Here is a 144179-nt window from a genome sequence, read left to right as displayed (position 1 = left end):
ACATAGCTTACACAACTGTGACATTTTCTTTTGTTTGATTCATGATTTACTTAATTGTCATGAATGAGTTTATATAAGAGGTCATAGTTAATCTAGGAGGCCAATTGCCTTCTGCCAATAGTTGAAGCTTTCCAATCACATCTCTTCAATTCAAAATACTTCAGCAAAGAAAGAGAACAAGGAGTGTCATAGTTCCATTATATCTTTCAGTTGTAGGTTTCGTATATCTTATGATTGCAGCATTTATTCGAGAACTTGAGATTGGTAGTTTTCTCATGAATGAATGGGAAACCCGAATAAACTATTACCACTGTCATTTGCTGACGTAGGACAATTAAATCTCCTTCTCTATTATAGACATTGTGAATTCTTAGTCTGTAAAAATGAGGAAGGAACGTAATCGTAATAACCCACCCTTGTACTTGTTATACACAATGTACAAAATAATGATGATAAAGACTTCAGTGGACATTTCTACTTACTTTCTTTTATAATAAACGCATACAAAGGGAAACTTACCAATTTTGTTTAAAGATCCTGTTTATCTTTGGGAGCAGTGATTAAAAAAATGTTCAAAATACTACTCTTGAAGCATATGTGTAGGTCAGTTGTATCACAAAACATGCTATAATACGTGTAACATTTGTGCAACAAAGCCTAAAATATAAGGAGATATCACTATTTTTCATTAAACCATAACTGTAGACGGTTTTGTCTGGAAAGATTTTTATCATAACTCTATATTGTTCACATTTTGTGTATTTAACAATACTTAACATTGATTATACTGGCTCAAATTTTTACGTTGGTTGTTTCTATCCCCAACTCACATTTTAGAACTGTTTTGAGCACTAATGCTGGGATTTTGTTTCATCTGCAAATGGTAAATTATGCCTTTAATAGGTGAAATATTGAGCAAAGAAAGCGATTCAAACCCAGTGGAATCCCATTGTCTTTGCTAAATAAGAGAATGTTCACCAATGCTTTGTTTCATGTTACAGTCATAATTTGGGGGTAAAACAATCTGCCAGTATTCTAATCTCCTACACACAAGCACACACACTTTTTTTCAGTAATCTTTTCTATTATTTCACATAGCAAAAAACATTCATCTCGAATGTATAAACACAATATATATATATATATATATATATATATATATATATATATATATATATATATATCTACACACACCACGAACACACACTCCCATTCTACTATGATACGAGAACAAAACCATCGCCAGATTACGACCAACTCTGCCTTAGCTCGTGCTCGTTCTCTTTCCCATTCCTCTCATCGTTTCGTTCTCTCCGCTATAAACCCGAATCACTGAATTATTTATTCAGACAAGAGAATTGGGAGCTTAATGTGTATCACGAGCGCACTCCCTACCTGGCATTCAGGACTGAAATTTCGGCACACACTCCATGACGTGCATTGTCGTCTGTTATATTCAGCCTCGTTTTCATCCACAATGAAGAAACACACACTTACACATAATCACATAAGCACACACAACATACACATGCTTATAGACGCACATGGAAAAACGTCGAAAACATTTGCTCATCACTAGCACCAAAAGCAAACAAGGTCTTATAATAATATAGTCGATATCTTACGAATGGTATCTATCGAAATCTTACAGGACTTCACGTCAAAGCAGCACCCGTTGCTGGCGCCATTATTTCCGGTCATTTCGACCTTGAAGGGTCGATTGTCATGTGTATGTGGGGGGGGGGGGTAGGGATTTCTCACTTTCATTGTCAGTATTTTTCCTCTGAATACACTGACAAAGCGCAGTGTTGTTTTGACTTCCTCTCCACTTTTTTAATAGCAGCTGATCAGCCTGAAATGACAGCTGACACACTGCTATTACTCTCCTTTGAGGGGCAACACCTGAAGCTTAGACTTGAGTGGTCCTACTCCATGAGGTATTGGGATAGACGAAAGTGCAATGGATAGCAAAAAAAGAAAGTCATACAAGAGAGACCTCAGAGTGATAGGCGACTGACAAACTATACAACAAGTACCCGCAGAGTGTAATCCTTTAAGCAAACTCCTAATTAATTGTAATTTCTTCGCAAAATTTAGAGACGTGGCCTGCAATCATTTTATTTTTCTTAAGTCCCCACCCCTCCACTCCACAATTGTCTGAGCGGAGTTTGTGCGTAATATTTCATTCATACGGCTCCCTATTCTGCTTACATTGTATTCATTCCCTGTTTGCTCAATGATAGATCTCGGTGGCATTTTTCATCTTGTCATCCTGTTTCATTTTCTTTCACTTTCTCCCGCAGCAAATTAGTCGCACGTCTTTTCATTCGAGGATATCCCAAGATTAGGGTATAAACAAATTTGATCATTGTAATGGAACATCAAATTACTTAGATCTAGTCATCAAGGTTCCTTTTAGCAGTCTATAAAAACATTTAGTAGGAGAAAACAAATGACACTTGATGGGAAAGTCGAAAATAATAAGTGAAAATTTGTTGACATCATCATACAGTTAAGAGCAAAGTTTGTGCAAAATTGACCGTAATATCAAAATGATATGTTATACCATGATGCAAGTAATTCTTAAACAGCCCTTCTTGCGAGCAAATCTGGAAAACAGTTTGCACAATATTAATGAATGAAACACATGAACGTGGATGATGAGAGAAGTTGAATCCAATATTCGTTCTCATATTTTTACGTCGTAATAGTGAGACATTCTCGTATGCTTTCTTGTAATGATGACTCCATGTCTCAGTCAGACTGCAGACCGAGATATCAATTCATGTTCATTTTTTTCTCTCTCTCTCGTTGTGCTTCCTGTGTAATAAAGATCAAATGCTTGACCCATTTTGATATCGCGAACGGGGACAAATTGATATCATCTCTTCTTGCAAACATGTTTTTTTTTTCTTTTTAGACAGAAAAACATTTTTAACGGCATTTACAAGTCATGCAATGATAAGAAAAATAGTCATGTGCTGATGTGTTTCGTTTGCCACAGTCAGTTTTCTTCACCTCAAAATTGAATTGAATGTTCTAATCTTTCATCTTCTGGAAGTGAAGAAAAAAAAACTTGTTTGAGAGCAGATTCGATGGGCCCCTTCTAGAATGAATTCTACAATTAGGTTGTTCAAATCATGCAAGCATCACAGTTTAATTACAGAAGGAAATACACTGCACATACTCTAGTAGTATACAAAAAAAAAAAAACTGTCGTAATGATTATGGTATACCCACACACTAAGCTCCTTCTACCTCCCCCCCCAAAAAAAAAACCCACACATACACAAACACACACACACACACACACACACACACACACACACACACACACACACACAAACACACACAAACACACAACCTAGAGTTTGTTAACAACATACTGCTTAAAAAGACATCATCACCATAGGCAATGGTTAATGATATCGTAATGTTGTTAATGGATGATATTTCTTATTATCTATCAATTAATGATATAAGCGTATTGGGTCACCCAGGACGATTTATTATTTACCCTCTCTGTGACGACCGGGAGGGTTTTTGGCTATCTACCGAAATCTACTGATGTATTATGTAGGCACTTGTTTACAGTTAGAGCTACAGCTGTGATAAATGAAATAAGTAATTGCTTTTTCATTACTCTAATCTAGAAGCACTGGAGTTTCTGCATGTACCTTTCATTATATTTGAAAGAAATAACTGAGATATGAACTCCGCCTGTTTTACCATTCTCAGCTGAGCTTATGGAATTAATTGACACAAACACGGCATGCTATACAAATAACACCGGAACTACTCGCTGTAATTGTATAATATGCACTGGAGTTGGCCCCCATGCTTAGTACATGTAGTGCAAAATGGCCTAGGGGAGTTCACTGGCGATGTTACACCTGTTAAGGCAGTTATCAAAAGCAATTAATTCATAGTTAATGAAGCATGATATCTTATACAATACTATCTAGGCCTATAAGTCAGTTATTATATTACTTGTATTGTGTCCATATTTTATGCAACCTTATAATAGTGAGTAACAATGTAGATTAAATATTCCTCAAACTGTTATTGTGTATGCATAATCAGGTATGTAAATGCAATACATTTGTCTTAAGGATGCTTTACATTGAAAGGATATTTTGTTACAGACATTTGTTATAACTTTGGCCATGTTAATATTCATATCACAAATGAAACTAAAAGCAAGTCGATGTAATATTGATACTGAAATCGTTATCTTATTATTTGCTATTTCTATCATAAGCCACATCCCGTTGCAGTCACACTCATCCTTCTGTTCTTTCAATAAAAGGAATCAAAAGGACATAGCTAACGCATTTGTATCTTTATTTTCCCCTTTATCTCATAAACAGTTCGCATTCTCTTTTTTCGAGCCTGATCATTTTTTTTTCAGCCCCCCACTCCCCCACAAAAAAAGTTAATAGATTAGTGAATGAAAATTCTCAGTTTTTTTTTCATTAGAAAACAGCAAGGGAGAGAGCGAGATCAAAAATCATAATTCATACCAAAGCAAAACAACATGCATAAAAATATTCAACCGTGAATAACGCTCCTTTAACCAACAATAACAGCAAACAACTGGGGTCACAGTGTTTACAAACGGCAAACATAAAAATGCATTTATATCGTAGATGGCGCCATAATAGGAAAATGTTCGTCAACATGGCGCCAGCGTTCGACAAAAACACTGTCCAAAGTCTTGTAATTTTAGTACCGTTTGCCTCTGGTAATCCGTACAGTTGCATCATGGTTGAGTATACGTGTACAAACTCAGAGGAAAACACCTCGTGAATATCCCCCTCCCTCTCTCTGCAAACATTTCAATATTGAATTGAATTGAATTGAATTGAATTGAATTGAATTGAATTGAATTGAATTGAATTGAATTGAATTGAATTGAATTGAATTGAATTGAATTGAATTGAATTGAATTGAAATTGAATTGAATTGAATCGAAAATACAAACATCAAATATTCAGTGTTCTCTAAATCAACACAGCTGATTTTAGTTTTTCGAAATAGCAAAACTTTTTGAAAGACAGCCCATTGTTGAGAATACTTCATTCCATGGGGATCCAGTTTGATTGATTTTAAAAAGTCTTGTAAGAAAATGAATAAAAAGATGACCCTTGGCTGTACATCATGACACATGTTTTCTCTTTTGAGATCCAGTTTGTTTAGGATATTCTCATCAGGTTCCTTATATTTTTTGTTTTTTGTTTGTTTTTCATTTTCAATCTCAAATGATGGTTGGGATAGCCCATATTCAGCAGCAATAGCTGGTCTTCCATGGGGTCCCAGTTGGATGTAAGGGCGGGGACCACTTCACCGGGTTAAACACCCCTACTCTTTTGCGATTAATAAATGAAGCGGGATCTGTTTACGTGCATGAGTTGTGACTCTCTCTCACACACACGGGTCCTCCATTTTAAATCCTATCCTAGGGGACAGAGTGATTTTGCCCTCTTACTAGAGGGGACGGTGTGATTACACACAGTGGGAATCGAAGCGGGGTCCTTAGGATCGTGAGGCAGACTCGCTACCGACTGAGCTAACTCATCGCCTTAATGTACACAAGGCAGGTAAGCAGTTAATGAAACACAGTCAGTGACGCGAGATCAGCCTCCGAGAGATGGTTAAAGCTTAATCAACAATACCTAGTTATGCAATAATTCTACGCACAATCAAAAATCACTTTTTATAGCATTATCTTTTGCCAAGTTATCCACATTTGCTGCGTTACAATGGCTATTGTCAGATCACGGTAGTTCGATAAAAGTAGGGTGAGGTTGTTTCAAGCCCCCACATAATGCCACCATTTGCCAAAATACTTTGCACTCATACAAGCATGGTACGCATTGTGTGAATGCAAGAAACAAGCGAGGAGGTTCATATTACAGTCACGAATTGCTTTACGGTGTTACGATGTAACGTAAAAAGTGTGTTCATTCATGATATGTTTTTGCAAATTATCGTTGTCCTAATCTCATATATTAGGCAAGTATTAGAGCAATGAATCCCTCGAAACGAAATCAATATACATCCATCACTGTGGGGCTAAGTGGCTGTGACGTAATTGCACAAGGGAGAAGGACCGTTACAAGTACTGAAGAAATAGAGTTGGATGGTAATTTGTTAAGGCTCGTAATTGATGCGTCCTGATCTGCTAGTCAGATTACAAGCAACACTAATGACAATATTGTGTTCACACTTCCATATTCATACTTCTTACTTCTCATCTACAAACTGCTCACATGCTTTTATAATGTCTTTTGATACAGTAAGATAAATATTATCATCACCTCAGAGTTGTCCCGTTATGCCCAACCATCTTCATTATTTAGATGAGCATAAAGGAATTTGTTATTGTAGAAAACTAAACCAATATTGAAGAGCGATTGCTTTCCTGTTTTTATTGTCGAACTTACTATTGTTGTGGATTAACAATAGAAAAAGCCACTAGTCTATCATCAGAGTCTAACAAAAATGGAAGATAAAACAGAGAAATTAGATAAAAGGTACATTGATATGGGTATTTGAAACTGATATAGATATCATTGACGTGAATGATTATTATGCAAAAGGAATCAACTACTGCTGATGATGATATGGCAATTACAACAATGATAAGGATAATATCTACAAGTACTGTCTTTGCCGTAATTATAAAAAAAAAATACTGTTCCACAAAAAGTATAGGCAAACATGAATTGCTATCATCTTCACCGTAATTATTCCCTGCTGGAGTAAAGTTTTACACTGAAGACATCACCAGCAGATATTTCTTTGGTAATGGAGTGTGGCTGTCCGTATGTGTGTGTGTGTGTGTGTGTGTGTGTGTGTGTGTGTGTGTGTGTGTGTGTGTGTGTGCGTGTGTGCGTGTGTGTATGTCTGACCGTATATGTCAGACATACGGTCAGTTTCGGCTTGTGCTGTAAGTTTAGGAATCGGGTAATGAAGATTATCATGGTTGTCACTCACAATCTTTCTCTTTTTTTTTTCCCATGTCGGACGTTCGGTCACCTTTGGGTTTCTGGTATAGATCTAGGAAAAAGGTAACCATGATACGTTGTATATGCAGTGTGATTTGGTGTGAGTGTTTGTATATGTGTATGTGTTTTGAGTTTGTGTGTATGTGTGTTGCGGTTCTTTTTTTTTTTTAGGGGGGGGGGGCAATTGGTTTGGTGAGTAGTTGTAGGTAAACAGGGGTAGGTTTGATGTGTGTAGAGAAATGTGTGATTGGGTGGGGTTGGGTAGTTGTAGTCAGGTAGTATTAGTATTGTACTCCTAATGGTTTGTTAGTTAAGATGATTAAGTTCGAATACGGTTTATTTTTAGAATATGAACAAGTGATTATTCTGTTTGTATAGCAAAATCATATATGGGGGTAAGGGTGATAGGTTAAAAAATATGATGAATTTTGTTCAAGTAATCTAATTATGAGATTTTAGTTTATGGTAAGTTTCATGGAAATGCTGTATTCTCAAGTGAGCGGCGTGTGTAATGAATCAGATATTGATTAATTTGATCGGGTTGATCAATGTAGCTTTTTGTGAGATTTATGCAGAACTTTATATCACTTTTGTATACATGGTATGTTTTGCAGAAATAAAAACAAGTTGTACTTTATTTCTGGGATTTATGCAGAGTTTTATATCACTTTTGTATACATGGTTTGATTTGCCAAAAAAACGCCAACAAATATTGTATTACTTGTTTAAAAAAATGTGATTCAGCAGCACAAAGGAGAAGAACAGCTGCTTATTCTTGTTCAAACTAATTTCATTGTGAAATAGAGCCTAATATTGAATGACATTCAAATAAAGGATGTCATAAAAAGTGTGCATGTGTGGGTGTGTATGAGTGGGTGTGTATGTGTGCGTGTGTGTGCGTGTGTGTGTGTGTGTGTGTGGGTGTGTGTGTGTGTGTGCTTGTGTAGGGATCTACGCCAATGAAATAAAAATTGTTATAATCTAATGGCAGTTGAAATTGTAATGTCTGCACTAAGTTCATGAAAGCCATATTGTCGTACAGGGTGATTTGTGTGTGTGTGTGTGTGTGTGTGTGTGTGTGTGTGTGTGTGTGTGTGTGTGTGTGTGCAGTGGGAGATATATAAGTTTCATTAATCCACTGCATCGTGTGTTATTGCCTCGGCCACAATCAGCTACAGTCGGTGCATCTATCTACGAATATAATGCGAAAGAATAGGCCCGATTAAACTTGCTTGTGCCGCGCTCATATCGCCTCGAAGCAGACACCGTGACGCGGGTAACTAAGCAACTCCTCCTCGTTTGAAACACGCTTTTTCGCTGCCATTATTTTTCGCGAGAGCCCTATATGCAAAGCGCGATTCAATATTACCTGGACTTACCAAACGGTGTGCGTTGAAAGGAAAAAAAGGGAGAGAGAGTGAGATAGGAAGAGAAATGAGGGGAGATGAAGAGAGAGATAGAAAAAAAGAGAGGGAGATAGGATAGGGAAAGACGGAGGGGGACATGCCGTCCATCGTTACCGCTCAACAAGCCTCACAAAGACTGCGTTCGATCTCTAGGCGAGCTCGGGCAGAATGTGAAATGAAATAATGATATAGAAATTTGGGCGACACTAATAGAATTGAAATTAGATGCTTTCATATAGGTCATTTTGTGCAATGAATAAACCGAGTGTCGGCCGCCAAACCCTGGTTCAACACTACGCGAGTTGAGTGAATCATTCGGCACCGTATGCGTTTGTCCAATTAAATTTTTATTACTGTCAGAAGGCTATCATTCCATCAGACTAATTTGGAGGAAAATAACACAATTTCAACGTCCTTTCTCTATCTTACAATAAAGGCAAACGTTTCTCTCCCATTGTCTCACTGTTGCTGGCTCTCTCTATGCATGCACTCGAGGTGACTTGCAGGAAATTAGCTCGGAATAAGAGCGCCGAGCATTGGCGTGTTAAACAGAACTGTGTCCATGGGCGTTTTGCGATACCATGCCAGTTCAGGATCATTGCGTTCCGCTTTATTCAAATGAAATGACACAAATGACACATCCACTCAGTTTCACGGTCAGCTTAAAATATTCTATATTCTGCATTTGATTTTGCGTTAATTTGTGCGCAGACAATTCCAGCTAATGCACTCAATGACCTTAGAAACGCAAAACGATACATATCATGATATTGGGGTGAGGGGAAAAAGGATAGAATAGCGATTTATATCACACGCGCATAATGACCTCTCAAATGAGATGACACTATGATGCAACAAAATCTTACATGAGTAAACATAAGTGGCTTTATCGCAAATATTGTAGGGAGTAAACAGTAATTTCATCCCAACTCTAACTGCACAGGAAGGTTTGATCGATTTCTCTAACTAGTTTAAAATAATCATCATAAAAGTGTTTTTCCTTTCTTTTTTTTTTCCTGCCATATTCCGGAAGCTAGATATTGGTTTCTACGTGAGTGAACAAAAAAGATGAAAATAATAAACAAAAGCTTGCCTGAAAAATCCTTGACTTGCCTGATTCAGTCCCACTTTCCCCGTTGCATCAAATATTTTACTACAATCTTCTTAAATTCAAACGTTTAGAGGTAATTCTATAGAACATGCACTGGAAACGTTACCGCCTCCCATGCTGAGAAGTACATTCATGGTAGATGGCGCTATTCAACTAGTCAAGTACAGGGTCAAACTTGTTTGTGTACAGTGTGTTGCTGACAAGACCCTTGTAAGCGTCGCTTCCCCATTAATGTAAGCATGGAATGATATTTGCATGCGCAGTGTTGATAAATGATAAAGTCCATGCGGATGTGCCATGATATGATACTAATAATGACGAAAACTTCACAAGGTGGAAGTCTCTCCCACACCTGTCTTCTCTCTTTCATCGAGGATTTTTGACGCAAAGCTCGTCCATGAAAACAAAACGACACCCACACCTCTGGTTTCCAAGCAGGAATGAAATCAAATGAATCCATCAGGTCCACAGACGTGTAATTTTTTTTCTTCTAGAAGCAATGTGGGGTGTTTAACGTCAAGAACATTTTAAACAATCACAAAAGAATGAAGTCAAATGATTCTACGACATTCAAAACTTCGAAGTATTCATGAAAGAATTCTTAATGTTTCCGAGTTCCGGTCTTGTAGTGGGTACAATCGTTGATGATAGACTAGGTCTGTTCAAGTTGAATGTCCTCCTTCTTATCAAATACGGACTGGGTTTATGATATTATTTTGTCCACTATGCAGTGTTCTTTTTAATTTGAGAAAGACGGGAGAGCTAATAAGAAAGGTCAGAAATCGAGGCAATATAAATAAAGGTGATTGCCTGAAATCTTTCACTGACTTTAAATGTATAGCTCATTTACGTGTGTGTTCTTCACCTTCATACAAAAATATTGAGGAGATATGTGAGATCTCATTGCAAAATGCATGCATTCGATTCATGAGCTTGATTCATGTGTTATGTGAAACTAAAACAGCAGTGTAACAAACAGACATTTCTATGGAAATTAAGATGGGATAATTATGTAAGTTCAGGAATCATTTTTTCAAACGCAAATATTTGCAAACTGATGTATTTTAATTAATATGAGTTCGAGTTGAATTGATCCATCAGTCAAGTTATTCAGTCACTGGCAGATGTTTTATAATAGTGTAAAAGCCGCTAGATTTGATGTTAGATTACATTATTATTTTGCGATCTCAGCTCTGATCTCAGTGCTGCAGAAAAAAAAAATGAGAAGGTGAACAAGAAATGAAATGAATTTTATTTACCAAACAATAACATTAATAACAAACATGAAGTAGTCAAAATTTAAAGAAATCACAGTTTAATGGTAAAAGCACTCATGTCACACAAAACGCCTGTTTCAAGAGACAGAATACTTTAAAGGCATATTGCGGGATGAAACAAAAACCCAGCATTAGTGCTTTAAAATAGTTCTAAGATGTGAGTTAGGGATACAAACAACCACTGTAAAAATTTGAATCCGTATAATTGATGTTAAGTATTGTTGAATACACAAAATGTGAACAATAGTTATGATAAAAATGTTTCAAGACTAAACCGTCTTGAGTTATGGTTTATTGAGAAAAATACTGATATCTCCTTATATTTTAGGCTTTATTGCGAAAATTTTATATGGTAGGATGTTTTGTGATACAACAGACCTACACATATACATCAAATGTAATATTTTGGAAAAAAAAATATATCACTGCTCCCAAAGGTAACCAAGACCTTTGATATACCTGAGCATGGTGGTAAACCAACACACGTAAAAAATTTGAATCCGTATAATTGATGTTAAGTATTGTTAAATACACAAAATGTGAACAATAGTTATGATAAAAATGTTTCAAGACTAAACCGTCTAGAGTTATGGTTTATTGAGAAAAATACTGATATCTCCTTATATTTTAGGCTTTATTGCGAAGATTTTATATGGTAGGATGTTTTGTGATACAAAAGACCTACACATATACATCAAATGTAATATTTTGAAAAAAAAAATATATCACTGCTCCCAAAGGTAACCAAGACCTTTGATATGCCTGAGCATGGTGGTAAACCAACACAAGTAAATAATTCTACGTGTACTTCTATAGTCGATTGTACATTTTTATGCGGGTAATATTCGATATTCTGAAGGTTCGTTAATCCGAAATTGAAATAGGGTTCGTTATTCCGAAACACGCAAATTCCATATAGACGTTGGATAATGCAAGCAATGTTCAGTGAAGAGTAACATGCATCCCAGTATATTTTGATAATCATATGAAGTGTATTCAGACTGTCAGACACACACACACACACACACACACACACACACACACACACTCACACACACACACACACACACACACATACACACACACACACACACACACACACACACACACACACAAATATACCAAAACGGTGTAGGTATATAGGTATAGTATATGGAAACATGCAAGTTATGCTCAGTCTGTAGGGACAGGTGCATTCCAACGTCTTTTGTTTCTGTCGTATATGAATTGTTCTTTATAGTAGAGCAGATAAGCCCTCAAAATCACGTGAATTGTGCAAAATTTGACTAAAGCATGAAACTTTCACCAGTGTTAGTACATTCCATAAGATTTATTTTAAGATCGGGAGGTAAGTCTGATTTGACCTCTGATGACCTCCAGAGGTCAATGTACTTTAGATATCAGAAAATCGATGTTTTTAGACATTTGCGAATGATATATGTGGTTATGTTGCACTAAACATGCATTTATACCACAGAGAAATCATTTCCAGATTCAACAGAGCACTGACAGGCTTTTACCTTTGACCTCTGATGACCTCCAGAGGTCAATGAACTTTAAATATAAAAATATCGATGTTTTTAGACATTTGTGAATGATATATGTGGTTATGATTCACTAAACATGTATCTATACTTCAGGGAAACCATTTTCTGATTTCACAGAGCATTGACAGATTTTAACCTTTGACCTCTGATGACCTTTGGAGGTCAATGACCTCAAAATATATTGATCTGTGATGTCATTGGTTAATGGTAACCATTGTTAAGATGTACAAAACAAGCATATCTGTCTTACAATGGAATTGTCTTCATATTCTAAAGAGCAGACAGGTTTCTACCTTTGACCTCTGATGACCTTGAGAGGTCAACGACCTCAGAATATCAGAATATTGAAGTATGACATCATTGATGAAAGGTCAAACATGGTAAAGATGTACAAAACAAGCATATCTGTGTACAATGACATCGTCTTCATATTCCAAGGCACACAGACGAGTTTCTGCCTTTGACCTCTGATGATCTCGAGAGGTCAATGACCTCAAAGTATCAGAATAGTTTGGCATCACCAATGGTAAACATGATGATGTTCTAGAGAGCACTCGTAGGCCCTGCTTATTAACGAGCCATTACCGTTCACCTATGAAAATCACACAAGGTCAAATACCTCGAATGAAATGTGAGGATGTTAATATTGATATTGCGATAGTTAATAGTTAATAATTGTTTATAATGTAGGGCTTACAAACCATGCATTTCTGTTACCAAAAAAGTGGCTACTCATTCCGCAGAACTTTTCAGGTAATTATCTAAGTCGGGTATGTGCACAGAGCAAGGGGTGTCGATCTGTTTTCACGTGGGGGGGGGGACTTGGAAAATATGTAAAAGCATAAGTTCATGGTGCAAAGGAATGAAGCGGAGGGGGAGGGGGAGGATGTGGGTGGGGGAATGGATTTTTGCAGGTTTAGACCTGAAATCAGTGATTCAGTGTAGCTCTTGTTTAATGTGTGCGTCATCACTTATACGAAAGTTGATGGGGTGTGGGCGCATCTCACCTACCCTCCTCCCAAAGACGAAGTTTTTTTTTTTTTTTTTTAAGAATCTGATGCATACGTTTTGGGGAATATTTGGAAAATTATGGATCACCAAGGTGTACCAAGTCTATATGGATGGGAACCCAGCAAGCGCAGCGTTGGCAAGGGTAGGGTATTCCACTCCCATTCGAGAGAGCTCTTGTATTTTGAGAAATGAGATTCAACGACCTGGCACACAGGCACTTTTGAAGGAATACCTCGAAATTTGTATCAAAAAGGTGTAGTAAGTCAGCCATCTATGGAGGGAGACCAATCGACAGAAGGATGTGGGTGGAGGTATCCCCCTCCCACATTATGGAGCTTTTGCATTCTTTTGTTTGCAATTCAATGATCTCGTGCCACTCTTGGTTGAACTACCATTTTGAAAAAAAAGTCCATACCCAAATGTGTAGCCATAATCAATGCATGAAGGAGAGGTTGATACAGCGAGAGGAGGGTATTAAAAAGGGGCTGTCCCCCAATCCTTCCCATGCGAGGGAGCCTTTGCAGTAAGAATAAAAATGTAAAAAAAAAGTCTAGTATACACATTTATGACATTTATGAATATTTGGGAAATTATCAGTAAAAGGAGTGTTCCAAATCTAAGGGTAGAAACCGAGGAGGGATTGCTAATTGAAAGATACACTACCCCCTCCAACAAGAGGGATTTTCTTTAATATGTCGGAACTGAAATTAAAGATCTAGTACATACTTTGTGATGATATATAGAACAAAAATGGGACAAAAGCACTGAGCGTATATGGAAGGGGACATAACGAAAGATAGTGTGGGGGAGGGGGTATGCAAAGGAGATTCTGCCTTTTAATCTGGTGCATACTATAGCTGAAATGTTCAGTGACAATTCATTTTCTGTCAAAAAAGTGAAGAAAAAGAAATCTCCATCTCAGGAAATACTTGGAGGCAAAGTTCTATGTCCCCACCATTCCCCCTCCCATATTTTCTCGGTAGGCGGGGCAAATGCCTCTTGCCCTCCAAAATGAACAATCGTGCATATATAGGAAAGCCTTTTCATCTTTGGAATTCAAATAAAAATATCTCTTAAAAACATTTTTCATAGAATAAGGGAAATTATCATTCCCCAAAGTATGTTATATCTGTGGAAGGAACCAAGCAGGGGGAGGTAGTCTATTGAAAGGAGATATCCCCTCTCACAGAAGGGAGATTTTGCATTTCAGAATTAAATTTTAACAATCCGATGCACACTTAAAGTGAAAAACTTGGGCAGTTTTCTGTCTAAAAAGCAAAAAGCAAAAAACAACAAAAACTAACAACAACAAAACATAGTCCACATCTCAGAATTTAATGGGGTGGGGGTCATCTATCCCTGCCACCACCCCACCCCTCCTCCAAACTGATGCCCCGGTATGTGCATGTGTTTTATTCCACTTGTTGAAAAGAAGAGAGAGTTTTAAGAAACAATATTGTTCAGTGGTCGCTATCCCAGTCACGTAAATTGTTTATCGATAAGGTGATTTCCTTCACCTGTATACCTTAAGATGATGTAGGCCTGGTATTTGCCTTGCACGTTATTACATCTATTTCTTTTTTAGTATTCTCGTTTATATTTTGATGTGGAAGTTGTTTACTTTGCCACGATTTTATTTGTACATAGAAAAAATAATCCAAGACTGAAAATGAAACTGATACAATATTTAATGATTGACATGATGCACATATTGTGCATTTCTATAGCAATAAAAGTGAGCAATTCAAAAGGCGTGTACTCATTTCACATGAACATTAGCGATGATCCTCTGACCTCTGGAGGATATTGAAAGATATGCATCAAAATGTAAGAATATTGATGTCTGGTCTCATTTGTTTGTAAGGCCAGCTGCTTATGAAATAATAATTATATAAAAAGTATACATTGTGTGTGTGTGTGTGTGTGTGTGTGTGTGTGTGTGTATGTGTGTGTGTGTCCAAAATTGTATGCAGAGTATTCCACACACAGTTCAATTTTGACTTCCATCTAGGACAATGAGCGGTTACTTTTTTCTCAACTACACTGTAACATCAAAATCTATTGAAAAAACACGGTGGCGGCTGGGTCTAACACATTATCATTTCATTTCGTTGGAGATCCATGCGGGATGGTCAAAACAAACATAAAAAACAGATATCTCAGACCTAATTGTTATAACAAAGCATCATATCCTCATATACCCAACCCAACCCTCTATGCCCAGACAATGTAAACCACCCCATGGACTTACTTGGAGCTTTATATTAGAATATCCTTTGTCAACAGAGAGAGACATCCAAACCTTTGCAGTGCCGACTAAGATCTGCCATGGAACTGATTGGTATTGGCTCTGCATCATTGACAGCAGATCTCGTTTCCTATTCTCCTTCTTCTTCTTCTTCTCCTTCTTCTTCTTCTTCTTCTTCTTCTTCTTCTTCATTATACTGTGTAATCTTGTAATCTGCCATGGAGCCTTTTCTTAATTGGTTAAAGAAGGTATCCAAAGAGCTATATGAAGCAAAAAACAACAAACAAATGCAAAAACAAAAAGAGAGACATATGTATCTTTAACTAGAGATTGTAATTTGTCATTACTGACAAATTAAGGTGATCCGATTTTTTTTTTTCATCAATGATTCGAGTCCTGATCGCAATAGGCATGACCATACAGGTTTCGTCTGTTGTTAAAAACGTTGGCCGTGTGATGTTTGAATTCTCGTTTAGAAAAGGGAGTCATATCTGCCATCTTTGGTACCAAATTCCGTATACACTAGATAACGAAGATACAACAACAAATACATATGACCTTTGACCCACCTTTACACTCCCAAGATGGCATCTGAGGAAAAAGTAGTTATTTTGTGAAATGATTCTTGCGACATCGTCTATACGTGTGCAAAATATGGAAAAGATAGGACAGGTATTCGCCAAGATACAAGATGAAACATTTATGACCTTTGACCCTAATTTACATACCCAAGATGTTGTCTGATCAAGTAGTTGTTATTTTATGAAATAATGTACGTGACATGAACTAAACATGTGCAGAATATGGGGGTGATAGGGCGTGTTTTTCTTGAGTTATTGCAAAGAAAGTTGCAGAAAGAAAGAAATATCTCAATACATAGAAGATAAGCTTTAATTTCAACCAAGATTTTTATCGTGATCCCGACATCGTATGAAAAAACGAAATCAAAGTTATCGATAGCGCAAAGTCTCAGCTACAACATATTAAAATCTAAGAGAAATTCACCGAAGGATAAGTGAGCTAGTGCTCGATAAAGACAATCATGTCAATTTTCACATTAAAAAAATTCCCTCCCATAGAGATAACACGTCATAACGAAGATACAAAAAGAAGTACATATGACCTTTGACCTCAATTTGCACAGACAAGATGGCATCTGAGTAAAAAGTGGTTATTTTGTGAAATGATCCTTGTAACATGGTCTTTGCGTGTGCAAAATATGGGAAAGAAAGGACATGTATTCACTAAGATACAGGATGAAACACTTATGACCTTTGACCCTAATTTACATACCCAAGACGGTGTCCGATCAAGTAGTTGTTATTTTATGAAATAATGTACGTGACATGAACTAAACATGTGCAAAATATAGAAGTGATAGGGCGTGTTTTTCTTGAGTTATTGCAAAGAAAGTTGCAGAAAGAAAGAAATATCTCAATACATCGAAGATGAGCCTGAATTTCAACCAAAATTTTTGACGTGATCCCGACATCGTATGAAAAAACGAAGGGCACACTTACGGTAGCGTAAAGTCTCAGCTACAACATATCAAAATCTGGGAGAAATTTACCGAAGCTTAAGTGAGCTAGTGCTCGATAAAGATAGTCATGTCAATTTTCATTTCCAGAAAAACTGCACTCCCATAGAGATAACACGTAAACTGGTCAAATTTGACAAGGTTACTTTCAATCCATTTTTACGAGGTGATACCGTTATCCAATCAAAATTTTGTAATTTTATGTTTGAAAGAACATTAAATAAGCTACAACATACTGAAATCTGGGTGAAAATTGACAAAGGACTAGTGAGATACGCTCGAATGAACTTGATATTTGATGACGTCATTTTGAAAATTAACTTTTTTTACTTTATTAAGAAATTTGCTATCTTTTAATCATTTTGTCAGCATTGCCACCCCATGAAATGACATGTACAACTCATCAGCTTTCAAAATATGTAAAGAAAATGGGGGGTCACCGTCCATCCTGACGAGTAAAATCGAATTTAAAATTAGCAGTTTTTTGGCATAGTTGCACTGTATATCGCCATTGACGCGCGCGCAGAATTTCAACTTTGACGGGCCCGTATGACGTCATATTGAGTCGCATTGATTTGAAACTTGGTATAAATATTCCTTAACATTTTAGACATCCGATCAAAGTGAAAAAACTGGAAATTTCAATTGCATATGAGCTGTGCGTGCGTATATGCGCGCGCGCGTACGCGTCCGTCCGATTTTTTCAATTTTTCAAAAAATGCTCCAAATGGTCTGAAACGTGTGCAAAAAAAATTTGAGCTCGATTGGAGCATACAAATATTTTAACGCGCGCGTACGCGCACGTTTTAAGAGAAAATATGAATTTTGAGAACATGAGTAAAATGCGCATAACTTCAAATATATGTGACGTAAATTTCATTGAAAATTTTTATTCCATTAATGAGATATGATTGAGAATGTGTTTTCATATAATGACGTCATAGTGACGTCACGGTCAACTGATCACATTGATACATTAGATTTGTCGTCTTTGGGACATGATGCATACATGGTATGATTTTGAAATTGATAGGCAGCGGACTTTCTGAGCTAACCTCTGCACAACTTTTGCGGAGAAATAAAGAAAGAAAGAAGAAGAAAGAATCCGTACAGATACAGAAGGTGATCCGAAGGATACTCGGATCACCTAATAACAGAGCTGAATATTGAGTATCTCTCTCCTGAAGTGTTTCAAAGAGATACAAGAGACAGTGGCCTAGAGTAGCGGCCACCTTTTTGGGAGTAGGCCTACTTTGTGTTCTTGCAAGTGATGCCTGACATTTTTGGTCATTGGCCCTTTTTGAAGAATGCAGCAATAGAGCCACAACTTCCTGCGGAGTGGATATTGTGGGGTTCTTGATGCAGAACATCATCGCTGAATTTGCCTGTGCTGTACTTTCTTACAGGGATTGCCATTGTAGTTAGGTGATCCGAGAATCCTCTCGGATCACCTATTGTATCTGTACGGATTCTTTCTTTCTTTCTTTCTTTCTTTCTTTCTTTCTTTATTTCTGGACAAAAGTTGTGCAGAGGTTAGCTCAGAAAGTGCATTGCCTACCAATGTCAAACTTATACCATATATGTATCATGTCGCAAAGACGACAGCGCAAGTAAAATCATAGTGATCAGTCGACCGTGACGTCACTATGACGTCATTATATGAAAACACATTTTCATGCATATCTCATTAATGAAATGGAATATTTCAATGAAATTTACGTCACATATATTTCAAGTCAAGCGGATTTTACTCATATTTTCAAAATTCATTTTTATTTCAAAAAGCGCGCGTACGCGCGCGTTGAAATATTTGTATGCTCGAATCGAGCTCAAATTTTTTTTGCACACGTTTCAGACCATTTGAAGCATTTTTTGAAAAATTGAAAAAAATGGACGGACGCGTACGCGCGCGCACATATTTGCACGCACAGCTAATATGAAATAGAAATTTTCAATTTTTTCACAAGAATCGGATGTCGGAAATGTCAAGGAATATTTCTACCAAGTTTCAAGTCAATCCGACTCAATATGACGTCATACGGGCCCGTCAAAGTTGAAATTCCGCGCGCGCGTCAATGGCGATATACAGTGCAACGATGCCAAAAAAACGCCAATTTTAAATCCGATTTTACTCGTCAGGATGGACGGTAACCCCCCATTTTCTTTAAATATTCTGAAAGCTGATGAGTTGGACATGTTATTTCATGGGTTGGCAATGCTGGCAAAATGATTAAAAGATATCAAATTTCTTAATAAAGTAAAAAAAGTAAATTTTCAAAATAACATCATCAAATTTCAAGTTCACTCGAGCGTATCTCACTTATCCTTTGCCAATTTACACCCAGATTTCAGTATGTTGTAGCTTATTGAATGATCTTTCATTCATATCCTCACAACATTTTGATTGGATGACGGCATCACTTCGTAAAATTGGATTGAAAGTAATATTGTCAAATTTGACCAGTTTACGTGTTATCTCTATGGGAGAGCAGTTTTTCTGGCAGTGAAAATTGACATGACTCTCTTTTTCGAGCACTAGCTCACTTATGCTTCGGTGAATTTCTCCCAGATTTTAGTATGTTGTAGCTGAGACTTTGGGCTATCGTAAGTGTGCCCTTCATTTTTTCATACGACGTCGGCATCACGTCGAAAAACTTGGTTGAAAATGGCACGAGGCTTCGATGCAGCGTCATTTTGCTTAATACACAGGGCCTATGGAGAATGAAATAGGTCATTGCGTAGCGCATCCGACTCGTAATCCTAAGGTCCCTGGTTCGAGCCTCACCCCTGCCAATATTTTTTTTTTAAATTTTTTAAACACTTTTTTTCTTCTTTTTCTTTAGTTAATCTTAATCTCCCTTTCCTTACTTTATCTTTTTCTGATTTTTTTATGCTTCTCCTTCAAATTTCTATAAAATAACATAATTTTTTCTTTATTTTTCTGTCTTTCTACTACTTTCTGTGCAATAGATGAACAACAACAATGGCTATCAATCCCATATTTTGCACATGTTTAATACATGTCACGTACATTATTTCATAAAATAACAACTACTTGATCGGACACCATCTTGGGTATGTAAATTAGGGTCAAAGGTCATAAAAGTTTTATCCTCTATCTTGGTGAATACATGTCTTATCTTTCCCATATTTTGCTCACGTAAAGACCATGTTACCAGAATTGTTTCACAAAATAACTACTTTTTGCTCAGATGCCATCTTGTCGTTGCAAAGTGGGGTGAAAGGTCATATGCACTTTTTTCTCTATCTTCGTTATGACGTGTTATCTCAATGGGAGGAAATTTTTCCAGATGAAAATTGACATGATTGTCTTTATCGAGCACTACCTCACTTACTGTTCGGTGAATTTCTCTCAGATTTTAATATATTGTAGCTGAGACTTTGGTCTATCGTTATGCGTCCTTCGTTTTTTCATAAAACGTCGAATTCATGTCGAAAAACTTCACTAAGTGCAAAGCTGAGCTTCCATGTATTGTCATATTTCTTTCTTTTGGTAACTTTCTTTGCTTTAACTCAAAAGAGACGTTCCCTATCACCCCCATATCTTGCAAATGTTTAGTTGATGCCACGTACATTATTTCATAAAATAACAACTACTTTATCGGACACCATCTTGGTTATGTAAATTAGGGTCAAAGGCGAAAAATGTTTCATCCGGTATCTTGGTGAATACATGTCCTATCTTTTCCACATTTTGCACAAGCAAAGACCATGTTACAAGAATCATTTCACAAAATAACCACTTTTTGCTCAGATGTCATCTTGGGTGTGCAGAGTGGAGTCAAAGGTCATATTATATACTTCATTATGTATCTTCATTACTGTATACGAAATTCGGTACCACAGATGGCAGACCTGACTCCCTTTTCTAAATGAGAATCCAAACGTCACACGGCCAATGTCCCCTCAACACCGATGAAACCTGTATGGTCATGCCTATTTGGATCAGGACTCAGATCATTGATTTCCAAACAGATCGGATCACCTAATTTGTCAGTGTTGACAAATTCTAAGTCTAGTTTTGTTTTGTTTTGCTTTGTTTTGTTTTTCAAGTGTGGCTGTAACACTGCTTGTTTTGCATATGATGGTCATTGCAGCTAAAGAGTGCATATCTTCTCTGGATCATTCCAAACTTCATGTTGTTTCACCTGGGTGAATGGATCCCAGATGATGCATGCATATTCCAGAACAGTCCTGAGCGGCATGGAGTAGCAAAACACCTGAACTTTATGATACTCGTATCTTCGTCTGGAGAGAGTCTTTGGTTGAAGTATAACCTTTTTAAGCTGCTGTGGCGATTTGATTCCAGCTGAGCCTCCTATTGGAACTCCAAAATATTTTGCATAATCCGCTTTCTCCATGGTTTGCCATGAATGCTTATCTATTCCCTGGGTAGGTCTCGGATGGCAATAGCTAGTTGCAATGCACAGGATTGCTTCACGTGGAATGCATGTTGAGCCTCACAGTATGTCGAAGTTTTCAAGATGGTTCATGATGTCGCAGCTGTGGACTGTATACTCCAGGACCATGAGTCATTCATCGCAGTCATACTGTAACAACCCACCAGCTTTACACTGGCCAATACAAGCCCACCAGCTGGAAACTATGCAAATATTGCCCATGAGCTTGACACTTAGGCAAACCAGTCCCATAATGAGTCCGACAAATGGGGGAAAAGATCTATGAGACTTACACACTGAATAGATTAAACACTCTGTATATCAGTCTCGTGGGCCTTGTTTTCCTCGAGTGTCGAGATAATGGCCATATTTGCCTATATTTGCTAGTCTACATAACTAACCCAAACATAACAGTTATATTTGAGGTCACTGCCATCACTCAAGAAACTTAAGCTTTATTTCTGAAGTAATTGACCTCTCACATTTCAGAGAACTGTTACCATAAATACCAATGCTCTGTGGAATATGCATACATACTTTGATCAAAACGTCAATGCGTGATTTGTACATGATCAAGCATTTACGATTACACCAGTGAAGCCAAACATCAATACAGGTAAGCCTACACATGTGACCTCAGTGACCTCTCATTGTCCTGAGAGGTCAAAGTTGGATATAATGCACAGGCTAATGACCAATGTTCCATGGAATGTCAAGATTCTTCTATTATAGCATAAATGATTGTACATCGGGTATTACAAAGTTGACCATTGACTATACATAGAATATCAATATTCTGATATTTTGAGGTCATTGACCTGTCACCTTCCTCAGAGGTCAAAGGTAGAGACACGTGAGTAATTTCTCTTGCTCTGTGGAATAGGAAAACAATTCAATTGTAATACAAATGAATACAACATCTAAATCATGTTTGTCATCAACCAAATGCACCAAATATCAATGTTCTGACATTTTGAGGTCATTGGCCTCACCATAGGTCATCTGAAGTCATCAGAGGTCAAAGGTAGAAATCTGACTCGAAAGGCTCAGTGGAACATTGAGGCAATTCCTCTTACAAAAATTAGTTTTTAGTACATAATTATCGTGTTTCAGTTATGAGTGATGCATTAAAATATCAATTTTCTGACATTTTGAGGTCATTGACCTCTGGAGGTCATCAGAGGTCAAAGACAGAAACCTGTCAGGGCTCTGTGGAATATAAAGACAATTTCACTGTGACAAAAATTAAGTTTTAGTACATCATTACTGTGTTTTATCATTAACCAATGATGCAAAATATCAATTTTCTGACATTTTGAGGTCATTGACCTCTGGAGGTCATCAGAGGTCAAAGGTAGAAACCTGTCAGGGCTCTGTGGAACATAAAGACAATTTCACTGTGACAAAAATTAAGTTTTAGTACATCATTACTGTGTTTATCATTAACCAATGACGTAAAATATCAATTTTCTTAGATTTTGAGGTCATTGACCTCTAGAGGTCATCAGAGGTCAATTCAGACTTACCTCCCGATCTTAAAATTAATCTTATAGCATGTACTAACAATGGTGAAAGTTTCATGCTTTAGTCAAATTTTGCACAATTCTTCGGCTTATCTGCTCTACTATTACCACGGTACATGCTTGACGGCATGACACAGGAAAGGGGTGAGGAACTATTCGGGGTGTTGCTGAGATCTAGAAAATCATGGAGCAAAAAGTTAGCGCGATGTAAACAGGGGTCAATAGGGGCGTCCGGCTGGCTTTCTCCACAACCTAGTTAAATTGCCTGGCAGTGGTCACTAATGTGTAAAGGAAGAACCTGTATTTGGGATTACTAGATTATACAAAAGTTTTCGATTTTAATTGAAATCAAGTCTTCCATAGGAAATTCTTGAGAACGACGTTGTCTTTATGCAAAAGTATTCCAGATTGTGTGATTTACGGGGGACGGGAGTCGAATGCATGCTGTATTCACAATTGTTTGCTATTATTGTTATTTTTGTACCTCCTGTTTGTACTTTCACACTCCGAGAGGGGGACGAGAGAGTCAATACAAATTACAGTAATTACACTCATTAGAGCGAGAATAGGCTGTTTCCGAACTTGGCTCACTTGAAGAGTTCCGTTGGGTTGATTTCCTTGTCGAACATGTGTACTGTAGCGGCATTTTTCCAAATAAACAGGGGTATACGTTGTAGTATCTGAAAATACGACCCTGTTTAGACCTTTTGTGTGTGCGTGTGTATTGAAGTGTGTTTGTTTTTGTGTGCACATCTGGATTTTCTAAGGACCTTCCTGCGTGTGTGTGAATATAATATTCTTATCGCACAGTTTCCTGTACTCTATGAAAGTTATAAGGTTAAAATTCACGAGGTCTACCTAGCATGCGATGGGAAGAAGGACGCACCGCCTGACTGCCGTAGACACGCGCACCCGCTGGGTCTATGCTTACAAGGAAGTACTATAAGTAGTAACCTTATAAGCGTCATACTGAAAGGATTCGGGTCCGCTGTTACATGCTGAAATGACTTCTATCAGAAGAGTGATTTACACTCAGTACCACGGGTGGCTAAGGTGATCGAATCTTGTCCAGGGCTTGCGGCAGAAAACAGGTGGGCATTGAATAATGCTGCAAAGAATTAGGGCCTAAATCCTTGTAACTTCAGGTCATATATTGCACGTTGTTTGTTTCTCACGTTACAACGATTGGATAAGTTCAAGCTACCCGCTGATGGGCATTGACCGCGTTCTCTTTTCATACTTAGGCATATAGGCCTACCCATATAATCATACTCGTTCATACTTTAATATACCTATAATCATGCTCTATTCATACTAACATCTAATCAATCTATTCAATATCATACCTGTAATCACTTTACATGATATATTTGTCGTGTGAAGTGTGTGTGTGTGTTGTGTGCGTGATTTCTCTTTCACGGCCTCCCTTTAGTGTGGTGACGTAGCCCTTGAGTAATACACATTAAACTTGCGGTGTGAATAATACGAGGTTGCTTTATGCATGCACTGTATACCCGCATTTTGTGTATACTTAGCATCGAGGTATATTAGACAGGATATTGAATTGCTAACGCTGTATTCCCATGAGCCTTGTAAACCTTAAAGGCGGTCAATTTAGTTGAAGTATAATAGCTCTAATGTATGTAGGCCTATCCAATCAAGACTTGATATACTACTCAAACTCGATGTTAAATATTGTCAACATCACATTGGTGATAGCTATAGGCAATCTTTTATTGCATGAATATCTAAATCTTTCTTAGCTTTGAATGACGCTAAATTAATTGCCTAAAAAGTGTAAGGGGCACATTCAACCCACATATAGGCACCCCTCACTAGATTTGTATGTTTAAAGTTCCTAATTAAGTGAATTACATTCCTACAAATTTCTGATAATCCACCATTAGTATGAATACTTTAATATTATATATATATATATATATATATATATATATATATTATATCATATAAAGATTTAAGTAACATAACACAGTCTTCAAAGTGAATGTGTGAATGTGCGAATGTAAGAAAATCGAAAATTCTTCTATTGTATAAAAACAACCGGGACTTTCCAGGCAGTGACGAAAGAGTTTTTTTTTTTTTCACCAAGATGGCTTTGGCAAAATCCACTTTATAGGAAACAATGCTGAATGTCCTACAGACTGCCTTTCCCGACATAAAAATGAATGTCTAAATATTTGCTTTATTTCGCTCAAACCTATGCCCTGAACTCAAAGGAAACCCAAACTCAAAGAGCGATGTGGATTGAGTGAAAGCAGCAACATTAGTAGAACACATCAATGACAGTTTGAGGAAAATCGGATAATCGATGCAAAAGTTATGAATTATTAAAGTTTTTGGTGTTGGAACCACTGGATCAGGAGACTACTAGAGTTCATGACGTCATGTGTGGGCAACAATATAAAGAAAATAAAAATAAAATTCAACATGCTTTCACTTTATTATCGTAATGAAAGAGCACTTGACTAACCGCTTTCAGAAAGCAGGGGGAATTATTACTACCCTTATATAATAATGTCAGTATCAAGTTGGTGGAATGTGTAATTTTCATGAAAAATGATTTTTTTGTTGGTGGAATTCTCTTTATATTTTCTTTATATTGTTGTCCACAAATGACATCATACTCTCTAGTAGTCTCCTTATCCAGTCATTACAACACCAAAACTTTAAAAATTAATAACTTTTGCATCGATTGTACAATTTTCCCCAAACTTTCCTTGATGTGTTCTACTAATGTTGCTCCTTTCACTCAATCCACATTGCTCTTAGGGTTTTGGTTTCCTTTAATCTCAATGTCGATTTCAGTATGGGAATAGTGTTACATATGTAAATTTCACATGAATTTAAGGGCAGACAAGAAGAGTGGAATATTATGATAAAAATATATAGTATGTTTATATATTTCTTTTAGTAATATGAATATAAACACGAACATGTTTTACTTTGTATGCAATCAAGACATTTTATACTGCTTTTTTGTTGTTGCAAGTGTATAGGAAAAAAAGACATGTATTGAACAGTAACCTTTGAGTGAGTAACATAATTCCATGACAACGCTCTCTCTTCTTGTATAGGGCAGCGGGGATGCTAACATCCATTCAGCTCCAGCTGTTACACTGTGTCGGATCATGAAACACTCATTCTTCTGAGGAAGAGAAGTTTCCATGAGGTAAGACAAATCAGATGAATTTGCTGAGACACGTTTACCATAGTAACGGAAGACGGAAATATGGTACAGAATCAGTCTGTTTATGCAGGGGTATTGATAACTAAATGGAAAACAAACTCACTTCTCTGATCCTATAATTAGGAAAAGGTCCTATTTGTCGGTATTTCTGGTAACGAAGTGTCAATGTCGTTTAACGACTATTGTCCATCTTGTACATAGTATAGGCCTCTTTTAAGGAATTGGTAAGGCGTTACAGTCTCGTGCTCATTTTGACCATGCGTATTTTGACATTTGAAGGTAACCGAATTTATCAGACAGAGCTTTACAATGAAGTATCATACTTATTCGATGACTCAGCAAAATCTGCACGACATCTTACCACAAGTAATCAGTGTTAGATACTAGGGAGACCGAAAGAAGAGAGCGACATTCTAAAAAGTTACATACATTCTTGATGAGCCACGCACCAGCACCCAAAGCTATCTGCAGAGCGAGTCAAAGAATAATCAATTCATTTTTATGCGGTTACCCTCTCAGAAACGTTATTAGTTTAATGTCAAGAGGCGCGATCGAGTCGTGAGCTAATTTCTCTCTCCTCAAACAAGGCATAGGCACAGCGTGAGAGCATTGTTGCTCCTCAGCATGTATACAGCACTAGTTTGGTCTTGCGCATTTGCGCGTGAGTTGATTTTGCGTGCTCCGATTAATGCAATACATCTTACGCAGAGGCACGTCCCCAATTTGTACAATAAATACAGTAGCTTGATAAATATTGCCAGTGCAAGGTCATTATTGGAAACACTTGTTTGATGGGCCATTCTCTTTAAGTGTACCAAGGCTTATGCGTCACCTTAGAGTTGTATCAATCATGTCAGTGGTTGACATTTTTGAAAGAACCCTTGTACAATTCATATTGTAGTTTAAATGATTACAATGTTTACAATAATTTCTTATGATCTATTTTTGCGTTCTCTCGATCTCTCCTTCACTTTCACTCTCTTTCTCTCTCTCTCTTGTAAGAACTCATGGTGGCTGAAGACCGTTTGGAATCGGTGACGACTATTGTTTGGCTGCCATAAAATTTGACGACACGATTTGTCGTTGCCATGGCGACTAGCTGCTGCACCGGCAGCACGCACAAAGACAGGGGAGAGATTTATACAGTGGATAGCCAGCAAGGACAGTCTACGATCGTTGCGTGAGTAGCAGTGACTACGATTGTGATTATGATTTTCATAATGATTATATCAATGATGAGAATGCCAACTGAATCTAAAGTACAAGGATGATATTGGAATTAGAAACACAAGTTTAAAAAATAGTTTCATTCGGTCCACACAGATTACAGTAAATCAGATTAAATTCTCTGTAATAAACTTCAAGAGATGTTATACTGGTTGGAATTGAGAATGAAAGGAAATTCTAACGAAACTTAATATGAATGCATTAAATCAGTGAAATGGGGTCGTTAAATCAAGTTAAACTTTATTATTATTTATAGTTTTAAAGTCCTTATGAAATGTATACAAAATTCCACAATATGTTTAAATTAAAATTTATTTTCACATTGACTTGTTCACCTTATTCTCTGTTACAAAAGAAAGTGAAATGTGTGTTTTTGTCGAAAAAATAAAATAAGTTTAAAGTGAATTGAATATAAAATACTTGAGAGTTCAAATGCTCTTTCAATGTCACGCAGAAAAAGCTGAGTTTTTCACTCGTGATAAAACAACGAATTACGTGTTCTTTTCAGTCACAATATGCCAGTTCACAGTTAAAATCTGAGCATGCGCAGATAACGGTCATTGCAGACCTTCTCCTGCAATTGACTTGTTTATAAGCTGATAGGTATTTATGAAAATCATGTTATTAATGTTCTTGTATGAACATTCACAACATGAATGGATAATCACAATATGGATAGGTCTTTATGAAAACCATGTTATAATGTTCGCGCATGAACAACCATGCACTTATTAGAATACACAACTGAATGCTTTATTTTATACAGGTCAAAATGATTAACAGAAGACATCAAACAGCACTTACATCTAAATTACCATTTTCTGCTTGGTTCTTTTCAACTGCTCTTCTTACAGATTATAGTATTCCATGTTTGGTAAAGTCTGTGGTTCCAGAGGTCATTGCAGACTAGTGTTAAATGTGAAGTGGCGTATTGATGACATATAGTTTAATTTCACAAGAGTGGACTATATTACTATAAACGTGAAGTATATTTTCTCTGCATTTCTTCTTATAAATATATACAAATAAAAATTTCGAGAGCACTTACAAATAACATTTGAATATCATGCAGTATCCTTTTTCACTATAACCCCATCCACAACAGACTAACCTATAAGCAATAACAATTATGTTAAAAATACCATTCCATGTTTTGCCATGCAGGCCTCGCTCTGGGAGGGGTGGCAGGCGGGGGTGCTGTGTCATGTTGCCCAGACTTAATGACTGCGAGATTCAATGTTCTTCTATGAATGTCTGATTAAGCGATCTTCTATGGTTAAAATGACTTCACGAACAAAACTTCAAACGGAATTACTTCCCCTCAAACACTTCTTCCAAATCGAAGCCGTCTAAAGTATACAAATTGTTCTAATTGGAAAAAAAAATCTTGCATCACTCGATAACATTATGATTTGAATGTGACTAATAGTATTACTTCTATATCCTTGTTGTTGATGCTGTTTTTACTCTAGGAACAGTTTTTCTGCAAATTGCCTTGCGTTTCCAGTATGTGCTTATTCCATACTGGTTATCTGCCAAGTGCGCAGAGGTTGTGTGACACACTAATCCTGTGTCGTGTACTAGTATATCAAAAAGGGGGTTGGGTGAGTCACAATACCTATCTTATAGGTCACAACAAGTGAAGCTCATTGAATGCTGAACCCATTTAAGATTCCAACTTGCCAATCATCATTCTGTCTGAATCTGCTAGACTACCGCTTTAGGAACAAACTCTTCACTTCCGTGTCACGTGCGCTTCGACGCTGTGAGTAGTCACAGTTTTCGCGCTCTTATACAACTTAACGTCTGATTAGTGTGCTTCCACACGTTCGCTAGTGTGGTTACCATAGCTGGCATATGTACAGTGGTTGCTATCTCGAGATTCAGGCTCGCCACCATTCCTTTACCCTGTATGATGAAATGGATCCCGATGGCGAGCTACATTGTTATGTTTTACAGTACTTGAACACTTTGGGAAGAGTGTACAAAGAGTGAATATCCATGATGAACCACCACTTGCAACTCCACACGTTTTAACCCGTTGAGGACGAGTCCCGAGTATACTCGGGCAGGGGTCCATGGGAAATGCGTGTTGTAGCAAAATCAGCCCATCCTCAAAGGGGCAGCTATGAACTGAGCTAATTGGATGTAAGATGATTAGCCTATGTATTATGTCGAGCACTTTTTAAAACTCTGCCTCGTCGAGAGTTCTTCGTAGTTACAACTTTGATGTATAATTGGTGTTATTTCTCTCTTCACTCTCATCTCTCCCTCTCTGTGTGTCTATTACTTCATACATGTTTTTTTTTTCCAATGATTTCTTTCTTTTCTTTCATCGCAAGTGCTTTGCTAAAAAGTTGAGATTTCGTGTACGCACCTGATATTCTTATCGTATTTACCATGTGTTTCATTAGGGCAATTTAAGAAATTGAATGTATAAAGGATCATTTGTATTTTCATTATAATGTCCAGACTGGTTTTACTGTAAAGCATTCTTCACTGTATTATCAGCTTAGGGCAAGATGTAACTTCAGAACGTGGGACCATTCAATATCGTGGTGTCTGGCTTGTTTTTTGTGTTGGTCCGAGAACAAAATGATAGGGCCTATGACACAACTTGGCTATAAAAAATAATGATCACTATATTCCAGAGCTGCTAATCATTCACGCTCCAATATCATTTGTTAAAGGTTTTGAGTGGGCTTACCTCTGCCTTTTTTGATGTTTCATCCAAGCATGTTCCTCGAACAAACGCATTTCTCAATTACATAACCGCTCTTACAATTAATCTTTCTCTTGGTGAGAAGTGTTGCCCATTGCTGCTCAAAAGTGTGGGATAAACCAGATAGCACCCAAGAGAGGCCACCCTATAGCTGGTCAGAAGAGGCTCCCCTCAAAACATATGTCCATTCATAGTGTACACCTGCACTTACAAACATATGCTGGATAAAGGTATACTTTACAGTCTATATACTGTATAGTATGTCTACGGCACTTTACAGTCCAAAATAGCTGAACCAAATGTTCCAAATAATCGTGATTATCACTGAAACGCTAATTTATCTAATAATTATGACGATGATGATGATAATGATAATAATGATAATAATAATAATAATAATAGTAATAATGATAATAATAATATGATGATGATGATACAATACTTCAGCTGCTGATAATGTGTTGTGATTATCGTTATTTTCATTATTGATATCATTACAATTGTGATTATGATCATCATTATTATTATCATTACTATTACTATTGATATTATTATCATTATCGTCATTGTCATCATCATAAGTATTATTATTATTGTCATTTGCTTTACATTACTGTGTCCCTAGGGAGGGCTCGACTAGTGCACCAGTTGAGGATGTGGCGATGGAAACAGTGCTACAGAGCTACACTCCTACTCCCGAGCCTCCTGCTTCGTTTCTCACCAGTAAGATCCTCTACCGCAAGGAACTCGACTCCGGGCTACGCACGGGCAAGCGATGGTTGAAGACGAGGGTAGGCTACAGGTCGTTGGGTTCATTTCCGTAGGACATTGTTCACGGAAAGTAATCCCTAGTTCCGTAGTATGTAAAGTAGAGCTATCCTGGACGTAGGTGTGATCCTGATCCTACCAGTAGATCTTCCCCCTTCACTTAGATATAACACACACAGACTCAACTAAGCAATTCAACAAACACACATCGTCTCCAAAGAATGACAACATCATTATTATGTATGGAGATATCAAGATTATAGTCACTCTCGGAAAGCGTAGCCAGCACTCACACTCGGAAACCTCAATCATGAAGTGATTTTGCCACTCTATCAGAAGAAGAAAAGGAAGTTAGAAAAAAAGCTGAGCCTCGTTATTAAAGAAATATATCTTTGAGAGGTTCTGAATCAATTTTCTGAAGGTGATTTCCGTTAAGCTGGTACTCTCGTGCCAATTAACAAACAGCACTAAAAACCATATTGTCATGCAGCAGTGTTCGATATAACTAGTCAAAAGCCTAGTTGCAATTGAAGATATGTTTTGTGAAAAGTCCCTCTGAATTCATATGTTCACATTCGACACATCACTCTATGTACACCTGCAGACGTAGTCTGTTGTCGATCGTTAAAATAACCATCATCTTCACTCTTGCACATTTTATTTGAATATTTTACAGGTCGGATGTTTTGCACGACCGAATAAGTCATAAAGTCATGTAGTGTATATCACAATCATTTTTTTTTAAGTCGAATGAATCAAGTGACCGGTTCGATTGAATTACTGAATGATGACAAGTCAGTCTTAACAGAATTACAGTCTCCACATGCAACGGTGGTTATGCGTTTAAAATTGATTTAGTTCCACAGTTTTCATGTGTTTTTAACTTATTCTCTTTCTGTTTCAAAGGTGTTTTTTGCCTCAGCTGTCCTTTGACAAATATAATAATAGCTGTCTTCTTCACTTCAGGCTAATTCACAACACACACAGACACACACATAAACAAAAAAAAAAAAAAAAAAAAAAAAACACCAACCTTGGATGAATTGTCACATGCTTCCGTGATTAGCCTGAACTTTCAGTCTGTGCTTACATGGCCCTCGAGAATGACGTCATCCTCACAATCAATTACACGGGAGATTCATTGCGTTTGGCCACGCATTTGATTGCGCCAATTATTTGTTTACGAAATTTAGTCACTACCACGAACAATTCTAACAAAGCTGCTTACCATAGGACAGGGGAATTAATAGCAACGACCCTTCTTGGCTTCCTAACAGTAACGTTTGTATACCACGTTGTCCTCTCTGAACGAATATGTTTCAATCACTTATGTAACATCGATTAGGTTTGTAATGAAAGACACGTGTAATAAGCTGCATCCTTCTGCTCTGAATAATCCCAGACTCAGTCCTTCGCAACGAGGAGCGCCCTGTTTGTTTGAGAATAATCATAATCATTTTACACTGCTTTGTTTTGATATTAGACAAGTTTTGAACAGGATATATTCACATTAAAATATCTACAGGAATAGACTTTGCAGTAAGGACATACATCAGAGCATTGAAGAAGTGTGGAGTGAGTCGACATAAGGGCTAGGGGATGTCGGGGTAATGCGGTCACTCTAACGTTGGCTACAAGATTCTTTATAATTTCTATGGAGGTTAGCACCAATCATCAATACTAGTTATCCCTCTCATCCCCACTTTCCCCTCTACCTGCACATTATCACACACACACACACACACATACACACACACACACACACACACACACTCACTTATTTCTATTATGCCCCGCGGCATCATGCTCTGAACCAATCACTTGGCACTTACTATTCTTTCTTCAATTTGCCTGTACGTAAGTGCTGAGTACCTCCCTCTATGTAAATCCAATAATATTATTATGTTACGTAATACTCGTAGACACTTACAGTATTAATGGACATTAATTGAAACTCGACTTCAATATTTAAGCAAAGAATGATCCTGAAATGTGCACATTACCACGTGACAAATGAGTGTGACTAAATTGGATGAATATCACATCAGTGTTGACTGAAAGATTATCAGGCGACTTACATTAATTTTGCAAGGCCAGGTTGGAGTCTTCAACGATTGAACCATCGTCTTATTGCATCGATTCAAGACATGGTGCCCCTACCCATAATACGTATGTATATATATGATAGAGCCGGTTTCCGAATGCAAGGAGCCCAAGTTATGGCATGATAGATTCGACGAACCTTGTGCAACCAAGGAGGAAAGAAAGAAAAAATGCTCGCTGGCTTTACAAAAAGAAAGAAATATCTTGAAATATTTTGGAGTCAAACCCGGACCAAAATGTCAGGATTTTTTAAGGTGCTGCCCTAGATTTTCTCCACAGCCCCGGAATTTTTATCAGTACCCCGTCTCTATTGCTCGCTCGGTCGATAGCCAAAAATCTCATCTGCTGGTTTTAAAGCTAGAATGTTTCTTACCTCACTAGTTTAACCGTCTCCAGAGGTACATTTTTCACATCTTGTCATTTTGTTTTAGTTTGTATTTTTGTTTGATGTTACAGCTTTCCACCAAATACCAAATACACACACACACACACACACACGCACACACACATGCACACGGAATGAAACCAGGACAAATGTATGGGGAGTATTTTGATAGCTATGGTGTATTACTTGACGAGTTATCTACTTCTGATGCAAAGTTTACCTACCTCTCATTCTCTCCAAGTCCATTTTCGAATAAGGGATTTCGCCTTTCAAATTGCCGCTCTCCTTTTCGTCGCTGGACATTTGACGGAAAGAGTTCCTTATGCACCCCCCCCCCCCCGCTAGTTTGCACAAAATAGATAGGTTGCTGAGTTTTTTTTGTTTTTTTGTTTTTTGTTTTTTTTTTTTGCTGATGGTGGTCTAAATAAAGGTTACGGGAAGTCTTCCCATAAATGGCATAACCTTTATTTAGTTTATTATTGGTAAAAAGGAATAGTAGTTTGTTTCGTGCAAGTTGGTGGGGGGGGGGGGGGACACAAGGAACTATTTTGACACAAAGCGCTGTCATTAGAATGACGAACCTTTCCCTTTATCTCCATTCACTAGTTCGCCCTGGTGCCAACCAACGCGAACCCCAAGGACGTGGTGAACTTCTTGCTGGAGAAATGGCGACTCCCGAAGCCAAACCTGGTTATTTCTGTGGTCGGCGGCACCGCAAAATTCCACATGAACATCAAACGAAGGGAAGTGTTTCGTCTGGGCATAGCTAAAGCTGCTGCCACAACTGGTAAGTTAGTGACTATACCGATAAAGTGATCGGACGGGTTGGTGACTTATATAAATCACAGTATCTTTTTAGATGAGAATACATGATTAGAAACTCAATTTAACGTTTCGAGCAATCAATGTCGTCCGAATTTCTTCCGATTAAAAAGCGGAGTTTAAAATCGTCTTTGGGCGCTCAAAATCAGCAACTCGGCGATCGAACTGCAAATTGCGCCAATCAATTTGACACTATAAACAATATTACGGCATTCGTTAATCGTCATTCAAATTCGTCCATGCCTAACATCTGCGTCCCTTCGGTCATTCAAATTCGTTAATGAGAAAGCATATTTGAAATAACTGTGCACTCAACTTGAGAATGTAAGGTTCACACCAGGTGGAAAATCAAGATAGGGAGGGGATTCGGGAATTCTAGTTCAGATCAATACTTTGCTTTGGTGATGTTATGCTCATTTGACAAAATTAATGACATGAAATATTCTTTTGCTGTAAAATCTTTGAAAACGTCAGAATTCTGAGCTTTTTTATGCAAGTGGTGTTTTGATTTCCTAAGGAGCCCTATGCCCCTTTTCTCCCCTTATTAACCATAAACATACTTAAAATCTTATTCGCGTAATAGATCTGTATAATGCTGTTCGTCAGGAGCAGGTTGATGGAAAAGCTGTTTCTAGGTCCATTTGCGCATTCATGAATTAGACTAGATTAGTACAGTCTGTTAAATAAACGCTTACACCTTCATCCGTTCTGTGTTTTGAGTTCTGTATCATTCCATTTCATTGTACAAACTTGGCGCTGACAGGCAAGATAATGTACTGAACTGACAACTGAGACAGAAAACAAAATGACTGACCATCAGCCAGCTCGCTTCCAATTACGCACAATAGGTGTTTTCACATCAGAACGATGTTTCGAAATAGCGCGATATTTTCTGACTTGGGAAATTAAAAAATATCTCGAGCTTGGATTTTTATCGGGCTGATGTGAAAACGCCTAATGAGTACGGACGCAGTATAATTGCGGCTTTTGAATACAACAAAACGGACAAACTTGAAATGGCGGACAGACTTGGTGTCAAGAGCCAGACATCAAGATCTATTGTTGCAACATTCCTTCGAACAGGGCGAAGAGACAAACTCCCCAAGGTGGCAACATGAATGCCAAGATTGACGACGAGATGAAAGAGTGTCTTCGTTAAGCTTTGAATGCCAACCCCTTAGCGACCCTCGAACATCTGTAGACCGACTTGGATTCAAACAAGCCCCAAGTGCTGAGTACAAGTATCATCGCAAGTTCTTTAGGTAAAATGCTGCACATATCCAAGCTGGTGGAAGATGTCCCGCGACAATAAATGAACAGCGAGTGTTAGACAACAGGTCGGTTTATGAAAAAAAAAGGGGGGGGGGGTGTAAACCTTTCTTCATTGACGGGCATGGATACAATGCATATGGACTCGTTGAACATTCGGACGGCTCGCCGAGTCGTCAGTGGACAACAAGGGCAAAATCTAAACATAATCAACCCTGGCATTAGCCCACCGATGTCGGTCTGGTGCATCACGCCATGGCGCAAGAGACTGTCACCAGAGAAGGCTTCAAAGATTATATGGCTGATACATCCCGATGCTGACAGGAGATCTTTCAAGAGGACAATGATCGGGTGTTTCTCATTTTCGACAACGCCCAACCACACATCAACGCCAGACTACCTGACGGAATGGACAACATCACCCTCAAGCTGCTTCCGCCATATTCCCCTTTCCAATATCAGGTGCAGAACATTCACTCTACACATGAACTTTTAAAGCTCAGGTCAAGAAAAGGCATTCCTCGCTCGTCCAGAGCGGCAGAGAAGGATGGATGACAGAGAGGGGGCACAAGAGGAAGGCATCCATCGTCAGCACTTGAGACTGAACTTACTAGGCTCCTCCAGAGCCCTGTTTCATATAGCTGTTCGTAAAGTTGCGCACGACTTTACTTAACGACTGGAAGATGGCAAGCCGAGTGGGTTTCCTAATCATTGTTAATTTCAATAGCTAAAGTTGGGATTTGCAGGTGATAATGATTATTCTTACGTATTAAAACACGTTTTTAGTTGAAAGTGTACCACCTTTTGCCCCAATGTAGACGAAATATTGACATACAGTCGCACATTTTTAAAACGTAAGGAAAAGAAAAATGGGCACACATATTGGCACTTCATATTCCAGTTGTTCGTAAAGTCGTGCTTAACTTTACGAACAGCTTTATGAAACGGGGCCCAGGTCGGCCGACTCTCGACTCTCGCCGTCATCAACGCACAAAAATGCGGTCAGTGGTACCGACACAGCCAGACATTATTTCCACGATGTCTGGAACGACAAAACATCGACGGAATAGACCGGCAGATTTTACACACCGAAGACCACGTACTGATATTAGAACGGAGACAGCTATATAATGCACGTTTGTGGGAGAATCATAAACGTAATGATGAAAGATATGAAACTACGATGATAGAGATGCATAAATGAAAAATAAAATGCCACAAAACTATGCACGAGAAACATGTACAAATGACATGTATGAAAGAATAAAGTGAAAATAAAGAAAAGAAACATGGAAAACAAAAACAAAACAAAGAAAGCAACTCTTCATGAATAAAAGAAAAGAAAAGGAAAATGACAAAAAATGAAAAGAGAATGAAGAGTAAAAAGTGAAAAAGAAAATAGGAGATTAAAATTTAAATTATGTATGCACTTTTGTGTAATGCATGTAAAATCAAAATATATATTGTGTCCACGCGGATTCACCGTACACAATAACACTAATTTGAATGAATTAAGTAGAAAATCGACTTCCTATAAACGAATTTAACTGCTCGAACTATGTTCACCAGCCATGATTAATTTCTTAATTTGGGGGGTTGCAGAAAATTCAATTTCACCGCACATTCACGAAAATGAATTCATATCAATACTTTCGATCGCTCAAAAAATTGCGTGCTATAAAACGAAATTGATTTTCTATATAACACTTTTGATCGCGTAAAAACGAAATTTTGCGGTTTGTGTTAAATTGAATGACCGATAGACACGAACCGTAAGGGATCGTTGAATTTAAATGACCATTTTACGAATTTGATTGGCAAGAGTTTGAAATTAGCAGGAAAATCCTATATTATCCGTCTGGCAAAAATGATAGAATCTTTGTCCGTCTTTCGTATCGTTTGTATTTTTATGATTACTTGGGCGGGACTTGTAAGAAATTGTCCTATATCATTGATGCATGTTGCTTGTGAAGTGAAATGTCACCACCAAGGAGGTAGCTACACACATAGCAATACCTCGCTGGTTAACGTCTTTGGAAAATAATTTTGTCTTGAGTGAGGCTATTTTTGCAATTGTTCACCATGAATGCATTGTATACGAATATAACCATCTCCTGTCTGTCATAATGTCTGTCTCTTTGTTCCTATCTCTCTTTGTCTTTATGTCATATGTTGTATGCATGAACAGGTGCATGGGTTATCTCGAGCGGACTGAACCGAGGGATCGTGAAGACTCTAGGCGAGGCACTGAGGGACCACGCTGTGGCTGCAGGGGCTAGGAGAAGTAGAGCCAAAGTGGCCGCTATTGCTATGACGTCACTGCGAGACATTGAGGGTTTTCAGGCATTGATTGACGGTGCACAGGTTGGTTTGGTGTGGATTATACTCCTTAATTCTTTGGTTGGTTTTCGCAATGAAACTCTAGTGTTCTTTCATTTGCTGACCGTTTTAAGTGGAGGGTGCTATGACATGATATTAATCTCTTTGATAGGTGAAGTATAAAATGAGCATATCATAATCAGCCTATCTGTGATTTGTGACTACATCACAGTCGTTACAAGTCATTTGCGTTGATTATTGACGATTAACAGTTATCCAATTACGTCACAGAGTATATTGGTTGAAATGACCGCTCACAGAATCCAAGGGGTATGTCAGGAAATCTGTAGTTAAGTTGAAATGATTATATTTAAAATCTTCGTAACTACACGCAAGAGATCTATTCTTATCAAATATTCATCATTCAGGTTATCAATCTTTTAAGATTATCAGGAAGCTGAATAGTCTATGAAAAAAATTCCATTCACCTTTCCCTCTGTAGATTACGATTTATATCAAAGTTCGGATAACTTTCATACAATAATCTTCAGATTTATATACAATGATATGTGTATGTCTTAACACTTTCTAGGCAGGGAGGAAGCTTCTCGAGATGTGGACGGTTCCCGCTTTCAGCTTCAGTATTAAATCAACGTTTTTCATAATAAATTTACAATCACTATATTATGTTTTGTTCTATCCCAGTAAGTGAATTTGAATTCGGCCTCCATGGTGGGGTACATTTTCCTCTCCTACCCTTAGAACGACCGCCCGGTGGTGTACGGAATAGGCTCTGAGGCGATGGCCGAGCACCGAATGCTAGATCCAAACTACCCCTATGCTCTTCTCACTACGGACGGCAATCCAGGATCAACCCATCCCGACAGTGGCGATGGTCCAGGCCGCCTAGACCAGCCGGGTTCGGAGATTGAACTGAGAAGTCTCGTTGAGCAGGAGATAGCTATGCGCAACATCACTCATAGTAACAAGGGTGAGGGCACCAAACTTGCTAATAAAGCTGTCCTCCACCACGTTTTTAGTGCCTGTGACAGTGCTTTCGTATTCAGCAGAGATGAATACCCGGGATGAATGCCCCAAAATGACCGTCATGGGAGGACAGTGATAGAAAGCTAGAAGAAAATAAAGTTGATTAGCTGATTTTCCGCAGTACTAGTATTCTTCATATTTCTCTTCATCTTTACCGCAATACCGTGTCTTACTTTTCTTTTCATTATGTTTTTTTTTTTTATTCTTCTATCTCCTCATTCTCTCCTTATTTCATTCAATTCTTATACAGGTATATTGTCCCCTAGTCCATACTCTCGTACATATTCGTTCTCTTTTCCGATATCCTCATTTCCTCTTTCTTCCCTTTTCCTCTGAGTTATTTCACAACCTCATTCCAGTTTGTTCACTTTCTCTCCCTTCTGAGCACTGCTCATTAGCCTTTGTGTGCCCCGCTGACTTAGACTTGTCTTTAACCTGATCACTGCAGCGCGAGTACCCATTGTCTGTTTTCTGGTAAATGGCGGGCCGCATCACATCCGAGCTGTACACAGTGCCATCACGAATCGCATCCCCGTGCTCGTCCTGGCCGGCTCGTATGGCTGCGCAGACGTCGTGGCAAAGGCCTACAAGCTCGGGTGAGTCACGGGCTTACCTTTCTTAACATTCGAGAGAAAATTGAAAGTAACTTATTCTTCAAGCTGTGATAAAATCTGATGATCATAAGGACAATGACTTGGGAATACAACTATAATATTATTTGTATTCATGTTTATTATATTATTATTTTTATGTCAGTGTTCTCACGCTTTCTGTACTGCTCAATAAGAATAATAATTGTTGTACTGACTCCGTCTCACAGCATGAATGCCTTCTCATTGCCGAAAATGTTTGTAGCGTTTAGTTCTTCATATAAGTTACGTTCAGACGGTGATCCTTAACTTCGAGGATAAGTTCGTAGGTGAGTATGGGGCGCCAAGTGTTACGTAGTCTTTTTTTTTGTCAAAAAAAATATTTAATAACAATTTCGTTGACAAAATTGTCATTTCGTGACGAAATTGTCACTTCGTCGACGAAATGGACCATGAGACAGTTGGCGCCCCATACTTACCTTACCTTACTGCCGCCACAGACAGTATACAGATAGGTGTGTGTTCATTGATAGGTCGTCAACCCTAGCCAAGAAGCATTTAATGGTACAACATGACTGTGCGACTGCAATGTAATTTGATAGACATCCCATTTGCGTCAAATCACAGGGTTTCCACGAAATGCCGAGTGTTATAAAATGATTATGACAAAATAAGATGTTTAGCCTTTTGAAAGAAATTGACTTTTAATACATTGTAATGCGAAGAAAAACAAATCAATTTCTCACTGGTCTTACAAAACATACAACCGTTTTTTAAGATGCAAAATCATCTAATCAGTCCTTTCTCAATGTGTTTTGTTTTATATATTATATTTCTAAACATAACTCTCTGTGCACTTTTTACCTGTCATAACAGTATCGAGGACAAAGCAATGTTGCACGACATTATGACCAGTGAGTTCAAGACTGTCATCCCCGCTGACGAGTCAGCTGATCTCCTAGCACAGCTTAGCGATATCATCAGGCAGCGACATCTCCTCAACATCTACGAGCTCGATGGCGTGGATGGCTCGCCCAACATCGACATCGACGAGGCCTTCCTACGAGCGCTTCTGAAAGGTTGGTTTCATGTTGACGTGGAAGGTCTCGGGAATAACAATAGTTTCAAAGGGGACATGCATTCACTGCCGACGGGGGAAAAAAGAGAGAAAAAAAATATCCCTGGAACAACCTTATCGCATCATTAATTTGTTAATCAATGAAAAGCAAATTCCTATTCTTTCTTTCAGGACACTAATAGCCACCAACAATAATTATGATGACAAAATGCCAAAGAAGAAAACTGAAAAGCATTATCTTCACTTTGGCTGGCTAAACCAGGCAATTTCTGAATGCACAATAATTTTGTTTCACTGCTCTGTGCATACTGGACACTTTCGTCGCAGACTCCGCGGAGCGGTTTTTTAAAAGTGTGTGTGTGTGTGTGGGGGGGGGGTTAATGCTTGAACGATTTTTTTTTTATGCTTATTGGTTTATATACAGTCATGAAAGCCTACACACATTATATAATATGGATGATGACAATGATAATAAATATGTCTGTAGTTTTAAGATGGTGGAGTACGAGAAAGCGAATAAAGTATTTATGTACCTAAAATTTGACTACTCCATCATTTTCACAACGATAAGTTTATTCACCTTCCAGTTAAAAGTGTAGGCAAAACACCTACAAAGTCCATGCAAAAAAAAAAAATCCCCCCTGCTTGTAAGCATCGCTATATTCATTGTTACATTTATCTGATATAATTTCGAAAATTTCTGTTGGTTAAAAAACACATTCCAGGGTCACAAGGTTCTCGGCAGAAAAACCAACTACACATGGCCTATGCAGTGATCTGGAAACGAGTTGAATTGGCTCAAAAACAACTCCTGGCTCAATACAAGTGGAAGGTGTGATTTGGATACAGAACGGATTTTTGCATGATTGATGATAGCAATTGAAAATTCTCTCTCAGAAGATATTTCAAGAAGAATATGGATTTGTCCATTGCTTGTTTGTTTGATTTTATTTATGAACACCTTTAACATACACACATTAATGTAACGCAAAGTCCCTTGCTCAAAGTTTTTGAGTAATCATATGTAACAGCTTTTGGGAATACATGGAGCAAAATAAATAAATGACTCATTGTTTCCTGACAATGCAAAATAAAGACACTATTATTGGTATCCAGTTTAAAAAATGTACCTCTGTAATGAACTATTTTACGTAATTACTTCATTGAAATAAAAAAAAGTTTCTGTTTTCAGGAATCATATCAAATAACGTTTGCAGTTAATTTCTATCCTATCAAAACTATCGGGGAAGAATATGAACGGTAGATAGGGCACAATCATTATGAACAGCTTCCAAAGTATACCCATCTCATCTGTAGGGAAACGTCTAAATCGGTCCCAAATTTTGTTTGCTGCAGTCGTCGGACCTGTCGGAGGCGCTTCGAATGGCGCTGGTCAACGACCAGACAGACTTCATCCGACTCTTCTTGAACATCAACATCAAACTGGACAAGTACCTCCATGCCGGCGAGCTCCGGCGACTGTACAATGAGGTGAGACGACGAACGTGTGAGATTGGTCACAGTAAACACAGACACTAGTCCAACTTGCCATAGTGGCTCTGGTTTCTATATGCAGAAAGGATGATGTAATATACATACACTAAAATTGTAAGACAGGCATGAAACCATGTCTGATTGTGGAGTGATTTTTCTCCACCTTTGATATGTTTGCTTTATCCCCTTCGTCTGTCCACCCCCCCCCCCCCCCTCTTCGTCTAATGCTGCCTTTCTGTTTTTACTCTCGTAATTTGTTCTTGTTCTTCGGTTTGTTTTTATCATTTGTTTGTTGTTGTTTTTTTTTTGCTATTTGCCAGCATCTCACGATGTATATAAGATTTCTTTATAGGATACTATCAAATATGAATTCGTGAACTGAAGGAAGCTTACATTGATTTGACAACTATAACAACTGAAAAGAAATTTGTATGACATCAAAGATTGTATTGTTGTGATATATTACCCATTCAGTGCTTAAGATCACCTTCTGTTTCTCTATTATCTCCTCATTCATTGTTTTCCAAATCGTATTTAATGTCTATTTTCTTTTGATTTGTGTTATCATTGTTTCCCCTATCTACTAGGTGAACGAAAACTCATTGTTGTACCGACTGCTAAGAAAGAAAAGCGGAAGTGTGAGTACTTGATCAAAGCAGTTATGAATACCTTGACTTCCCTGGTGATATTACTCTCGAAATCGATTCTGCTTCTCAGGATTAATGTTGCTGTTGTCATTTATGATAATGTGGATAGCCACTGTTAAATACATTTTTGGATATATAACACAAAAGCATTATATCACGAATCATTTTCACGGCAAATTCCTTCGTCCTCCATCTTGTTGAAGATTTAGAAGTGGGATCTTTCATGATTATGTTATCCCCACTCTCTCTCACAGAATTACGGTCCGATCGAGCTCTCCGCAGTAGGGGCAGTCATCAAAGATCTAACCACACACGCTTATGAGCCGCACTATCTTCGTCCAGGTCAGGACTTCAATTTTTCCATTTATGCGTCTGTTGTACATGGATATTAAAGCATTATTAAGGAAGGTTATATTTTGGTTCAAATGTTGATTTAAGCGATTACAGGTCCGTCAACGTGCAACATTTCGTCAACTTCACTCGCTTACACGTATAGACATTATAATTATGAATAACTGCCCGTTCACACTCTGTAGAATGTATTGTGACACGGTCTCTGTTGGTACCTTCAACATCACATCTGTATTGTGACCATGATCTCCAATTCGTTTACCAATATTCGTCGAATTTCACCCAATATCTTACTTGGTCATAAAAGTTACAGTTTTTATGTCCGCTATCCAGGTTTGATGAAGCAGTGGAATTTATTCTCTTCCCATTACCACGTCCATCATAGCTGTACCCCATATTGACTAAGTTGTATTTATTGATTATGCGTGTTGATAGGCAGTACTGATGTCTATATCACTGCAAACATCATACAATAGTAGTTAATAAAAGAAAATTGTCGACAATATCTGATGACGACTAAGCATTCGAGGGATCTGATTTGAAACCAAAGGATCCCTGTTATTTTTATCTTTAATATATCCTTCAAAGTTGCGGTGATTTAAAGACAGAATCAATTTGCACACGGGGGCATATTCCAGGGTTTTAAAAGTCAATAACTGAACTTTGATAACAACGACTATGGGTGAATTAGGAAAGTTTCCTTTTTCCGTTTTTAACTCTTTCGTCAATAATGTCAGATTCACCACCGGTGCTGAGTCCCTGTCGCGAGCTGTTCCTCTGGGCAGTCCTGCAAGACCGCGTTGAGACCGCTCAGCTGTTCTGGGAAGAGGGTAAAGCGTGGATGGGTGGAGCACTCGTTGCTACTCGCATCATGCGATCCATGCACCATCTCGAGACGGAGCCGCAGAAGTTGGCTGATCTGCAGGACCATTTGAGGTGAGATCAAGAGTCAAGAGTGAGCAGGTGGCGTTGGCAGGCAGTTTGTTTCGTTGGTTATATTCTTTGCCAATTATAGCACATCACCATGGTTACACTCCATGTTATCTATTCGCGGAAGTATTTGTTTAGCGTGATTATGTTGTTTTTAGCGTCCCTACAAATTGTTGTGCGCCATATATACAACAAACCCCGGTACCTTTGGTGTTTATATATAAAGTTCTACTGATATCTCATAGTTTCATTCCATTCATGAGTCGGTGCATCAAGGGAAATAGTGCAATACTATATGTATAGCAATATCTTTGTCATTATTCTATGCAAATTAGATGAGTATGATCATGATAAAAAGATAAACTTTCCTTGTACATGTATAAACATTTTCAAAATCCTCAAGCTCACAAGGGAAATTGTAGAGGCTATATGCACCAATTTCAAATTGACCTGGGCCCCGTTGCAAGAAAGTTGCAATCAATTGCAAATAATTGCTAATTTTGAAACAACCATTCTGATTGGCTCAGGGTCTGCCCTATTAAGAAGACATACATGCAACAATGATTTTGATTGGCCAGTGACAATCAGTTGCAAGTTGCGTTTAAACGCAAAGTTTCTAGCAACGGGGCCCTGTTTTTATGTTCTCAATTAATTTCAGAATTGTATGCATACGTTACTATATACTAGAAGTTCAAGTGGTACTGAACGCAGAAACACACAAACTCACCGATCACAATTTTTGTTAGTAATAAGGAAATTATAATGATAATGATGATGATGATGATAATAATAATAATGATGATAATAATAATAATAATAATAATAATAATTATCATTATTATAATCATTATTATTATTATAAAATTAATGATTATGATGATAATAATAATACCGGTAATTACATTAATCCCCATTATGGTTATGATTGTGATTATGATTATGATTATGACGATGATGATTATTATCATTATATATATTACTATCATTATTATTATTATTATTATTATTATTGTTATTATTGTTATCATTGTTATTATCAATATCATCATCACCATCATTATCATTGTCACCATTACTTATCATCAGTATACTATTATTTTTATCACTCTACAATGGCTATACCAGAACCTACGAGAAACTGGCACTAGGCGTCCTCGACGACTGCTACCGAGAGGACCGTCGGAGGACTTCCCTTCTCCTCATCCGTGAGATGCCGGAGTGGGGCAACGTGTCCTGTCTGTGTCTGGCTGCTGCAGCCCACGACAAGTATTTCATCGCCCACCCAGCAGTGCAGAACGTGCTCAACGACCTGTGGATGGGAAGAATATCGCGACAAAACGGTCTCCTTAAGGTAGGCTATCATCCAGTACTACAATGTGATTGGCTCACTGCTTGCCCATTAAATTTTGAACGATGGATTTATTATGTTCGACTACGTCTTTTATTATGATCACAAACCATCATTGAGTACAACTGAGTACTGTTAGCTTTTCAACTGATATATTATAGGACGTCATCACCTCATGACCAAAATAAATGCGATGAAGCCAATTTCGTTCATCGCTGCTTGCAAACCGCAGTCTTCACCTGTTGTAAATCACCTATTTCGTGATGTAAAATAATTACCCAGATTTCTCGTGTCAAACTTTTGGAATGGGAAGTATTTAAATCACTATTATTCAAAAGAGACGTGTACATAACATGTTTCTAAATGTCATTGTTTATGTTGCCTTTGTTGACTTAATCTTGAACGGCAAGTCTGAGAAAAATGCCATTATGACTCTTTTATTTACCGACAGACGTGGCTGGCTACATTCTTTCCTCCATTCGCCCTCACTGGAATCAGGTTTGTTGACGAGGAAAAGGACAGGCAGTATAGCGTGACGCTACAGGTACATTTCCCCAGTACAGGCATGAATTCACAATGTACTGCTTTTTCCTGAAACAGAAAGTACTGCGAATACTGGATGTTTATCGCCTGCTGCAGGTTATTTCAATGCTTTGAAGCTTTTTTTTTTTCAAGTGACTCATTTAACTTTGTTGCACCGTGTCTTCAAGAATGAAACAAACGTAACCTATTCACAGTAAGTTACCACTCTGAATTCCTAGTATTACGCAGTTACATGTATGGACAATTCCGTATATCCATATTCCAGCATATCCAATTAATGGCTGTAAGATATCTACAAACCGTACCAATGTACCTTTCAAGTGCAATGCGCTTACGATAGCTTCTTTTTTTCTTTTTTTTTAGACGAAGGCATCGAAGTCGAGGGCCTGTGGTCGATTTAATTTCGATGAGGATGATGACGAGGAAGCCAGCCAGATGAACCGAGCGAGACGGGACTCGATAATCAGCGACTCGGGAAGCGTCGTCTTCAATTCGGTGCCATTCACGCCCAACAGCCCGGCGCCCAATTTTACGTGAGCTTTGAACTTAGTGTGTTCCCTATTTTCATTTTTCAACACCGACCTAATAACAAGTATCAATGTGGTGATGCCAGCAGATGTGGTTAAAGCACAAAACAGTAGTAATGATATTAGTGGTAGTAGTAGTAGTAGTAGTAGTGGTGGTGGTAGCTCGCGATCACGCAGCAGCAGCAGTAGTGTAGTCGTAACAGAGGTAATAGCAGTATAGCGATACTAGGTCGCCTAGTAGTAGTAGTAATATAGCATAGTAGTAGTAGTAGCAGCAGTAGTAGTAGTAGTAATAATATAGTACATGTTGTAGTATTATAGTAGTAGTGATATAGTACATGTTGTAGTATTATAGTAGTAGTGATAAGTACATGTAGTAGTAGTAGTAACAGTACATGTAGTACGTAGTAGCAGTAGTATATAGTTGTGATAGTAGTATTAGCAATGAGTGTAGAAGATATTAGTACACTTGTACTTTTGGAATTGTCGTTGCTCATTATTATCATCTTTATTATCATTGTAACTTTTGTCATGTTTATCATCACCATCATCAGTAGGCCTACGGGTAAGTATTAGTGTTTACTGTCATGAAATTGGGCTGCAAACGGAAAAAAAAAGAATTACACGTATCTTCTTGTTCTCCTTCTTCAGTTTTTGTTGTTGTAAGTAAATCATATAAACAATAGGATATTTTGTCCGTCTTTCATACTTGATCCTTTAATCTGTATACTAGTATGATATATCGTTTTAACAGTGTGAATGACTGTATTCTCAATTCATTTTGCGGATTAGTTGTATCGAGTTCATCCTTGCCATGAATATGTCACAAAGCGATGTTTAATAATTGTCCCGCGAATGTCATGCTATGGAAATATATGCAATTTAAGATATGGAATTTATTTCTATGTATTTGTATATCTTGATATCTACCCTTGCGAAGCCTGCTACCTCTAGATGACATCTTCAAACACAAGACGGTCAACATGGACGCCTTCGTCCGACAGGAGGAGAGTAACAGAGTTCCGCTCACCAAACGCATCCCGCTCTTCCTTAGCGCTCCCGCCATCAACTTCAGATACTACGTGGTATGTTATTTCTTTGATTTCTCTTTGCGGGGAAGTCTCATATCTAATTTGTGATGATAGCGATAGATCAAAAATAAGGATACGTGTATGTTTAAAAAAAACCCAAACTGTCATGATTTAATCAACTTGAAGTTGGACTACATTTCCAGCGCTGAAAAGTTTCCTTGAATAACAAACATGAAAACAAAAATGCCGTAACCGGTTTTGCCATGTTTCGAGCAAAGAGGCGCTTTTGATATGGAGTAACACTGATAATGAATCAAATCAGAATCTGAAATATATGTTCACGAGACTAATGCATAAAGTAGTCATCGTTGATTTACGACCAAAAGAAAATCATTTTCTTCCCTTTCTTTCAAAACAAGTTGCTACAACTAGAACAAACCGAAGATATGCTTATTAAAACCTCTCACGAACAGTGAAGGGTGTACGTTGTAAGATCACTGACACAACCAATTGAATACATGATGCCAATATTGCTAATCGAAGATGTCTTAATTGGGTATCTTTTTGTTTTCGTTTTGTTTTTCATGCACGTGTCCTAGATGTCCCATCTGGTGTTCCTGGTCTTGTTTAGCTACGTCATCCTGTGTGACTTCCACCCAGAGCCTTCACTGTCCGAGTACGTGCTCATAGGCTGGGTCTGTACGCTTATTATCGAGACCCTCAGACAGGTAAGAACACTGGTCAGACGAAAGGCACAAAACAGTGAAAACGGGTCATGGGTGTCTATTGCGTCTGCGCTCAGACACAAGACTTGAGATCTTATTGCTCTATCTTGAGTGTGACTTTTGCATGGGAAAGAATGTTGCTACAATTTCATTATGACCATTGTCTTTGTCTTCTTTCTTCTCCTACTCTCCTTTCTTTTGCTACAAGGCAAACAGATTCATTATGAAACTTAATGAACTCGCGCATTGTTTTACCCTTTTTTTTGCGTGCTTTGTGTACACGTGTACAGTCACCCATAGTATTATACTCCTCTATTAATGAGAGCGTATTCAGATTTAGGCCTCGTTGCCGTTTCATTGATTGTGAATTATCTATTGTACGTTTCATTTTTGTTGCCTCTTTGTTGTTTTTGTTTTGTTTATCCGGCGGAAAATAGATGATTTCGATCGGGGGATTCTTCAACTGCCGCAAGTTCTTTCACTCGTGGCTGCGCAATTACTACTACTTGGTGGACACGCTCACGATGGTCCTATTTTCAGCCGGCACCGTTCTCCGTCATTTTCCAGGATACCTGGAGGCGGCGCGCATCGTGCACTCGGTGACTCTCATTCTGTTCTACATCCGCCTCCTCCACATTTTCTCCGTCAACAAGCACCTCGGGCCAAAACTCATCATGATAATGAAAATGGTAATATAAGAGGCAGCCGTCACTAATTGTAATGTAGGTTGAGTCCGTCAACACGGATTTCCCAAAGTCCGATAGGAAAGTTCTTATAACGATAAGATATTTTGAAAGAAAAAACAGAACAAAACAAAGTAACACAAAACAAAAACGCCTGTCCGGTGATCAGGAGGTCGTTGGTTCGAATACAGCGTGAGTATGTATGCTCATGATTTTTATCATGGCTGCTACTAAAGCACCGATTAATTCAGTGCTTATTTACGTCGATGTAGGGCAGTTTGTCAGTCGCAATCAAACAGAAACAATATACCATCGGAAGGTTATTCCGAAGGACTCAATCTAATTTCATCATAACTGACGCCTCTGTGGTACAGGATTTTAAAGCCTGCATTCCACTCCCCCGTCCCCCGACAAAACAAAGAGAACAAGAAACATGGACATGATACTTCATTTCGGGTTCATTTCGGACATGGGATGCTGCTGTTCCCACCTCTTTTGATTCTTCTTCTTGTTGGAGGTGGTTGTGTACGTGGTAGTGGTGGTGATGGTGTTTAGCTTTGTTTCTACAAATGGCAACTTCTATTCCTGCGTCTTGAATATCATTTACAGATCAACGACCTGCTGGTGTTTATCTGCATTCTGATGGTATTCCTCCTGGCTTACGGCATCGCCGTCCAGGCCGTCCTCTTCCCCCACGTCACCGACCCGGCAGAGCTGCTTAAGGGCATCTTCTACTACTCCTACTTCCAGATCTACGGAGAGCTTTTCCTCGAGGAGATCGCAGGTGAGCAAGGACACGGGTAGACAGGTGAATTTAAGTACGTGAATAGATGAACGGAAAGATGGATATGCTAAGGCAGATAGACTTATCTATAGAGAAGTTTTATTGATACAAAATTTATTGATACAAGACGGACAGAAAAGTCATAAGCGGGACACTGAATGTGTCAAGTGCAAGGACTGGCAACTTTTGTAATGGGCACCACTCTACAGTCTCTTTTGTACAATTCTAGTACACTGTATGTTCATCCTAATCTAGATGATTATTGCAAGATACAAATGAATCAATTCAGAGCAAAAGAAAAATAAGACTACACTTACCTTTAAAATGAGATCTGTCACAATCATCACTCTGGTATTTGATGTTTGAGTGATATGCAGTCTCCGATTTCGACTGTGCCTAATGAATTGTCTATCAAAATGCAGCCACAAAAGGGGGATTTGCTGTTCTTATGTGCATGATAGGTGATAACTGCTCGAATGACGATCCCAAGATGCCGCCCTGCCCAGCCAACAGCACGTTTGGTGTCATCATCCTAGCGGTCTATCTGTTCATCAGCAACGTTATGCTGCTCAACCTTCTCATTGCCATGCTTAAGTAAGTATTTGAGGCGTTGCCGCTTCAATTACCATCGATTGGTCGTAAGGCTAGAAACACAGATATACACCTTTAGCTTATCTGCGTGTATTATCTTTTCGACAATAACTAATGACCTTTCCAACCGGGACAATATAGGACAGAGGGAGGAAAGCTATCTTGATTGTTTACAGATTCATTCGTTCCCAAAAGGTAACCACCATCACCGCTATCAACACCTGTTCCCGTTCCCCTGCAGCTACACATTTGCCCAGGTTCAGGAGAACACGGACGTGGTGTGGAAATACCAGCGGTACTCACTGATCAAGGACTACTACAACCGACCCGTCTTGGCCCCGCCTTTCATCATCATCAGTCACTTCCTCATCTTCTGCAGCTTCATCCTCCGATGCTGGTGTGGATGCTGCGACCGCTTCGCTGTCTCCAGGAGTCTCAGTGAGTCTCATGACAGTCACACCCAGGCACTGGGCCTTCAGAACATATACCCATTCATTAGAAGATGCTATAGATCGATGTCCCTATAATAGTCTATATTGATGAGATAATGATACAGGCAAGCCACTGTCTGCCTGTCTGTCTCCGCATGAAAGAAAGACTGTCACGGGGGAGGACTGTCCTTAAGGTCCAGGGTTAACTATATCATGTCTGCAGAGGTCAAGTTGCCTTCACCATTGAGTATAGACGCGACGGACACAGATTGCGATATGCTCCAGGGTTGTAACAATCTTCGTGGCAGCAAACATATACAAGCATAATGCATTCAGTTATTTTATGAAGAGATACAATTTATTTCTTTAGAAGACTTTTCTCATGAAACCAAAACAGTGTCGGGGAAACAGTGTTAAAATTTCTGGAATCGCTGTTAATGATAAAAGTTGATTGTCATCAGTCACTCTAGATCTCTAGGGATTCTGGTCCCAGATTCATCCTCCAAAGATGAGGGGAAAAGGGGCAACCCTCAGAGAGCACTAAAACAACCCCCCCCCCCTCCTCCCACACCCGCACGCACATATGAAAACATATTTTTCACCTCTGTAGTACATGTACCACTGGAGCAGTACAGACCGTTGTTTGTGTCCTCACAGGGAGAAAGCTGCCTGGTGATCTGATAGCCGAGATTACAACGTGGGAGAAGATACGAGGGGAGCACTATGTCACAAAGACCAGCAAAAAGAAGGACGTGGGCCTAGCTGACAGGATGTCATCCATTGAACAAAAGTAAGACGTACTAACACTCTTCATCTTGATCACATAATTTACCAAACAGTGAAATACGCCAGTTTACTGCATATGCTCGTCTAAAAATTGTGCAGTTTCTTGATATTACAGTGTACTTTGTTTTAAATCGTTCCACTTTAGAAAAGTTATTTTTAATCTAGGAAGGACGCGATATCGCAGAGATTATATTTCAAACAACCCAGTCATTTAACAATTAATGTGCAAAATCATTAAGGAATTTACATAAAATAATTTACATTCTATCCCATCATCCTCATAAACACACATCAAAAGATCAAAAGTCATTAAATGATATCCAACAGCATTGCATTCACATCACTTGTAAATAATGTGTTTATGGTATACAAATGTTCTTTCACATGGTCCATAAATGTTTTTGCTGGTGAAAATAAAAAATTTATGCCGTCTACGTATCACCTTTTTTTATCTTCTTGCAGGCTTTCAGAATTGACACAAAAATCAACATCAACCAGTAACCCAGATTTGACGTCAAAGTTAAAGGAGCGACTAGATAACATTGAAGGCCAGGTGAGGAACATTTTTTTTTTCCAACTAAGCACTGTAGTCATGATCACTCAAGATCAGTTTTCAGGACCATGTTGTAAAGTATTGGTCACTGATGATCATATTCAAAATCTAACTTCAATTTCCCTGTGTCTGTTATTCTTTAAGTGATGCTACCATATTTCGTGGTACATCTTCCAACTAATTTGGTCCCTTTTGTCCCCATACGATTACAGCAAGTTGAAATGTGATGACATTAATATCTATGATGTGCATTCAAGTTCGTTATCAATTAAAGTCTTAAATCCTCACTAAGTTCTGTTGCTTACTGCTACAAAATGTCTTGAAACATTGAAATTGCTTTGGTGATGATAAATTGAAAATTAATGATATTCCTATCATATCTTCAAACTATCAGATGCTAGAAATGAAAGACCTCCTACTCAAAGCTCTCTCGGCTGTGACCAAGGCAGATGTGACGACATTGGGTCACACTGCACCGAGTCCAAAGCCAGTGGAAACCGCAAACGCTGACGAATCTAAACGGGCTATGAGGGAGTCCTTGGATATTCCCAAAACCCATACAAGTACCTCATCATCACCCAGTAAAAGTAGCACCGACGAGCCGGGTACTGAACTGGATGAGGGAGAGTCTCTACTCGATGTGGATGCAGCTACTCTCAGTTAAAGCCAAAATAGATGACACAACTCCTTGATAGACATGGAGTCTTTTGTAGGGTCGGGTTGCCTTGTTTGTTTATTTGTTTGTTTGTTTTTTGATGTGTGGAAATGTGTCTGAAACCCTAAGTGCCATAAACTAAGTGGACTTTCCTTTCCACACACAGCAAAAATGAAGGCAGACATGCCATAATCAGATGCAGGAATTGCAGACCTGTAGTGGCTCAGTTGATTTGATCACTAACTAGCAATCAAAAGGTTTCTGATTCAAGTTCCCGACTGCAGTGGTCGTGCCCCTTGGAAAGGCACTTTAAATATCCTCATTGTCTAGTCGTTATGAAGGGAGCGGTTGCTTCATTCCTTGGACGCCATGTAAAACAACCTAGTAAATAACTCAATTATAAATGTGTGCACTGAAATAAAGGGACATTTAAACTATGTCAGTGCAAATAATCCACCGAATGAGTGGGTGAAATGTTGCATAATAATTTCACTGGAATCTGTTTCACTCTGCTTGCTATGCAGTTTGCAACAGGAAGCATACCGTGTATTTCTATGCTTCTAAATTGTGATAGTCTTCCCATCCTAATATACATAGGTCCTACTTATACATTAAAATTGATCATAGTACAGATCAGGTAACCTCTTCCTTTTCTTGTTGCAAATTTCATCTAATTTGATGTTGACTGTGGATATAGGCTACCCTTGCATGCAATTGAGTAGCACATACAATGTATATCAGACATTCTGAATACCGGTAAAAAGAATCGGACATGAAAGCTAATCTGTTGCTGCTGAGATACTGTGTTTACTTTCCTGTAGGAAATTCAGCTAGTGTGAGCAATGCCTAATAGCTTGATAAAACCAGTGGGAGGAAATAGAAGAAGAAAATAGTGAAAATTGATAGACCTATAGGAAAATTGTCTACCCATTTCCGATCGTATTGTACATGCTACTGTCATTACATATTAAGCAAATTAAGCACGAACACCCTGTTGTAATAGTCAGTGTACAAATTAGAATAGTTCTTCGTTGCTCTCTTATATATCATACATATGTATGTCCACTTTACATCAACATGACTTCATGTTTCTAAGCATAAAGCTTGCATATTGTCATATCAGAATTAGGTGTTTAATGTGTTTGCCATAACGGGTCTTAATCATAGGCTGGGAACTTGAGCAGGATAAGTATTCAATAGCGAATGCCATAGACGTGCGTTTAGAGTTGGAATGTATTCCTACAATAAACTTTAACTCACTTTAGATTTTAGAATAAGGTAGGGAACGATATAACATAATATGGATATTGGATTTGATTTATGCGTGATGTACTTCCAAGAAAAGTGTTGTTTGTTTTTGTTTATGCTCTTGCCCTCTAGGCCAAAGAAATAGAGCAGCTGCCCCGTCCTAAGGTAGAACACTTTATACACAAACAAAGTTTTTGCTCTCCTGGTTGAATAATACTACACCATATACATGCACTTGTAACAATACAGGGTCCTTCCAGGAACATCATGTATTCAAAAGGTGCTGCCTGATAAGAAATATGCCAAAGTTCAAGTGTACCGACAATAAAAGAATTAAAAACTTTACTTTCTTTGCAATCCAACACGTATCGCTATATAGATATGAAGTTTGTTCATTTTGTAGCACAAGTAATTAACTGCCTCGCTTACATTTAATGCTCTTGTACCTAGTAATATGGCAGAGTTGGTATGTGAAAGGTCAGGATGCCATTCATATTACATATCTGTACTTCTTTACTCTGGCACAGTTATTGTGTATAGATATTTTACAAAATATAGATACATGTATGTATAAATATACAATTTATTTAATGACTGCCTGTGTAGAGCCAGAGTAGGCATCTGTTTTATCTGTACTGTAAACCGTCATCATGACCAGTAGGGTTTCAATCTGGGAAACGTTTGTGAAAGCTTGAACAGTAATTCATGAAACTGAAAATGTATTACATGTAGAAATCCATTCACTGCCCTTCTTCCAGCCAGAGTTTATCAGTGTCTGTGTGGTAGAGTAGGACAGACCATGGCTTTGGTCATTTCTTATTTCACCTCATTTACAAGGTATTTACACATAAAAAAATGATAAATCATAACAGCTCATTGAACTGTAGCAGTGTCAAAAATATAGTAATATGATATCTCAAGATATCAGCCTGGCCATGACCTTTGTTAATCAATGAGTTAATTTTCCTAACATCTCAGACAATGAGGCATCAGGCTTCCAACCCAACTGACCTGCTGAGGACTAGTTGTTAAACATAAATTATATATAACAGAACTTTATTTCATCTATTTAGCATCCTATGAGAGAATTTAATAATGAATTTGAAATACATCTCTTCTTGAGAAAACATTGGTGTCATGTGATATTGATTTGAAAAGATATATATTTGTCTCCAATATGCAAGAGAATAAAATGAATGAATTACAGACATTTCCATAGTTTGGAAGGACTTGGTTTTCTTCAGTAGGAGTAAGCAACTGCTGGGTAGACTGACCTTAACAAGAGACTTTACGATGAAATGAAGAAACAAAGTGAACAATACAAAACAAGATTCTATTCATAATGATCATTTTAATGTGTTCATGAATCATTTCCCTTTCATGATTTGTTCTACAGGCAACAGCTACAGAAAACAAATACCAATACAAAACAGTGTGATTGTTCTTTTCTCTTATTGCCAGAGTGAATGAATTATGCCACACAAATAAATACTGTAACAGACTGGAAAAATGTGGAATGCATAAACAAAAATCCACTTATTGAAAACAGAGGGAAATCACAAATGTCTGTCCATCCAGGGTCCATCAGGGATGAAGACAACCCTGGGGCATTCCCCTGCCTACACTGTAACTTAGAGCACCTTGAATGAATAGTGGGCTGTTTGTGAAGTTGAGGAAAAAACATAAATTCAGGCACCCCTACAGTACCTTATTAATTTTTACAAGCGATAGGCTGGCGTTCATACTTGCACAGGCTAAATTTGCACATATCCAGACTGTTCCCACAGTCTTGAAAACACATTTTCCTTTGTTCATCTTCTTTCTGCCATTCACAATGGAGCGCCCCAGGGTTATGTCTTTGATGCTTGTGTACAGGCAATGATTGGTTAGTGCATGCACATAAACCAAATCGCTTATTTCTGCCAATCAAAGTGTAGAGATTTCATGACAGTGTACACTGTAATAGATCAATTTGGACTGTAGTCTGTAAAGGACTATTTGAGGAACCAGATTTTATCTGTCAGGTTATTAATATCTGACCTACATTTTATGTATTCAAATCAAAATAATTCAAGTCTTAAAACTCTATTTCATGTCAAAATACCACCACAAATGAGATTCTAAATGCAAACCTTCGCAGCCTGAGCGTTCTGGCTGGTCGCAGATAGTATTAGGGGTGCGCTGTGGAAATAAGCCAACATTTCCTGTATCATGAACGTAACAATTAGGCTGTCTGTGTATAGATCAGCACCAAGACTGCCATGGCAAATTTTTTTGATGGTTTAAAAATCTGACACAGCATCCATGGCAATCATGGCCTGTCATGTTTGCCTATCCTGTCTCCCCACGTTGTCTAAATCCATCCCATTCTGTCCATAGTGGTCTGAAATGCGACTGCCGTGGCTGCTGGGAAATGATGTACACGTAGCATTGCATGAAAAAGGTGACCACCAGAACATTTGACCCTCTTTCCTATTTCATCCTATGAGTGTTAGCTATCCTGACAATGAAAAAGTGCCTGGGATTACTTCCATAACTCTGATATGATACTGAAATGCTACAGAAAATAGAACAAAGAAAAAAAAAAACCATACAGCATCATCAGAATGTGACCTTACAGACCAGGTAAAAAGAACAATATGTCCCATCATGCTCCCCATTTCAGTAAAACAAGTAAGAAACAACAACTGGGATCACGAAGAAGAAAAAAAAAAATATTGCAAATGCAGAGAAAACATACAGGGTACTAGCAAACACAAGATGAAAGCTCTACTCTGTAGTCCCAGCTATTTCCCCAGAAACCGGCACATTCATAACCCCCAGGTCCTTTGGCTCTGAATTCTGGCCCAGTGATGACGTAGTCTGGAACCATATTAGAAAACTGAAATAGAACCATATAAGAATGAAATGTCTTAATTTCCCTACAGGATACCATAAATTATTGAATATGTCAAATGAACAATGAAGTAATTGGTAGAACAGAAAGGCTTTGATAATGTGTGTCTGGGAGCATGAGAACAAAATGTATACTGATCTTTCATAAATTCATTGTTCTTCTGAGAGACTAGGACTCCATATGACAGCTACGCGCCTACATAATTTATATTGAAATGTTTATTATAGCAAATTGTTCATTGACAGCGACAATGCAATTCAAGTTCCCCGGTCAATATACAACAACTAGCATACAACCTGATACAGTGGATGATTAGCGCCAAGTGAATGTTCAAGGGTTTTATACCAAATGCAGATTGTTCCTTTAGACTTTCCTCTTTTTTTTTCCCCCATCACACTTTTTGACCACACTCATTCCAGGGTATTAGAAAACGATTAGTAACTATCTCATGAAAGCATTGTCATTCCATGCTCACAAACTAACTCAACTACATGAAATAGCAAATATCAATTAATCATAATCATGCATGATTACTTGGTCTAGTGTTAAAATGCCTGCATAATAATGAGTACTGGATAAGCTGTTATTTTCGCACAGGTTTAATTTTTGTGAATTTCATGAATCACAGTTGGATGGCTAATTTAACAACACGCGAAAATATCACCATGTGCTAAGGTAATAGTGCGCTTATGAAGGCATCAGTGTAAATTCGTGAAGACATCTCGTGAAAATTTCTGTGACCTCCTCTTTCGTGAAAATATCTGTATGCGAAAGTAACAGCATATAGAGTATCAGAGAAGAAAAGGATTACTCACAGGGGATCTTGTCATTGGAGGTATAGTGGGGCTAGCTAGTCTCATGATGTCCACTAGCCCCTGAAGAGAGTTGCCCATGAGAGCAAGGACCAGTCTCCCACCTTCGTGAGGGGCAAGGAAGAGGGCTCCGGTCAGTGGATCTGAGAAACGACACCTTCCAAGCAGCAGGCCTGTGCATAAAACATCACAAGATTAGCCATTGTGCTACTATTTGTAGTCTATGTTCAGGTAAGGTAAAAACTTCCCATGTACAACTTGTCACTATTGAAAAAAAAAAATCTATCCATGGACCTTCCTAAAGTGAAATTAGAGGTCGAGTTGAAATTCATTACAACAAATATATGAACATTTGAACTAATGATTTATGAAACTTGTAACATATTTACATTCCCTAGGTCTGTTAGATAACAATCTAATAAAGGGATATGTTCACACTTTTGATCATTACATTCACAAAAACCATATAAAACTGCTGAGAACTCATTTCTCTTAACAATATATTCCACATTCTTCAAGAATCATTAACCTACATGTATAACTTTACAGAAAAAAAAGTTTTGTTTGTTAAAAATTCAAGAAAATAAAATCAGACAAAGAACAAAACCAGAAATTTCAGTTACACAAGTATGATTCTAAAATAAAGAATGCAAACCCAGTCTGAGAGCCACTGTTTTTGGAAGATTCAATTTGAGACTAAGAGATCAGCTGTTTGATTGATACAAAACTAAAGAATGAAGATATTTTTTTTTTCCTGGCATAGGAATTGCTACTGAAAGGACCCACCTTGTCATTTTAATTACTGTAAAACACGATATATTCATGGCATGAAATATTTTGCGAATTGGAGCTGACGGCCTTTCTCACAGCATGAAATTTTTGCAAATTGCCATTGGCATCCAATGCATGTTGTGTAGGCAAGAACTTTCATGTACATTTTAATTTTGCAAATGTTGGCGCTCACGAAATTCGCAAAATTAAAATGTAGGTCCATCCTTGGACCAACACCCCTTCAATAATGTATCAAAATATACTTAACTAATTCTAACTTACAAAGTCAGATAATTTCTTTTTTTATTATTTTCTAAGAGCTTAAAAAAATGAAATATTGAGAATTGAAAGAGTATTGAGTTTCACTTGGGTCCTTTTTAATGTACAGATATATAGAAATGCTTACTTGCAGCTATTATCATAACATCTTTTACAAAGTATTCAGTTATCTCAGTGTTAGCAGGTTACTGTCATTGTAACTGCTATTGTTAGTTTTAGTTGATGAAAAGTGTTTTGGGAAGGGCTTGAATCTTACCATCTTCATTAGTGCTAATGGGAACTTTGTCAAGGAACTGCTCTGCCCACAAGTTCTCTGCTGGCCCGCCTACTATAATGAGGTTATGCAATGCAGCAACATCATCTTGTAAGGCAGAATCTTCCATCACCATAGCAACAGCATCAGATGTTAGGAAGAAGAGGTTGGCTAGATATACAGCGAGGTGGAGAATGGTAGCTTTGGTCTCTTTGTTTTTGGTCCCTGGATTGGAAAGGAAGAGATCCAGCAAAGACATCCATGACAATCTTTTAAAAGGTATTGTCATGAAAGCACAAGCTAAAATTTTTGTGTACAGATATTTCTGCAAATTGCTACTCAACAGACATTATATGTGTTGTTGATTTTGCAGCAGTTGAAGGGTTTGTAATCATCACTTCACCTTTCACAAAATGAATAAGAACAAGGAAAAGTAGAAATTACGCAGTGCGTAATATATGTCCCCGCCGGAAGTAGCATTTTGTAGCAAAATGTACAATACAGGTCAAAAATCAAGGTCAAAGGTCAAAGAAGTCAACGGTCAAAATTCTGTGTACAAGTTTTGAAGCCCTCACCTAGTGCCATCACATAAAGCAAACAGAATCGAAATCAGGTTAGAAATGGCGAAGGAGTAGCATTTTGTAGCTAATGTACAATATAGGTCAAAAATCAAGGTCAAAGGTCAAAGAAGTCAACGGTCAAAATTCTGTGTAGAAGCTTTGAAGCCCTCACCTAGTGCCATCACATAAAGCAAACGGAATCGAAATCGGGTTAGAAATGGCGAAGGAGTAGCATTTTATAGCAAAATGTACAATATAGGTCAAAAAATCAAGGTCAAAGGTCAAAGAAGTCAAAGGTCAAAATTCTGTGTAGAAGTTTTGAAGCCCTCAACTAGTGCCATCACATAAAGCAAACGGAATCGAAATCGGGTTAGAAATGGCGAAGGAGTAGCATTTTGTAGCAAAATGTACAATATAGGTCAAAGGTCAAGGTCAAAGGTCACAACTGAAATTCTGTGTAGAAGTTTCAAAGCTCCCATGTAGTGCTCTCATATAAAGCAAACAGAATCAAAATCGGCTCATAAATGACAGAGAAGTAGCAAATTGAACATTTTGATCACACACGGACGCACACACGGACACATGGACACACGGACGGACACACGGACACACACACGTAAGGAGCCCGTTTCATAGTCCCCTGCTCGAACTCGTTCGGCGGGGACAATGAGTGACAAGCAACAATGCCAGGACTAAATACTTTTACTTGCTGATTCAGTGTACAAACAGGTACAGGTTGTTGTGTGTTCTGCATTTGAAGTACTAAAGCTGTACTAACATGCTGTTATGCCCCCAAGGAATCACTATATCATTGGCTCACACAACATGCTACACCCCACAGTAGTAACTTGTCTAGCGCGATCTAGCACCGGTATGGCCTGATTTTTTTCTTTTACAATATTTTTGCACATCGTTGTTTTGCTGGTTTTCATATTCTCTTGTTGTTATTTTTGCAGATCATAGGCAGTTCCCAAAATTCGTGAAAATTTCAGCTCGTAAAAATACTTACAACAAGGGGCTATATATAATTGGGCATAAAATCCAAAGAGGTGGAACAGATTTCCTAACTGCTGTTTGTTTAACATGTATTACACTCCTACTTATGTTGACAGAGAAACTCATAGAAAAAGACACACACACACACTAGATGTAGAGCTTCATAAATATCAGGAGATACCTTGTCCTGACTTTCATACAATCTATGCTCATCTGTAGTTTAAAATGTGTAAGAACATTACACTTAGTACAGTAAACTCTAATGGATCGTATCTTTAATTGTTGTTACAAACTATTGTAGAAAGGTACTGTACTATCACAGCACAGCAGTGGAACGTTACATAGCACAGTTGCTTGGTGTACCTGTGACAATGATGAATTTGCTTTCTGCAATCCTTCTTGCTGGCCCATAGTTCACTGGACTCCGCTGTCTGTCATCCATCATGATGTCATCATGGCAAACTTTCCAAACTCCTATGAGATACATGTAACAGTGACAGGAAAAGAAATTAAAAAAAAAGGAAGATAATTTAATCAGGAAGGAATACAGCAATTATTGCTCAAATAACTCACACATAACATGGAACTTGGGGTAAATTTGGTGGTCCCGATTTTCCACTACTGTAATTCGTCAGTTGAAAATGAGAAGGGCGTTAAGTTGCCACTAAAGCCATAGTGTTCAAGACCACTTAACGCCCTTCTCATTCTCAACAGACGGTATGTAGCTGGTCTCTTTTTAAGTATGTTAACGAGGTACCAGTTAATTCCAAGTAAATTCAGCTGTCTCGATGACCTCGTTATAACAGTGTCTTCTTGTAGTAATCACAAAGTGCAAAATATGCGATGATGACATCTTGACCTCACAAAGTTTCCATCAACCTACACACAAGTCTTTACTATTATAAAAATCTTTCATGACACAGAGTAAAAGGAAAAAAAGTACTCCTTTGTAATGTTACTTGCTTATTTATCAATCAAAAATATTTCTAATGATACTTATAAATGCAAACCAATGGGAGTGTTGTTATCAGCTAATATGCATTTGTGGATGCCATCAATATCACTTGGATGGAAACACGTAAAAATTCATGATTCAACAACTTTCTGATTGTAGATGAAATTTTAATGAAAACTGTATTATTCTGTTTGTGTGAATGTATTCAATTTGCTAAACTCATCTTGATTATGGTGTGGAATCGATTCACACTCCATACCTTGCTCTGTGAGACAGAACTGTACGGCATTATCCACTTCTGTGAAGGAGTTACTAATTTCATCTGCAGAAAATTCATTTCCATCTACCTGGAGAAAGATAGAAGAATGCAATATGGTTTGATTCTCTAAAGGCTTTCAAAAGACACAATTTCAGTATAAAGGAAGTCACAAAAGTTTGAATTTGGGTAAACCATAACCATGGCAACCAAAGGGTCCTCCAACGTAGCCATTTGTAATGGTCATATGACTTTGGCATATCATCAAATTTTGACATTTTAAATTCATATCATTTAGTCTTGAATGATCTATCTACAAAGTCCAATCTTTTTTTTATAAAGATTTGATGGACTTGCAGAAAGAAAATAATCTTTATATTTGTTGGTGCATAATCACAAAGCACATAAGGTGTGTCTTTCAAGGCTGTATGAAATCAACTACATTTCCCCGATCAACACATGAAGAGTTTCCGTGGTGCAAAGAATTTGACCATGCTGACTACTTAGCAGTGTCCATCAGTGAATATTCCACATTTGATGCTTATTGTGTCTTTACCCACAACCCTTGATGAATCGTAAGTTAACCACATCATTGAAATCATGATACAGTTGAACCTCTCCTATCCGGACAAGTCGGGACCGGGGCTCATCCGGATAAGGGATTTGGCCGGATACGGGAGACTCAATGCTTTATACATGTACATATACATACACATGTACTGATGTAGCCCATTGTGGTACCACATGTAGTAATGCGTATACTGCAACCTTTTCATTGTTACATTTGGGGATGTTTGGGGATGTTAAAATGTCTGAGGGCAAGCAATTTGGAAGGAAATTTGATGTAATGTATGTTAATCATGTTGGAAGTAATATGTAATTCATGTGTGTTTGTGTAGGAGTTCTCAAGGAGTTGGGAATCCCCCTTTCCTCCCGTAATCATTATTTAAATTAAAAAAAAATCACGGCGAGATTGCGTCCGTATAATAGAGAGATCCGGATAAAGGGAGGCCGGATAATAGAGGTTCACTGAACTGTATGTATTAAAGGTTATAAAAATGATGCCACAGTTCCCCAATATGAAAATCATAAGGTATTTTTAAATCAACAGAAGTACTTTCTTCTTCCCAAATCCTTTCACCATGATAAAACAAAAGCACAATAGTATAAAACATGACACTGAAGTAGCATTACAAGACAGGATCAGATCTGTCTGTCAAAGTATGGAAGACAATATGGAACCAGTGGGCAAAGGCTGTTGCTACAGTATTTGCAATTAGCTATGGAGTCTTGTGTATCTAAGCATGTTTCATCTCACAATGAATTCTTTGTAATACAGTCGTACCTGGCTTTCTGTCAAAAGGCCTGGACTCTAACAGACTTGAAAATGGAATCACATTGAAAGTGGTATAGGACCAAACCTACCAGAATTTTGTTGACTTGTTTCCATTGATAAGGCACATGTTGGAGATCTCTGAGAAGAAAGCGGGCAACATTTTTTGTTCTAAGCTCTGCACTCTCTTCAGTCAAGTTCATCTGCAATTCAGACAAAGCAAAAATATTGCATCATTTGTTTTAGCAATAACACATTCTACTTATAGATGCATTCAAAATCACAAGCTTTATGAAAAAAACTTTCACAAGCACTTCCACAGATTCCTATACAATGTTCATTATGCTATAAGATTCCGATGAATCCCATTCATTAACTTGTCTTGTTTCCCTGACATTCTATGATAAAGTAAGTATGAATAATCATCACACTCACCAAAATAATGGGCAAGCTTTATACAAAAAGAGCAAGAGAAATGTTCTTCTGATGCCTTTCAACACAAAATCTTCTTGCTTACAACTCAAAAAATTCACTGAGAGCAATTTTACTATGGAGCAGGCTGGCTATTAAACATGCCAACACACACACACCTGTATAGTGCTGGTCCTGAATGGTACAACCTGCTGGATAACAGACACTCCCCTTAGACCTTCCCCGAGGGCAGGGTTTACTACAGTGAGGGTGAAGCTTCCATACCCCCAGGGTCTGTTGCTGGGAGGTGCATATTTGCTTGGCGACGAGGTGGAGGTAGAGCACTCTCCGGTCTCTGCATGGCAAGACTGGGGGGCAAGGGATGCCAGCTGAATGTTGGCATGAGAGTTTGTAAAGTCTCTCAGCTGTGGATCATTGACAGCACCGCCATCATTCGTCTCCCTGCACAAACAATACAACAAGGAATCTAAGGAGATTCCTGTACCTCTTATTTCACCGTGTGAGTTTCAATGTTTTTCACTATCATATGAAGAAAATCTGCATCACACATTCAAAAGACAATTCAAATATGAATTTGCAGATTTGCAGTCTGAAATCAAAGTCTATTTCTCTTTCCTTAAGGCCCTGTCACACCTTTCTGGGCAAGCCTTGCGTGCGACTTGCGAAGAACAATTTTTACTACCCGGAGGTCCCCGCAGATGACCCTCACATGACAGTACCTAGCACATATCTCACCTGTAGTTACCCGGAGTTGGTCACGCAAGTCCTATTCACTCGCAGCCAAGTTTAGGCCATGTCACATCTTTCCGGGCAAGCTAGGTGGCCTTGTTGCGTGTGGGGATTTTCCAGCACGCAGGACAATTTTTGCAGGCGGACAAGGATTTGGGCAAGTTTCGCATGCGTCTTACCTGCTGGACCTGTGCTTCTTACATTCTACTTCGGTGTGACCTGTGTGTCAGGTGCATGGGTGGCGAGTGAGGGCTGACAACTCAGTGAAGGAATCCCTCTGAAGGAATGACAGAAGTCCAACAGAATGTCATTATCTTGGCCGCATATGTGGACTGTGAAGTACATGCGTTACAGCTGCGAAGTACCTGCTTGTGAGTTGCCTGCGGTGCTGCCACTAAAGGCCTCCTACTGACGTTCTGCGTGGACCTCTGCGGGCAATCCCCGCGACTCACTCGGAAAAAGTTTTGGTCATGATCAAAACTTGGCTGCGGGTAAATCGGACTTGCGTGCGCACCTCCGGGCAACTACAGGCGAGATAGACTCTAGGTACCATCAGGTGTGGACCAACTGTTGGGAGGTCCGGGTACAGTAGCAAAAATTTCCCCTCGCAAGTCAACCCGCAAAGGCTTCCCCAGACATGGTGTGACAAGGCCTTGAGCACTCAAAACTTATTCTGGGTGAGTCGCGAGGGTTTGCCTGCAGAGGTACACGCAGAACACCAGTAGGAGGCCTTTAGCGGCAGCATCTCGCAGGCAACTCCCACGCAGGTACTTCACAGTCCCTGTATGTCACTCATAGCTGAAAATGGATCGCTTTCAAAACTCTCACACAGGTCACACGGACTACACGCAAGTAGCAGGTAAATAGCATGCGTCTAGCAGTAAGACGCAACTCGCCAACATCCTTTCTGCCAGTAGAAAATTATCCTGCATGCTGGAAAATCCCTACTTGCAACAAGCCTGTGTAGCTTACCCAGAAAGGTATGACAGGGCCTTAATCTTAGTCTGCCATAGTAGGTATCCTTCTGCATTAAAGCTGAGTCAAAAGCTTTCTCTTGGAGGTGTAAATGTGACACATGAATGTGTACAATGAAAGCAATAACACCTAAAGCACAAATAAATCTTGTGAGTCACCTAAAGACATGGAGCAACACAAGTTTAACCTTGCACCTGTTCCTGATAGAACGAGACCATACACAGTCATCTTAATCTCAGCAATGGCCAACACTAGTAGATGTAAAGGATGTACATGTGTGCTGTTCTTTGTCCTAAGATTTTAAATCTGACAGCAAGATGGAATACACTTTTTCAATTTGTGGCTACATAAGTTAATTACCTTCCAAAATTTTTCTCGTAAAAACATATGAAATGAAATTTATCATGGCTGGATTTGTGTTATTACTAGAGCCATAGAGTATTTTGTGACTCATGGATGAGTTTACTAGGATATTAACCCTAACCAGGCCGGGCTTTTTTGGGTGTTCTGTGGCCGGGGAAGGGTTGATTCAACGCCCCCCTGAGATCTCGGCCGTCGATCGCGCAATCACCATGATATTTGGCATGTGCATTACCTGTGGCGTAATCTACCAAGCTATACAAAAAGAAATGGAAATTTTCGTCATAATAATTAATTATGCTAATATATGCATAAAATCATACATTTTGCTCTAAATCAGAAATTAAAGCTCCTAGAATGGATGAGTTTACTAGGATATTAAATGTGAATGAACTAATAGGCTTATCCTTGAGGACCTGGTTTCAGGCTTTTCCATTTTACTTTTGTCCACTGAATGAATTTCAATGCCTTTATCCACTTCACATGTATTAGTTGGGAATATGCTACGCAATCTTGAGGTATTGCATTCTGGTTTCAAGGAACAACCATCAAATTAGAATGCATTGGTAAAACTCTCTTTTGTTTGCTGGCTAGACTGGCAATGCAAACTGTATACACCATGTATATCTAGTGAGTCTTATTTTTCTTTTTCAAATTGGGACTTCCTGACAATTTCGACAGTGGCTGAATTCACAATTGGGAGTAGTGAAATGAATTGAGAAATGCATGCATACATGGCACATTTATGTTAGGATCAGAATTTATAATTTTGTGTGCTGTCAAATTTGTGAATAGTATGTAACTCGCAAAGGACCAGTTATAATACACCAGGAATGAGAAAGCATATTTTGCATTCTGATTCTCCGCATTGACGACAAAGTCCCTTCCCCATCAAGAACTGGACGCCAATCACTATTAAATGACTTACCATGTGTCCCACCACCAGTGCTCCTTTCCTGCCAGCTCTGAGTATGTCACATTGATGCCTCGCTCTTTCAACAAGCGATTCATTCGTCTGTTTTCAAGGAAAAAAAAAAATTATTAGGCAATTATATCCCACTGTTGGTAATGTGATAACACATGGGTATCCAAAATATGAACTTCAAAAGTGAATGTTATTATTAAAGAAAAACAATGTGACAAGCACAATCAACAAAGAGGGCAAACAACTTTTTGATTACAAAAGTAGACATATTCACATTATATCTCATACATCTTCCAATTTTACACACTTAGTTAAAATAACCCCACCTATGTCGGGTTATGGGCTTCTTAAAGGTTATTACAAACACTTGTTTAAGAAATGTCTGTACTTATTTAGTGCTTTCATCAATATTTTGCCTTTGTCTATATCTGATGCTTTGGATAAGTAGTGAAATATACGTTGTACTAATAAATGGGCTGAACATGTCAAAGTGACAAGAATGCATGCAGGATTATCTCACAGTCAACTTACCTCACAAAGAAGGGATGTACTGTTCTGTCATTAGCACCGATTCTTGTTAATACTGGTAAGCTCTGTGAGAGTGATGCAGAATGTATCTCTGATAAAGTAGGAATTTAGTAATCACAGTCTCTGGGTACAACAACTTATGTTAACAGGTTCAGTACCTCACCTATCTAAGATCTCTCACATTCACATTAACCCGTTGAGGACGGGCTGACTTTGCTATAACACACATTTCCTATAGACCACTGCCCGAGTATACTCGGGACTCGTCCTCAACGGGTCAGCAATCACATTTGTATCGGCTTACACCAATATCAGAACATTATAGGGACTAAGCAAAAAAGCAGTCAAACATGAACATAGTAATAAATACTTTGGAAACCGCAAGATGAATTTGCTGAGGGTAGACTCTGTTAAATCACTGTTCTGGAACAAATAGAGTCATTTACACTTCAGTACAAGCAAGACATTCTAACAGAACATTCTGTGTACACTTATTAAGCTATTCTGATGGAAGCATTGCTTGCATGATCAGTAAATATTTCATTACATTGAAGTCAACAATAACTGCAGCTATGAGTTGCAAAACTTTGTACTATGATCAAATTGTACAGGCAGACATGTCACAGATCTTTCATTTTTTTAACTACTAGTAAGCTGTTTGATAACAGTTCATTAAAGAAGGTCGTTTGTCTGCAGATGCTGTTGATAGACTTCAAAAATGCATCTCCCTCCTAAAGCTGAATTTCAAACAACTAGGCATGGACATTTTCTCCAAATCCGGACTATAATGTCAACATTCCTAAGGTAGAAAAAAAAAAATCATCTTGATTATCAAGCAGTTTTTCAGTGAAAGTATGAAAAGTTTTCATGATATATGCATAAGAAATGATAACAGAATATATATATATATATATATATATATATATATATATATATATATTATATTTGCAATCATTCTCTGTCAGTAAAAAGAAAACAAACAGAAAAAAAAAACCCACACACAAACACAAAAACTACCTGAAGGTTAGATGCATGCCGGTCAGCTTCATTCTCTGCTATACAAGCCTGCAACAGACAAATCAGATAATTTGAAGTGAAGCAATAATTACTGACTGACAACAATTTATTATTGCTCACTAAATTACAAACTTCAAGTGGAAAGCATAATTGGATGAATATTGAATGACAGTTGCGCACATCAAATACAGAAAGCGCCAAAAAAAAGAGAAAAAGTCCCAATTGGCAATCATCGCAAGCCTCTTCCATATGAATAGGCACTCAATGACTACTGGTACATTAAAATCAAGTTCATCATACTCCCTATGGGCCATTCTCAGATTAAGTGTTCAATTCCATGCGAGTAAAACCGAAAAATCAACCACAAAGTAATACATTCAAAGATTCACTTGGTATTTTTAACAAATTTCGCTTACAAATAAAGTTTCGAATCCCACAAATCATGCAAAGGGAACGATCCGATCTGGAATTTGCACAGGAAACAAATATGAATTGCTTTCCTGGGGAAATAACTATTGAAAAACATCGAATCGCCTTTGGTAACGTATCTGGTAAAATATAACTAATAATTTTAGTTGTGTATGAATTAATAAATATCACCTGTTTAATTATTTACCTTATGAATTGATGTAAAAATGAATGATGTAAGCCCAAATTAACCATTTTAAACATTGTACGTAATATTTAAACTATGAAATGCAGTGGAAAAGAGCCCTAAATGTGAAAGCTGAGTTCTTCATTCACAGAATATTCTAATCTTACGTCTGAATGTATTCATCCAGTTTTGATGGATAATGCAAATAAGGTTTAAAAATATATTTTTGGAGGCACTTAGAAGGAAGTAGGTATAGTCTTTATGAACTCGATATACTAAAAAGTTGTTTGACCTATGGTAACGTATTTGGCTCACCCCTTTTAATGGAAATGAATAAATAATTGTTCAACTTATCAATGAATCTTGAGTAGTTCTTCATATGTTGAAAAACACTAGAGCAAATATGAAACAGAACACTGAAACTTTTCTCGGAAGCTTTTCATAAACTACTTTTTACTCTTTCAAAGTTAGGTAACGTATATGGCGTACCATAAATGAGTCTGTAGGTGAAGTTACAGAGCAATTTCTACTGAATATTCTTCATTTGAACATAACTTTAATTTTCTATGGAAGCGTCATTCTATGCAGAATTGTTTTATGAACACTTTGTTTTACATGACATTATTTGTCACTGTGGGTAACCTGAATTATACGTAACGTATCTGGTAAATCTCAAAAGCAAACAACTGATATGCTGAATCATAGCTTCGTCTTGTAAAATAAACGTTAAAAGTTGTTGCATAGAATATGAAAGTGGCTGGGTTTTGTAGAATAGAACTTTGGAGTTTGGGAGCACACAACAATTTGTTTGTCAAAACATTTATAATTTTTTTTTCAGCATTTTGATTATGTGGTAACGTATCTGTCGGAAAACTTGGCATTAAGTTGTGAGACACTGACGCAGAAAGAAAAATCATGTGGAAGTGTTGCTCTTTTTCACCTCCCTGTCCTTTTGGTGAAAGAATATAATCCTGAGGTCCAACAAAACGAAGCATGTAATGTCTAGGGATGAATTTTGACCAGATTTGATCCCCTGAAAGCACAAGACCAATGAGCAAAATTCGGTCATGTATCTGTGGTAACGTATCTGTGGTAACGTATCTGTGGTAACGTACATGGTCGATCATGTTATTATGAGAGCGATATCTACCGAATATTTCTCACTTGTACTAAACTTTAATGTTGAATCGATGCGTCATTACGAGGAGTATTGTATAATATACAATTTGTCTGACATTGCAATATCTGTCGCAGTGGGTGGCGTGAAATCTATGTAACGTATCTGTCTAAATAACAAGGCAATCGCCAAATTGTGTCTTGCCCATTCGCGTACAAGGAATTAATATTTTTGATAACTCCCAGAAGTTAATTGACCTGCTTATGACCTTTGACCTTGTGGTGACCTTCAACACCCTAAGGGACATTTACCATCCAAGTTTGGTCACAAACGGACAAAGGGATCAAAAGTAATGAGCCATAATCGAAATGCGCCATAAAAACTTTACATTGGGCCCTAAAATTTTGTTGACCCCTTTCTGTGACCTTTGACCTTGTGATGACCTTTAACTCCCCAAGGGACATCTACTGTCCAAGTTTGGTCACAGACATAGGGATCAAAAGTTATGAGCCACAATCAAAACGCGCCCTAAAAACATAACATTGGGCCCAGAAAGTTTGTTGACCCCTGTCTGTGACCTTTGACCTTGTGACGACCTTCACCTCCCCAAGGGACATCTTCCATCTAAGTTTGGTCACAAACGGACAAAGGGATCAAAAATTATGAGTCATAAACGAAATGTGCCCTAAAAACTTAGCATTGGGCCCTAAAGTTTGTTGACCCCCGTCTGTAACCTTTGACCTTGTGGTTACCTTCAACTTCCCAAGAGACATCTACCATCACCAAAGTTTGATTGCCATTGTAGCAACATGTGCTGAGTTACGTGTGATAAGAGAGTCTTGCAAGTAAACTTTAACGTATGACCTCAAATGACCTTTGACCTTATCATGTGACCTCTTACGGCACCATAACATGAAGGTACCCCCAGTGCATCCATCATCCAAGTTTGATTGCCATTGTAGCAACATGTGTCGAGTTACGTGTGATAAGAGAGTCTTGCAAGTAAACTTCAACGTATGGCCTCAAATGACCTTTGACCTTATCCTGTGACCTCCAACGGCACCATAACATGAAGGTACCCCAAGTGCATCTATGACCCAAGTTAGGTTGTAATCCAAGCAACTTATGTGAAGTTATTTGTCAAAAGAGAGTCTTGCAGGTAAACTTTAACATAGAAAAGAGAGTCTTGCACATACTCTTTAATATATGACCTCAAATGACCTTTGACATCATCACATGACCTCCGACAACACCATAACATGAAGATACCCCTAGTGCTTCTATCACCCAAGTGTGGCTGCCATTGCTGTAACAGTTGCTAAGTTATGCATCATAAGAGAGTCTTGCAGGTAAACTTTAACATTTGTGACGGACGACGGACGACGGACGACGGACGGACGCCATTTGGATCCCTTAGTCTCGCCTTCACCTCCGGTGGGCGAGACAAAAATGTAGAAAACCGATATTTCAAACATTGTACCGTATTCTCAATAAAAAGCTTATGCACAAAAAATCTAAGTACTTGCAATGTATGAAGTATATCCTCAGGATTTCATATACACAGGGTCATTGCATAGTCTTGTTATTTTCGCAATGCTGTAACACTAAAGAAACTGGTAACGTATCTGGCGGTGAACTTGGCGACAGGTTTCAAAAGGCTATAAAAAAGAAGTCAATAAAAATTTTTGAACTTTTCGAGTATTGTGATTAGCACATATGATATGCTCATCGTCCATGCAAATGATATTTGGAAAGTGTGTTTGTGGACGGAGAGGAGCAATAAAACATAATTCTAAAATAGCCTGCGACACTGCGTTTTGGGGGTCTTAACGAAGTTTGACAGCAAAATTTTATACAAAAAGGCAGACAACCGCATTTGATCGTGTTTATTTTTAACAAATAAAGTCCTTGTGATATATCATAAACAATTAAATAGTATCTAATAGGTTTCAGGGAACCGCAAACTGTCATGGAATGTCGGCGACACAAAAATTCCGTATTTGAACACTTTTACTGAGAATGGGCCCTATATGTCATCAAATCAGGTCTACAATTTATATTTACATTTTACATTTTGCACAAAACTACATCACATCACCTGCAAGATATGTTAATACTCATAAAGAAATGACATACTACATACAATGTAATTACTCTAGCAATTTTCAAACATGGCATACCTTTAAACCCACATCATTCTTCCTATAGCAACAAGAAAAACACCTCTTTACACATTTAAAAGAGGAAAAAAAATCTTACATATGATGGTTGACAGCACGTAAATGATAAGTTGACAGAAATATGTTGATTTTAGTTGCTTTTCTGAAGAGTATTATCTGAGTGCTAATCATATCCATCTTGTTTGTATGGATATTTCTTTGAATAACATTGGTGAAAATCATTGGTATGACTTTATAAAAAAGAGTAGTTTTCCATAGTAGCCAGAGTTAAAAAAAAACCCACCAAAATTATCATTGATAGAAATCACATCTTAGAAATGATGGAATTTGAGTTCAACATCAAAGGAAGCAACATTAATCACATGTCAGCTTAGACTAGGATGACACAAATTCCATACAATGCTTTTTGTAATTCACAGTGACTTCTGCTCAAAATTCTGTCTGATCATCAAACTTTATCAAACATGTACACACATCTAAAGAAGAATAGAAATAAAATCATGATACAAAGACTGTATATCCACCTCTAAAATTTGTTTTAATGCTGGGTCTGTATGGCTTGTGCTGACATCATGTCTGTTGAAGAAAAATCACTGAAATAATTATGATGAAATGCTTGACAAACACTTTAATTTTGTGTACAATTGTACTATGCTCCAAATATGTGTTTATGGTAATAATGCCTGATTAACATCACTTATTACCTTTACGGTATGCATACACTGATCATGATTGAACTTTAAAATGAATTTCCTGATACTGAAACTCTTTACAACTGCTTTGAAGTATCATGTTTTTTGTTTTGTCAGTCTTCAGTAAACTATTATCGGAAATCCAGCTAGAAAAGCATTGACCCTTTATGTGCCAAGGCACCTAGCTTAAATCTCACCAAACGTTTTCATAAGCATCCCATAATAGATTCAACTTGACACAGCTGTAGATTAGTAATATTAGCAAAGCCCATTAGGGTGTAGCAATGTGCCTTAGTGCAACAGGAAGGCCATAATGACATGCAATCTACATTAATTGACAGAGAGTTTTCAGACATCTGTGCCGATCAGCAAAAAAAGCACTCCGGGATGCATGCCAGTTGGCAAACAGAGCACAGTATTATAAGGTTGAAGAGAATGAAAGAAACTTATGCCTTATTTCTCTTTTGGAGTGTGTATATAGAACATCATGTAGGCCCTATGGTATATTACAATGGTAACACGATGCATGGATGGAGACAATCAAACATAGCTCAAGATTTTAGGTACACGTATCTTCACATATCTTCACCTTATATGTACAATTAGAGCTTATATCACAAGCACAATGTTCACGTGTATTACCTGCACAATTTGCTGCCTCTTTTGAATAATATCAAACAGTAGCTGTACTGTCATTTCTGTATACTGTAAAGTAAGATACATTTGCAGCATGAAATTTTCACGATTTGGAGCTGACGACCTTTTATGCGGCATGAAAGTTTCACGACTGCCATTGGCATTCAATGCATATAGTGTATACATGACCTTTTGTGTGCATTATAGGTTTGACAATCTTGGCTCTAATGAAATTTCACGAAAGTAAAATGCACACAAACATTCCTCATTTAACAGTATAAAATGAGGTCACCATCCCACTGCCTAGAGAATGTGTAAGCATGCAATGTCATTCAGAAAACAGACACTAGACAACACTATGAGATTTGTGTCACAAAAAATGAGTGATGAGTGTACCTAAAGAAGACATTACTGTCACCATATTCTTCCTTCTTGATCCAGCCAGCAAGGGACACCACAGCCAGGGCACGGTCAGGGTAGTGAGTGGCCAGATGCCAGGCTCCATGGCCACCCATTGAATGTCCAGCAAAGATGACCTGGTTGGCCACTGGCTTGTTGACCATCCAGGGTACCTGTGCCATGAGCTGGTAGAATACAGATTGTAAAAAGCATTAACTCTTAATGGATGTTTGGAAAACATACTTGAGAAATACTACACACAACTTAGAATGCATTTTACACTGCTCCAAATGCGTCTTTAAAAATAACGATCAATTTACTTTTGTGAAGCAACATTGTTGCATTTATACACTGGCATACACAAAACTAGAATTCACATCAAGCTCAAGCAAGAATGAAGACACAAATCTACTCTAATCTGTTCAATGCTGACATGAATTTATATCACTAATTAAGGCCTATCAGAACTTTGGGGTAGAGTTGACAAGACATGGGTGCCTTAATACACTAGCAGATCTACTGACCTGTTCCCTACCAGAACCTGGTGGTCTATGTAATCAATCAATGGGGATTTCAGAATCCAAGATTGAATGGCATAAATACAACTCGCTACAACATTGATGCAACCGTAAAGTGACAAACCTGCTCTAATCTGTCCAGTGCTGTCATGGATGTCAATGTCCCAGGGCCCTCCCAGTTGTGTGCACCGTGTCTGCAGATTACGAGCGCAACATCATGGCAGCCATATTCTGACTCATACAGTTCAAGCAGAGTAAAGTGGTGTTCACAGCATTATGAGGTATGCATGGCTTAGAAACCACATAAATCTGTGATAGACTCTCTTGCTCATCATATACAATGCTATTATACAAATGATGCACAGGATAGAGTGCGTTAGTGTAGGCGTATAGTGCACTCGAGGGTATTTACAATTGTGAAACATGCACTCGGCTTCGCCTCGTGCATGTTTCACAATTGTAAATACCCTCGAGTGCACTATACGCCTCCACTAACGCCACGAAATAATCCTGTGCATCATTTGTTTTATAAAATGGGTCGAAAATTCGAAAACTAACAGCATTTTTCAGCGTTTTTCACGTACCTTTGTGGGTCAAGACGTCCGAAGATGTTTGTCCCAAACATTTACGCACGTCGCACTCAGAAATCCCGCACATATCATAAGTATAATGGGGGGTTGGGTTTCCGGACACTTAAGTTCCAGCATGAAAATTTACTTTATTTTACATAGAATATGCACCCTTTACCTTAAAGACTTGATATAGACTCCTCATATAGGCCTACTAGACAACATACTCTGAAAACGGCGTGAGAATTAACCTGCTAAATCGTTGGATTTGCCCTTCAAAATGACTCCATGTACGCGTCCAGTCCCACAACGCTTGGTCTACTGTACTGTACAAAGTGTACGTATAGTAGAGTATACGTACGTACGCCACACATGTTATGCACAAGGAAAGAAAGGCCGGCAGCCCGAACTAGAAATTGTTTACAGGATTGACAGCGCGTATGCATGCGATTCATCAAAGGAGCCGCTGCGCGCACAGACGATCGGCAATAGGATTTAACACGCAGTGCAATGGGACTAGAATAAAGGAAGCACATGTGACTCATTTCAGCGCTTCCTATTGGTTACATTCTTGAACCCATTTTATAACAGCAATTATCTTTACTACGGTGTCACGTTTTAGAGAATATAACCTGTCTGTGATGGATACACTTTTTTTAGTAACCCCCTCCATGTTTGTGTGCCTCCTGTTCCCATATAGATCAAGTGCAGCTGACATGCACTAACAATTACAAAGAATACAATAACAGAAAAATGCAGGGAACTGAGAGTTAAGTCCATTGTGCAGGGCCACTGCAGTCATACATAAACATGCAATGCAAGGTACTTGTTGAAGTCATGTACAACTTGTAAATTTCTATCTGCACACAGAGCAACCTCAGATTGGCATGGTAGGGGCAAGCATGGTATTACCGGACGCATGGTATTACCGGACACGCACATTTTTGCGTACTAATGACATTCTGTACGCGCGAGACTTCGTAGATTAGCCTCACCTGGAGTCACAGAACTTTGTGTGGAACGAAATCGCAAAAAACGCCACATAAAAATGTAAAAACACGAAAAAATTCACATTTTACCTCAAATTTATAGTTGAGTGACCCGCACCTCGTCATAGTTAATATTTATGCATGTTTGAATCACATTTCGCGACTGAAATTCTATGAAATCCCACTCACATACAGGAAAAATGCTGAAGATTCTATTAGAACCAAAAGTTCACCGATCAATATCGGAAATTTGTAGCTATCGTCCTCAAACGCGAACGATGCGGAATAGTTGTGCGCTAAGGGGCACGCAACTCATCGCCCGTGCGTGCAGCTCCCATAGACCATGGAGCTACTAAGTTAGCTCCATGCATAGACAAAGCACGTATACTCTAACCAGTTGTCGATTTCTCACAAGGTTTTATTGCGTGAATTGTTCGAAATGGTCAAGACAGACATTTTACTGTAAAATACGAAATTTGAGCCTCATTTGCCGATTTTATTTTTTGTCATCCGCTCGGTGAGAATGTGTACGGTGATTTGTGGGATGAATTGTGATTCTGGTGCAAGGATTAGGTGCGAAAGACCTCGATTATCCGATTACGAAAATCGCATCCGGTAATACAATGCGATTTTGCACCGCGCAAAAAACCACTATTTTTAGAGGGGTATGTTTGAAGCATATTTTCTAAAAACTGGAACGAACAATGGACATAAGTTGGCTGAATTCGTAATTTCCATGAGTCTGCGAATAAGTGGTGTTATTTTTAGCCGAAATTTCATTCTATGAGTACGGAATTCAAAGCCACAAAGAAAAGCGTCTGGTAATAGGATGTGCCACCCTACATGAGAATTCTTTCCAGGGTGCACAAATGGTCAAAGAATGGTCAACTGTCTTCCTACTTACCTTGTGGGAGCCAGGACCCATGCCTTCTCCAGGCCAAACTTCCATTGGCCATCCTTGTCCATTCTCTTGTAGCCATCAGCCTGATTCTGGGCAGGCACTCCAGTGCCATGAAGGGTCAGTACCACCTGTGGTGGGTCGTAGACAGGTAAACACATGTATGCATAGGCATGAATGGTTGACATTTGCACACTGAGAAGGCTCTACAAATTGAAGGGCTGACAGAAAGACCCTACAAACTGACAGCAAAAAAGGCTAGGGAGAATAAAAGACTCAACAGGCTCAACAGCAACAATAAGAATCCTTATAAGAATCGTATGGTAAAAAAAGAAAGCCATGAAAACAGAACAATGAGCAAAAAACATCACTCCATGAGAATTTAAAAAAATTGACAAAGAGAGGCTTCAAAGATGGAAGTGTTTAGCAGAAATGCTCCAAGAATAAGAGAGGTAGCAAGAAAAAAAAAATGGCCATGTGAATAAAGCTGTTTTCAAAATTGGCTTTTAGAATTAGAGGGTTTACTGAACAAGCTATGAGAATCTGAAAAGCAGCTAGGAGAAAAGGCATTTTGTAAATCTCACCAAGACACATAATGATGTGACATCATTTAAAAAAAGAAACTGGATGATACAGGATGAAACAGGAGAAAATCATTCTCCCTATTCTCCCTACCATACACCATCAAAGATGCTTTCAAACACTTAGAAATTGCTCATCTCACATGAATTAATGTTTGAACGTTTTAAATTCTTGTTTGAGGATCATCCCGGATTACATGTGCAATTATTGGCTAACAGCTCCCACTGCATGTATTATAGTTTTAAATAGTCAAAAATGAAAGTACACATACATGGTACATAATGTAAAGAATTCTTCTTTATTGTAGTGGTTCCCCCCCCCCCCAAAAAAAAAAAAAAAAAAAAGAGGAAGAAGAATACAACACAAAAATTATTCAAAGTGAGAATATGAGATTCAGTTACCACTCACAGGACATTGACTTGCACTGCAGTCCTCCAGTGGTTCTATGGCTGCAGCCTGCTGCACCTGTGTGCAAAGAAAAAAAAACAACAGTGAATTGATAAAAGCAATGGCATGGAAAAAACTGCAGAAATAAGCAATAAATGCAAAGGAAAGTGCACATAATAATTAATCAAAATGAGCAATATCACATCCACAGCACACTTGTTAAATAAAGATGTAGAAGGGACTAATTTACTAAAATGTGACAAATTCTTTACATTACAGTTTCATAAATTATGTGGTATTTCTTTCCTTGAGCTCAAAGGTACATGTATCTGGTGTAACACTATAAGAGAAATACTTTTCAAACTGAACTATGACTAATTTGTATATGATTGTTTCTCATTCAGCTTACCGAACCATCGTGGTCTAGGAAGGAAAACACGAAAGACTCGTGCCTGTTTCTACATCGCAGAGTGACTGGGACAGACCGACTTTTACTGACAGATGATGCTGATACTTCCAGCTGAAATCTGTTTCAAAAGTAATAATACTAACATCAAATACCTGGAGGGGTGCAGAATCAAACTATTGAACATCTGCTTAAATAGTTCCTCATCCAGCAAGTTCAAGCAAGGTCAAATGAACATCAGTTTAGGTACCATAGGTCACCTATTTTAAAGGCATATTGTGATAGTTGCCTGAAGACACTGAGTTGTATTACTCAGATTGTGAAGAAATGGAATTTGATTCTTTGTTAAATGATTTCCCCATAGTATGCAACAAAGTTTGGATTTGAATTGTTATGAAGTTGCAATGATTTAGAATATTTTACACTAAGCTTTAAAGCAAGTGGAGAACACTCGAGAAGTCTTTGTTTACAAAAGAGTCAAGAAATGTTCACAAAGTGGAATCCTCCCTTTATTGCTTGTGTTGCAAGGTGTACATTGTATGTGCACAAGCTAGCATTTTGCCAAAGTGGGTAAAGTCTTTTAGGTGACATGAAAAGTGACATGTAAATCTCCACTTGGGCAGCCACTCAAAGGAGAGATCCCATTTTACTTACTACCATAGAAGGTAAAATACATACAAAGAACATGAAAACATGTTTTGTAATGCTCAGGTTGTCTCACCACACACCTATTGCAGAGTTAGGGTACAATACAAGGTGGCTATGGTTCATAGGTCAGACCTCCACCCCCAGTTTTTCTTTTTTTTCTAAATATATGTATAAAGCATTCACAATTCTGTAGAAAAAAAAAAGGTCTAATGAGAACCTACAGAGCACTGTGAGTCAATTCCGTTTTCTAACAGCCCCTGAAATAAAGTCTGCATGCAAGATGTATTTATTTGAAGATTAGAAATACTCAGTTTTGTCCTCTGAAATCCTTTACAAGGTATAACATGACACACACCTCCATTATAAAAGTCATTGAACATGCATTCTGAATGTCATCTCTAACTTGCGCAAATACGACGAGAAAACGCATCAATACTAGGGTTTAGAATTTTTGAAAGATATCCTTCCATAGAAAGTATTTTACCTAATATCTTCACAACTCCCATCATTCACATGGTTGTCATCATCTTCACTATTGAGTTGGAGGTTGACAGCTAGGATTGCAGTCTGGCCTGGGGCAATGCTGGCTGGTGTAGAATCCTTAGATTGCCACACAGTGACAGCTGGGGCAGACTTATCCACCAGGTTTATTCTAACATGGCAAATAGAAAGTGAGAAGTGCCAAAGTGCCAAAGGAATAGTGTTGAATATACTTATATATATATAAGATTTGTTGATATTTGTATCACCTCTATGTCTGAATTAATTTTACTTCAATCTGTATCTTGCATTTGGTCTGTTTATGTCAACTGTTTTGTTTCACAGCCTCTCTGAAAAACAGCCTCTTGGCTGATTGAGGGCTTTCAACCCTGTGAGTAACAAACAAACAAACAAACAAACAAACAAACAAGACGACCATTACAGGAGAAGCAAGATATTGTGCAGTTACGTAACAAATTGCATGTGTGAGTACATTAGATGGCACCTTCCGATTAATGTATTGCTGGGAATGAAAAATGATGTGCACACCTCAACAGATTAGAACAGTAGGATATCACTTGCAAATAATTGTCTGTACCACATGTACAAATTCACTAGCACAATAAGAAACACATACTAAATATTCTAGATTCTCTCAGTCCACAAGCAGCACCCTGTAACATTAGACAGTGTATAAGATCCCCTTCTCACAATGTGGTCACACCAGCACTGTTCTGCAATAGTTCACCTGATATTTTTCAGCCATTTTCCACCCTGGAGGTTGGTGATGGGAAGAGCAAACAAACCACCCATGAGAGAACCCTGGACAATGTCAGGCACCATAGTGGGTGGATGCACTCTGAAAGATGTGGTCTCTGTGCCAACAATTGAAAAAGTGACAAATTATTCAGTACATAAACCTCTATTTTTGTTTAATTTTCACTATTTTCCAATTTTTTGTTTGTAATTTTTTGTTTTCACCACTATCATTATTTCAGAGTGTGTGGACAGAAAGTATGTTTGTTGAATAAATCCTTCTGAACAATAAAAAAAAAAAAATAAAAAAAAAATGCTAAACTAAAAAATGGTTAAACTGGCATCAGACAACTAAAAGAATAATTTTTTGGATGCTTCCCTACAATGGCTCTTTTTCTGGTTTACAGCTGTTGCTTTGGTCACCAACATAGAGCTGAGGCACAAGAAAATGATACAATCCACTGTTGGCATTTCATAGGATAATCATATCCTGGGAACCAAAACTACCTGGTACTCTAAATTTATGCCTGTATGACCACACAGAAATTAAAGGCTTTGATTAATTAAAATAATGGAGGAAAAACCTGGGGATTTTTCCCTGATGTGGGTATAGGTATGACATTGACTGATGAAGAAAGGTTATCTTTTTGATTCAAGAGTAACCACAAAGATAAGAGCAAAAAATCCTACAAACCAAATGACTTGATGTTGCACTGGAAGACCTGAAACAAACGTAAAAATAAACAATAACTTGTGATTGTAATTCTATCTTTAATTACATGAGTACAAGATTCCCTTCCACTCTAAGACAATGCTTTTAATATGAGCAGCGCAGGTGCAACAGTTGAGAACTGAATGTGTCATGAAATACAAGGTAACAACACAAATGTATTAATGAAAGTGCTCACACGTACAATATATTTGAACATTTTCAGAAAGGATGAAATTGTAGACTATAAAAGTGATGTGAATAAATGGTTCTGATCTGTTCTTGAATTAGCAACAACTTGCAACAAATAATTGATATTGTTCATGACAAAGTATTACTTGGTTTATGGGGAATGATCGCGATACTATTACATTAAATATCTCCTACCAATGGGTAAGTCTACAGTTATTAGTAGTCATTAGATATGTATTTAGCTTAAGCGATATGTAGTTATCAAGGTAATCCAAACAAAATGCTGCCGAATGTTCTAGATAACTTGAAATAATCAACGAAAGGAAAAGAACAACAAAATTTGACACAGGTAATTTATGAAATATTAAAGGTTGACAAGTTTCCAGGAAATAGTGACAAAAGTTATTATCACTTTTATACAGACTGCAGTTACTCACTTGCACACCTTTGGCTCTTAATCTGATGTACATTGTGTGAATTCCAACCCCCATTGACATTGTAAACCTGAATAAAACAAAAAGGCAAGTTAATGGCTTTTCATATTCCATTATTTTATGCAAATGAATGCAAATATCTCACACAAACTGAAGCCATGACAGAAGAGAGGAAACATCAGGGATGCTTCTGTACAAACTAGACATTTATTTAATAGCAAAATTAGAGTGAAATCATGCTAATCTCATAAGGCAGAGTTTTTGTGTACTATATTATGGATGACCGAAATTTGTGTGCTTTCAAGCATTAGCAAGCATGGAGTGAGCAAATTTCTATTCTTATTCTTGTCAATTCCTGAGAAGGAGAATCATTGTTTTGTGATGAACATGCAACATAATCTTTGAATACACCATGGTAAAATGAAAGAAAAAAAAATTGTGGCCAATTTCTGATTTTGTTTTGTTTGTTGTTTTTGTTTTTTGCTGCCTTGGTGAGACTGCTACCTTATCCAACTCTGTAATCTTCTTCAGATTTTTAAGGACATGCCCTATGTAGGGCAGTGTCAATCTTACAATCCACCAGGTTGCAACAGGCCACTGTATTATGGAAACGAGAGAAATTACCCGTGTACTAAAGAACTGATATAATTGCATTGGTCTCTGAATTAATGAAGTCATTGTATGACATTTCAGCATGCTTGTGGATAGATCATATTATTTTGTTGGCAGGAAATGCAAGGGCATTGTGGAAAACACAAACTAACAAACAAATAAAACACCCTAATATTACCAAAATTCATTTCTTCGATAAACATCTGCAGCTACCATGATCCCATCAACAAAGAGAGTGTGTACACCTGAAATGCAAACAAAAATGAATTTAATTGATACATTATGGTACAATGTAATCATGTTATGGTATAGAAAAAAAAAAAAACCACTATGAATACATTTCAGATTCCATACTGCAGTGACATACATTACACCTACATGTTTAACATGCACTTGCTTCTCAACAGTTAATGCATATGAGCTTGTGAAAGGCAAAGTTATGATTGTAATTTTGGATCAATAGGGCTTGATCATTCACAAGAATGTGTTGTCGGTCACATTCATGTCAATGCTTCAAAGCAACAAACATAGTCACGTGAGACAGTCGTAGGTTTTCACCATTACACTTTTATTTTGTTGTTTTTTTGCGCTTCACAAGCAAATTTATGTATTCAATAATATTTCCTACTCTTCTACTTCAAACTATACTACAGTGTTGCGTGATGACAAAAGACTACATCTGTGTAGGTACAATGTAGTTAAAATGAGCTATTTCAAGACATGTTATGATTGCCTTGTTTGCAAAACTCATATTAACCGGCACAGCTTGCAGATTTGGCAAAGTAAACAACATTGTGCCACCTTATGTTAATTTGGAGGAAAGCTCTTCTTCATTTTTCTCTTGAAAGAAAATATCAAACCTTTTCAAGCACAGTACATTGTCATACAGTTCAGAAATGTTTTGGCAGCATGTGACTCACCTAGACATTGAAATGACACATCTCCTTCTGAGTTGATTGCAAACTCACCCACCACCCATCCCTGCCGAGACAAGAGTGACGTTTTTACAGTTCCACCTCAAATGGTTTTATTTTAATATACAGTTTTTCTGATAATGGCAATACTCGCCAAAATATTAAAGTAAATATGTGTAGCTATAAAAATGTGAGTGAAGTTTATGTATTTTGGTCGATAAAATATGAAATTTCATAATCCCTTTAGACATTGCACAACACAATTCTGGTTGCCACAAGCGATAAATTATTCTGGCACTGCCTAACATGCGATGGAGAAAAGACAAACAAAAAAACCCCAACAACAACAATGGATTTTTATAAATTACTCCATATCATACACCCTGCATGAAGTTTACTGTGCACAGGGAATAGCCTTGCACATTTCAGCCCCCTAACACCATAATATCACTAATTCATTGTACATCATTGTGCTTTCCAATTACTCATTTCAAGATTGGATATTGTTGAACAAGTTTGGCACAAAATGAGCTTGTACTATGATGAACATGCTCCCAAATAGTAGTAAGATAGAGGCACACAACAATTCAAAACATTTCACATATCATTTCCTGCCTTACCAACAAATCTGCAAATGAAGACAAATGATCACTCTCAATTATTTAACCCAAGGTTGCATTCATACTTTTTCAGCAATCTTTTGCTATTTGTTTTACATCTGCTACTCCAGTAATCATTATGGGAAAATATTTAGTTTGAAACAATATCTTGCTATCTCTAAGTTTTTTTTCCTTTTTTTTTCTCTTATGAAAAGGCACCAAAATGTATTTCAGTACACTTTCACCATGTAATCACATAATTATGACCTTTTGCTTGGCACAGCCGACATGGTCACAACTCACCTGCCACTCAGAGATGGCCATAGACCCCAGTGAGGAGATCAGATCATTCCATGGCACATCAGGAGCAATCCTTAGATTCTCTCCTGCTTGCTGTCTCACACAAAACAAAAGTAATCCAACACATAGAAAATAGGTAAACACAGTCAAAAGAGAGATCACATGTGCATAATGGAATGCAGATGAGTACACACAAGAATAAGAGATGCGATACACAATGTTCATAGAACATTGTAGAAGACTGAATAGATAACATAACAACTCATTGCAATGAATGGGCAGTTGTTTCACCTTGACCAATTACAAACTAATTCACATGAAATAATGTTATGGAAGATCATTCTGAACAATGCAAAATGATTTACACATTGTGGTTGACAGTAATTTTTCTGTCACAAACTGAAATATGTGACCGGCGACAACGGTTTCAGGCAAAAGTCGGGAATTTTGAAAATTCATTTTTTCACGGAATCTCATTGCCCATTTCCTAAGCTTTGCATAGATATAAAACACTTGTATTCTTCGGCACCATAAGTGGGCATAGAAAGAGAAATAAAATGCACTTTTTAAGTTGTTAGCCTGACAAAATTGCGAGAAAACAGGCTTTGAAGATTCACCTCTTTCTCAAAGACAATATCCGAGCGGCGATGCGAGGGGAGAATTACCCATCCGTACGATGGTGCAAATCGATGTTAAGCTCCGCCTCTAGCAACCACATCGCCTTTTGATTGGCTCACTGAGAGAGTCAAATTTCCCGGGCACCTTCCTCGGAGCTCAGCGTATGGAGCCGAAAAACAATGCATTTCGCTCGGGTTTGTTTACCAGTACGTCTTTCAAGATGGCGAATACGATAATTGCACGTATGGTGTACATGTACAATGTTCATGTCTATGGTTTCATTGTGGTGCCTTTTGAAGGCAGAAAATTGCTAGTGCTGGCAAGGGTCACGCTTCCTGTTTGTTTTGCTTTTACAAGACATGCATATCTTGCTTTGCTCGGTGGTGCTATTTAAATTAAAACAAACAAACAAACAAACAAACAAACACGACTCGTTAGTTTGGTGCGATCTTGACGTGTAGTATTTGAATATAATTGGTTACATGTGACCGCTCCTTTCCTCTCATCTACCTTCCATTGAGTCAGTCTGCTGTCATATTTTTTACTACATGTACAAGACGCGTAGAGCACGCACTACAGAGCGAGCGTATATAAACCACTATAGCAAGAACAATGGAGCATGTAATCGTGCACGCGTGGACAAAGCATTCCCCAAACGCTGCAACTGGTGTCTCCGAAAGCCGAATTATGTAAATGTATGCGACGCACCAGCCAATCGCATGCGAGACCCTGCGCCGTAGCAACGCTGAGGATATTGGCGCAGCGTTCGAAAGAAGCTCGAAACTGACGAGTGCGATCCAACATAGGGTGCTTAAAATTCCATTTTCGATAGGAAAAACTTAGTCTCTATGCTATGAAATTTAGTGTAGATGTAGAAAACATATCAAAGATTTGATTTCTGCAAAAAACCTAAATCGACAAAAATAATGGTCAAAATCTTTGTACCCGCCTCGGAGGGAATTTGCTCTTGCGACTTTTGCCTGAAACCGTTGTCGCGGGTCACATATATCTCTGATATGACTCACCAATATTTTAACTCACACCCATGTTCGACCATACCAGTAATTATTGATATCAATGGGTCAAACAACAACTACACACATGCACTGATTACATTTAATTGCACACTGGAAACCTTGTTATTATTATTATTATTATTACATATTGCAATGAATCATCTGATGGTTTTTGACGAGATCCGATAAGTTATCATATGGTTGTATTATGTACTGTTCATGCTGGTTATGTAACAGTACCAAGAGCATCATTTTTGATGGACTTCAGTGCTTTATAAAGGCCATTATCATTATCATTATTATTATTATTATTATTATTATTATTATTATTATTATTATCATTATTATCATTATTATTTGTTATAACAAAAGGAAGAGATGTATACTTAACATACAGTCTGTGGGTAGGCTTTCCAATGCACCTTTCCCCCAGCAGTCAGCTCTGAGTGAAATGTGACCTTCTTGTCAAAGCGATCTCTGGAAATATTTGCAATCCCTCCCAAGAACTCCACTGGATCCCCGTCCACTTCAGACTTGCCAATCACAAATGGCCCTGTCAGCCAAGAAGATGAGTACACAAGTGTCTCAATGTGCAATGCCCTTCACAAAACAGGTAATAACATCTTGAATTTTCTCTATGATCATTTAATCCTTAATCATTACATACATGTACATGATGTTGGAGTTCTATGAAGTACAATTCCACATGTTCAACCTTGGTGCAATAAATAGTACACAATCAAATAAAAAGAATGGTACATGAGTTTTATGAAATCAAATACTCTTATAAATGACACAGTTTCATGTCAAAAATAAAAATGGCAAGTTCCGTTGAGAGCTCAATTACATGTATGTGCTTTCCTCTATTTTATCAACTTGCCGCATTTGTTTGTATTATTGCTTTTTCCCCATTTCCTTCACACATATATACAGGTACATTACAGAATATGCATGTAGTCCTACTAACCATAAAGTCTGTTGCTTGGAAACATCTCTTTGATTCATTAGCTCCTTGGCTCTTGCCATGTACCTACCAACAAAGTGCCACTGCCTGACATAGTCACTGACTCTGCCAGATATCTTGGCTGCCTGCTTGAAGCATGTCATGCCCTTTGACCTCTCACCCTTCTTCATGTAAAGGTCACCAAGATAAGACCTAGGGCAGAATGATATACAGTTGTAGCACTGAATCACATCGGGCAATGCAAGATATTGCATACATGTACATTTTCATAGAATTCAAGTAATAGTGTACAACAAAGTATCATACATTTATACAAATACTCAAATGAATAAACAAACAAACACTTGTACAATGCATGAGCAAAATGTAACCTTTAATAGGGATTTGTGATATCACACATCCCTTATCTGGAAAGATCAGTAAGTTACTTTTTGTATCATCACCAAGACTTATCATCCTGACAGCAGTTATTGAGAGTAATCAAACTGCACCTCGGCAAATCATTTGATATCCTGCCTTGCTTTACAGGCAAGACAGGCTACTATTAGCATAATTATGTATCTCCCTCTGCCATATGGAGGTTAATTTATGGACATGAATCTACAACCTCTTGAGTCAGTTACCAAAATTGATCACACATGAAGCAGAACAGACTGTTTTACAGAAAGCTATATAGCCACAGGCAATGCTTATTTTGGGTGCCTGCACGCTCCACTTACTCAAGCCTCTCCTGCCCCCCACCCCATTAATTTCTGAAATGAGTATACACGATCCATTCTATATTTTTTCCGGAATCAATTATTCAAATTATTCACAACCGAGTCAAATTAACAAAAAGCCATCTCTGGCTAATAACAAGGTGGGTTCACAGTGCAATTCCATGGTAAGTCCATTTAATGATCATTTCCATGCAATAAGAATGACTCATAAATGCTATTCTCCTTGGTATCCCAAAATGCTTACAAGTTACACTTACCCCATGACAACTCACCAAACTGCATGACAGGCTGATATACAGTTGTACAAATGTGTATAAAAGTCCTCCTTCCCAAATCATCTTTCTCTTGTCTTTACAGGAATCGGTGATTAGCAACTTAAATACACTGCTTGATAGTGAATCAATTAATTAATCACTTGTTTATTAATTTATTTATTCCTTCCACCTGCCTCACTGCCTTGCTTCTTATCAAAGTCTAGATCACATGAAGCAGTTCATTTGTTGAGTTCTAAATGATAGTAATTGTACTTTAAAGCCCAAACAAAGTTCTGGTACGCCTGCAAAAGTTGTCAAATTTCGCTCCCAAATATGAACGTATGCTTAGGAAATGTGCAGGATAACGATGTTATGACAAGATATTCGATGGGTAACGACGAAAATGCGAAATATTAACTAAAAAGGTTCAGTCTCAGCACTTACCCGAACGGGGTGGGGCTAAACTCGGACTCGGGGATAACTCAGCTTCGCTTTGACGGCGGGATGAGCTGTAATGGTTGTCCCTCTGATTGTACAGTGTTGTCTTATGGGAGCGGCCTGTATAAACTAGCGCTTCGTGTTCTGGCTACTCGCAGTAATGGTCCGAGTTGTTACAACGCGCGCATCAAAAACCTCTTTTGCGCGCATGCAAAATTAGTATGCGCCGATCAAGCTCCTCTAAAACAATCAAAGGCGCTTGATAAACAACAACAAAAACTCCAAAGACCGCGCGTCTCTTCAGCTCAGCAACTGAGGACCGCGCGCTGTCATTTTTGTTTTGTTTGTACAGGATTACGTTAGCACACACTTTCCTGTCCATTCAGTTAGGCCTCATTTGGTATTATGCAGTGGCCAGTAGAATGTGGCGATCACGAACTGCGTGTGAATTGTCTGAAGTAAGGTCGAATTTTTCCCGAGACCGAGTTAGTCTGGAGCCTTCTGGAATAAAAGTCGGTTTTCCTACTATAATTATTTTTCTCAAAATACTCCAAACCGACTCATCATTCCGGCAAACCGCGCCAGGCAGGTCAGTTTCTTAGTGGACTCTTTCGATTTATTGCAAGAAAAAATGAAATGGTGCTAGACGGGTTCTCAGGCACTCACCGAAACTTAGTTTTCACTTTAATACAATTAGTATCATCAGCAAACAAGGATGTTATGTCTACATGGCTACATGTCCTAAATACTGCGAAATACTGCACTGAAATTTGCAGTAGTCTTTGAAATCATATCCTTACACAAGAGCCCCTAGAGCGGCTTGACACTCACTGGAGCAGCAAGGCAAATTCAACCAAGAGGTTTACATGCATTGTAAAGGGAGAAGATTTTGTATTAAGCTAAAAGTTTAATCATTATGGTCCCACTCACTGTCACAGCAAATTCAACCAAGAGGCAACTTCCTAAGTTGATTAAATGTCATTTTAACTACTGGGACTGTTGGATTCCACCACGGGATTGACAAAATAAAGGAGGGGGGGGGGGGGAGAGCTCCTCATACAGTTGCAAAATGTGTCATATCCCTATAGAATGACTTTAAGTTGGTGAAAATCTGATCATGCCTTGTAAGGGAGAAGATTCATATAAGCTAAGTTTAATCATTAGGGGTCCCACCAACTGTCATGAACACCTTTTTTCCCTTCACCTTCAAAAGTACACATGTATGCAATGTGACTTGGTTGTACTACTTCCGGATCTTGCAGGTAAAAATCTCTGAAGTTTACTAAACTTTCGAACCTTTGGGCCTTGTTTCTGGGCCACACTGAGGGACACAAGCATCATTTGAATAACTGTGAACCTCCACCCACTAATAATGATTCCCAACAAATTCGGTAAGACTCAGCCATCAGTGTCAAAGAAGAAGAGAGAAAAGTAACAAGCCCTTACGGTCAACTGACTGGAGTCCTTGACTCAAAGGTATGCTAAAAATCATGTCATGTGTGAAACATTACAAGCTTTTTTTTTCCAAGTTCCTCTGCCATAGCTTTAACTATTATGTATCGCTTACCAGTTCACGCCATTTGAATGGACAGCAGTGAGTGACTTAAACAGGCAACCGATTGCTTCATCTATCTGCAAAAATGAAACGCATCCAGGGTAGAAACACAGAAAGGTATTTCACATTATCAATGACCACGCCAATATTTTCCTCTTCTGACATGTAGATGCATATAATATGATCCACACACAAACCTTTGATGAATGATACGTTCTTTTGATGTGATACAAAGTAAATCAAAGTCTTGGAAAGATATGCACACACAAATCACTATATTGACATCACAGGGTTTTGTATGACATCAATAGATTATTAAAACAGACAAATGTTTCAAATATCAAAAAAAAAAAATGATTTATCAACAAAAGGGATGAATATGCCCTTTGAAAGCTTGCATGGGTGAGAACAAGAAGGGGAGAGGTTTGCGACACATGAAGTGGAAAGTCCAGTATGAAAAGGACTGCAGAAAGAAGGGGGAAAAAGAAAGATGTAAAGGAGGGGGAGTAGAATCTTCTCATATTGTGAAACAGTCTGATGCATGGGTAGACTCTCCACATGGTGTACTGCAAACCTCTCCCCATGTTAAAAGTGATGAAGAAGCTACCTGAATGAGTATAAAAACATTCTCTGTTTAGAAATTGATGTTGATTTATGAATATTAGACCTATTTGCCTTTTTACTTCTGCACAAATACTCATCAGTGATGTCTATTTCAACCGCTAACCCTTCCATGTATGCATGCATACAGTGTACATGTATGATCTGAATTGAATGCTATGCAGGCCCAATTTGTAATCACTCTGATTTTGTCAAAACTGTATGGGAATATTTAAAAAAGTATAATTATCCAAGTCATAGATCAAGGCCCAGTTTGAAAATCCCTCTGATTATAAGGCATAACACACTGTTCCCTAATCTTTCTCCACCCACTCCACAGTTGATACCAAAGGCATGGCTTGACACTAACTTTTTCGTTTGGTGGCCCGATGGGGCCACCAAAATCCTAAATTTCAAATTTTTGGTGGCCCGAGAGAAAAATTTGGTGTCCCGAAAAAACAACAAGAAAAAACATTAAAAGTCCTTTTTTGTAATGAGTCAAATATTTAAGATTTATGATAGTAAAAATTAGAAGTTGGACATATCTACTCATAAATAAACTTCAACAAACTTGCAACACTCACTCTCAGGCATTCATTCAGTCCTTTTCATCCATCCTTTGAACAAATTTAACTGCTAATTTCCGGCGCAAAAAGTTATGAATTTTTTGACATACTTTTCAAAAAATGTTGGTGGCCCGAGGCGGGCCACCAAATTTGCCCTTTTTTGAAATTTGGTGGCCCGACTTTCATTTTTGGTGGCCCCGGGCCACCGGGCCACCGTTAGTGTCGAGCCCTGCCAAAGGGCAAAGTGGTCCTTACCCTACTACCCTGAGTAAACTCATTTCATTTCATTTCATTTCATTTCATATTGATTATTCATTTTCATTTTGAACAAAATATGTGTACATAACATATCATGCTACAAAAAGCAATATATGCTAAATATATCAAAATAGTATACCACAATAGCTGTGAAGCCAAGATGCATGACATGAATAATGTTGAAAGTGATAATTTGAATTAACTCAAATAAACCATACTCAGCTCGATCTTTGTGTTGCACGCATTTACAAGGCACAACCTAAGAATATTTGTGACACACTTCACAGTGGTTCTGACACATTGCCAAGAGATGCCCTTTGTTTGTACACATAAACCATGAACAGGTTTTGTTGTTGTTGTGTTTGCATTTATTTCTTTGGAGAATAGAGGTGAAGCATAGTCTTTTAATCCCTGGGAACTATAAACAATCCTGTGCATGTCTGGCAACAGAGTCCCTAAGAATAGAAAACAACACTGGCTATAATGGGATCACAAAGTGATGCTGATTAACCCATTGAGGATGAGTCCTGAGTATACTCAGGTAGATGTCTATGGGAAATGCGTGTTGTCGTAGCAAACTGTCCTCAACAGGTTAGAACTCACCTTGTTGGACAGTCTAAGTCTCTGGGCACTAGCAAGAGTTGTTGACTTGCAGGAATTGAGGTTGTACTTTATAACTTCTTTTTCCAATAGCTGTGCTGCTGCTTTCTAAGGGAAGGGGGAGTAGAAGGAAGGGAGGAAGACAATTACATGAATATTTACTTTCTACAACCATTCTACACAAAACATGACTTCAAACAAATTGTAGACAGAAAAATTGGGGAATGCACCTTTATCTTCAATTATGCTTATTTTGTAATCTAGATATTGTGCAAGACATTGTAAATATTAGGCATTCATGAGCACACAACTTGCTGGGGTGGGCTAGTAGTCCAGGCTAGAAGGCACCCAACCTTGTTTTTTGATATATACAATGTTTTTTAATGGTTTCTTGTCAATTCGAGGGTGCTGATTCCAAATCCGATTGATGCCACTCGCGTAACCTTGAGCATTTTCGGCAAAATGCAAAAATCCAAAATGGCCGCCAGATATGCTAATTCGGCCGTGATAAACACAGTAATGTGCATTATATGACCAATGATTCCACCAAACTTTGTACATTTCTGTTCCTAGAGTTCCTCCATCTGCATTTGCAAGCGAATTTTCATTTCATATAGGTTCATTAAGCATTTAAAGCTCATTTTTTTATTCAAAATGGCCGCCATTCTTATGCTTATGTACTGTATGAATGGCAAAACATATGCATGGAAATATAGAACAAATTTACTGTATTTCCCGTACCTACGCTATTATAAAGTGTTGCACGTGCAATATGTTGGGTGTCACTTACAATATATAGGGGGCCTCTCCATATATGAGCATTTAATATTCATAAACCTTACGATGTTGAACACAATTTCTTATATATTTCATTTTGTCTCAAAAAAGTCTCAACAATATACTGAGTTCACTAAACGTCTCGCAAGGAATCAATATACCACCATATTTTACATGCCGGTTGAATATAAAAATGTAATACTAACACAATATATTAAGGAGCCTAGATACATGGTATTTATCAAATAATGTTGAAAATGGAGGGGAAGCTATAAAGCAAAGCTTGTATTATGCATTCCCCTAAAACCATACTAACAAAGTACAGAAAAATCCTATACAGTAAGTGCAGAGACACATGGTTGCAGACAAAAACACATCGGACATTAATGACACAACTAAAAACCCCTTACATTGTAGATTTTTTTTTTTCCAGCAAGGAGTTGAGGGGGGGGGGGGGGGGGGGGAGGAGGGAGGAGTCCTGAGGCGAGTTCGAAATGGATCATAACCTCCATTACTTTGATATGATTTAATTTAGAAGTGCCGCCTTGATAGTATCGAGCAAACCTGATTTTCTTCTTGAATTAAAACAACAACAAAAACTGTTGAAGGCATAAATGAAACTGTCCTAATGCAGGGACGGATCCAGGAATTCCGTAAAGAGGGGGTGCGTTTACAAAATTAAAGGGGGAGGGCGCACGCACCCCTCCCCCATTTTTTCTTTTTATTTCTTGTGTTTCAACAAAAAATAAAGGGGGGGGGGGGCGTGCGCCGGTTGCGGTCCTCCCTGGATCCGCCCCTGCTAATGCAATACCGTACAAACTGTTCATTAAACATCAACCAAGAAGCAATGTGAGGTGCCTCTTTCAGTTCTCTCACAGTTCCAAGGTGTTGATGATATACACTTTGACATCATGATCTCATTCAGTCTTGTCTTAAAACCAAAACTGTCATTTTTATTGTCTTTAAAGAACCCTTTAATTTTATGTTTAGCAGCAGGCGACATCAGCCCCAAATTTGCAGAATTCTCAGGCTAAAGATGCATATCAGTCCTGCAGTTGTTTTAATTGCAACCACATCTGGTGATGTTCAGCATTTCCTCAGGGGTCAGAGGGCGATTATTTGCCACAGAAACAGGATGAAGACATGAAGACTTGCTTGATCACCACCCGTTGAAGCCCTGTGGCTTTGTTGCCAGGCCAGAGACAGTGTTGTAGGTAACTTGGGTGGTATCAGAGATGACATCAGACCAGCATATGTCCCAACCTGTTTTGGGGTCAAAGCTTTAAAGTTACAGTAGGGAAATCTAGGCTTGTGGGATTTCAGGCGCATTGATGGCAGGTTGTTCAAGGGGGCATTTCATGAAGTGTTTTGGCAGATCTTTTCTTTTTGAGAAACTGTTATAAGCTATTAAATCCTTGCATCTGATTGGCTGAGAGCAAATTTGTCAGACAAAACGCTTCATGAAATGCCCCCCCCCCCCCCCCCAATGCTATCGTGTTTGGAAGGTCAGGGTATGCGTTGACGGCACTGGTGACACTTGCCATCCTTTCCTTCCAGTGTGAGGGAGAGTGATCGAGTGCCAGTGAAGGATGGTGGACTTCCTTAGCCAATGCTTGGAAGGCTTGCCACAGAGGGCTACCTTAAACATAGCGTTGGCAAGATGGTTACTAAGATGGAAGGCATGGGTCTGATGATAATCTAATAAAGGTTGGGGCAAAGTATCCAGAAGATGAAGTACTCCACTATTGTCTTGAGATGGGTCAGTACTCGGCTCATGTCATCCAAGGACTTTCTATGAGACGTAAAGGCAAGATCATCTGCAAACTTCCTACGTGAAGTGAATGTAATGTCACCAAATATTATGTTAAAAAGACCTCTAGTGGAGTTAGTTTATAGCCACCATTAAGGAGGCCATCATTCAGAGTCCTAACACAGCTGGTCTGGTTACCGAGAGCAATCCTGAATCTGCAAATGCTGAAGATTAAAGACAAGCAGTGTGAAGTTGTTATAACACTGCTTTCAGAATGAGGCAGCACTGTACAGATCTCAGAGTCTCCCTCGAAATCATAGGCCTATACACAAACACATTCACTCCGAAAAAAAAAACGGTGGTAAAATTCATCTACCATATATAATTTATCTGGGTTAACATTAAAAACTTTGGGGCATTGTTTTCATTTCAGAGATTTGACAACAGGAAGTGAGGTGGTCCCTTTTTGCACTTTCCCCTGCCTCATGTTCTTTCTCGGATGAGGGGACTGAAAAGTTTGTATAATATCGCTTTTAGATAATGTAGAACAGGACAGCTATTAATTGGAAATTTCATTTGTGTCATCTAGGATTCAGCCTTTTAATTCAGTAAATCAGAATGAATATTTTGATGTTGAACATCTCAAGGCAAGTAAGTATCAAATGTTCATATCTAATAATTCCTGATAAACGATCTTGATGTTGGCGTCAATTCAAGTTTTGGTGGATTTTTCCAAATACCTACGGAAAAATTCAGATTGAGGTAGCAAATTTGGATGTTTGCATCAAAAAATAAAACAGCCTTTGTTAGTAACAACCTTCTGATTTTTAATCAGCACACAAATTGGTAAACAGTGTACCTGAATGACAGAAAAAAAAGAAAATGTGTTTATTTCACACGCTCTGCCGTTCATATTGTGCAGGGGTATATGAGTGGCATCCATTTTGAAGTTTTGTATTAAGAAGAATATAATAAGCCTAAAAACAATAAACTTTCTGTTTGTTTGCTTGTTTGTTTGCTTGCTTTGCTAGTGGCACTCATCAGATTTGCATTGCACATGCAAAACTTGATAAAAGCGTAGGTATGTGACTGAAAATTCGTCTTCTATTTCTATGCATATTTGTGGCCATTCATATAGTACATGAGTACAGGAGTGGCGGCCATTTTGAATTGAAAATAAGCTTAAAATACTAAATATATCTCTTCAAATGAAAAATTTCTTGCATGTGCAAGTAGAATTACTCAAGGAACAAAAATTTAAAAAACTTTGATGGAATAATTTGTCATAAAATTGACATAACTGGGATTATCATGGCCAAATTAGCATATCTGGCGGCCATTTTGGATTTTTGCGTTTTGCCGAAAATGCTCAAGGTTACGCGAGTGGCATCAATCGGATTTGGAATCAGCACCCTCGAATTGACAAGAAACCATCAAAAAACATTGTATATATCAAAAAACAAGGTTAGGTGCACTTTCTATGGAGCCTAGCCTGGACTATAGTGGGAGTCGCGTGTTATCATGAAAAAGCACAAGCACACAGTTTCAGGCAAATTGTGATCAGTGAGCCAAGCTGTGTGCATGAAGGTAAAAAAAAGAGCATTAGCTTGCTTCCTTATTCATGGCAAAAGACAAAGTGTGTACGCACAACTTATGCTTCCACGTGTGGATTTAAATAAGGCTTTTATTGTAGATTTCTACTCTAGAGCCTATACTCTATAAGGCCTACTCTAACACGTTACACGAACCTTCAAGGATTTTGTTTTTACAAACTTCGCGTTTACAGTAGGCCGGTCACAGTCTCAGGTACAGTTCATGAGACAAGATAATAAGGGGATCTACAACTAATACAGACAGTACGGGTAAGCAGTGTAGAATGAGTACATTGCACTCTTAATTATATTTCATAGGGATTACCAGTACAATAACCCACAATGTCAGAAAACTAAATTTCTGTGTAAAGTCGTCAGATACACTTTAAGAACATATCAATCTAAAGTAAGTCTACTACTCATCGACCACCTATCTTTAGATCGACCGCCCTCGCGCAATGCCAATGGCTTTCTCGCGTATAAAATCAAAAATACGTGTGGGACAGGGTGCAATACGCTGATGGAACGTTCGAACATGAATACAAATCAAGAAAAAAATAGGGAGATACAGGTAAATAACCAGAGGAAACAGGAGGAAAAAGAATTGAAGAAAATCCTCAGTTAGTAATACACGTAATTATTGTTAACACGTATTTGCCGATTCACTGGATTTCCGTGCTTTTCGATAGGAAAACGGGTGATCAGTTTATAAAGGGCATGTGCAGTTCTGGTTGAGGTGAGGATTTACACTTCTAGCTTTTAACGTTTTGTGAGATATTCAGAAACCACTCTATGAAATGTCAAAGAGCATGCCATTCTAAGGAGTATCAAAAGTTTATTTGATGAAAATCGGTTTTGAAATGGCTGAAATATCCAAAAACAAGGTGAAACAGAGAGATCCTAATAAAAGGCGTGCGTGGCCTAGCTGTAGTCTTTAAGTTTTATTATGATCGATGACTTTTTTGGATATCTTACTCTTAGCTATTTGAAAATCAATTTTCATCAAATAAACGTTAAATCCTTCTTAAAATTACATGCTCTTTCATATTTCATGAGAGTGTTTCTCATTATCTCACTGTCTTATGAATGTAAAAACATGAATCCCCACCTCAACCAGTACTGTACAGCCCCTTTGTGGCTTTAATAATGAGCGCTGAGCTACCACGGGCGCACAAAAAAAAACTCCCGTGTGTTTATCGCCGAAATTTACGTGCGTAAAGGCCGTGTCACACCAGCCTTGCGTGCGACTTGCAAAGAACAATTTTGACTACCCGGAGGTCCCCGTAGATGATCCGCACATGACAGTACCTAGCATGTACAGTTGAACCTCTTGTATCCGGACAAGTCGGGACCGGGGCTCATCTGGATAAGGGATTTGGCCGGATACGGGAGACTCAATGCTTTATACATGTACATATACATACACATGTACTGACGTAGCCCATTGTAGTACCACATGTAGTAATGTGTATACTGCAACCTTTTCATTGTTACACTCAGTAACAAACCCCAAAATAGAGGTTTGTGTTTGCAAGAATGAAATCATTTTCTTTTATAAATTCTTGGGATGATTTACCTAAATAATACATTAAGAAATGTATCAAGTATATGTAATTCATGTGTGTTTGTGTAGGAGATCTCAAGGAGTTGGGAATCCCCCTTTCCTCCCGTAATTATAAAAAAAAAATCACGGAGAGATTGCGTCCGTATAATAGAGAGATCCGGATAAAGGGAGGCCGAATAAGAGAGGTTCAACTGTATCTAAAAAGTAGTCGCCCGGAGGTGCGCACGCATATTTTTTTACCCGCAACCGTGTTTAGGCCCTAGCTGTCACACCTTTCCGGGCAAGCTACTCGGGCTTGTTACGTGTAGGGATTTTCTAGCATACCAGACATTCCTGAGGGCGGAAAAGGATTTGTGCGAGTCAGCGCATGTGTCTTACTTGCTGGACGCGTTATACTTGCGAGTACACTGTGTGACCTTTGTACCAGTCGCGTGGGGGCTGACAACTCAGTGAAGGAATTCCTCTAATGGAATGGCTGAAATCTCACAGAATTTCATTATCTTGGCTGCATACGGGACTGCGAAGTGCCTGCGTGGGAATTGCCTGGGAAGTACTGCCGCTAAGGGTCTCCAGCTACTGGCGTTCTGCGTGGACCTCTACGGGCATTCCCGCAACTCACCCGGAAAAAGTTTTGGTCATGCTCAAAACTTGGCTGCGGTTAAATCGGACTTGCGTGAGCATCTCCAGTCAACTACGCGCTAGATAAGTACTGTCAGGTGCAGACCCACTGCGGAGAGCTCCGGGGAGTAAATTTGTTTCCCCGCAAGTCAAGCCGCAGAAGTTCCCCCGTACGGTATGACAAGGCATGAATAAAAATTGCAAACATTCTTGTTCGCCCGCTGAAAATCTTCTACGTGCTGGAAACTACCTCCTCGCCACAAGCCCGCGTAGCTTGCCCGGAATGGTGTGACACGGCCTTTAGATATGAAGCGACAATCTGAACATGGGGTAAGGATCTGCGGTATTTTCTCCCAAAGTGAGACGAAATTGAGGTAAATCTGTTGAACATTTTCGGTGAAATTGTGGTTACAAACAAAGGCGGTCGATGAGTAGTAGTAGGTCCAACCATACTAGCTACCACATCTACGTTGACATCAACACTCAGAAGGATTCTAATGTTAGACGAGTATAAACACTATATGATATTAATAACACTAGCTCTACTTAACACAGTTAACAAACATGGTTAACTTTAAATCTAAAGTAACGTTAAACCTATTTTAGACAAAGTTAACAATAATTTCGGTTCTAAAAGCGCCATAATTTTCGTACGATACTGACATAGAACGCTTTTACCTGTAAATCATTCTTCTTTGCGTCACATGTATTGAGAATAAGCAAAGACACAGCGAAGATCAACGTTGCTCGAGTCATTTTCAACAAGCGTAGCCGTCGGCTGCTAGCATAGCTAGCCTACTGTAACTGCGACCAGCCTCCAACGTGCGGCGGGTCTCCGGGGCTAGCCGAGCTGCAGCTTCGATACACAGCTTCATGTACCACATGCACAGCTACAGTCGTACGTCTCCTCGTTGACTGGTTACTTACGAACGCTGAGGACAGCAAACAAACTCACTTTGGACAGCGGAGTTGGTAGGTACAGAATGTATTTATAGACCGGGGGCCCAGAGCATTTATTCAGCTGAAAAGGGTCACACTTTTTGATGGTCTCATCATGTAAGGATGTGGCAATGGGTCAATAAAATGAATTGCTGGCAAGTCACATCCTGTACCGTAAGCCTAGGGGCCACAAAAAGGGACCCCGAAAAATGGATTTATTCAGCCGAAGGGGGTCACGGACAAAAGTTGGTGGATATTGTTCCTTTGGGTGTACTTATCATGAAAACAGCAATGCCAGCTATTTTATCCTGTACGGGGCCCCAGACAGTAGCCCCAAAGGGGCCCACAAATATGGCGTTATTCAGCTGAAAAGGGTCACGGCTAATTTCTTTTGCAATGGAAGTAGTTCCCATCAGAGATATCCAAAACACCAAAGACAGCTATTTTATCCTGTACGGGGCCCCAGACAGTGGCCCCAAAGGGCCCCACCCCCCATAGGCCTACGTACAAACACACACAAACATTGATTTTATTCAGTTGAAAAGAGTCACGGCTAATTTCTTTTGCAATGTAAGGAGTACCAATCAGAGATATCCAAAACACCAAAGCCAGCTATCTTATCCTGCACGGGGCCCCAGACAGTAGCCCCAAAGTGCCCCACCCCCTATAAGCCCTACGTACAAGCACACACACACACACACACATTGACTTTATTCAGCTGATAAGAGTAACGGCTAATTTCATTTGCAATGGAAGTAGTACCCATCAGAGACATACAAAACACCAAAGCCAGTTATTCTGTCCTGTACGGGGCCCCAGACAGTAGCCCCAAAGTGCCCCCCCCCCCCCCCCCGCCCAAACACACATACTCACACAATAGTTTCATTCAGCTGAAAAGGGTCACGGCTAATTTCTTTTGCAATGGAATTAGTACCCATCAGAGAAATCCAAAATACCAAAGCCAGTTATTTTGTCCTGCATGGGGCCCCAGACAGTAGCCCCAGACAGTTGCCCCAAATATCCCCCTTACTCCCTCCCCCTCCCCCCCCCCCCCCCCCCCCACACACACATTGATTTTATTCAGCTGAAAAGGGTCACAGCTACTTTCTTTTGCAATCGGAAGTAGTACTCATCAGAGATATCCAAAGCACTAAAGCCAGTTATTTTATCCTGTACGGGGCCCCAGACAGTAGCCCCAAAGTGCCCCCTACACACACACACACACACACACACACACACACACACACATATATATATATGTATATATATTGGTTTCATTCAGCCGAAAAGGGTCACGGCTACTTTCTTTTGCAATGGAAGTATAGTATCCATCGGATATCAAAATACCAAAGTCAGATATTTTATCCTGCACGGGGCCCCAGACAGTAGCTCCAAAGTGTTTTGCTCTATTCTCTTTATTGTTTGCATCTCTTCTTCTTCTTAAATATGCGCTCCTTCGTCTTCATTTTCGCGACAACGACAACGCGTCCTCCTGATCATCATCAGTTTTGCTGTTCTGGCAAACATTTTCCAGCGTATCGCATAATTGCATGCATAATTGAGTGTGGGAAAGCGTAGGAACAGCGTAGCTAAAGCGGCCAACAGCGTTATCGAAGCAGGAATGAAGCGTCATAGGAACAGGCCTTGATTTTATACGAGAGTAGAGAAACTACATGTAAGGCCCCGTCACACTACAGCGTATAAATCAGCGAATGCCTAGCGGATGGGCAAAATTTGGCAAAGTCCAGATACGCTCGTATCCGCTCGAATTCGCAAGCAAAATGTGGTTTTCGAACGTTCGCCTGACGAATGATGAGCATATGCTGACCGTGTAACGAGCGGATAAAGTAACAAATGAAAGCGAATGCGTGCAGTCCACCCAACGGATGCTGAGCGGACAAAGCGAATGAGCAGCGAATGCCCAACATATGCAGAGCGATACTGCGGCAATTACGTGACGGATCTCGGATGACGCACACTTTACCAAATCATTTTGAGCAGTGACAGTGTCAAGTAATGTTGTCTCTCTAAAAAAAGAAGAGTGAAATTGTTCACTCATGAAGGATAAATAACAAAAAAGAGTGAGTTTCGAGTGAAATTGGAGTGACTTTGGAGTGAAAATGTTCATTTTCACTAATTTTGGAGTGACCTCAGGGATCACTCGAAGATTTTGGAGTGATCTTCTTTTTTAGATAGTTGTGACTGTGAAAATGGCCCCAAAAAGAAGGAAGCCGAAGTAACCACCAAGTACTCCTGATGACACTCATTCAAGATTCCCCTAAAAGTGTACTTCCTTCTGATGATCACGTGACGATGATGTTGGTAGTCCAACATCCTCCATTGCGTCTGGTGCCTCCAACTGGAGTCGAACTTTCACAATTCCCAATTTCCATTCAGAGATTCCCATTTACTACAGGTTGACTTTAAGCAGTGGTTTAGAATAATGTTCTCTTATTAAATGTCAGAATACGTATAATGAAATGTCATGTGGGGGGCTGTGGCATAGTGGATCCGACTCCCGAACCGAGGACCCGGGTTCGAATCCCGCCCAGTGCATAACCCTACATCCTTGGACAAGATTTTTTTACCCGCGATGTCCTTCTCGACCCAGGTGTATAAATGGGTACCTGGCAACGCTGGGGTAATAATAATGGCAGGGCCCTCTGGCAGAGCAGTGACAACACTGAAGAGGCTACCCTGGGCAAATAAGACCCTTTTTTTCTTATTATAATTATCATTATTATTATTATTATTATATGTGCTATATATGAATATCTACTTTTTATCTACGTTTGATTAACGTGTGTTGCTGTGCACATTTGCTGGGCGAATTTGGACGAACGGCGGACGAATGAGAAACGAATGCAGAGCGACCAAAACTTTCAATCAGCGGATGCTAAGCGAACACAGAGCGGATTGTCATTCCGTTCGTCATCCGCTCAAGATTTTGGGCATGTCCAAAATCAAAATTTTGCTCCGGCGGATCTCTGCGAATCTCTGCGAACAGCTAGCGGATACAACGAACGTCAAGCGGGTCACGAACGACGAACAACGGATGTGAGCGTATGTCCAAATTTTCGGATCCGCTGGGCATTCGTTGGCTCGATCCGCTCTAGTCTGACGGGGGCTTAGTGAGAGCGTCGTTAAAGCGGGAAGGTTGTGCTTTGATCAAGAAAGCGGCGCAGCAGCGGGACCATGTCGTCGGTGTCTAGTTTAGACTATATTTCCCGTTCTTGTGCCGCTGTTACTACGGTCAGAAAAACCTGGAATTGTTACGCTCATCCCGCGGTATTTACACTGTCACTGCTCTCTCCCCGTTTGAGCTACGATTCAAAATAGGTCAATCTTGATGGGGAGATGAGGAAGAAATTTTGAACCAGTTCAAAATTTCTTCCCGATCTGTAAAATTGCCAGATCCAACCCCATCACCCAAACGCTGCTGCTACGATGCTCCCGGTCCCCGTACACTTTTGCCGCTCTCTCCCGATCTGACAGATTGAATAGATCGGGATGCAGATCTTGATAGTGGAATTACATGTGGGGACACTTTAGGAACACTCCGTGGGGCCCCGTACAGCTATATAACTGGTTTCGGTGTTTTTGATACCTCGTTGAGTACTACTTCCATTGCAAAAGAAATTATAGCAGTGATTCTTTTCACTTAGAATAAAATAATACGGGAGCACTTTCCAGCTACTGGCTGGGGGCCCCTTAACTGGATGGGTTTGTGTTTTACGTATCTCAGCTGTTAATTCCACTAGCTACCAAGGAAAATAGGCATACATGACTCTTTTCACCTAAAAACACTTAATTCAGGGGTGGGAATACCTTGGGGCTATACCTGTCAAGGGCCCTGCATCCGGGCCAATATCGCACCTCTTTTAATCGAATTCTTTAATGTTGAATTAAATTTAGCAAAAATTTCGCCTAGATGACATGGTAGTTCAATGTCATATTAATCTCTTCATTCAAATTTATTTTGAAATATTCACATTACCTCTAACCCTATTCTAAATAACACTTTTTCAACTGAAATCCATATATAAGACAAGTACCATTCCACTATCCGTTCATTCATAAATTCATAATAATATAGTCACGTGATTACATTCTGCGCTCGTTCATTCAAATTGATTTCTGGCCATCTAATTTAACATGTTCTGCAGTCAATTAAACAGATATGTTCATGCTTGGCCTCTTTCCTTATTTTCTTTCATCGTAGTTATTGTTTTGTAAGCATCATAGCATTTCATGTTTTCGTATTCGTTTAAGAGACTTTGACACCATTTTTTAACGTGCTTTTTGAATCCAAAGAAGTACGAAGCCACAAATTATCTGGCTGTTAAGAGCGCTTTATTACTAGCGGTCGGCCAGTTCCAAGAAGTCAAGGTTATGATCCTCAAATGTTTGGTTTTTTTTTTTTTAAATAATTCTTTTTATGTCTTCTAGAGATATACGTCTGTATCTATTGTGCTGTCACGACTATAAAAAAATGAAGTTAATCTGCATTACTGGTACACGTACAGGCCTATAATGACAAGTATAATAAAGAGAAGGAGCGTTACCAGTCTGGTTTACAGAACCATCAAATCCAGTTATACTAGATAAGAAATATGATACTTTTACTGCTTTATAACAGTAATTCATAGATGAAACGAAAACACAAATAGAAAGACACGTTAAAATGATCTGAAACAAAGAAATAGCATGATTTGAATTTGAATGAACACGTTTGGAATTTGACTGTCTTTCGCGAAATTTAATGGCTGAAATACCCTTTTCGGCAAGTCAAGGCGAATTTGAATGAACGTAGGGTACCAGCCAAATTGAATACCCATTTTACGAATTCGAACCTTCTATCAAATGAACCAACAAAAGTGCGAAATTGGCTGGGAAAACCTAACTGGCTTTGATGTTTTGGGTATCTATGATGTAAACTAAGGCCTACTTCAATTGTAAAAGAAAAACAACTATGACTCTTTTAAGCTATGATGATGTCATAATAATTATGTGGGGGAGGGGCACTGTATGGCTACTGTAACCTGGGCCCAGTACAAGATGAAATGACTGGTTTTTGTAATATGGTCATCTTAGTTGTGCACTATACAGAAGTATGCTTCCTTTGCAAATTTCTTGAGTGTTTTGCTACTGTAACCTATGGGACCCCGTATAAGATGACTTGCTTTAGTGTGATATCTCTGTTCAGTAGGCCCTGATATTAACGCTACAAAAGAATTTGTAAGACCATTTTCAGCTGAATCACAGTACATGTATAATGGATGGGACACTGTGGAGCTCACTGTCTGGGGCTCTGTGCAGGATAAAAACTAGCCTTGGTGTGTTGAATATCTCTGATAGGTACATGTACTTCTTCCAGTGCAAAAAGAAATTAAACGTGTTTGAGGCTATAAATGTGCGGGGCCCCGTACAGGATAAGATAACTGGCTTTGGTATTTTGGATATCTCTGATGGGTACTACTCCCATTGCAAAAGAAATTGGCCGTGACCCTTTTCAGCTGAATGAAACTAATGTGTGTGTGTGTGTGTGTGTGTGTGTGTGTGTGTGTGTGTATGTGTGTGTATGTGGAGAGGGGGGGGGGGCACTTTGGGGCTACTGTCTGGGGCCCCGTACAGGATAAAATAACTGGCTTTGGTGCTTTGGATATCTCTGATGGGTATACTTCCATTGCAAAAGAAATTAGCCGTGACCAATTTTGGCTGAATGAAACTAATGTGTGTGTGTGTGTGTGTGTGTGTGTGTGTGTTGGGGGGTGCACTTCGGGGCTACTGTCTGGGACCCCGTACAGGATAAAATCACTGGCTTTAGTGTTTTGGATATCTCTGATGAGTATGCCTACTACTTCCAATTGCAAAAGAAAGTAGCCATGACCCTTTTCAGCTGAATAAAATCAATGTATGTGTGTGTGTGGGGGGGGGAGCAATTTGGTGCTACTGACTGGGGCCCCGTGCAGAATAAAATAGCTGACTTTGGTGTTTTGGATATCTCTGATGGGTACTACTTCCATTGCAAAAGAATAGCCGTGACTCTTTTCAGCTGAATGAAACTAATGTGTGTGTGTGTGGGGGGGGGGGGGGAGCTCCTTTGGGGCTACTGTCCGGGGCCCGTACTGGATAACATAGCTGGCTTTGGTGTTCTTGGTATCTCTGATGGGTACTCCTTCCATTGCAAATGAAATTAGCCGTGACTCTTCTCAGCTGCACGAATGAAATCAATGTTTGTGTGTGTTTGAACGTATGACTTATGGGGGGGCACTTTGGGGCTACTGTCTGGGGCCCCGTACAGGATAAAGTAGCTGGTATTGGTGTTTTGGATATCTCTGACGGGAACTACTTCAATTGCAAAAGAAATTAGCCGTGACTCTTTTCAACTGAATAAAATCAATGTTTGTGTGTGTTTGTACGTAGGCCTATGGGGGGTGGGGCCCTTTGGGGCCACTGTCTGGGGCCCCGTACAGGATAAAATAGCTGGCATTGGTGTTTTGGATATCTCTGATGGGAACTACTTCCATTGCAAAAGAAATTAGCCGTGACCCTTTTCAGCTGAATAACACCATATTTGTGGGGCCCTTTGGGGCTACTGTCTGGGGCCCCGTACAGGATAAAATAGCTGGCATTGCTGTTTTCATGATAAGTACACCCAAAGGAACAATATCCACCAACTTTTGTCCGTGACCCCCTTCGGCTGAATAAATCCATTTTTCGGGGTCCCTTTTTGTGGTCCCTAGGCTTACGGTACAGGATGTGACTTGCCAGCAATTCATTTTATTGACCCTTGGACACATCCTTATATGATGAGACCATTAAAAAGTGTGACCCTTTTCAGCTGAATAAATCTTCTGGGCCCCCGGTCTATTACTGGTACTCGTCATAAACAGGTATCTGTAATACCTACCCTATAAAACTAAGGTCTAGCTTCTAGGCACTACTAAACTGTACGGCGTTGTAATTAAAAATTCCTTCCAGAAGCAAAACATACCAATGCATCGAATTACATTTATTTACTCCCGCCCGATTCGATCACGAATTAAAAAAAGAGGTCTGTCTAACACATTTAGATTCATGTATACTGTTCATTAATTGACACCATGAATAAGACTCGAGAGACAATACCTAACATCTAATATGAGATAGTTGACAGGTGATGACGGGTATTATGATTAATATGATCGGGAAAATCAGTTGGCAGCCAAAAAATCCAGGACATTCTTTAAGTGTGAGCATATGACTGTGATTGAAACCTCTTTGCATAATTATATACAAAAGAAAATTTCATATCACAATCTTAGAAGAATGGGGATACATACATGCAAGTCAATAATTGCATTTTCTCAAACAGTGTTTTATGACAATCGATGCATGGTAACTACATTATATGAAAGAAATACCAAAGCTTGATGAAAAGCAGACTAAAAATTGTCATGGAAAAGTAATCAATGGATTACATCGTTATTACGGGCGTTATGATGGTACTTATTACATTGTTATAGGCCTAATGGTACTTTGACAGCCTGCCGTATAATGAAGTACGGTGCAGATGGATAGGCTTTTTAATTCGTATTTGTATTGTAACAAACAAAAAAATACACATTCACATCAGCTGTTACAGAGGCCTATAAAAGTGGATCGTTACAGGCCATAATCTGACTGACTGCTGTGTGTTGTTTCAGTATAGAGTCCTATTGGCATAATCGTCTTTTTAAACCAGTGTGACTTCACCGCTTATTATTCGAAAGTGTCTTTTGTCATAAGCTGCTTTACTTGACATCAATATTGTACAGGGGATTTGAGCAAACGATGCAAATCAAATATAAGTAAAGATTATTTGAAAATTCACTGAATGTTCTTCAGCACCAATATTCATTAAATTCTGTTCGACAAAAGCAAGTCACATACGTGTGCATACTGTACAAAAAAAAATCATGAATTTACAATCTGCATAATATGTATGATATGACTTCAATGGAGATGGTAGAGATTTTCATCACACAAAGAGATTACACACCAACAGCACACATACCTACATCTTCGCACTCAAGCTCAAGCACTCAACCTCACAACCACGTTCCGATTGGAAACACAACACGAAAACGAGTAGTACGCCCGATGCCAGACAGTAAGATCAGGGAATGCGGGTCATGGATTCTGAACCATGATTGGTCAGAAGACTAGTTTACGCTGCCGACGAGGTATCTGAAAAATGCACTGCCCTCTACGACACGCTCCACCAAACACTCCACAGGTTTTTCCCCTCCCGCACAGTCAAAATGCATCAAGGGGATAAAGCCTGGATTGCTCCTCGCATCAAGCACCTCATTGCCAAAAGACAAAGAGCATTCTCAGACAATAAGCGCTGCCTTTGGGCTCAGCTGCGAAACAAAGTCAAAAGAGAAATCAGAGCTGCAAAAGAACATCACTACGTCGATAGCGTTCGACATCTGAAAAAGGGCAACCCAAGCAAGTGGTTCCAACAAATTCGGGTGATGTCGGGAAAAAATCCCTCACTGACAAACATCAGCGTTGATAACATCGATGCGACTGACCACGAGGAAATTGCAAACGCTATCAATGATCACGTCTTCATCTCCATTGCAGACGACATGGAGCCCCCTGACAACAGTGCGTTGATAACGTACCTCCCGTCTCTCCCCATTCGCACTATTCAACCATGGGAGGTATTCAATGAACTGAAGAAAATCAAAACAAAGAAAGCAAGCGGCCCAGGTGAAATCCCATCAAGATTCATCAGCGTATTGCTTTTAATTAGAACTTAGCCAGCCCCTCGCAGATGTCATTAATGCATCATTCGCACAAGCAACGGTCCCCATGCCGTGGAAGCAGGCGAATGTGACTCCTGTGCCAAAGTCATCTCCAGCCACCATCCACAATCTCCGCCCCGTGGCCCTCACAGACCACTTCGCGAAAATCGCAGAACTTCATCGCTAAGGACGTACTACGCTCTATGATCAGTCGATTAGACCCAGCCCAGTACGGGAACCTAAAAGGAGCCTCAATTTCACATTACCTTGTCGACGTTATGCATATTATGCTCCACAGCCATGCAGATAAACCCGCCAAAGCATCGACGATCCTCATGACTGACTTTTCGAAGGCCTTCGATCGTGTAGACCACACGACAGTTATCGCCAAACTGCTAGACATGAATGTGCATCACGGATACGTGGAATGGATAGCAGACTTCCTGTCGTGTCGTCGTCAAAGGGTTAAATACAAAGGAAAGATGTCTCAGTGGCGTGAGACCATAGCCGGTATACCGCAAGGAACCAAATTGGGCCCTGTTCTATTCATGGCCCTTGTCAACGATGCTGCAGCCGACATCAACGAAAACGACAACCTCGGCAGACAGTCATGTCCGACGTTTCAAGTATGTGGATGACCTCACCCTAGTAGAAACACGTGCAGCAAACGCCGAATCGCACCTCTCTTCAGCACTCCAAACATTGCAAGAGTGGTCTGCAACAAATCTGATGCGACTTAACCCCCAAAAATGTGTCACCATGGATGTGTGCTTTGGAAGGAGCAGCTGTGAGCCAAACACCCTCATGTTACACGATGTGATGCTGCGCAATAGCAAGACAGTCAAACTCCTCGGAGTCTTCGTACAAGCCGATCTTAAGTGGGATACTCATGTAAAGTACATGGTGAAAAGAGCAAATAGCCGTTTGTATGTCCTACGCACGCTGAAGCATCACGGTATCCCTGTCTGTGACCTCGTTACGGTATACGCCACTTTTGTGAGACCAGTGTTGGAGTATGCCGTGCCAGTGTGGTCTAGTGGTCTCTCAGAGCGACAACGCCAGGTGATCAAGCAAATCCAAAAGAGAGCATGTCGCATCATTCTTGGGAACACATATACCCGATATTCTGAATCGTTGGCAAAGTGCACCCTGTCATCCTTGGCCGACCGCAGACAGCAGCTATATACGACTTTTGCCAATTCATTGCAACGCCCAACATCCAAACTGCATCATCTTCTGCCACCCATCAAAACTCATGATCACAACACTAGGAGCGGCACCCAACGCTCAGAGCCCCGGTGTAGAACAAGTAGATTCTGAAACAGTCCGATACCACACTTCACACGCATTTTGAATTCACCAAGAGTTTTCTATGCGTAAAATCATACATGTATATGTTATGTCATGGATTTCACAGGAGGGCTACCCATACCAATAATATTAATTAATCTTTTTGGTTATTTAGTGATTTGAGATTATTCAGGGTATAATAATGCTTTGATTTTATATATTTTCCCTTATTCTTTCCCGTCTTTTCCCTCTGTTTTTCTCTTTCTTTCTCCTTTTTGTTCTTCCTTTTTGATCACGGCAAATCTTTTGTATGACTACAATGACAGCGAATTTTGTTTATCAGTTTTGTATGATTGTATTTTGTGTTTGTTTAAAAGAATATGTTGTATCCTATATGAATTCGACAATATCATAGGATATTGAAAGAGAATAGAGGTCAATACCTAGCATTTTTTTTTATGTATACTGTGCTTTTTTGTGTGTAACTGATAGATATAATGATATACACGGGTTAAGACATCATTTTGTACACATGTAATAGTGGTATCCTTGGTTTTTTTTATTATTTCACACTTTTGGGTCCTTGTCACTGATTTTGATAATGGCTTGTGTATCTTTTGAAATATCTAAAGTTATAAGATATTTATGATAATGTAAATAATATAGAACATATTTTTTATTGTAAATTACCATATTGGCTGATATCGAATGATTTTAATCTGATATGAATATTGAGTTATTTATAGAGAGAGAGAGGGGGACAGAGAGAGGGAGATGAGAGGAGAGGGAGAGAGGGAGAAAAGGGGGAAATATAGACACAGTGAAACATACCTAGGAAAGAGGGATAGGGAGGGAGTGAGGGAGAAAGACAGAAAGAGAGAGAGAGAGAGAGAGAGAGAGAAATGGGAAGTAAGATAACAAAAGACTGATTTTTTTTTTGCAATCTGAAATGTATATTATGATATTGTGCAATATTAATCTCGCGATTTTTTTTTCAACTGTAATATTTTATACTTTATAGAATAAGTCGTACACTTCATTTGAGTTTGTTATGGATATTTATGTGTAAAGTTCATCTTTTTGTACATGTATTCCTCTTTTGAGCTTTTTTATGTATTCTTTTATATCATTTGCTGTAAAGCATCACAATTCGGCCTTTGGCTGCGATGATGTTGATATCAATAAACCATTTCAATGATATACTCATCATTTTAGATTAGTTCTTTTTTAACAGGACAGTTTTAATCATCATCAAGCAAGAAGTACATTTACGTCTACACAATAAATCCACAAAATATCATCCTCGCGGACAAATTCAAGTATTTCAATGTATTTCACGCGTGCAATTACTATGAAATATCATGATGATCTCCGAACATATTTTTTTTTTGTTTTCCTGTCATTTCACTAATAATTACTCATAAAGGGTGAATCACATGCAAACCGGTAGTATATTTTCAGTACAGGGTATAAAGGGAATATCATTTTCATCCCGCAAACAATAATTTTCTATGTGTCTTTGTTCAGAAGTTATATACCATTGATACATTGGATGTGTTTTCATTCGATGTGGTAAAGAAAAGGGAAATTATTTCATGATTCTGTTTATAAAGAGGATTATGGTATTAAATGACGATAACAATGTAGATGATAATAATAACAATAACAACACTAATAAAACTACTACTACTACTACTACTAATGATAATAAGAATAATGATAATAATAATAATAATAATGATAACAATGATAATAATAGTAATAATGATAATGATAATAATAATAACAATAATGATAATAATAATAATAATAATAATAATAATAATAATGATAATAATGATTATAACAATGACATAGCAATATGGTCTTATTTACCCAAGGTAAATACACAGCTTCAGTGCTGGCACTGTTGTTGTTGTTTTGTTTTTTTTTTTTCAGAGCGCCCTGTCATTATCAATACACTTTAGCATTGCCATCAGGTACTCATTGTTACGCTTGTTGATATGGGTCGGGACACCATGGAAAAAATCATCTTGCGTAAGGACGCATCTAAGCACTTCATCAGGACTCGATCCGAATTCGGGACCTCCATTTCAAATGAAGAGTTATACCACAGTTACCCTACTTCTGGTCTTTATCACGATTGATTGATTTGGTTTTCCGTATAAGAGACAACGGTTGGATAACCCATACACAGCGAGGCATATACGTGACATCGCATTGCAGGTCTTCCATGGGGTTTAGAATATCAAAATGACAAATACCACAATATGAAAATATGACGTGCATAGATTGAGGAAAAAAAATCGCATATTACCAAAGGTGAATAGCAGGGGAATATTAAACATTATAGCTTATGATAACCTGTGAAACATTTTAATTCAGTCACACAATGATTATTTCCAATGTACAAATTAAAAATTGAAACAACGGGGTAACACCCTTAAAGTATTATACTTATTCAAGATTTGAACACGTAAACACTGGGGGAAATCAAACAAGGGTCATTACAATGTATACTCCTTGACGTATCTATATGTGAATGGTCTCTTTAAGTATTAAGCTCTTATATGGCTTAAAGGTAATCGTAATCTTTGTCCGAAAAGGGGGGATAAGGATGAGTTACAGCTTCAATGTCATTTCTAAAATGAAAAAGGGGTTAAATCATTCATTATCATAAGTACTAAAGTAAGAGAGTGATCACGATTCTCGGATCAAGAAGTTGCCAATTTAAAGCGTTGTGCATATCGAGGACAGAAACACCATAGTCGCGCAGGTTGTAATGTTATGATTTGCGACCAGCCCTATTCTGTATATTTTGGATTTTATCGAGGTGTTTCTAAACGACATGACCCACTATTTTACGGAATCATGCCCTATCCAGGCTTTGCTGTTCCTTCAAATGAAAAAAAAAAAAACACAAACAAACAAACCCGCAAATAAAAAGGGTTCGTAATGGAAACGAATCTCTGACAGGGCTCAAAGGGTGCACGTCAGGAGCTCGACACCCACGAGTCGTACAACCACGAGCTAGACACTATAGAATAAGGCTCATGAGCGCGACTGCATGCAATGTGCTCAGTGTTGAGCTCATGGGTTGGTGATGGGTTGGGCTGACTCTAATGGTTGGTATTTTGCATATAACAAGAGAATACGATTTCACACACCCTTTCCTATAGAATCCAAGGCCTCGAGTATTTTACTCTTCACTTCTTCTATACGCTTTATCTTTTCTTTCTTTCTTTCCTTTCCTTTTATTGATTTGATTTGACTTGACTTATTGGATCCTGCTTTATATCATTACTCATGCAGATACATATACATGTATTACATACAGTGTTGGTGCCATGATATATACATAAACATTAGTTTTTCACAAAGTAAGAGTCTTCATTGCCTTTAGAATTTACAGCAATACAGTTTCTTCATTGCCTTTACAATGTACAACAAAACATATCAGCGATGCAATGAATAATACAGAAGGGCTACAGCTTTAAGCAAATTGCATGCATCCCTCGTACATAATACATACAACATTAAATAGGAAAATAGGAGGGAGGGATGACTTGCATTAGTTGCATAGAGATAGGATAGAAGAAAGAAGAAAGGAAGGGAGAGGTCTGTCTGCTTTCGCTAAAGGTTTAGACAAAGTTAGATCACCTGGATCACTGATTAGTAAAGCATGGCAAAGTATTTTCTCACCGAGGTACAGGTGAACAGTTACTCGTCATGGTCGGTTACTTAACATTGCGCAATGAATAAAGAACGGCGATATTTCCACGAGGGAATTTCATATACAATACAATTACAATGACATTATAAGATCACTGATATCCAGAGAGCAGCATTGTCTTTGCAGCTTTCTTAAGATTACATAGACTTTAAGTTTCGAAGAGAGTTCGAAATATCGGGTCCACTGTGTCTGATAGATTTCAGAGCCATCACCGTTTTAGGATTTTGTAAATGAAATTTATCAGATTGCCCAGTGGGATAAGAATGTATATCCCTGTTTATCTGAAATAATGAGAAAAAAAAAGAAGATGGCAACTGACCGTTATTACATAAACGAAACATAAAGAGAGATTCATTTGGCTTTAGTGTTTTTAATTCTACAAACAAAGGATCTAAATGGTTCCGACAACCTGACTTGGTGCAAATGCGTACAGCTTTCTTTTGTAGAAGCAATAGGCGCGGTCAGACTGGCAAAAGATCGAGAGCAGAATCGCGAAGTTTGGTCCATAGGTACGCGCGCAAGCAAGAGTGCGCCGTCCGACGGCTGGGGATTGTGACGTAACAATGCACATCTGTTCATGACAATGGCCTCGCGCTTCGGAGGCACCGCCCGCAAACAGATCGAGAAGTTTCGCGGGAAGTGTCACGGGACTATGAAGTCACACTGGCAAAACTTCTTTTGCCAGTCTGACCGCGCCTGTTCTTTTTGCAGTTGCCCAAACAATGTTACAATATGAGATGTTCGATAGTATCAACGAATAGTAGTATACTAACGTTACGAGACACTTAATCAGAGATGTACTGTACATGAGCATTCCATTTCTTATTTTCATTTATATATTCCAAGAAATTTGACACTTTCTTTTTTTTCAATAATATACAATCTATCATGATATCTAAATGGTGCATTTCATTTTTATGCATATTATGATAAAATGAATGAAAGTTGTCTTTTTTAAGTTGGGTGATAATCTATTGCTCTTTTACCATGTAGATAATTTCGGTAATTCAGTACTACGAGTTCTTAGAAGCGACTGAAAATCAGAATTGGAACAAAATGAATTGGTGTCCTCTGCAAACAGAATATATTGCAATAACGTATATGAATTTGTAATATCATTTATATACACTAGAAATAGTAGCGGTCCAAATATGGATCCTTGTGGGCCACGCCACAATGTATAGGTAAAGCTTCGGAGATTACCAATTCATAGTGTAGGCCTACGTATACCGCTGTCTATTTGATAAGTAATCTTCAAATCATTCCAGTGGAATGCGTAAAAGAATAATGTGGTCAAAAGTGTCGAATGTCTTGCTTAGGTCCATGAACACACCATTAACATATTTTTGCTCAGCTAAGGCAGTCGACACTCTGTCGTACAATTGGGCTAATGCCATATCTGTAGAATGAAATTTCCTGAAATCATGTTGGTCTTGGTTCAGTATATCATTTTGGATAAAAAATCATACAGTCTGTTAAACAAGCCTTTCTATCACTTTAGAAAGACAAGGAAGAATAGAGATAGGACGGTAATTCGAGACAAGAGAGGAGTCATCTTTTTTGTATATTGGATTTTTTTTGTTGCAATTTTACATGCGTTCGGAAATATACCAATTGACAGCGACAAATTACAAGTATGTGCTCAAGGTGTTAATATACTCCCAACAATTTGTTTTAAAAAGTGCTCATTTCATCATGACCACTTGTATAACTTCATTTTAAAGAATGCACAATATCAAGGATCTCACTAAAATCTGTTGGTTTGAAAAATAATGAATTATCGTTTGACGTGCCTAAATACTGCGAGAAATCTGTATACGTATGATCAATCTCAGAAGCTTGACTATAGGACCTACATTAACAAAGTACTCATTAATAAAGCGTGCTACATCTTAAGGATTACAAAGCGTTTGTCCGTTATTCGAATGTGAAATGTGGACACCTTTTTTTGCTTGCCAATGACCTCATTGATAACCTTCCAAGTGGCTGACATATTTCCAGTAGTATTTTAAAAAGCTTTATTGCGGTACTTTTTTAAGTATCGGTTTTCAAGGCAGTTTAATTTATTTTCATATTTCTACTTTCCTCAAAAAATTACAAAACCACAGTGATAGTACCACAATGAGTACGAATACAAAATGTAACTAACAATGTATTTTGATTGCAGGAAAAAAAAGAACATACTGAACACAAATGTTCATGGTCATATCATGACATAGGTGTCGCAAGGAAATCACAGAACTATGATGACCTTTGCCATCATTTTGTGTGTTATGTGTGAATTATGTTATATTTCATCTTTTTAACACTATATATTGTTAATGTTGAAAGAAATAAAGAAGAGTTCTATGCTCTCAGTCAATCAGTCAATTAATCAATCAATCAAATATAACGAGGGCCCACATAAAAGGTATACATGTACCTTGTAGAACTGTAGGTCCCCAAAATTTTCTAAACTGATTATCTTTCAGTCCCACTCCATGAACTGGGATTGTCACCGTTCTTCAATGCCTGGACAAAGACGTCGACATTCGCACTTCTTTAAACATATTATACAAATAATGAATGTTTATGAGTGCAATGGACAGAATATTTCATGAGGTGAAGGATGAAATGATCCATTCAACGAGGTGCAGCCTCGTTGAATGGATCAAACATTTCATCTTTCACCGAATGAAATATTCTGTTCATCGCACGTATGAAAAACATTTATTTTTGTTTTATATAACACCTAAAATAGATCCTTGTCATTTGATGTTTTATTAATTTAGAAACAAAGAGAGAATCTAAGATCGCGAGAGTGCTCGCCGAGCGCTTTACGCTAGCGCGCTGTCGCATACACACACTGCAAACGCAAGCTTCTAGCGCGCTGTAGCCAGTTGCACACACTGCAAACGCAAGCGCTTTACACGCTTGTGTGCCGGGCTCTCAGTGAGAGTGCAATGTATCCAAAATTGCACGGTAGATGGAGCCACAATTGCACGGATGATGATGTCATAGTGAAATGGGCCGAATGATCAATGTCAAACAACCAATCAAATGACAAGGATCTCTCCACGCGTTATATAAACGGCTATATACATTACAAAGCTGAAGATGTGCTTTTAGACGGCAAAGAAGGATGGCGAATTATATACATGTACATATACGCGCCAATAGTCACTTACATGTTGTACGCATAATTATCTCATATCAATTTTGTGGCGACAGATTTTCTTGTCAGATAATAAAATTGAAGAGTTTCCACCAGGAAATGCTATACTTATTTAAACTCGCTCAATATACATAAGTGATAATAAAACAAAAAGCTTTAAAAGGGACTTCGCTTACGTGGGTCCCTCTTTAACTCTCTGCACAGAAACCAAAGTTACTTCCACAGAGAGCTGAAAACATTTTGTTGTACAGATTGTATTGTTTATTCCTTTTCTAGTATTGTTTTATAACTTTGCTACGTGAATATGTGTGTGTGTGCATTGCAGTACTTCTTCTACTCAGTCATGGCTGTGTATATCTTGTGTTTCAGAAATTCTACAATTTAATCACATATGTGATGAAAACAAATTCAAATTCGATCTTTATCAGTATTTTCAATTGTCAAAAATATAGATAGTCAAACTTTATTCACTTGAAATTAACCCTTTTGAAATAGAACCAGTGAATTTTCATAATGAAACATTGTAATACTAGTATACAGATACCAAAGATGATAATCAAATATTAACAAGGCCTAAATGTCAATATAAATGTTTGATGAAGATTTCTGTTCTAGATTTATCATGAGCAATCAAATTTCTCAGTTTTCACTTAATCGTGAGAAGTCTCCCAAAAATTTTGATCAGTTTGATATGATGCTTTCATCACTTGATTATAGTTTAAGTTTTATAGCACTTTCTAAAATTTGGTTTAATGAAAATGTCATTTTTTTATAATATCTCAGGGGCGGATCCAGGAATTCTGTAAAGGGGGAGGGACGCAACTAATATTTCTGGTGCCACTTCCGAGTTTCATTTCATTTCTTTTCTTTTTATTTCTTTTGTTTTTAACAATGATTAAAGAGGGTGGGGCGTGCGCCTCTTGCGCCCCCTCTGGATCCGCCACTGTATTGATAATTATTCTTTATCTTTTATGTTTAGAACTCACAAGGCTGGCGGTGGAGTTGCTATGTACATCCGAAGTGATTATCATTATATATTACGCAAGGAATTGTCATGTGTTACAACGGATTATAAATTCCTATATTATTCCTCTTAATTTTAGTTCACGTTGTAGAAAGCCATGGATTGCGAAAGGCATATTGAAATCTATAAGTCATAAGAATAAGTTATATAAATTGAGTTTAAAGAATCCAAGTGTTATATATTTTGAGAAATATAAGAATTATAGAAATAAACTTGCAAATATTATATGATATAGATATAAATATAGATATTATACTGATAACTACTTCTTTAGAATGTGATATGAAGAAAACATGGCAATGTATAAATTGATATACTTTGAAGTAAGAAAGATAAGTCACTACCTCAATATATGTATCATGATGATGTGAAAATTTCGTCTAGATAAGACGTTGTGCGACAGTTAAATTTTTATTTTGTTGATGTCGGGGCGAAACTCTCATTATTGATACCGAACACTTCGCGTGATTTCACTATTTTTCATATCAAAATGGTAACTCTTTTTTCTGTATACCAGTATCTATTCATAAAATAGTAGATATATCTGTATCTATTCAAAGTTCAAAGGCAAGTGGTCCTTATGATATCTCGCCAAGAATTAAAAAAAAAATGCATTGTTTTATTGAACCTCTTTGTGATTGTTATAATTATAATTTAACCTTGCAGTCTGATGTTATCCCTGATAATCTTAAAATGGTCAAAATCGTTATTCAAGAAGGATGATCCAGAAATTATTGAAAATTATAGACTTGTTACAATTATTTCTATCTTTGCTAAAGTTTTGGAAAGACTTAGGTACAATCGTCATTCTAATTTCTTAACAATAAAATAATATATTGATACCAGAACAATTTGGATTTCGAAAATATTTCTCTACGTGTTCTATTGCGTAATATCCTTCACAGATTATATTTTGCAAAAAATTGACGATGGTAATAATTTAGTGGAGTAGATTTGTCAAAAGCATTTGACACCGTCGACCACAAGATTCTGCTAAAGAAATTGTATTTATATGGAGTGAGAGGTGTACAATTACAAGGTTTGAAAATTATTCGTCCAATACAAAACAGTATGTGATGGTCGATTGTGTCAGATCCTCTTTTCTCTGTGTAAAATTGTTGTACCACAAGGTTCTGTTTTTAGTCCTTTGCTTTTTCTTATCTATGTAAATGATAAAATAGATTGTTCTCGTGTTTTTAAGTTTTCACTTTTTGCTGATGATACAGTGGTTATGTTTCCAGACAAGAATATTGCTTTATTGATAAGGACAGTAAATAAATCAACTTCAATTATAAAACGAATGGTTTAAGAGTAAAAAGTTATTTTTGAATTACAAATAAAACTAAGTCTGTTATTTTTCATTCTATAAATATAAAAGTTTTGTTGAATAATGATACTTTAATGATAGATAATAATGTCATAGAAAGAACTGATTCAATGTCTTTTCCAGGTATACTTATCAATGAATCCCTTAGCTGGAAATTTCATATATCCAATGTTTCTTCAAAGATCTCACGGACCGTTGGGATTTTATAAAAACTCAAACATTTTTTACCAAGAAAAATATTGATTATTATTTACAATTCTATAGTATTACCACATTTAAATTACTGCAATGAAATTCGATGCAAAACATAATGATAATGCAAATATTGATGAAGCTTGTTCTTTTTCAAAAACGAACAATACGCTTAATAAGTAACGCCCCATATTGTAGCCCCAGTCAACCATTCTTTATCAAATTAAAGATTTTTCCGTTGCATAAACTTGTCAGATTGAATATCCTCACTTTTATGTTTAAATATCATTGAGGTATGCTCCCTTCTGTATTTGATAATATATACCAGACAAACTCTCATTTTCACATGTATTCCATTCGTTCTCGAAGTAATTTACAGACTCGTTTGACTGTACGATCCCATGCTATTAGGTTACGGTGTAAGTAAATGGAATTCAATAAATAGGCCTACTGCTTTGAAATGCAGCACAACAATTCTAGATGTAAGTGCTTACTGAAGCACTTTTTTTTAAAACAGGTAGCCATGACTGAGTAGACAATGTTCTTTTAATCTATCCTGTCTTCCATCCTTATGTATAATGCATGTGTGTGTGTGTGTGTGTGTGTGTGTGTGTGTGTTATCTGTAGGCGCGGTCAGACTGGCAAAAGATGGAGAAGTTTAAGATCTAGTGGGGGCGCAACTAATTGAACAAAAAGACCCTTGCGCGGCGCAAGGGTCTTTTTGTTCAAATTCTTCCAAAAGCACCAAATGTGGCACACATGTAGCTCAAACCATACTATTTCGATTTTTGATGGGCGCCAAGAAGAGCGCCCTCTGGGGCGGCCATATTGGCAAAATCCGATATGGCCGCCATATAGGTTTAGAGGTCACTTGCAATTGAAAACATAAAAGGGTCACAATCATTTTAAAAAGTCTGTTTCAGAGGTTTTCTGGGTCAAGAAATTCGAATCGGAAGTTGTTTTTATGGCGAGAAGTCAACTTTTCCTTATAAGGTCACCGAAAGGTCATTTGGGGGTCAAACCGTTGTATTCATAACAGGTAATTTAAAAATGGCTTGCCCATGGTCAATATTCCAGGAATGCCAGCCTTGGTAATAGAATTGCAGTTCTCGACGGTTGAAAAAGAGCATATTTCTGGTGAAGGGCGTCATCGGGGTGGCATATTGGCAAAATCCAATATGGACGCCTTTACGTCTAAAGGCCACCATAACAATTAAAATCCTTAAAAGTGTTTCAATAATTTGCAAAGTCAGCTTTAGAAGTTTTCTGAGTCAAGGAATTCGATTCTGAAGTTGTTTTTATGGTCTGGTCGAAGTCAACTTTTCCTTTTAAGGTCACCCTAAAGGTTACTGACGTAATATTCATATACGAGAAGTATGAAAATAAATGAATTGAAATTGAAATTGAAATTTGGAGTCAAGCCTCTATATTCATAAAAGGTAATTAAAAAATGACTTGTCTACAGTGAATATAGCAGGAATGCTAGCCCAGGTAATAAAATTGCAGTTGTTGAGAGCTGTGGGAGGGGGAGGGGTGGGCTTTCTCACGAGTAACATCAATATGTCTGCTTTTCGTGCTAAAGATTTCATACACTCATGAATAAACAACCCCTATCAGAGAGTAATAAGGTTCTGGGAATGTTATTCAGATCCTTATTTCACAATTCAATTTGAAGACTTGGTCACCCTTCAATTTCGCCTACTTGTGTTTTTTTCTGCATCATTTCAATTATGGACTAGTAATATGGCCATTAATCAGGTTCTGTCCAAAGCTTTGAAATATCATAATATCACAATCATTCCCTCCCCTCCTTTATTTTCTACTTGTACAGGTGTTAAAGGGGATGGCTAGTAACTGATCAGTGGGAATCAGTGGGAATGCTGGAGGATGATTGTTCCAATCCTTGTGCTGTGATTCATTTAAGAGTACATTATATATCCATTATTATGTGAACATTATTTGCTTCAGAATGGTCTCATATTCAAGTAATGTGCAGTGTAATGTTTCCAGTTGAGCATGCCTGTACAGTGACGGGGCGATCGTGAACGGGCCGTTAACTGCACATTACTTGAATATGAGACCATTCTGAAGCAAATAATTTTCACATAACAATAGATACATGTATAAAATGTACTCTTAAATGAATCCCACGAGGATTGGAACCACACCCCCAGCATTCCCACTGATTCCCGCTGATCAGTTACCAGCCAACCCCTTTAAGAGGAATGGTCCTCACCTACTGGTCACATTTGCGGAATTCGATATGATTGCATTTGCTTTAATGACAGCCAGAAGAGCAGATAGAAGTATGGGTAATGTCCTTTTAAAGAGTTTTCAAGATTTGATGGTTGGACTATTATTTTCATCTTTATCTGCAAGGAATGCAACAAAAACATACTTATACGAGAAATAGAATTCTATTGCTACCTTATACATTAATAGTTTAGCGATAAGGAGGAGGACTACTTGTTATTTTACCAGCGTCCTTGACGTTGCTACTTAAAAAGACAAAAATGATTTTTACTTTTACTATCGCAGTTCAGAGATTCTCAATCACAGTATATTTCCTAATTCAGATTTAAATTTGATAGAATAATGACTATGAAGATCACTCCTATTCTGGAAGGAGAAAAATGATAATTCTGTTGTGTTTAAGAGAGACAGGTTGGCATCAATCCCCTATTTTCGAACTTGTTGAAGAAGGCTTGATTCGAAATGCCTTATAGGAAATTTTATGTTCCACCACAGCGAAATATGCCGTTTAGAGAATATGACGGTCCTGGTGACGCCATGTAGAGTACAAGCATATTTCACAGGTGCCAGTGACACCATTAAAGTGGTAAAGATTAGATATGTCATAGTACAATTTTCATGACACCATCTAGGGTCTATTAAGATTCTAAAGTGCTTGGACGCGAATGGGCACATTTGACTAAGACTTTGCATTGGTATTTCGTTGGTCTCAAGACTAGGTTGCAACTCTAGTCTCCACAACATCTCTACGACGCACGTCTCCTGGAGACGATCCCAATTTCCAAGAGTCGCAGGAGAATCGAACATTTTCGATTTTTTTTTGCAGGGACTATTACCGGCTTCCAGCTGGTCTCGGGGACATCTCGGCGAAGTCTCCATCACTGTGGCCATGTCGTGGGGACTAAATATGTCTGCAACATCTTCGAGACGTCCCCGCAACTGGCGGAGACCCGTAATAACCTAGGATGGCGACGATAATTATTATGGAGAAGTCGCTGAGAGAAGACGTCTCTGATAGATCCATGCGACTGCAAAAGACGTGCCGACATCCCCATGACTTCCAAGGAAATTGTCCCTTTGTTATTGCGACAATGTCTCCTCCCATCAGATAGGTCCTCACCCCCCCCCCCCCTTTAAGTTTGCAGCAATATCAAACTACTGACCATGGCTCGTCTGACACCTGCTCTATGTTGTGCATTTGCACCTTCATTCATCCATGCATTCATGTGTTCATTCCTTTTTTTTCCCATTTTCCATTTTCTACCTCTCAATGCATGCCTTGAAACAGCTGTAGTGCAGAAGAACGACATTTGGTACAGAATCATTGCGGAGAGCATTGTATGGCTGATAGTAATTGCCATCTACCTGTGCCATCTTTACTCCAACTCCACTCCCTGAAGTCAGGGATCACATCATGACCCATGATGTCAGTAGAAACTCGCTTGTAGCAGCACTCATCTTTGAAATGTTGATACAGCGCCGCTTGAGCAGATGGGGTGTTTTCTGATGATCTGCTCCCACGTTATGAAAAGTTTATGCCTACCCTCGTTGACACTGGCTGCACCGCAAACCTTGTTGCTTATCAGCACTTGCTGCACATGAGCACGATTATTTAGCCCTCATACATGCCACTTTAATTTGCTGTCCATAACTTTGTGTGCAAAACTTGTGCACATTTGCCTCATTGGCACAGAAAGGGGTAAAGCGTTCTACCAGTTGCACACATTGCATGTGAATAGACTAGATACCGTCGAGGAGCTCAGGTTCCAGGATGAGATCTGCATAGTTAATGTGTCAGTGAGCTCTGTTTTGCTGACCCATATACTGCTTAGGCATTTTGCATAAGTGATGCCACATCAAAGCAAGTCTGAAGTAATGTCGCACCCTGTCAGCGCCTGTTGGGCTCTGGAAGAGAGGCATGCTGTAAAGGAAAAGGCTGGAAAGGTCTTTATCTTTCCAATACCAGGACCCAGCCATAACTTCCTCAGATCAAAGGATTTCAAAAAAGCAGACTGCCGAAAATGTGATGTTACGCTCATCCGTGCGATTGTATACTGTTTCCAGATAATGTTCTGCAACATTGTGTCATTCTAAGTAAGGATATCTTTGTGTAGATCGCCTCTACGTTATTGGAAGGCTGAAGTGTTGTGAGATCATAATGCCTGATGGATACTGCAGTCTCGAATCAGGTGCTCAGGATGACTTTTCTGTCCCATTTATGCTTGGAGATCTGTGTGCTGATAGATGTGGGCAGTTCTTTATTCATCGATCTTATTTTTCAGGAAGCCGCTGCGCTGTTCGAATAATACTTTGAGATTTGAGTGGTGCCATCACCATCTCTTGTCATAGGACTGCACATTGTTGCTGCGCAAAAATGTTTAAATTATTTTCTTTAGGATCAGTATCCCCTGACAACATTAATAAGTGTTCAGTTTCCCTAGTCATTTGTGCCTCCAGTAAAGAAACGGTTTCGTCTGATTAAAAGAAAGAATAATAAAGATAAGAAAAAAAAAACCTTCAGCTTGTCTTCGCCTGTTCTGATATGATCGCATGTAGTTAACTGCACCTAGAATGCTGGTCTGACCTGGATTGAAGAGCGCGATTTCCTGGAATGTAAGCTTCGAGCATTGCTTCCTTCACTGAAGATGCAACGCTCTCTGGTCAACGGAGGAAAGGCATATACCAATTTCAGCAGGAGGAGAATCATATCACTTGCCAGCTGGAAAGTTGTATAATTGACCATGAAAGGTGACGAGGTGGCTCAGTCCGTAGCTTATGACTTGCAGTTTCGGGTGTGGGTTCGAATCCCACTTATCTTTGCTTATCTCAAGTCTAGCTGAGCAATGGTGTTAGTTGTCATACCGTCCTCTCTATAGAGGCACAACACTTTGTACCTCATCACTAGGGAATATAAAATGGAAGTCCCGTGTATAAAAGAATCACAAACCCAGGCACAGTAAAAGATCCCGAATCGGCATTCCGTTATCGGAAAAAGCAATTTAAGGTGCATAATCCGGTATAGTGGTCCAAACCAGGTACATACATGACTGGCCAGCTACAAACAGACCAGGGTTGAATATGGGCTATCCATTGCATCCTAATTCAGCACCTTGGAATAGGATGGTGACGGTATTCAAAGGAATTGTACAGTTTCGGTTGAGACGTAACTTCAGATTTCTAACACCTTTTTTTTTTTTTGGTGAGATAATGAGAAACGTTTTATGAAATCTGAAAGAACATGTAATTTCAAGAGGAATTCAGCGTTTATTTGATAAAAATTGGTTTTGAAATGGCGGAGATATCAAAAAAAGAGAGAGATCTTAATAAAATGTGCATGGGACCCAGCTTTTATTACGGTCGCTTTATTTTACTTTGTTTTTGGATGCCTCATCCATACCAAACCGATTTTCATTAAAAAAAAAACTTTGAATTCCTCCTAGTATGGTATCCTCTGTACTATTTCAGAAGTGGTTTCCTGGTATCTCGAAAAAAGTTAAAAGCCAAATTCTCATCTCCACCAAAACTAAACCATTCCTTTAATCACATATATATATATATATATATATATATACATATATATATAACATAAAATAAATATATATATATATATATATATATGAAATTATCAAATATAATTCTTATTCATTTGTCATAATTATTATGATATGTAGGGGGATGGTATCGCTCTTGGCCCTAATTGACCTTTGAAGAAGTATGGAAGAGATGACAAGTGGGACAAAATATAGGGGTACCAGTGAATTGCGGTTGAATGCTCACAGACGTCATTTCGAAAAAATGCCCCAAATGCCTGATTTGACCCTTATTTCACCTTGAAAATGACCTTTAGATGTGCTAGCGACCTTGAATTGCAGAAATGATATTTAGAATCACATTCTCTAACCCCTTAAACCCCTACACATGGGATTCATAACTTAAATAAACCCTTTCAGTTTTTAACTGCAGTTGACCTATAACAGGATGGCGGCCATATTGGATTTCACCAATATGGCGGTCCCATGGGTTTTTAGTCTTGGCGCCCATCAAAAATCAAAAGAGTATGATACAAGGGACCTGTGTGCCAAACTTGGTGCTTTTGGAAGAATTTGAACCAAACAACCCATTTTGAGCCCTTATAGTGGGGCAGATATGTGAAAAAGATGCTCACATCCGGCGGAAAGTATGAAATTTTGCATATAGGGGTATTTTGGGGCGCTGATTTCAAAAATTGCCGGATCCAAGAGATCTGGCCACGGGGTCGGCCGCCATTTTGAATTCCAATATGGCCGCCGTCAAAGATCCCTATCTTCAGTTCTGAATGACATAAGCCATTGGAATTTGATACCTAAAAGCATGGTGATATGATGAATTCAATAACAGACTTATTTGATATGTCTGACAAGCTGCACGGCAGCCAATTTGAATTTTTATACATAGGTGCCATGTTGCAGTGTTGAAAATCTCTACCTCGGGTTTGTAAATTAGGCTACCCGATTGAGCGCGCGTTTGTAGCTGATTGAGTGCGCGCTGCTGTATTTACATTGTGACGTCAGTGAAGAGTGCATTATGCTTCCTTTTTGCTGCACTTTTTGACATGCCCGTGAATGTAAGTCGTGATGTTTGTCTTCGTAGCCACATTAGAATTCAAAATAGCAGCCACTGCGTTTGTCAGACACATTACATTAATTAATATTTTAACTCAGTATGTTAAAATACTTGTTTACACCTAATTTCAGTGTCACTCACCACTTAGAAATCGAGATAGGGATTTTGAATATTTCGTCGAGGTGGCCATATTGGAATTCAAAATGGCGGCCATTCGATGTTTGTCAGACACTTCAAATCAATCTCTCATCAAATTCAATGTCAAAACGCTCATGTGTACTAAATTTTGGTGCCACAGGTCATTCAGAACTGAAGATAGGGATCTTTAAATTTGTTTTGTGATGGCGGCCATATTGGAATTCAAAATGGCGGCCGACCCCGTGGTCAGATCTCTTGGATCCGGCAATATTTGAAATCAGCGCCCCAAAATACCTCTATAATATTATGCAAAATTTCATACTTTCCGCCGGATGTGAGCATCTCGACCAATTTTTGCTACATTATCTGCCCTACTATTTAGGTGAATCGCGAAGTTTGGGCCATTGGTACGCGCGCAAGAAAGAGTGCGCCGTCCGATGGCTGGTGATTGTGACGTAACAATGGACATCTGGACATGACAATAGCCTCGCGCTTCGGAGGCAATCCCCGCAAACAGATCGAGAAGTTTGACGGGATGTTTCGCGGGAAGTTTGCGGTCACACTGGCAAAACTTCGAGATCTTAAAGGGTGTGTACAGTTCTGGTTGAGGTGAGGATTTAGCTTTTAACGTTTGGCGAGATATTATGAAACCGGTCTATGAGATGTCAAAGAGCATGCAATTCTAAGGGGTATCAAAAGTTTATTTGAGGAAAATCGGTTTTGAAATGGCTGATATATCCCAAAACAAGGTGAAACAAAGAGATCCTAATAAAATGCGTGGACTGTAGTCTTTTATTATCACTTTATTTTGGATATCTCAGCCATTTGAAAACCGATTTTCATCAAATAAACGTTGAATCCTTCTTAAAATTACATGCTCTTTCATAATTTCATAAGAGGTTTCTCATGATCTCACTTAGGAATGTAAAAACCATGAATCCCCACCTCAACCAGTACTGTACAGCCCCTTTAAACTTCGCGATCTTAAACTTCGCGATATTTTCCCAGTCTGACCGCGCCTACAGTGTGTTTGTGAGTATATATACTTATGTATTTAATGTGATGGTGTTTTATTAATCTACTTGATTCCACACAGAATCATTTGTTATGTATGTTGCTATTGTAAAGTATATAATATTTTCATGTGTAGGCAACCTAATACAAGCACAAGATGCTTTCAAGGCTGCCTGGCATTCATTGTAAACGCATGTTCTGTGTTTTATTTTGCCGAATAAATGGCCTATAAGTTGGCCTCAATCAATCAAAAAATGACCGCCATGAAAATGCCGATGCTTGATTGCAGCTATTAGCATCTGCGCCATCTGAAGAACAACCAGCAATAGCAATAGTAGCGATTCACCCCATCACGACACGAAGCAAGCCCGCAGGGATTACTGGCACACTCGTTGATATCTGGATTGTGGTGTACAATTTGTATGATATTGTTTTGTGAGCCTTTCAATACATTTCAACTGACGTTGAATATATTCGTATCACTTTTTTTTCTAAAATAAGGCGTCATCCTCTTGCAATAAAAATAAGAAAAGTATGAGAAAAAAAACCCACACGTATGATATTATCATTGATATATTTGAGTAGGCTATACTTACTAATAAATACGGCAATGGTAAGGATTTTTGAATCGTCGATGAGCTATACGTAGAAATTTCTTTCAAGTAATCTTGATATTCAATGAGACGATTACCCTATAAAGTGCGGTAACTACGCAAATGCAAGACACTCGGCGAAGGCACATCTGTTTAAATTTCTATTTTCGTCACCTATGATGAAATTGCCAAGCCCCTGTACAGAGTTCTTTGTTTCTTTAAACTCCCTCAATATGGTCTATACTCTCTAAAAAATCGAGCGAAAATATTCACTCTTTTGGAGTAACCTCAGTGATCCCTGACGTCACTCCAAAACGAGTGAAAGTGAATATTTTCACTCGAAATTCACTACAGTCTCACTCTAAATTCACTCTTTTTTGTATTCACTCCTTCAAGAGTGAAAAATTTCACTCGATTTTTTTAAGAGAGTAAATAATGCACCCTATATACCCACATCAACACAATGATAAGGTTAAATATTCAAAGTCGGCATTAAATATTCCCTATACTTAACTATACATAGATATTGTTTCGAAGGTCCGAATCATTTTATGAAAATTATCAAGACATGCAACATACTAATTTCAAACCACACGCTTGACCAACGTAAGTGCACACAAACACACAGAGACACACAATATTTACTTGTAGTGCACCGCCTTCCCGTCCACCCGCCGTGACAGCTGCATCGGTATCTGTTAACCTGATCGACACAGACGCCGTTCACACACGGAGAGCTTGCACACTCGTTGATGTCTGAATCACAATTGTGGTAACAAAAAATAAGCAGCAAGGAACAGTTCAGATTTTACAGAAGAAATATATATTCAGTTGACTGAATTCAGTCATGGGTGCTTCCTATTTTTATCACAAGTTTGGCAGTTGAGACTGATATCTTATACACTCAGTTCATATCATCAGATCACCGCGTTCCTCAAAGACAGAAATAGCTCAACTGGACTAAAAGGGTTGGAGGGTCGAATGAACTGCTCAATATTATTTCATCAATAACGACTAAGAATCTATGTATACTAGATATCGCAACGTAAATCAAAATGTTTTTGAAATGGTTTGGACGAAGAATTATATAGGCCTATACAGCATTCTTGACATCTGTTTTTACGTCAAAAAAAAACATCGCGTTCATATACAAAGGCAATTTAAGTGGAAATTTATGTTCAATTATGTTGCTTTGATGCAATGGCACCCGCGTTGGTGGAATACTTTGTTTATCAATATGATTATAATCAGCATGCTGAATGAGTGACCTCATGACCAGAATCAAATATATGAACATGACGCGAGGTCTCATTAAATGTGATTTGACTACAGGTAACAAAATTTTTTGATGTTTCCTATTTGTGATATCTGCATCGGACGGTTGGAGTCGGTGTTAAATGTAAGTGACATGTTGTTGTTTTTTTTTCGTATATTTTTGCGTATGGACCCCATTGTCTCTTTCGTCTAACGTTGTATTGCAATTTTCCGCGATGAGACACATTAAAGGAGGTTTTCATTCACAAAGAATATCAATGCTGTTAAGATTTTTGGAATAGTTTGTGTTATTTGCAATAATGAGAAAGTATAAGAAGTAAAGAAACACAATCATAGATATATTAGAGCAATTACCCACGAATACGGCAATGGTAAAGATTTTTTCATCTTTGATAGCCAGTATACGCACAGATTTCTTTCGAGAAATCTTATTTAGTAAAACGATACTCTATGCTTATGTATCAAATCATGATAAGTACCAAAATGCAAGTCAGTTGACAAAGATACTCCTGTTTTAAGTTTCTATTTTTATCACCTAGTACAAAATTCTCAAGTCCCTGATTAGAGTAACCGTTTTTGACAGCTTTAAAATTCCTCAATAATAATGGTGCTATACTATAAATACAGCAACCTACCCATTCTACCACGCAATTTCCCCGCAATGAATAAGGTTGAATAAAAGGGATTAGATACTTAAATGTTCACTTTGAGGTAAAAATCTTTAACATTCTATGAAAATCATTCATACATGAAACAAAGTAGTGCAAAGTTTACGGCGCAAGCCTGACCAATAAAAATGTGTATAAGCACGACCATGCACATAATACACACACAGACACACAATGTTTACTTGTATTACATCGCGTTCCCGTCCAGCCAGCGTGACAGTTGCATCGGTATCTGTTAACCTGATCGACACAAACGCCGTTCACACACGGAGAGCTTGCACACTCGTTGATGCCTGAATCACAATTGTGGTAACAAAAAAAATAAACAGCAAGGAACAATTAAGATTTTTCAACGAAATATATTTAGTGGAATTCAATGGACTTCAGTCATGGGTGTTTCCTATAAAAAAATATCAGGTTTGGCAGTTGGGCATTATTACTGATGTCTTGCTCAGTTTATACCATGAGATCATCACATTCGTCAAACACAAAAAATATCTGAATTTGACTAAAAGGTTTGGAGGGTCGAATGAATTGTCCAGTATTCTTTACCATAATTGATCTATATTAGAACTGTACATAAACTAGACATCGTAACTTGAATCAAGATGGTTTTGAAGCGATTAGGACGAAGAATAAATGGCATCGTTGACATCATATCCCGTAATGGCCGGGCGTTTTGGCGTGCGCCTGTAATCCAGCTACTCAGTACTATGAAGTGACATGGGTCAGTCGGTAGCGCGTCTGCCTTGTGTACCGGGCTCGATTCGCGAGTCTCGCCGAGCAATGTTGTGTGTAAACATTCCGTCCCCTAAAGAGGGAAAACACTCTGTTACCAGGATAACACATTAAATGGAGGTCATCTGTTGAACCCATTTAATGTAGAAAATCGCCCACAAGTGCAGAAATTCGACAGCGCCTACAAAATCACAATGTATGAAACGCTCATTAATGTAGAAATGATTCATTAATGTCGAAATGATTCTCAAACGTCACTCACAATGTACAAACGGTAAACTGGTTATTGGCTTTTGTGTATATTTTGTGTATACACAGCGTAAAATGAGTATACTGTGTACGAGTGTGTTCGTGCGTGTGTGGGCCGGGAGAGGAGATTATGTAACGTGTTGGTGTGCTGTGCGTCCACGCAATGTTGTGCATAGGTGTGCCTGTCTGTGTGTGTGTGTGTGTGTGTGTGTGTGTGTGTGTGTGCGAGCGTGTGTGTGTGAAATATAATGGTACAAGTGAAGAAGGTATCAGAAAATGTGATAAGAGTCATATATTTCTCCCCCCCCCCCCCCAGTTTCTGTTGCTGTTTCTGTTTCGGTTCCTGTAATCCACTAAAGTTGTGATTAGAATGTCCGTGTAGGTAATGTGCAGGCAGAAGTGTTTCACACTAAATCATGAAGTCTCTCTTTAAAATCTGCACAAGAGGTAGACCTTTCTGTTTCCTCATCAAGTTCGTAGGGAGAGTTATACAATAATAATAATGATGATGATGATAATAATAATAATAATAACAACAATAATAATAGTTATTATTATCATTATTATTATTATTATTATTATGATACTATAGACATTTATAACGTGCAACATTTCCACTCAATGGTGCTCAAGGCGCTCACAATCAATGTTTAGATCCGCGACAGTCTATAACATATTAAGTTCCAACAGCTGCAAATTTAACATGTGCTTCCTCGAAGAAAAAAAAAGAGACCAAATGTGCATATTTAGCTTTCGCTTGAAGTCAATGACAGTGTCAAAATTCTTCACGGAGTCCGGGAATCTATTCCAAAGTTTTAGTTTACTTTTAGTTTTGGGGATGAGATGACAAGAGGCCGTAGAGGAGCAATGTACACTGTACAATGTACTTTAAAAGTGCGCAATCGAGGAAAATTTAGACCTATACACATTAGTGTTTATAAAATCTGTATTGCTTTTATAGATATAAGAGATGGCCATCAGAAATTTGATTTTACTGAAAAATGTAGAACCTCGAAACTTATTGGAGATTCAAAGAATTTCAGTACAAATTATTTTCATAACTTCATAGGGTGGTTTATATAAGGAACAGTTATGAAAGTTTTGTTTTGATGTTCTTAGGATTGGTGTTCAGCAACCCAAAAATAATTAGAAAAAAAAAAGCTTCAGAAATTTTTAAAGAAAAAATTACACTCGCCGCATATACACGTAGGCAACTACAGCCGAAATAAACCACAGAGAGTTCGATATACAATGTATATGGTTAAAACGCCCTCTAATGTAAAAATACATCCACTAACTCTATACGATCCCATTCTCTCAGATCGACGCGTGCCAGCTATGTCGGCTGGTATAGTAGGAAGACAAGTCTCACAGCGTTCGATCTGAAGAAGACTACAGATCTAGTAGGCGAAAGTCTCATCAAGAACAGGTAATTTGCAATTGACAAAATGAACGTTTACCATCTGTTTGCGACTGCTATAAAATTCCTCATTAGTTATACGTCCAGACGGTGATCCTTAACTTCGAGAATACTAGAAGGCACCAGGGCCGGCGCAGTGTTTTCAAAGTGGGGGCCCACTTCCGGGTTTCATGAGCTAACAAGCAAAAAAAAAAAAACAAAACAAAAAAGAAAAAGAAAAAAGGCTCATCTCTTCTCCCCGTCCACTTCCGGGTTTCTTCAGCTGACAAGCAAAAAAAAAAAAAAAGGTCCTCAGCTCATCTCTATCCGGCCACTTCCGGGTTTCTTCAGCTGACAAGCAAAAAAAAAAAAAGGTCTTCAGAGAAAAAACATAACCTGACCGCCGCCATACTTCAAGATCCCTATCTATCTCTATTTTAGTGCCACTTACGTACTTCCCGGTTAAAAAAAAAAAAAAAGTGGGGGGGGGGGGCCCAAAGTGATGACACCTAATGTATTCCTTTGTATGGTGCACAAAAAGTGTGGGGGCCCGAGCCCCCACCGCCCCCACGGCTGCGCCGGCCATTGGGCACATAGTAGGCCTATTGGGTGACATAGGCGCCGGAAGTGGGGGGGGGGGGGGGGGGGTAAAACGCATTTTTGCCCCCCCCCCCCAAAAAGCCCCCCCCCCCCAAAAAAAAAAAAAAGTATAATGATAATAGTAATAATTATTTTAAAAAAATAAATCAAGAAAAAACAAATAAGTAGATAAAAATAAATAAAATAGAATAAAACTATAATACATAAAATACAAATAGGGAAATTTAATAGCTAAGACTAGTAATTCTAACTGTCATAACTCATAAATGTTTAGACATTAATTTTTTCGTTGCGTGTGAGCAGATTATCTCAACCGCATTGAACAGTAACCGTTGGAGTTTTTAGAGGCCTTTGGCTATGGAAAATCGTGTAAATATCAAAATGTTAGCTTTAAGCACCGGCGGATTTAGAGGCGGGCACAATTGGCCCATGCCAACCCTCCTTTTGAAGCAACTTTTTAGAAATTCTTCTTAGTTTTGTAATTTTTATACGTGTGCCCCCCCCCCCCCCCTTACGAAAAAAAAAAATCTTCCATACGTCCCGCTTCCACCGCTAGTTGTTACTAATGTGACACCTGACGTAGGTAGCGTTCCCGGAAAATAGTTATAATCCCTCATCCCCGCTCGTCTGTTTTTTCGAAGAGTGTTGACTTGGGGTAGGCCCTAAATCCAGAGGCTGGGAAAGCACCAAAAATTGCGCCACCACCCCCCCCCCCCCCCCTTCTAAAATCCATATCACTACACTCGTCAGTCGTCATTCTCCAGCTTATAAAACACAAAACAAATGGGGTGCCTCTTCTCTTTACTGCAATTTCTTTCGTTCTGAAGCGATCGCCGATTGGATCAAAAGAGGGTGCCAACGGTTTCGAACATACGGGGGGCGCAAAAAAAAACCCACAAATTAAAAAAGATGACGCGGAAATAAACAAATTTCGGCTCACTCGAACGTACTAATTTAGAGTATTTTTTTCAAGTCCTCAGTTTGTTGGTATAGATCGTTATTTATAAGGCCGTCACTACATCTTGAATTGAATTGTAAGATTTAATAAGTAAAAAAAAAAATACAAGAATTCCATGTTCTGTAAGTTGAAATTCAAAAATTTTCGGCTCGCTCGCTACGCTCGCTCGCCAAGAAGAGAAGAACAAAACGTGATGATGACGCGAAAATATACAATTTTCGGCTCACTCGCGCGTACTAATGTAGAGTATTTTTTCAAGTCTTCAGTTTGTTGGTATAAATCGTCACTATAGGGCTGTCACTATAATATCTTGATTAGGATTGTAAGATTTAATAAGCAAAAAAAAAATGACAAGAATCCCATGTTTTGTAAGCTGAAATACAAAAATGTTCGGCTCGCTCGCTGCGCTCGCTCGCCAAAATATATCAAATTTTATTACATTCAAATTACTCTCAAAAGTGTTATTTCCTTCATTTGATATAAACAAAAATAGTGTGTCTATTTTTGATAAATATATAGATATTACATATATATATATATATATATATATATATATGTGTGTGTATGTATGTGTACATTGTGTTACATAGGTATGGTCCATCGTGAGCCCCCTCCCAATATTTGCCCCCCCCCCCCCCAATCCAAAACTGCTTCCGGCGCGCCTGAGTGTCACATGGTATCGTTCGTCACCAAATCGGTCATTTCGCCACTTAAAGTAATGCATTTCGTTATGTTGCTTTCATTCAATGGTATCCTCCTTGGTGCCATACTTTGTTCATGAACACATAATCACCTTCTGAAACAACGACCTCATCACCAGCCTCAAATAGGCCTACATGAATATGACGAGGTCCCATCAAACGTTCTTCGATTCTGGTTACAAAAAACTGATTGCCTATTCACAATATATCCTATTTTCCCAAGTAATACGCTAACGTCGAGGATAAGCGCGTAATTAAGTTTGGAGTTTAAGTACCTCATGGTCTCTTTCGTCACCAAATCGGTCATTTCGCCACATTCTTCGACAGAATGACAATTTCGATGACAAAATTGTAATTTCGTGACGAAAGAGACAATGCGACAGTACCTGCGAGCTTATCCTATAGAAGTGAGCCAAATCTCCTGGAAGTTCATTATTGATCACCGGCTGAATGTCACAAATATGGTTCTACCACTAATGACGCCTACCTCTCCAGCAACACAATAACCGCAATGGTATGGTTAAAACTTCAAAGTCGGCATTAGATAGGGCCCCCTTAGTTACTACATGCAAAATAGTATATTATGTTGATGTTGATATAGATGATAAGGTCCAAAATCATCATTCTATGAAGATTATCATTACATGCAACATATTATTTTCACATCGCTCATCTAAGGAACGAAAATGTATGCACGACTATGCATACAAACACGCACGCACACGCACACACATACATACATTATGCATACCTGCATTGCACCTCGTTCCGATCCATCCAGAGTAACAGTTGCATTGGTACCTGTTAACCTGATTGATACAGACACCGTTCACACACGGAGAGCTTCCACACTCGTTGATGTCTAATCACAATTGTAATAGTAAGAAGTAAACACAGCAAGGAACAGTTATATTACATATTATATTCAGCGAGTCTTTCGGACGTTTTAATGGAATTCAGTATCGGGTGTTTCCTACAAATATATTATGAATGTACAATTAAGTTAACAATGGATTCAATACTTGTAGTTCTGTCTGACATGTATTCGTCAACTTTCTTCGCTTGCTTTAAAGCTGACAAAACCGGCAAATATCTGGCAGGAAAATATAAAAAAATTAGCACAATATACTACTTTTTTTGAAAAATCTTATTCAGTGAATTGATATTTTATATCTATTTGATAAATGACAATACGCAAATGCAAAAAGTCGGTTCAAAAGGCATTCCTATTTTAAGTTTATATTCTATCACCTATAAATAGGACAAAATTCTCAAGCCCCTGATTAGAGGAACAGTTTTTGACAGCTTTAAAATTCCTCAATGATAATGGTGCTTTCACAGCAGACTACCCCCATCTACCAAGCAATTTCCCGCAATGTATAAGGTTGAAAAAAAATTAAAGAAGGCATTAGATACTTAGCTATACGTAAATGTTCTCTCGGAGGTAAAAAAAAACAACAACAACATTCTATGAAATTCATCTATACATGAAACGTACAAGTACTAAGTTTACTGCCCAAGCCTGACCACCAAAAATGTACACACGACCATGCACATAATACACACAGAGACACACAATGTTTACCTATATTGCACCGCGTTCCCGTCCACCCACCGTTACAGATGCATTGGTACCTGTTAACCTGATCGACACAGGCGCCGATCACACACGGAGAGCTTACACACTCGTTGATGTCTGATTCACGATTAAGATAAATAAATGAATATATATATATATATATATATATATATATATATATATATATTTATATATATATGTTTAAACAGCAAAGAATAGTTAAGATTTTGCAATAAAAACGTCTTGTTGCAATACATCAATCATGAATATATGATCCACTGCTGACGCAACGATCCAAAGACCGGCCTCAAATATTTGATTATGACGAGTTTTCATAACACGTTATTTTGATTCCGGTAACTAAAACTGGTTCCCTATATTCTTTTACCAAATAATATTAACGCTTTCTATCTACATCTGATGTTTTGGGTTTTAAACGTAAATGACAATATATATTTTTTTTTTTGGTTATATATTTTTTTTTTACATAAGTTTCTTTCGTCTGACGTTGTATTCTCGATTTTCCACAAAATGAGGCACTTTGGAATAGGTGTCAATGCACAAAGAATATCAATGCTGTTAAGTTTTAGGAATAGTTTTGTTGTTTGCAATAAAAAAGAAAGATAGAGTGATATGTGTCATCATTGATTTATTTTAGCACTTACCAACACATACGGCAATGGTAAGGATTTTTACATTTTTGATAGCCTTTACACTTATTGATTTCTTTCGAGAAATTTTATTCAATAAAACGATACTCTAAATTTGATATAACGATATTGGATAAGTACGTAAATGAACATCAGTCCCTGCATATAGTAATTGTTCTTGACTGCTTCAAACTTCCTCACTTCATGGTCCTATCATAAATGATGTAACCTGCCACTCCCCCAACACAATTTCTCGCAATGATAAGATTACAGGGATTACATAGCTTTGGTGCGAATGGGGATTCAGATTTTAACAATTTGCAAACTATAGAAATATCTTATATCAAAAACAACGCACGATACTCAGAAACTATAAGTTTGTTTCGTGAAAACCGGTTTTAATATGGCTGAAATTTATTATAAAAAACAAAGCAAATAAAGTGGTCCTGATAAAAGCCGGCTCCCACCTTTTATTAGGACCACTTTGATATTTCAGTCATTTCAACATCGATTTTATCACATAAACTTTTAAAACCTCTTACAATCACCTAATTGAACTTCCTAATTTTAGGTCTATGCATTCAAGACGTTGATTCGGATGTCCAAATTCATCATTCTTCGAAAATGTTCATTACAACATTCTGTTTTCACAGCACACTCTTAACCAACGAAAATGTACGTACGATCATGCACAAAAACACAAACAGACAATATCTTACTTATATTGCACCGCGTTCCCGTCCACCCATTGTTACAGTTGCACTGGTACTTGTTGAACTGATCGACACAGACGCCGTTCGCACACGGAGAGCTTTCGCACTCGTTCATGTCTGAATCACAATGGTGGTAAAAAAGAAAATTAACAGCAAGGAACAGTTAAGATTTTACAAAGAAATGTATTCAGCAAGACATTCGGACGTTTTAATGAAATTTAGTCGAGGGTGTTTCCTATAGCAAGTTTGGCAGTTGAGACTGATATAGTACACATTTCATGTCATCAGATCATTGCATTCCTCAAAGACAGAATATCTCATCCTGACTTAAAGGGTTGAAGGGTCGAATGAATTGTCCAATATTCTTCAATATCCATCAAGATAAGAAGTATTGATAAAGTGATATCACAACGTGACTCAAAATGTTTGTGAAGTGGTTAGGATGGATAATTAGACGGCATTCTTGACATCGTTCTGTTTCTCTCACGTCGATAATATTGCGTTCATACAAATTAGGAACAGTAAGTTGATATTCATAGTTTTGCTGTTTTGAGTCAATGGTACCCTTCCTGGTGCAATACTTTGTTCATGAATACATAACCAGCTTCTGAAACAACGACCTCATGACCGGTCTCAAATATTTGAATATGACGAGGTCCCATTAAACATGATTTGCTTCCGGCAACAAATGCTGATTTCCTATTTATATATTTTCCTAAGTAATATTTAGGTTTTCTATCTACATTTATCTCACTTTTGAAGTGTCAAACGTAAGTGACAGTTTAGTTTGCTTGGTGTTTTTGTTTCTTCCTAGACCCAAGTTTAGTCCGTCACATAATCTCAATTTTTTACCAAAATGGTGCGCACTAAAGTAGGTGTTGATTCACATAGAATATCAATACTGTTGAGTTTTGTATAGTCTTTATGCAATAAAAGATAATACAAGTATATGTGAAATGTCAAAACACATCATTGATATTTGAGCAATTCCTTACAAATACGGCAACAGTATTCTTAATCTTTTAGAAACTATACGTAAAGATTTCTTTCGAGAATTCTTATTCAAGGAAACGATAGTCTATACTTATTTGATAAAAATTGTGATTATTTCGCAAATGCAAATCAGTGACAAAATACTTTGTTTATTAATTTTAATCACCTGAAACGAAGTTTCCAAGCCTCTGCATGCAGTAACTGTTCTTGACTGCTTAACAAAATCATCATTTTTGTTACGTTCAGACGGAGATCCTTAATTTCACGAATAAGCTGACTTCGAGGATAAGCTCGTAGTTAAATAATGGATTTCAAGGGTCGAATGGCCTCTTTCGTCACGAAATCGGTCATTTCGCCACTTAATGTCAATTTCGGTCAGAAGTCAAACTTTCGTTGAAGAAAGACAATTTCTTAGACGAAATTGTGATTTTATGACAAAAGAGACAATGCGATACATGGTGCCCCATATGTACCTACGAGCTTATCCTCGAAGTTATAGCTTATCCTGAAAGTTGATTATGGATCATCGTCTAAATGTAGCTAATACGGTCTACCAGTCCATCAACACATTTACCTGCAATATGTTTAGATATTAAAAAATCGGCATCAAATACTAGTAAGCCTACTTAAGTTAGATGTCCAAAGTCATTATTCTGTGAAGGTTATCATTAGCCTACATGCAACGAAACTGTACGGACGACCATACGAACAAACGCACACACATACTCACACGTACACATACACCAACACACAATTTATTATGTATACCTGCATTGCACCGCGTTCCCGTCCACCCACCGTGACAGTTGCATTGATACCTGTTAACCTGATCGACACAGACGCCGTTCACACACGGAGAGCTTACACACTCGTTGATGTCTGAATCACAATTGTGGTAACAAAAAATAAACAGCAAGGAATAGTTTTATTTTACAGAAGAAATATATATATTGCACAGTTCATATCATGAGATCATCACATTCCTCAAGGACATAAGAGCTCATCTGGACTAACAGTGCTGGAGGGTCGAAACAATATACTGTCCAATATTCTTTAATACAATTCATCAATGTAAGATGATTTGCCAGTTCGCTATACCGACGCGAATAAGAACGTTGGTCAAGTGATTAGGACCAGGAATTATAGGCCTTCACTATTCTTGACATCTATTTCACGCCCATATTATTGCGTTCATTCAAAGTAGGGCAATTCAAATTGAAATTCTTAGTTATGTTGCCTTAATTTGATATGATTTTTAAAATTGGTGATATACGTTTTAAATTTTATGAATCTGGTAATTTTTTAGGTGTTGTATTTCAGTAAGTTGAGTTGGAATGATCATATTGATTTTGTTTGTACCAAAATTTCTCGTTTTATTGGAATTTTGAATCGACTGAAATATGATTTGCCAAGTTACATTTTGTTCGCTCTTTATAATGCTCATATTTTATCTGTTTTATCTTACTGCAATTCTATCTTGGGAAACAAGTATTCTTGCCAAACTCAAAGACTTTTTATGCTACAAAAGAAAGAAATAAATAAAAAAAAGCAAGAAATTCGAATTTGTACAAAGTCAGATTATAGAGCATCAACATCTAAACTTTTTAAATCATTACACACTCTTAAATTGCAAGATTTGAATAAAATTCAAATATGTTCTTTTATGCAACGTTTTCATGCTAAAACTCTCTCACCTTATTTTCAAAATATGTTTTCTATGGAGTCTAATGTACATGATTATTATACAAGATCGTCAAATCATTTTCGTCGATGGCGTTTTTTAACCGACAAAATATTCGTTGCGTCATACTGGTCCCGTTTTACGGAATACTTTAGAACTGAGCAAATTTAATACACAGTTTAATAATATTTTCAAAAGAGAGTATAAGAAAATATTGATGAGTAAGTATTGATATATATATATATATATATATATATATATATACTTTAATGGGTATATTGGGTCTTCTATTTGTATTATGGTGTTTAAAGTTGTTTTTTCTGGTTATGATTATTTCGATATTTTTTCAAGTAATTTCAAAATGATTATAACGCGGGGTATGTGCAACTTAACAAGCCTATTCTGGCTTTCTATGCGCATACCATTTTCCGATCAACCAAACACACAATGTTAATGAGTCTCTGTATTTTATGTACCTGTGATATCTGTTTTCCCCCATGTGTTTTTTATTCCTTTTGTCTTAATCATAATCTCGCCTTGTTTTGTTTACGTTTCCATTGTTTTTAAACTCACTTTTTGTACAACTTGCCCATATTCACATGTATTTTTATATATTCATATATTGAATCGGAAATAAAGATTGTATTGAATTGAATTTCATGGCATCCTCCTTGGTGCAATCTGAATATTAAAGCTTCTGAAACAACGACCACACGACAGGCCTCAAAAATATATTATGTGTATGAAGAGGTCCCATTAAACGTGATTTGACTACTGCCTATTGTTTTCCAATTTACACTTTACCCAATGATATTTACGTTTCCTATCTATATCTGATGTTTTGGGGTGTTAAACGAATGTGACAGCAGGGCCTATAGTTTGTTTTGTGTTCTTTCCGTTATTTCCTTCTTTGGGGAGGGGGGGGGGGGGAACCCAAGTTCTTTTTGTCCGCCGATGTATTCTCAAATGTCCACACAATGCACAACGAATGTAAAAAGATACGAAAATGTACTCACGACCATTCACAAAATAGACGTACAGACACACAATATGATATACCTGTATCGCACCACGTTCCCGTCCACCCATCGTTGCAGTTGCATTGGTATCCGTTAACCTGATCGACACAGACGGCGTTCACACACGGAGAGCTTCCACACTCGTTGATGTCTGAATCACAATAGTTATTGTGATTTAAAAAAAATAAACAGCAAGGAAAATTTAAGATTTTACAATGAATATATTCAGTAAGACATTCGGACTTTTCAATGGAATTCAGCCATGGGAGTTTCCTATTAGACAAATAAATCAGGTTTGGCCGTTGAGATTGATATCTTACACGGTTCCTAACATGAAATCATCACATTCCTTAAAGACAAAATATCCATCTTGACTACAATAAAAGAGTTGGAGGGTCGAATAAATTGTCCCAGATTCTTTTGATATAGTTCATCAATATAAGAAGCTTAATCAAGGATTGCCTATGATATCACAACGTAAATCAAAACTTTTGTGAAATCATTTTATAGGACGAAGAACTATAGGTTTACAGCATTCTTGACATACAGTCAAACCTGTCTTAGCGGCCACCTCTATATAGCGGCCACTGAAAAATCTCCCGGACGAAATTCCTGTATCATGGACCCTTTATATAGCGGCCACAAAAATTTAGCTGAACCGTTAAATCAGCCAGGAATACGATGTCTTTTACGTTCATTGAATTCTTTCGAGTCCTAGCTCAGTCACATTCATACAGACACGATTGACAAAAATTAATGAAGCTCTTTGCCACGAAGAGCCATACGTCTTACCACTAACTTGACTAGATTTGATCTAGGCTTCAGTAATACCGCCCTCAATAGATGCTACAAAGGCAAAGACAACTCCTAATAACATCTTAGAATTTTACTAAAATGCTGAGTAATTAGCATTTAAGTTCCTTTGAATAAGGACAATATAGTACTTGTCTTTAAACAGAAGCAGGCAAAGAAAAAAAAAGATGAAATGAATTGAATTTTACAACAAAAATCCCCACATAATTTAGCTGCACATGCAAACTTATCTGCTGGTTGTTGTTTATCAAGAATATCATGCGATATTTTCTGTTATCATATAATGCAGGTGTTGAAATTCAAAATGACCACAAACCTGTCTATAGCGGCCACTTTTGTAGTTTCCTCGGATGGCCGCTTTAGACAGGTTTGACTGTGTCTATATCATGATATTGCTTGCGTTCATATAAGATAGGGAAATTAAAATTAAAATTTATAATTTCGTTGCCTGGATTCAATGGCATCCTCCTTATTGCAATACTTTGATCATGAATCAGCCGATGGAGGAACGATCTCATGGCCGGCCTCAAAGTATATGACGAGATCCCTTAAAATGTGATTTGACTACAGGTAACAACAATTGATTCCCTATTAACATATTGAATTTCTATCTACATCTGATGTTTGGGGCGTTAAACGTAAGTGGCAGTATAGTTCTTTTTTCACAAAGAAATTCTATTCACTTTAACATTCAGGAACAATGTCACATATTATGATACATAAAGGCAAATAATACAATTTGACTGGCAGCTACACACAGTCCAAATTATACGAATAAGATTTTAATCACTATTGGATACAAAGCCTTTAGGGTTTTTTTTCCACACATACATTCACCGACCTGCTACTTCGCTTCTTCTAATGATCTCTGAAAAATGTCTAAAAATTTCTGAAAAAAGGTAATGTATTTTGCATACAAATAAACCACATCGTCACACTTTACGTTTTCCGTAAAACCAAGTATAAAAATACTTCTAGTAATTTGAGTTTGATTCCGTAACATAATTTCCTGTATCTGAGAAATAGATCTTTGAGTAACATGGCATCCCCCCCCCCCAAAAAAATGCAATTGTTTCTGTGGTGCTCAAACGCAAAAAGCAATCTTATCGACACCGATATTTCTGTGCAGAATTCTATACTGAGAACAACGAAGTCTTCAGGGTAGATTTATGATGAACATTGCATATCAATATTCATCCCATCTAAATTTGGGTTTGATATTTCTTCCCATTTCTTTTCAGATTTAGGCGATTGAAATATTTTATAGCATGATTTTCGTTTATGTATGGACATACTAGATATATTGGATCTTTTTAACAAATTAATCATTGTGTCTTCTTGTTGCGTCTTTATTTCGTTTATCAATTACAAATTTCTTTTCAATGTGATTTTCCACTTTAAGGGCATTGCATGAATGATCGAAAAATACTGTAGAAATTACAACAAACAACATAATTAGCCCGAAACTGTTCAAAACTTAAAGTGATGACCCATCATCACTCAGTATTTGGTTTAACTTTAAGATACCCCATGAAACATTGCTTTCTTTAAAACAATCTCATTATTTATACGAATTAATGAATTAAACCAAATACTGTTTTTCACTTCTTCTAGGAAGAATTACGAGGAAAAGTATATTCACACCAAGCCTGAAGAATTTCAGGTATAAAACAACTTTGAATCAAATTATTCTTCTTTTATTTGCCAGCAATATTACAATACCAAATTGTAATCCCCCTTTATTATTTGAATATTGGCCAAAAACATTTCCATTTTCCTTTGTTTTAATCATTTTAATAATAATCTTTTCACCCAGGTGATTTTAAGTCCTGAAATTACGGATGAAAAAGGAAACATCTTTAAGCCTTCCTGACAATAATCTCAAATAATTGTTTGTCGGTCAACTTTGTCTGGTTTATCATTACGGGTAAAAGAAATTCTATAACTATTCTATAACTCAAACATATCGTTTAGAGTTTCGGAGAACGTGATTCCGGATGATGGACCACAAGAAAAACTAAGAACGGAGTGACAGCAGTTTGTTTGGTGTTTATTCCCTTATTTTTTTTTACCCAAGTGTCTTTCGTCAGCCGATGTATTCTCTATTTTCCACAAAATGAGGCACAATGAAGTAGGTGTCAATGCACAAAGAATATCAATGCTGTTAAATTTTTGGAATAGTTTTTGTTATTTACAATAATGACAAAGTATAAGAAGTAAAGAAACACATAGATATATCATAGATATATTAGAGCAATTACCCACGAATACGGCAATGGTAAAGATTTTTTTATATCTTTGATAGCCAGTATACGCATAGATTTCTTTGGAGAAATCTTATTCAATAAAACGATACTCTATGCTTATGTATCAAATCACGATAAGAACATAAATGCAAGTCAGTTGACAAAGGCACTTCTCTTAGAGTTTCTATTTTCATCAGATATGACGGCATTTCCAAGCCCTTGGAAATAGTAATTGTTCTTGACTGCTTCAAACCTCCTCAACATGGTCCTTCTATAAATAACACAGCCTACCAGTTCCCAAACACGATCCATTCTCCGCAATAATACGATTTCAGAGGTTGTATAGTTTTGGTGGGGATGGTGATTCAGTTTTTTACTTTTTGCAAGATATTAAGAAATTTTAATATAAAAAACACACACGATGCTAAAGAAACTGTAAGTTTGTTTCATGAAAATCGTTCTTAGAATGGCTAAGACTTCCACAAACAAAGCAAAATAAAGTGGTCCTGATAATAAGTGGGCCCAACCTTTTATTATAGGACCACTTTGGTTTTTGATATCCCAGTCATTTCAAAATCGATTTTAATCGAATACCTTTTGATACTTCTTATGATCGTCTGCTCCTTAAGATCTTATATTGTATCAGAGCTTTCTAATTTTAGGTATGTGTGAACGTTGATTTGGAGGTCCAGAATCGTAATTCTATGAAAATTACAATTACAACATAATGGCTTCATATAATTTTCACATCGCACGGTTGACCAACAAAAATGTACGCACGGTCATACACACAAACATGCACACACACACACACACACACACACACACACACACACACACACACACACAGCGTCTACGGTGGAAACCGAGGACCTGTTTTACCCATAAGAATTTTACCACATAACCGAGGACCTGTGTGTCAGTAGGACTCTTGTCAATCGCGGACTCATGCGTATATTACCATCCAACAGAGGACTTATCATAATAATGCTAATCGACGACCTAATGTACCCCTACAAGCAAAAGCATGCAAAAGCAGACCGTTTGGAATAGTCGACATACCGAGGACGTCCTCGGTTCTCTGTGTGTCCTCGGTTTGAATGTAAAGTTTGTATGTGTGTCCTCGTTTTACACCATAGGTATGTGCACACACACATTTATACAAACACACATACAATCTTACTTGTATTGCACCGCGTTCCCGTCCATCCAACACTACAGTTGCATTGGTACCTGTTGACCTGATCGACACAGATGCCGTTCACACACGGAGAGCTTACACACTCGTCGATGTCTGGATCACAATTTTAACAAAACAAAACAAATA

At 38.1% G+C, this 144179-nt stretch overlaps 2 protein-coding genes and 1 pseudogene across 2 annotated transcripts; 2 read left to right on the top strand and 1 right to left on the bottom strand.

The window, feature by feature from the left end:
* The first annotated feature begins 27387 nt into the window (after positions 1-27387).
* On the top strand, positions 27388-52717 carry LOC139732763 (transient receptor potential cation channel subfamily M member 5-like). Its single transcript, XM_071643607.1, has 24 exons — positions 27388-27479; positions 30874-31039; positions 34111-34291; positions 37784-37959; positions 38677-38905; positions 39410-39557; positions 40428-40630; positions 41355-41461; positions 41986-42120; positions 42711-42761; positions 43025-43112; positions 43859-44057; positions 45177-45402; positions 45851-45943; positions 46306-46475; positions 47410-47554; positions 48100-48228; positions 48663-48914; positions 49518-49692; positions 50154-50286; positions 50525-50721; positions 51372-51504; positions 51963-52053; positions 52448-52717. The coding sequence occupies exons 1-24, from the start codon at positions 27388-27390 to the stop codon at positions 52715-52717; spliced, it is 3789 nt and encodes a 1262-aa protein (XP_071499708.1).
* On the top strand, positions 34566-36268 carry LOC139732748 (uncharacterized; annotated as a pseudogene).
* A 2621-nt stretch (positions 52718-55338) lies between the features above and the next one.
* Positions 55339-98343, bottom strand: LOC139732757 (uncharacterized). The gene is made up of 28 exons (XM_071643603.1): positions 98213-98343; positions 91237-91341; positions 89222-89286; positions 86314-86435; positions 85675-85832; positions 83649-83738; positions 82753-82813; positions 82011-82077; positions 81224-81290; positions 80580-80607; positions 79878-80004; positions 79134-79301; positions 78005-78122; positions 77617-77673; positions 76633-76757; positions 74295-74364; positions 73650-73837; positions 72450-72501; positions 68034-68081; positions 67020-67081; positions 66492-66578; positions 63658-63940; positions 63160-63270; positions 61738-61825; positions 60887-60997; positions 58971-59192; positions 57668-57837; positions 55339-56837 (listed from the first exon to the last, which is right to left on the bottom strand). Exons 1-28 carry the CDS (start codon positions 98288-98290, stop codon positions 56703-56705), a joined length of 3063 nt encoding a protein of 1020 aa, XP_071499704.1. The 5' UTR covers positions 98291-98343; the 3' UTR covers positions 55339-56702.
* Positions 98344-144179: the final 45836 nt, after the last annotated feature.

Source organism: Diadema antillarum, unplaced genomic scaffold (assembly GCF_040938485.1).
Source record: "Diadema antillarum isolate AM-2024a unplaced genomic scaffold, OU_Dant_1.0 seq00000446_RagTag, whole genome shotgun sequence".
Taxonomy (NCBI): Eukaryota; Metazoa; Echinodermata; class Echinoidea; order Diadematoida; family Diadematidae; genus Diadema; species Diadema antillarum.
This window is presented reverse-complemented; position numbering and strand designations above follow the sequence as displayed.

Excerpts from the sequence above, each read along its gene's own strand:
- LOC139732757 (XM_071643603.1), bottom strand. The coding sequence starts at position 98,290 with ATGACTCGAGCAACGTTGATCTTCGCTGTGTCTTTGCTTATTCTCAAT. Across the intron at positions 81,291-82,010 it reads TATCGAAGAAATGAATTTTG|GTTTACAATGTCAATGGGGG; the intron begins GTAATATTAGGG and ends TGTTTTATTCAG. Across the intron at positions 61,826-63,159 it reads AACAAGTCAACAAAATTCTG|GTAGATGGAAATGAATTTTC; the intron begins GTAGGTTTGGTC and ends ATCTTTCTCCAG.
- LOC139732763 (XM_071643607.1), top strand. The coding sequence starts at position 27,388 with ATGGCGACTAGCTGCTGCACCGGCAGCACGCACAAAGACAGGGGAGAG. Across the intron at positions 37,960-38,676 it reads CATTGATTGACGGTGCACAG|AACGACCGCCCGGTGGTGTA; the intron begins GTTGGTTTGGTG and ends TCCTACCCTTAG. Across the intron at positions 38,906-39,409 it reads CATCACTCATAGTAACAAGG|CGCGAGTACCCATTGTCTGT; the intron begins GTGAGGGCACCA and ends TGATCACTGCAG.